We start from the raw sequence: 140,296 nt of genomic DNA, 5'->3' as shown, positions 1-140,296 counted from the left end.
TAGATGTGCTAGAGATATTCTGGAAGTGGAGCTGTTAGACAACAGCCAGGGACGTCTTCCACCACCTGCCCTCCTTGAGGGCTGCCCTAGTTTTTTGTTTTTTGTTTTTTTTCTGTGGTACTGGGGATGGAACCCAGTGGCATTCTATCTCTGAGCTACGCCCCCAGCTCTAGTTTTTATTCTGAAACAGGGTCTCACTGAGTTGCAAAGGGCCTCGCTAAGTATCTGAGGCTGTCCGTAGACTGTGCTCCTCCGGTCTCAGCCTCCTAAATGCTGGGATTACAAGCGTGCCCACCACGCCTGGCAGGACTGCCCTAGTGTCCCTTGTTTCCGTCCCCTCCCGGCCAGCACAGAACACTGCTGGTCTTTTTAATATTTGCCAGTCCAAGGGGAAGGGGCGCCTGCCTCCCTGGGTCCTGGGGAGCCGAGCGCATTCTTACACGGTCCCATCCCGGGGCCATCTGTGTGGCTGCGGATGCCTGGCCCTCTTCTTTGCTTATTTTTTCCTGATCACTTGTCTTGCCTGCACTGATTGGAGGTGGACAGCCGTGCGGGCTGCGCGCTGCCAGGCGGGGAGACGGTCGCTCTTGGTTTTAGCAGGTCCACACCATCACGGGGGCCAGCGAGGAGGGGTCGGGGGACAGAGGAGGTGGGAGGGGCCTTCATTGCCTCCATTTCCTCAGACCCCTGTTACCACTGGTTGATTCCATGCACGCCTGGCTTGGCCAAGACCCCCGATGGAATCCAAAGGCCTTGTCCTGGTATTGGGCCTCCCCGGAGCCGCCTTTGCTTCCTCCTGGCCTGGAGCCCCACCCCTGCCATCCCCTCGACCTGGGCTTGTCCTTGCCTGCTCATCCTTTAGGGCCAGGTCTGGTCCTTTCCCCAGAGAGGCCCTCGCCCCATGCCCAGGACGCCCTTAGCTGTGCGATCGCCCCTGCTTTCTCCTTCAGCACACGGCCCACAGGCCAGGCAGGGTTTTAATTCACCTGCCCATCATTTCTCACCCCTCCTATTGCCAGCTCCACGCAGGATGAGATCCCACCTGCCCCGCACCTGCCCCAGGCCCAGTGCCTGTGGGGCCTTCCCGCCGAGTGTGCTGGTGTTTGGTGGCCTGTCGTCACTACAGCCATTGCCTGGGGGTGCCTCAAGGGCTCTGGGGGTCAGCATCTGCAGAGTCGGCCCTGTTCTGCATCATCCTGCATGGAGGAGCTGGGCGTGAGCCAAGGCGCTCATGAGCACAGGGAGAGGTGGGGGCTCCTGGCCTGTGCTGAGCCAGGTATGGCATGAGGAGTCCAGGGCGGCTGAAGGGAGCGCTCTGACCTGTTAGGGGTCTGAGTCCTGAATCAGAATCCTGAACCAAGAGTTTGGTCTCAGTATGGGGGGCCTCATGAGCCACCCCAAAGATGGTCCTCTGTGTGGAAGACCAAAGGTCAGTCTGGCAGGGACTGGGGGCCCTACAGAGACTGGGGGGCCCTTGAGGCACAGGGGAGCGGGCTCGTCATGGGCTCTGTGTTCGGTCCAGCGCTCCAAGACCATAGAGTGCCTCGGTGTCAGGGGAAAGACATGTTAAAAGTTGAGGGACATCCCCAGAAAGCTGTCAGGTTGACCTGCGGTGCCTCGGGAGGCAACCTTACTGGGTAATAGGGTTCTGGCAGAGTGACCATTTGTTCGGGCAGGGTCATAGTGGAATAGGGTGTCGCTGATCCCATCTGACCGTGTCCTTAGAAGAGAAAGGCCTACAGGGGGCAGGTCGGTGGGCAGCCAGGTGGGCAGCCAGGTGGGCAGGGGCCCCAGCCCTGGTGTGCGCACAGAGCTTGCCTCCCTTGCCCTTTAAGCTTGGCAGTGTCCACCCTGTCCCCTGCCCGCCTTGGGCAGCTGCAGAGGCAGGGGTAGAGTTTTCTGCAGTGCAGGTGGTGACCCCTTAGTGGCTCGGAACCAGTTTAGTGGGTCACAGTGGCCGTCTGTTATGTAAGAAGTTGAACCCAATAGAGAATAGTAGGGCACAGCGCAGGGAACGAGGGTGAGCTCTTTTTTTTCCGCCAAAAAATATCACCATGTCATAATGTTTCCTGTCAGATCAATTATTGCTGCGTTTGGTGGGGTGAAAGAGGATCCCCGCCATCCATCATCTCCTCGTGCCTGCAACCTATGAAGGCGGCTCTCGGGGGGCAGGAGCCTGCAGATAGGACCACGTTAAGGATGTCCAGATGGGGATCGGAAGGAGCCCTCAGCACCAGCACAGTTATCCCCAGGACAGAGGCAAGGGGAGGTGACAGGCGGACCCAGAAAAGGAGCAGCGGCCGCAGAAACAGACTGGGCAGGGGGGGCAGCCACAAGTCAGACACGCAAGTCAAGACGAGGCCAGGGACAGATTTTCCCCACACTCCGGAGAGACCAGGGTCCTGTGTGCCTGGACTCGGCCCAGGGACGCTGAGTGTGGACTCCTGGCCTCCGGGGCCGGGGCGGTGTCAGCTCTGTGTTCTCGAGCTGCCAGTTGGCTGTGATTTGCTTCTGCAGCTCCCGACCCGCCGCGGAACCGACAACCCAGCGCACAGAGGCGTCAGTCCACCTGGGCTCTCACCACCCGGGGCCGCGGGCTGCTGGCGCTCAGCTAACAAGCTGGAATCGGTGGGGGCCCCCATCCACCTGCCACCTCCCCCTGGACTTGCAGGCTGGCACACTGCACTCTACAAAGCAGAGTGCTCAGAACCGGCGCGGCTTTTTAAGGCCTGGAGTCATCATCAGCTGTGCTCCCTGGCACATGGATGGGTGCCAAGTGACAGGGCAGGAAAACAGAGCCCTCGGGAGGAGGCCCAGGCCAGGTGTGGAGTGGGAGATCCAGGGCAGCCCGCAGGTGTGCACACCTGCGTGCACAGCCGCTGCCTGCAGTGGACAGGGCTCTGTCGGTGTCTGAACAGTTTGGAGCCACTGTCAGGTGACAGAGGACGCGTTCTCTTATCCCCAAGCTGGTGGGTTTTCAAAGCCACAGCTCTATCTGTCTTTTACTCCTCCAGAGCATCTACCTGGAAGTTTCTATTGGGGCAGAAACAGCACCACAGCTGTTCCCTGGCATATCCTCACCCCACATCCTTAGAAGAAGAGACTCATCCTGGAAGGTCTGGAACAGAGAAGGACTTGTCCCCAGAAGCCCCAGCCAAGGTTCCCCTCCTCAGGCAACCAGGGCCCCAGAATGGGATATGTAGATTTCAAATTAGCATAAGCCAATCAGGGCTCAGCACTGGAGCAGGAGGTGGGGCCTGCCTTGCCCAATCACAGGATGAGAACAGGAGTTCCTGCAGTTGGTTCCTCAAGGGAACTCTGTTGGTGCAGCTGGTCTGGGAGGCTGCTGCAGAGGACAGCATCTGTCCACCATGGGGACTCCTCTCTTCCCCAGCTGCCCACCAGGGTCCAGTAAAGTACCTGGATGGGGCAAGGTGCAGGTGGCCTTCCTGGTGCTGCAACCCCGACCACATCAGGGACCTCAGAAAGCTCCGGGACCTCAGAAAGCAATAGGTCCACACCCCACCATCCCTCTCACCAACCCTGGCATCTCCCAGGAAGTGGGGAGCTACAGTCCACACTCCAGTGCCACCCTGCCTCCATCCTGCCGCTCAAGAATCATTTCCCTCCTTCTCTCTCTCTCTCTCTCTCTCCCTCTCCCTCTCCCTCTCCCTCTCCCTCACTCTCCCTCTCCCACCACCCATTTTGCCTCAGAGGCTCACCCCACCCTCTCAGGTCTGAACAACACAATGATCTCCACAGGCCCCCGAACCCTCCATCCCCCACCTCACTGCCAGCTAAATGGAGTCAGAAGATGCAGGAAGAGTGTAGAAGAGGCACACCCGGCTAAACCCCCTAGGCCGCCCCCCGCCCCGGTGCAGCAAGTTCACGGGGTCCCCACGAGTGGGGATGGAGTCCAGGGAGCAGGATCCCCACTGCCCTGGGCATCGTGGCACACAGGCTGGCCTCCACACCAGGCCCACGGTGCGCCATCCCTTCCGCCCAGGTTTCCTTCTAGGTGTTTAAACATTCCACGGGCTTTCTGTGCAAAGCAGAGTTATGGAATTCTGTGTTTGTGAGAACTGTGCTCCTGGTGGGAGCGGGACATGCTCAAGACGTAATATGGCCAAGTTCACTCCCTAGGAACGTCTTCCTCCCTCCCCTCGGTCCCCTTCCTCTACCCTACTTGCCTCCCCTGTGTGTGTGTGTGTGTCTGTGTGTGTGTGTGTGTATGTGTGTGTGTGGTGCTGGGGATTGAACCCAAGGGCGTGCTACCTCTGAGCTATACCCCCTGCCCTATTTTAGTTTTTATTTGGAAACAGTCTTGGTAAGTTGCCAACCGCTTCACTAAGTTGCCAAGGCTGGCTTTGAACATGGTACCCTCCCGTCTCAGCCTCCCAGGTCCTGGGATTACAGGTGTGGCCACCGCGCCTGGTGCTCCCTTCTGTTCTCATGGGCCTCTTTCCCCCTTTTCCTTCCCAGCTTCCACGTATGAGAGAGAGCATGCCCCTTGACTCTGAGTCTGGCCGGGTTTCTTAACATCATCTTCACCGGGTCCATCCATCCCCTGCAAGTGATACGATCTCCTTCTTCTGTGTACCTAGGTCCACGGCGTGCATATACTTTAATTTTTTACACCCATCTGTGGACAGACACCTAGGCTGGCTCGCACTTGACCTGCGAACTGTGCCGTCGTGAACACGGCCATGCACGTGCCACCCTAGCATTCAGGCTGCCGTTCTCTTGGAGGGCCCCCCAGCAGTGGCGGGGCCGGGCGGCACGGGGGCTCCGTGGCGGGTTTCTTGAGGGACTGCCACCTGAGCCCCACAGTGGCTGTCCTGATTTACAGTCCCACCAGTGGTGTATGAGCGTTCCTTTTCCCCGTGTGTGTGTTCTTCGTGTTATTTGTGTTCTTGACGATTGCCATTCTAACTGGAGTGAGGGCAGATCTCAGTGTGGTTTTGATTTACAGTTCCCTGATTGGTAAGGAGATCGCACATTTTTTCATCTATTTATTGACCATCTTTGCCTCTTTTGAGAAGTGTCTGTTGGTCTGTTAGCCCCTCCACCGGTCGGGTTATTTGTGGGGGTTCCCGTTTGTTGAAATCCTCTATCTATCCTGAATATTAATCCTCAGTCAAAAGGGTGGTCTGACTCCCGTGGCTCAGGAAATGATACCAAGAATCAGCAAGTAGGTGGCATCAAATTAAAAAGCTTCTGCGCAGCCGAGGAAACAATTCATCTCCTTAAGAGGGGCCTAGGGGCGGAAGAGAATCTTTGCCACCAGTTGCACTTCTGTGTGTTCAAAGCGCTCCCTTGGTATCTCTCCACGGCTGCTGGGGTTCAAAGGCAAAAGTCCCCTGGACAGGCCGTGTCTTCGGATTCTGGAAGTGGGGATGGGGCCCCGCGAGGCTCTGGCCTCCTGGCGTGTCCTTCTGAGTATCTGCCGGCGCCCCGGCCTGGACGCCCTCCCCACTGCTCACGGCTGGGCGCTGGCACCCCTCCCCTCCCCCAGCAAGCCGTCCTGCTGCAGCCAGGCCAGCCTGGCCTCTCCAGGCGCCTCCGGGCTGGGCTGGCCCTGTCCTGCAAGTCCTGGGTGCCGGCCAGGCTGCCTCCTGCCAGGCCCGCAGCTGCCTGTCTATACTGCAGGGGCGTTCATGGTGCCACCGTAGGGCTGCACACACACTTAAGTGACTCAATACATGTAAATCTATGGAAAGCCTCAGAAGAAGCAGGACGTGGCCACTCTCCCTGTTGCCGGCCAGGACCCAGAGGGCCAGGAGGACTGAGCAGGCCTCAGAGGCCAGTCCCTTCCCTGCTTCTCCTCTTCCTCTTCCCTCTCCTCTTCCTCCCAGGAACATTCTAGCTCTGAGATATAACCAGAGGTTTTCTGCCTCCAGGTTATACTCCCAGACCTATTTTATACTTTATTTGGAAATAGGGTCTCACTAAGTTGCTGAGAGCCTCACTAAGTAGCTGAGGCTGGCTTCGAACCTGTGCGATCCTCCTGTCTCAGCCTCCCAAGCACGGGGATTACAAGCATGCACCACCACACCTAACCCCCCCCCCCAGTTCTTTTTATTTTATTTTATTATTTTATTTTATTTCTTTTTTGTGTGGTTTTGGGGATTGAACCCAGGGACATTCTATCTCTAAGCTACACCCCCAACCCGATTCTTCCTTCTTTCTTTCTTTCTTTCCTTCTTTCTCTTTTTCTTTTCTTGTGGTACTGGGGATGGACTCCAGGAGCATTCTACCTCCAAGCTACACCCCCAGCCCTATTTTTTATTCTTTATTTTGAAACAGGGTCTCACTGAGTTGCAGAGGGCCTCACTAAGTAGCCGAGGCTGGCCGCGAACCGCGGTCCTTTTGTCTCAACCTCCCAAGTACTGGAATTACAAGCCTGTGCCCCCACCCAGCTTAATTTTTGTTTTGAAATAGAGCCTCACTAAGTTGTTGAGGCTGTCCTCAAACCTGTGATCCTCCTGCATCAGCCACCCAAGTCCTGGGATTACAGACATGTTCCATAATGCCTGGCCTCTCTGCACCTTCCTGAGTGTTAGAGAAGATGTCTTGAGCTAGTGTGCAGGAATGTAGTACCAGGCTTCCTCAACTTGTGACGGATTCTGCAAGGCCTCAGGCATCCAGTGCCTCCGTCACCTGTCACCCACGGTCCTGCACCTGTAGACACCCCTGGCCAAGTCCCTAGGAAACAGGAGTACTCTGCTAACAAGGCTCTCGGGCCTCTCCTGGGAGTTGAGCTCACTGGGTGCTTAGGAGTGGGCCAGCAGGTGTGATCAGAGGTTTCTCATCCATGGATGCAGAGAATTGTTGCCAGATCCAGGGAGGCCAGGTGGGCCATGGGGACCAGGACAGAAGCCTTCTACCTCTCTCTGGCACATCAGTCTTCTGAGCTGCCGTGTTTGACTTCCCAAAGGGATCTCAGAACACTGACGCATCTCCTCCCAGGAGTGGGCACCCAAGCTGGGCTCCTGCGGAGGGCCGGTGGCCACAGCCCATCTGGCCCTGCCGTCCCGAGCTCTGGAGGGCCAGCGCCGCCTCTGCCCCCAGCCCCGCAGGGCTGCTGCTCACAAAGGTGCCCGCCAGCCTGCAGGCACATGTGTGTGCTTGGGGGATCAATGGCCATGGGCAGTGTCGCTGCAGGACAGGGCAGTTCTCTCCCCAGCACCTGAGCAAGCCTGCCAGCAGCCAGCCTGTGCTTTGCTCCAGAGCGCCCAGCACCTGCGTACTTCCCACCCACCTCCTTGAGACTGCGGGCCCATGAAGAGGGCCCACCGTCTTCCCCAAGCCTTAGCTTCCGGGGCTCCTCTCCCTTCTCTTTTACTTTTTATTTTATAATAATAATTTATATATTATTTATTATAATAATTTATTATAATAATTATTAGTACTGGTACTGGGACTTGAATCCAGGAGCTTTCTTCCTCTGGGCTACTCTTTATTTTTTATTTTAAAACAGGCTCTTGCTAGGCTGCCGAGGGTCTCCAAGTCGCTGAGGCTGACCTTGAACCTACAGTCCTCCTGTGTCAGCCTCCCCAGTACTGGGATCCCAGGCGTGCAGCACTACACCCCGCCTTCCCCCTTCCATACTGTTCCTCACCTGGCGCGCCTGTCCTGGGCAGGGCTGCTCCCTGCACCCCCCAGGCCTTTGGAGACCCCCTGGCAGGGTTGCGCTTGGCCAGCATGGGTCACGTGCTGGTCTCCACTTCCGGGCCCGTGGTCTGCACCGGCCTCTCGGGCTCAGAGCCTGGGGCCCTGCCGCTCACCAGAGCTGCTCCAGCCACTGCCTCTGTGTCCCGGCTTCCTCTTTGGGACAGTAGAGCTGCTGGGGCTCTGGAAGCTGCCCACAGGCACCGCCGCCGTCAGCTCCCACCTTGAGCCGGCCCAGGGCTGCGGGGCAAAGGCAGTACCCGATCAGTGCCCGGAGACCTGCCTTCTAAGCACAAGGACGCCCAATTCTTTGCCGCAGACACACGATTTGCATCCGTTTGCGGAGTCTGTGGGCCTGGGAAGAGCCACTCAGGCAGCCCTGTGGCTCCTGCCGCGGTGGCCCCTCGCCAAGTCCCCTGTTCGTCGGTGTTCAAGCGCAGGTTTCAGACAGCAGGCTTAACAGAAAGGCGCGAGTCTTTCCTCCGATCAGATGGGATGAGGTGATCAGTCGTGTCTGGCTGTGTTAGGGTAGCTCGCCTAATCCAGAGGTGCTTTGCAGCCAGGGCTGTGAAGTATGACTCGGTCTAGCAGCCTGCCCCAAAGCCTCCCATTATGACCAACTGCCCAGTTAACCAGGAGATGCCCTCACGGGATGTGTGAGCCCAGAGCAAGAGGCCTTCAAGGCAGAGCCACCCTGAGGAGCAGCAGGAGAACGGGGGGTGAGGGGCGCCCAGGGTCCCCGCAGTGAGCTAGGCCTGGGCAGGCCTGTTGCTGTCATCTACCGCCCAGGGCCTCCTGTACGTGGCTCAGTTCCTGTCCTTCAGTTCCCCGGCCCCAGTACACGGGCTGTGCCGTAGGTTAAATAGGACCCCCAGACTCACGTCTACCCGGAGCCACAGAACTTGGCCTCCTTGGGCCTTTGTGGGGGGTGGCTAGAGAAGGATGGACAGGAGGTCGTGGCGGGTGGGGCAGGTCCCGGGTTGGAGGACCACACGGAGGTGGGCCAGGGGCCAGAGAGGCACAGCCTGAGCCCAGGAGCCAGGGAGGCAGGATGCAGCCTCCCAGGGCCTCAGTGAGAACGCACCTTGAGTTCAGACTTGTGACCCCGCACTGGGACAGCACAGATGTGGGTTGTGGGGAGCCCCAGTTGGTGGCGGAGGTCGTGAGCTTGCTCAGCTGCCCCTGGCACGTGGGGGTCAGTAAGCACCACCCCGGCCCCACCCCCATGCCCGTGCCATCTCAAAGTGCCTTTCCTGGACTCCAGAGAAACAGGTGCGTGTCCGGGGCTATTTTAGTGTTCCGGGAAGGACTTGGCCTGGCCTGCCTTAGGCTTGGGGGTGGCAGCCGCCATGTGACCCTCTGGCGAATTGTCGGGAGGCAGACGTGCTGGCCGCAGAGATCGCTGCTCGCCCAGCTGCCACCGCAGGGCCACAGAGCTGGCCCAGCCTTGGAGCGGGAGCCCCGGCCCTTCCGAGAAGGCCGCACCCATGGGGGTGCCTGGCGGAGGGACAGGTAAAGCCCAGAGTGGGCCTGCGTGCAGACCCTGTGTCGGGAGGGCTCCAAAGTCACATGGCCTTGGGGGCAATAGAGCTTAGCTCTGCCGTTTTATGGTCATAGAGAAAGCCAGCACTTACTTATGGGCACTGACTGTATGCCAGCTTCAGAGACTCTTAGAGATAGTGCTATGGGGAAGGAGTGGCCCCATCTCGCAGATGAGACTGTGGTGGTGGGCATCAGTGCACCCTGGGGTCAGCAACCTTGCCCCCAGCGCAAGGGCCAAGCCGCTGGGCCCACAGCCTCCAGTGCCCACCCCTCACCTTCCTTCCTTCCTCCCTCCCTCCCTCCCTTCTCTCCTTCCTTCCAGGCAGTGGCTCTCATCTGGGTCACGTTGCTTCCTGGACATCCGGCAACGTCCAGCAGCGTCCGTGCCGCTCACAGCCTGGGAGGGGATGGCACTGTGTGTTGGGTCAGGGCACTGTGTCCGGCAGCGTGCCCCTCCCCCAGCAGAGACGGCCGGCAGGTTGTGCTGGGGACGCCCCTAAGCAAGGCCCCTTCTTCTGGTGTCACCGTGAGGATCGGGGTGCGCCGAGCTCTTTAGATAAAAGCAGTACGTGCTCCTAGTGGGCTCATCCTCCATGTCCACGAGGTGGCTGTGGGTGAGGGTGACAGGAGGTGGGCTGGGGGACCAGAGAAAGGGGGCAGGGGCTTGAGGGGAGGGCGGGAGCCCTGCCCGGCCTTGAGGCTGCCAGCTCCTGCTGGTATCCTGCAGGTAGGCGTCATCTCCACCCGCCACATCCCACCTTCTGTGCACGCCAAAGGCGCAGTGCCCAGCTGGCGCCTTGTCCCTGGGAAGCTGGACCCCAGCCCTTCCCGCCACGCCCTTGCTTCCAGCCTGCGGGGTCCGTCCAGCAGCCAGGACCAGGACCCCGCATCCATCTGTCCCCATCAGCCTCTCCGTGGGTTTTTACTGAGGGGGCAGCTCCAGCTGGGTGGCGGGGCTGGTCTTAAAACCCCACCAGGGAAGCTGGAGGCCGGACCCCAGCTGACCCTGCGGGGTGGGGTCTGGGTGCTTCCTCACGTCCTGGGGACCTCAAAGACCCCGTCTATTAGCAGGGGTGCTTCAGTGCTCGATCCCAGGGTACTGTGAGCCAGTAGCAGACCCTCGGTGTTTGTTCCCAAGAAGGGACAGCTGTGGACACCCCACTCTGGCCACCGAGGGCCAGTGGCCCAGGGGCAGGGACTCCCCAGGCAGGACTGCCCCGAGGCTACCTGTGGACCCCCAGGGCTGAGAGCATGTCACCCCGCCCATTTCCTAAATGGAATTCCCATGGCGAGGTTGGCGGGCCTCCCTGCCTGCAGAGGACGCGGTGTCTTCTCACGCTGCAAACTGTCCCAGCGGGTCACGGCAATGGCAGGCCAGGAGCACAGAGCAGCAGGTCAGGCCCAGGCCAGCGTCCTCCAGCAAGACGGGTGAAGGAGCACGGCCGCTCGCGGATCAGAGGAAGGCCCGGCAGCGGGCAGCAGGGTGGGCGCGGCCCAGCTACACAGCATGTATGCAAAATTATAATAAGAACCCAAACTTAAAACGACGGGGCGAAACAGGGCAGATCCTCGCCATCAGAATACTGGCGGTCGGATCACTGATTAGTTGAGTTTGTTAGAGACGACGCCAAGAACACAAGCCACCAGAGGAGAGCGACGGGAGGTGCATTTCCTCAAAACTGAAAACGTCTGGGCCGCAGAGGGCCTCAAAGACAGCGCACGGAGCGGGAGAGAGTGTTCTCGAACCACAGGTCAGTGCGAGACTTGATTCTGGGATCCGCACACCACTCTGACGATCAATCAGGAAACGGCAGCTCAGCTGAAGAATGGGCAACAGAGCTGGAGAGAGATTTCTCCAAAGAAGACGTGCAAATGGCCTGCGGCACAGGGAGCCACGCGACGCCAGCGGCCATCCGGGGAACGCAGCGCAGAGGAGACAGCGCTTCCCAGCGGCTGTGGGGCTGGAATGAAAGGTCACATATGCCCGGAGCTGGCGAGAGGCTGCAGGAGATTAGAAACCCTCTAGGAACAGGTGCTGCGGGAAACCGTTTCTCCAAAGTTAAACACGGAGTTGCCACATAACCCAGCAATTCCATTCCTAGATTATACCCAAAAGGAATGAAAATATATGTCCACACACAGGGAGGATCATAGCAATATTATTCAGAATAAATCCAAAGTAAAGTAACCCCGAAGTCCGTCAACTGATGAGTGGATAAACCAGTATAGTAGAATATTATTCAGCCAGGAAAATGAATGAAATTCCACCACCCTCTACAATATGGATGAACCGTGATAACATAATGCTCAGTGAAAGAAGCCAGATACAAAGGACCACGTGTTGTATTATCCCATTAGCAGAAAATGCCCAGGACTGGCAGAGCCACAGAGACAGAAGAGTGGTCGCGGAGGACTGGGAGAGGGGCACATGAGTGGTAGGCAAGGGGGTTCTCTGTGCAGTGATGAAAACTTCCTGAATTTGATTGTGGTGGTGGAACTACAACTCTGAATACGCAGAGAAACAACGGACGCTGCATTTTTAGCGGGAGGCTTGCACGGTGTGTGGACTATAGTTCAGTATAGTTGTTTCAGATGTGGACACTAAGCCCGTCTGCAAAGAGCTTCTCATCAGCACTTAGGGGATCGGTTTTGAAGACAGCATGCTTGACAGCATGCACGCTTGTAATCCCAGCATTTAGGAGGCTGAGACAGGAGGATTGCACAGGTTCGAACCCAGCCTCAGCTATTTAGTGAGGCTCTCAGCAACTTAGTTTCCAAATAAAGTATAAAATAGGTCTGGGAGTGTAGCCTGGAGGTAGAAAAGCCCCTGGGTTCCAGCCCTAGTACCACCAAAAAAAAAAAAAAAGACAGCATTCTTGGAACTCGAGGGCCAGGCAGGCTCAGGCTCAGCCTTATGAGAAAGTATATTGTATCATTATATCATATATTGTGTCATTTTGTGACTCGTGTGGCGTACAGAATTGTAAGGCAGGATGGCCACTGACAGGCCAAGAGTGGTTATCTCAGAGTAGAAGGACTGCGGGGAATTTTTCATTTTTCTTTGACTTAATTAAAAATACTGTTTAGGTTTCTAAAAATGAGGAATATTCCTTATGCAGTCAAGAAGTAATTTTTGTGGTAGAAGCCAGGGTACCACGTCTCCCGAGGCCAGTGTTGCTTCCGGTCCGGGCTCCCACCAGGCTGTCCCCGCCTCACCTGGCCCTTCTGTGGGCAGCAGGTGGGCCGTGACCGGGTGTTGGCAAACCCTCCCTGCCTGTGGTTAACCATGTGGCTTGTGAGTTGGGCTAGCTGGCAGGAATCAGCCGCCCGGAAGCCAGGGTCTCACCGGAAGGCCACTGGGCGCCCTGCGTGTTAACCTGACGCCTCCTGCCTGGCTCAGCTTTCCTGGCCCCCGGCCAGTGGCTCCGATGCCCAGCTCCAAGTAGACACTCAGGAAACGCTCCCCCAACACCCGCCTTCCTGGCCTGGCGGACCAGGAGGAGGACAGGACAGGAGCCAGGGGCCAGGGAGACAGAAAGCTGTCCTTAGAGACCCAGTTCCAGGCCCTGCTGGCTACGGGCTGTGTGATCTGCCAAACTGCTGGGCATCTCTGAGCCATGGGTCTCTGTTGGCAGCACAGGACGTCTCTCATGCCATGGGGTGAAAGGACAAGCGCCGAAGTGCCACCTGAGCGCACACAGGCCGGGAGCACTGTGCACCTGGGCTTGCTCTGAGGCTCCCAGAGCCACCGGGTCAAGTGCTGCCTGTGGCCGCCGGTGCCCAGGGCTCATGTCCCGCCAGCCCTGAACGACAGCGCCTGCCCGTGGACCAGGGCCTGCTTTCACCCCAGCGCCGGCGCCACAGGGCCGCCCCACCTCACGTCCTAGCAAAGACAGCTCACACACCTCTCCCTTTGGGAAGCAGTCCTGGTGGAAGGAAAGTGTCCATCGAGACCCCGGGATGCAGCCCGCGCCTGGGCGGAGCCAGCCGTCGGAGCTGTGACCAGGCATTGACAGAGCTCTGGCTGGCGCATAACCCAAAATGTCCCCACAGTGGGCTCCGTGCCCAGAGGCCGTTGCACCTGCTGAAGACCCAGTTCTAGTCAGCATATTTGCAGCGATAATCTAAAAGGTTGACCGTGTGGCTTAAAGGAAAGATGGCTTGTTTTGCTACGGTTTGGGGCACAGTTCACGTGAGCCTGGGGACCACAGATCTCAGGACAGGGAGGCAGGGAGTAGAGGAAGAGCGCAGCGCAGGGCTCCGCCTACATCATGGGGGGAGCTGGAGGAGCAGGAGGAGGAACCGCAGATGTGTTCCCAAGGCCGCACCCTGCCACACCCTGCCGATAAACCACCCAGGGAAGTCCATCCCAAGGCACTCACCCACTCCTAGAATCACAACCCTCACGACTCCTCTTATCGACCCTGAATATTAGTAAATGAGCTCCTTAGGGGACATTTTGTTTGTGTTTACAGTACTCGGAACGAACCCAGAGCATTCTACCTCCATGCTACACCCCCAGCCCTATTTTTTGTTGTTCTTTGTTTTGAAACAGGGTCGCACTAAGTTGGAGAGATCTTCACTAAGTAGCTGAGGCTGGCTGCAAACCTGGATCCTCCCATCTCAGCCTCCCAAACGCTGGGATCACAAGTGTGTGCAACCATGCGCGGCGGCCTCAGGACACTTTTTATCTTTAACAGACGCAGTGAGCAGGCGCCTTTTAGGCCAGGAAGAGGCCCTCCCGGGACTACCCTGCCAGCTCCCTGATCTCAGGTTTTAGCCTCCCTGGCTGCAGGAAATGAATGTTATTTCAGTCTCATCTGTGATATGGATTCAGGCACATCATGCCCCTCTGGGAGGTGGGGGGAGGGAGGGGCACGTCTCTACCCTCTGAGGCCAGTGTGCTGAATTCTTAGCTGGGGGCTCTTTGGGGCCATTGGGCTCCATGAAGATACCCAGGGGGCGGCTGGGCCTCATTGGGCAGGGGCGGCGTCTGCAGGTCAGTGCCGGGCATCATCTTCAGAGGCCTGAGCAGGGCGCGGGCAGCCTCGGTGGCCAGTGTGCACCAGGGTCATCTGACACGCCCGTACACAGGATGTCAGCTCACAGGGAGCCGGGTGTGGGGCCAGGGCAGGGCGTGGCTCCGTTCCCAGCTCTGTGCCTGGCCTGGACTCGGATGCAGGAGCTGAGCGATGAGGTCCTTAGAGGTTATTAACTCCCCAGCGGCCGCACAGCGCTCAAATGTTTCCTGTTTCCCATTAGATTTGAGGAGCATTTATGGACATCTGCTGCTGGCTGACCACCTGCAGGTGGCCAGGGTGGCCTTGGCCTGGGAGCCTGGCCGCAGACTTGTCGTCTGGCCATTGGTGGTTTTCTGTGTGTGTGTGTGTGTGTGTGTGTGTGTGTGTGTGTATTTAGCTGTGCCCTTGCAGCAGCTAAATACCACCTGCAGGGAGAGGGGCCAGGGCAGGGCTGGCTGCTTTAGGCTGGAAGAGTCTGTGGAGAGTAGGAGCCCATGTCTGCTGGGAGCCACGACCTGCCGCAGAGTCCAGGGCTTGCTCTCTGCCACGATCGCACAGCGTCTGCCTCTAAAGGAAGCCCCAGGCTCCTGTCTGCCCCCACCAAGGGCCACCCCTGCTGTTACTGCCATGTCGACAGTCTCAAAACAGCCACGCTGGTGGGTCCTCATGTGGCCCTGGGAGGAGAGGCACTCCGAGGAGAGGGCGGCGTGGGCAGGTCCCCGGCTCTCGGGATGGCGTGTGTCCCCGTGGTTCCGTAACAAGCAGACGGCTGTGCAGCTTGGCCGGCTGACGTGTGTCGCCTCCAGCTCTGCAGGCCTGAGGTCCGAGTTGACTCGTGCGCGGTCCCTTCCTGCCCAGGCCCTCAGGGGTCTTCTGGCTGTATCTTTACATGACATTTCTGGGTGCAAAGTTCCCCTTCTAACTTAGTCATTATTGTTTTAATTGTATATACTTATGGGGCGCAGCGTTGTAATTAGTGTGTGCGCAGGGCTTGGCGATCGAATCAGGGTAGTTAGCATTCATTCCCATCTCCTTAAGCATTTATTTCATTAGCAAGATAAATCAATCTCCCCTTCTGAGAGGACACGAGTCCTATTGGACTAGGGCTACCCTAGTGACCTCATTTCATCTTAGTTATCCTTTAAAGGTCCTGTCTCCCAACACAGGCACGTGTGTGTGTGTGTGTGTGTGTGTGTGTGTGTGTGTGTGTGTGTGTTTATATAGTCCTGGGGATTAAACCAGGGCCATTCTCCCTCTGAGCTATACCCGCAGCCCTATTTTATTTTTATTTTGAAACAGGATCTTGTTAGGTTAATGAGAGTCTTTTGAGGCTGGTCTTGAACCTGCGATCCTCCTGTCTCAGCCCCCCAGGTACTGGGGTGACAAGCACGCACCATCATGCCCAGCTTCCGGGCACGTTTTGAGGTCTGGGGGTCAGGGCCTCAGCATGTGGCTTTCGAGGGGCAGGCAGGTCTGCACGGCTCCCTGGTCCTCTGTCGCTGTGGACGGCCACTCGGCTGTCTCCTCTTGCTGCCTGCAGGCTCTGGGTGCTGCCGGTGACCCCTTGGCTTGTGTTCCGGCCTGTCACTTTGTGCACGGAGCCCATTCGTGGCCAGGAGGCATTAGCCCTAATGAGCTTCAGGTGAGGCCTCACTTGCCGCCCGCCCGCCTCGCCTGTGCACCCCGGGCTAGGGCTGGCTAGCTCTTCCCACTCAGTTTCAGTGCCCTTCTCTGGTCTCCAGCATCCCGCAGGGCTAGGGAGGCGGAACCACGTGAACATCCCCGTAGGCAGCCTCAGGCCAGGCACCCTGTGTGCTGGGGGGAGAGGGTCGGCACGTTGGGAGCCCCAGAAAGCCAGGTGCGGTGGGCGGTGGCACCTGCGGTTCTGGCATTCAGCGGGCTGAGGAGGGAGGATCCTGGAGCCCGGGAGCTTGAGGCAGCCCGGGCAACACAGCGAGACCCTATCTCAAAGAAATAACAAGAGAAAGGCCTCTGGGAGCCAGGGCCCGTGAGGAGCCACCTTGGACACACAGAATCACCCTTAGGTGCAGTACGGTAGCCAGAAACTGTGCAGGAAGCCAAGAAAGCTGAGCACCCGTCCGGGTTTTGCATGATGTTTCAATAAGAAAAAGAACCCTGTCCCCTAGTCATTGACCTTCTGCACCTCACCATCCCTTGCCCAGCCCCCAAGCCTAGTGCTCATGGACCCCTCGCCAAGTCCTCGAGTTACTGGGGCCGCTGGCTGAGCTAGGATGCTGGGGAGGTGGGACGGGAGGGCGAGGAGGGCCCACATCCATGGGTAGAGCCGCACGCCCTGCCCTTGGGTCACGGCGGGCAGCACCTGAGCCGGGCGGTGCTTTGTGACAGGTGTTGTGAGGGCCAGGTGGGCTGTTGTGGCAGCCTGGTTTTCTATGGCTCCGTAACAGCCCACCCCAGACACCAAAGCATAAGGCACCCTCTAGGTGCCCCACGATCTGAATGGTCAGGATGGGCACGTCTGCTCTGTCTCCCCAAGTCTCCGACCAGGCGACATGGGGATGGGGCGGGGCTGGAGCTGTGCTCTAAGCTCTTCTCGCTCGTGTGTCTGGCGGTCAGTGCAGCTGACCTCTCAGCCATGCAGCCCAGGGGCCCCACGTGGTCACTGCCCACAGCCGGCCTGGGCTCCCTCGCTGCAGGGCTTCTGGGCTCCACACGTGAGCATCCTACGAGGCAGAGCCCTTGCTGGGGCGTTCCCTGGCATCCTTTCTGGCTTGCTCTTTTGGTCAAGCTGGGTTTGGAGCAGGGATCTGAGATGCTACCGCTCGTGGGGAGCAGAGGCAGGGCCTCCTGAGAAAGGCACACGGCAGGAGCAGTTTACCTGGAAAGAGAGAGCACTGTGCGCCCCAGGGGAGGGGGATCGCGGTCCACGCAGGACCCCGAGGGACAAGCGCAGGGAAGGACCTCCTGAAGGGGTCCCTGGAGAGGCAGAACCGTGCAGACACATGCACATAGCTGCAGCTCGGCTGATGTGTGTTGGTGGGTCTTTTCCCCAGGCCCTGAGCTGGACTCCAGGCTTGCAGGTTGAGCGGGCCGGCTTGGACCCCACACCACTCAGAGAAGGCAGACTCCAAAGGCTGACAGGGTGGTGGATGAGTACATGGAGGGCCAGCTGACTCACCCAGGGGCCACACCTTGCTACCTTGGGCCAGCCCTGGGCGAGCACTGAGGACCAGGGGAGACTGGGGCCCGGGAGGAATGGCCTGGGCTGGCAGGGGACAGAGAGGGGCTGGCGGGGAGGGGCACTTTGGGAACGAGAGACTTGCCCTCATCTCATCTGCAAACGTCTCTGCTCAAGTCCTGCGTCTATTCTTGGGGCTCTAGGACAGAGCAGAGCTGACCACCATCCTTGGGGGCCGTAGTCCAACCCCAGACCAGCCAAGGGTTCAGGCGGGAGAAGTCAGTCTGCTTCTGGGGATGGGAAGAGGGACAGGTCATCCCGTGTGCTGGGAACAGTATCTCCTGGAGCCCTGTGGGTGTGCCCGCAGAGGTCGGCGTGCCTAGGGTAGCAGTGGTGGTGTGCGTGTCTGCCCACCTCTGTGCCCGTGAGTGGTGCCGCTTGGGCACAGGGACTGTGTCAGCCTCACCGCTTGGTCACATGCCAGCTGAAGCCTGCCAGGGCACAGATGCCCTGTGTTCTTTGCTGAGTGGAGGACTGCATGGAGACCAGGGGACAGCAGAGCCCTGCGCAGCCTGCTTCCCAAGCCCGGGCCGTGACCGCCATCCGAGCAGGAGCCGGCTCTTGAGTGGCTCCCTGGGCTGGTGGCTATAATTAGCAGCTGTCCCTAAGTAGGTTAGGAAGGAAGGCTCGTGTGACCTGGCATGATTTCCCAGTGCGCAGCACAGGAGGGCGGGAGGCCAGGCCTGTACCCAGTTTGACACCAGCAGTCAACTTAGAAAGAGCGTGTGGGGGCAGGGGTCCCTAGACCCCGCTGGGCGACTGTCAGCCCGTGGGGGTGTTCAGCGTGTGTGCCTGAGGGCTGCTCAAGGAAACGGGCTCGAAGGAGGCACCCGTGCTGGAGGTGGGGTGCAGCGCCTGGCTCTCCTAGTGGGGCTCAGAGCTCTGGGACAGAGCATGGCCAGCCCAGGTCTCTGCAGTCTCCTGCCTGGGGAGACAGACTTCTCAGACCTGAACATGGCCACGAACAGTACCACCAGTGTGGCCAGCACATGGTGACCCACAGGAGCACTGTGAGGAGAGCGAGTGCCTGTCCAGCCTCCCCTCCTGCCTACAGGTCCCTCTTTTTTTTATTTATTTATTTATTTATTTATTTATTCATTCATTCATTCATTAATTCATTCATTTTTTGTGGTACCAAGGATGGAACCCAGGGGCATTCTACCTCTGAGCTACACCCCCAACCCTATTTTTTACTCTTTATTTTGAAACAAGGTCTCACTAGGTTGCAGGGGCCTCACTAAATAGCTGAGGCTGGTCCTCCTGTCTCAGCCTCCCAAGTACTGGGATTCCAAGCGTGCACCACCACGCCCGGCCCAGGTCCCTCTTACCGCTGCGCCTGTCCCCAGCCCCATGCCTCCCTCCAGGACTGCCTCAGCACCGTCAAGGCTGGAAGAATTGACCTGCGAGGCGTGGGGGGGGGCAGGGGGCGCTGTCACCAGGCAACCCAGCCCTGCTTCAGGGGAACCAGGATCAGTCATAGAAAGCTGAGATCATTAGAACAGAGTTGGAAAACCTGGAAACTCCAAAGTAGACATTTGCACAAATACACACAGCGCCCGGCGGGGGAGGATGATTTCCTTTGGAACAGGCGTGTGTACCTCCTATGAGCACCCAGTGGGCCTCCATCCGGATCCAACCCAAGAGAACAGGAGAGAAGACAGGCAGGGCCTTGGCCTTGGGCTGAGCCACGGTCCCTGCTCAGGGGTCCAGCTACTTCTGGACTGCGGGTAATGGCAACTAGAGACCCGTGGGCGAAGGGAGAAATAAGCAGAGAAAGGAACTCCCAGGGATTTCAGAATGACGGCGCTCTGCACCTGCGGAAAGGGAGAGGCGTTGCAGGAAGACGCAGGCGTTCGGCCCGGCGCCCCCTCCTGTCTGCCCTCCTGTCTGCCGCCCTGCGCGGAGGCTTGCTGGTGCTCTTGTCTCTGCCGCTTGTGGAACAAGTGAACACAGGCTTTTCAGACCAGTGAGGGACTGAGGGGGTGGACGCACCTGGGACCCCAGAGCCCTTCCCCCGGCCGGTGACCCCCCTGGTCCTCGGTGTCCTGGTTCTTAGATGGAGTGGGCAGCCGTTCCTGTGGAGCGTGATGTGGACCAGCCGAGGGGGGCGTCAGAGCAAGACTGCGGGGTCTGCATCCCGCTCTGGGGTCGGGAGCAGCTGGGGTCACGAGGTCAGGCGTCCAGTGTTGGTTGGATGAAGGCATGAATGAATGCGGCTGCCAGTGGCTTAAAGCACCTAAGACAGGGTCTTAAAATGCCTCTGGGCCGAGGCAGGGTGCAGCGGGACCAGCAGCCAGGGCAGGAGATGCTGGGACCACCGGAGAGAGGAAGGAGAGGGCACGGCACACGCATTACAAATGGTGTCTCCGGCAGCCTCCAGGCTCAAGGACTAGAATTCACGGGACATCCGGTTTCTGCAGCCTGGGTAGATGGGGCCGGCAGGTGGGGCAATCGCTGCGGGATGGGGCCGTGCACCGAGCAGGTAGAGCGTAGACCTGCTGGTACTCACATGAGCTAGAAGCCGGCCAGCCCGCGGGGCAGGCGACATCGGAGGTCCAAAAGAGCAGAGGAACCGGAGCCAGACCCCTACCTGGAGGAACGGTGGTACTGAGAGCTGGCCTCGGCGGAGGCACCGGTGCTGGCGGGGTGCAGCAGCTGGGGAGGCTGGGCTGGTTGGCTTCTGCTCGATTTCATGGGTGGAGCTGGGGGAAGTGTTGGCCTGCACAGGTCAATGTCAAAGAGATGCAGAGATCACTGGGAATGTCTCAGCCATGAAGTGTGGCCAAGGACCTGGGAGGGACACCTTGCTTCCCTCCCCATGCTACTGCTGGGCTGGGCAGGTGGACAGGCCCAGGGCTCACCTGTTCTCTGCCATCCATGCGTTCTGGGGATGGTCATCCCCATTTTATAGATGAGCAGACAGAGGCTCTGATGTCACGTGTCCACCCGGTGCACTGCGGGTATCAACATGGGCCAGTCCTCTGCAGCCTGGTCCTTCCTGGTTCCTACTGGCCACCTGCCCAGGGAAACCCAGGCATGAGGCATGGCCGGGACACTGCCTGACACAAGGTGCAGCCGCAGGGGATGCTGGGACGGAGGCCACAAACCAGGGCTGGCAGCTCATAAAGTTTTATTGGAACCCAGCCCTGTCATTTGTTGACATAGTACCCCGTGGCTGCTTTTCAGACATGGTGGCAAAGGCGGGCTGCTGCCACAGAGGCGCGTGGCCTGGAAAACGCCAAGTGTTTGCTCTCTGACCTTTAAAAGAAAGCGTCTATGGACTGCTGCTCCAGACTGTGAGGCCCAAGAGCCCCTCAGAGCGAGCGCCCTCCTTTCTTGGAGCCTCCCCCACCTTGCCCACCTGGGTCCGTCTCCAGGTCTCCTCCAGCCAGGCCACACTGCAGCTCTGGCTCTGAGCCCTGGAGAGAGCTTAGCTCCCCTCCCCACCCCTGAGCACCGCAGAGGGGCTTTGGTTGCCTCGCTGGGTGCTCACGGTTCCCCTAGGACCGAGCCCCAATCTGCAGATGAGGAAACTGAGGTTTTGCTGATGACATCGGATCTGAGAGGTCGCAGGGCTGCCTCTCGTGTGGGTCCAGTCAGGCCTCATAGCCTCTGGTTCTGGCTCCCACAGGCCCATTGGCTGGAGCAGAGCAGGCTGGGTGATGAGGGGGCGGGGCCACAGCGACTTCCTGGGAGGGGCAGCCCTGGCCTGGGGGGCAGCGTCGGCCATGAAGAGCAAGTTACCTGCTGGCCTTTGTTTCCTAGCCTCGCGGTGCCCCAGGGCCAGGGTTTCATTATCACAGAAGTCAAGTGATCCCAGCCCCTGAGTGACTGAGTCTTGCCACTTGAGTTTATGCTTTATGTTATTATCCCAGCCAGATACTTATTAACAAATATCAAGGCTGATCTTGAAATTATAGTGAAACAGACCTGCCGTATTTGTGGTTCAGTCTTGGGATGTGGCATTTCCTTTGTAAGTTAAAAAAGGAATTTAATAGACTATTTATTAGCGTTGGATTTACAGAAAGTAGAAAGACTTCCCATGCCCCCCGGGCCATCAGCACTGGCCTCGGGGCAGGCCCTGGGTTTCCAACTGATGAGCCGACGTGGCTGGGCTGTAGACTCAAGTCCACGGCTCCAGAGCTCCGCAGGGGCAGGTCCCGTGAGTTGGCGCAGACGTGTAATGACATGTGTCCACCCATACGGCATGGCTGCCCCAGATCCTTTGGGCTCCCTGTTCATCCTTCCTCCCTGCTCCTGGTAGCTACCTATCTTTTCCCGTCTCCACAGCTGTGTCTTCTCCAGCGTGTTGTTGGGATCACAGGGGACCCGGCCTTTGCAGACTGGCTCCTTCCACCGAGGGACATGCTTCAAGGCCCCTCCATATCCATTCCTGCCTAGTAACATTCCTGCCTAATAACATTGCACCATGTAGGTGTTCCATGGTGCTTACCCCTGTGCCCACTGAGGGCATCCTCTGAGCCTTCCGTGAGCGTGTGATCCCTGCATGGTGGCCTGAGCCGCATCTCCTCGGCCTTCTTCCCAAGGCCTCGGATGACTGGTGACAGGTGAATGATCGTCCAGCCTGGAAGAGTCTTGGACAGGTGAACTCCATGTAGAGTCAAAGAAAGAGGTGACCTGTCCACCTGGAGGTGGCCAGAAGATGCCCCAGAGACAGGGGCACAGGAGGAGACCTGGAGGAGGGTGTAGAGAGACAGAGGGCCTGCCTGAGGAAGCAGCAGCCTGTGCAAAGGCCCAGAGGCTCCAAAGAGCAAGTGCCTCTGAATGATGGACAGACTCGGGGGCCTGTGCCAAGAGGCTGGGGTCCAGGAAACCGGAGCTGTCGGGAGGGGGCTTTGCGATGCATTTAGCCGCACAGCAGAGATCAGCCTGCCACCAAGTGGAGTGGAGGTGGACGCCGCTGACCAACCTAGGCACATGGCTGTGCTGGGAGACGGCGGTGTTTCAAAGCCACCCTTGTCGCCAACCTCCTGGGGGGAAAATTATGGCCTGGTCCCCAACCACCAGGACAAGCTTGCTGGGAGAAGCAGCCTTTAATTACGATGGCAGGAAGTGTTTCAGAATCACTGAAGACGCCGGGCCTGGTGGCGCATGCTCGTAATCCCAGTATTTAGGAGGCTGAGATAGGAGGATCACAGGTTTGAAGGTTCACGGCCAGTGTCAGAAACTTATAGGCCCTCTGTAACTGAGCAATACCCTATTTCAAAATAAAAAATAAAATAGGGCTGCAGGTAGAGCTCAGAGGTAAAAGGCCCCTGAGTTCAATCCCCAGTGCTGCAAAAAAAAAAAAAAAAAAAAAGAATCCCTGAAGACATTCTAATGTAAATTAGAATTTACATTCTAAGTAAATTCCCGTGTCCCCTCACTCTGGTGCTGGGCTCTGTGTGTGCTGCAGGCCCCGCCGTGCAGGTGCGCCCAGCATACAGGAGGCTCATTTGGGCTAGCCTGTGCAAGCTTAGCTTCTCTTGGCCTCAGTTTGCACACCTGTGAGATGGGCAGCCACACAGGTCTCCTTGGATGTGAGTGTGTGGCGGGAGGGAAAGCTGCCTCAGAAAGGGGTGATGCGCAGGGCGCAGGGGACATGCTGGCGGCACTTCGGAAGCAGCGGGAGGCTCCTTCCCACCTGCTTCCTGGTGCAGGGAGCCTGGGAGCCTGGGCAGGGCCGGGTGGGGGATGGGCACCATCAGGCCCTGGGCTGCTGGGGGGGGGGGCGGAGAGGGAGCAGCCCTTGGGAGGCGCCTGTGCACTGGCAGCTGTGTTCAGGGCTCATTTCTGATGTGGAAAGGTGGTTTCTGTCCGCAATGGTGCACTCTCTCTCTGACCTTCAGGACCACGTTGTTCAAGCCCGTTCCTGGCTAGTGGGGCTGCTCTTGAGCTGGTTGGCTGGGTGAGCCACAGCTGGCCCTGCACCTCAGGGCCTCACCCCACTCCCTGCAAGCAGCTCCCCACTCCCACAGGCCTCCTGTCCAGGGATGGTCCAGTCCATCCGGGCCGGCCAGGCAGAGCAGCTCGGACATTGCCCCGTCGCCCGCCTGCTGCTGTGTGCACTGGTGACCGCCTGGCTCAGCCTCAGTTTACCCAGCGGCAGCACCAGTGCTCTGCCTGCTGGCTGAGGGGCAACGACCCCTACTGGACACACAACTGCAGGGGCTGCTGGAGCAGGACAGGACAGGCAAGGCTTGCGGGGTTCGCCTCTCTGGGCCCTCTCTGGAGGCCAAAGGGCCCACACCCCAGATCCACAATGATTCAGCAAACTGTGATCCTGGGGGCCACCTCTGCAGTAAGATGCCGGCTGGAGGATCTGAGAGGTACCCCCTCCAGGCGCAGTGTCTACTTCCCAGCACCAGAGGGCAGCACCACTGCCCGGACTCACAGCCAGGGGCCCCAGGCTCCAGCTGCTCCGGGTGGGTGGAGCTGAGCCTCCCAGCAAAAGATGCTCTTAAAATAGCTTCCCTCCCAAACCAAGTGTGTTTCCAGTAACCTGGTGATGTCAGGCCATGTGCTCCTGGAGATAACAGTGGCCATTGTTTATTGAGCACTTACTGTTTGCTGGACTGGTTGCTACGCAAACATTTCTGCTCAGAGTTCTGGCAACCTCCTCCCTCCCCCCTGGGGCCAAGTGATCAAGCAGAGGGTGGGTGGGTGATGGACAGGACGGATGGGCAGAGAGAAGACCAGGGTGCTAGGGATTCAGCTGAGGTCCTGCCGCTGGGAAATGGAGCTGGGGATGCCTCAGGAATCTGAGACTGACCTGTCACCCCTCCTGGACCGGAGCCAGACTCCAGTCATATAAAACATGCCTTGTCTGGTCGTGGGGATACTGCCCATTGTCCTGTGTGTCCTTGACCACTGAGAACACAAGAGTTTCACAGAACTGCCCCCACCCTCCCGCTAGCTCTGGCTGAGCTCAGTTGGGGCCGGTGTGACTCACTAGGACGTCACCCTCCAGGCGCCCCGGCCCCTGCACAGCCCCGAGCCGGCGCCCGTCTAAAGTTTCCAGCCTTAATTCCAGGCCTGTTCTGCAGTGAGCATCTTAGATCCAAGCCCAGGGAGCGCTGGCCCTCTGAGCCTCCATCGGCTGTACAAAATAACAGATGTGCTGGCCTTTCTGTCCACACAGCCCAGAGGAGAGGGGCTGTGTGGACCCTTGACCTCACAGAGGGAAAGGTCAGCCTCCCTGGGCGGCTTTGGGTGGGGTTGGGGCTGCAGCTGAGGCTCCCGGGGACCCTGGCGGGACTCGGATCCACAGACTTCACCACTTAGTTTCCCGAACTCCTGAACGCCAGGCAGGCGTGGACACCTGGCCTGCAAGTTAACGCTCATGACACTTCCTGCACCTGCTTCTCCAGGTGAACACTTTATCCCATCCCCAGGCAGCTGATACCCACTACCCTGTGCCGTCCAGAATCACCATTTGGGGAGACCTGCCATCCCCAGACAGGCCCGACTCCCTCCTCCGGGCTGCCCCCGCCAACCTGCCATCTGAGGGCAGAGGGGAAATAAGTCCTGCCTGTCCTAGATCAGTGGCTGCTGGCTCCTGGGCCACCGGGGGCCACGGAGCAGGCCGGACGCTGGGCAGGGAGTGTCCCCTCTATCCAAGGTGGCTCCTAGAGCAAGCATGGGGGACCCCGGCCTGGAACTCCACAGTGCTGGCGTAGCAACTGCGTAGGCTCGTGCGCATGGGTCTCTGTGTGTGCGAGCACCCCAAGTTCTCAAGCATGGCGGGCGTGTTCTGGCCAGCACCACGCCCCTCGGCTCACCTGTGGGCTCACCTGCAGCCGGGCGGCAGTTGCCCTACACCTGTAGGCCCCACGGGGATCCGGCCTGATGAAATGCAAGCCCACTCAGCTCAGAGAGGGAGGGCACTCGCCCTCACCACACACTGGGGCAGGATCAGGGCCCCAGCTCCCTCCTCTTGGGGCTGGGTCCCGGCGGGGCCTGAAGCTGGGCAGAGCCAGCATTACGAATGGCACTGGGTTTCTCCCTGGAGGACCAGCCGCCCGTGGTGATCAGTGAGCTGCAGGGGCCTCGGCCCTGCGGCCTAGGGGACTGACACCGTGCGTATGTTCTGTCTGAGTGACCACAAGCTGAGTGGCTTAAAACAACCTCGGCCACAATCTTCCAGTTCTGAGGCCGGGGGCTGCCACCCCAGGAAGTCAGGTGTGGGCAGAAGCCTGGCCTGGCTATTGCGGCTACCCTGCTGGAGGGGTTGCCATGTTTCTGACGCTTTCTGGGATGGCCCGTTCTGTCTTGAGGGCCAGAGACTCTGAACCTCTCTGGCCTCTGTTCTCTGATGCCCAAGGGCTGCGGTGAGTAATGGTGAGTAATTAGCATACTCCCCATCTCCAAGCCCTCTGTCATCATGCCTGCAAAGTCTCTTTTGCCCACTCGGCGGCCTAGGCGTGGGCTCTGGAGATCAGAACCTGGGTTTGGGGGTGTTATTCTGTCCTCTTGGCCTCTGGCCGCCGAACCCCTGCCCCGCCTCTGAGCCCCCAGCTTCTGGGACCCTCCAGCCGCTGGGCCCATGTCCTCTTACAGATGCACTGACTTACTGAGCATCAGTTGAGCACACCCTTTCTTGGGAGGCTGCTGCTGCCCCCACTTCACCTTCCATGGCTCCCACGTGTCCTTCGGCCCTTGTGTGGCTGTGCTGTGTCTGGAAGCCCTCAGCTCTCCCTGGCACTTTGGACCCATGCATCTCCCCAAGAGAGCATCCCTGGTACCGCTCTGTCACCTGGGGGCCACTGCCGCCTCTCAGGGCCTGTGAGGGGCAGGCCTGGCTCTGCAGGCATCCCAGGGCGCTGTGGACGAGCAGGGCAGGTCCTGCATCCCATCCCAGGTACCCACTATGAGTCCCTGCTGTCCTCGTCCCGGTCTGTCCACCCGTGATTCCACACCTTCATAAACATCCTGGGCTGTGGCTGACTTTGAGGAGGAGCAGCAATGTTTGGACCAGTACCCCAGGGCCCAGTAGCCCAGGGCACGGGGGAAGCAGGGTGTGCTCCCTGAGGACTGGGCCACGGCTCCGGCAGAAGAGAAGACCAGACCCAGGCTACTGAAGGGCCACTGGGCTCTCTGGGGGCAGGAAGCCTTGCCTCTGAGACCCTGGAGGGCCAGGCTGTGCCAGGCGGACGCAGCAGGGGCTGGGTTGCCCTGCCAGAGGGGTGGCGACAGCCTGGCCCTAGGTGAGGGCAGGGCTGCTCTCGGGTGGAGCTGATGCAGGCAGAAGCCCTCACGTTTCACAGGCCCTGACACCCACGGGCCCGGGCAAAAGCCAGGACTAGGCCATCTCCTGACCCAACATCACCCTTCGGAGTAGTGCAGCTGGGGCCTGGGGCTTCACCCCCGTGCCCGACCCTCGCCCTAATGTGATCTCTTTCTTCCCCCAGTGTCGCAGCCCCAGGCCGCCCACAGCCCCCTGGAGAAGCCCCCCAGCACGGCGATCCTGTGCGACACCTGTGGAAATGTGTGCAAGGGAGAGGTGCTGCGCGTGCAAAACAAGTACTTCCACATCAAGTGCTTTGTCTGCAAAGGTGAGCCAGCCCAGGTGCCCGAGCCCAGCCGTGCGCCTCTGGACCCTGGAGCGTCCCTGGGAAGCACACTGGGGTCAGGGCTCCGGGAGTCCAGAGTCTCCACGCGGCAGCGTGGTCTTCTGAACGTCACTGGCGGGGCATCTGAGGGTGGGAGGGCTGGACACGAGTCTCCAGGTCCCCGGGGGGTGTCCTCCCATGACTCTGCCCAGCATCAGAGACCCATGATCCTGTGAGCAGAGCAGAGTGGCCTCTGGGCACGGCAGCGGAGAGGGGAAATGGTCATCAGTGCTGACACAAACTCACAATGCTGGGTCCCTGGGCCCCAGCCGGCCAGGCACTGGCGTCCACCCACAGGCGCCACGCGAGGCTCACTTCAATTTTTCTCTGGTTGTAAAAATAATATAAATAACACACTAAACCCAAATAATTCCAAAAATATGAGATGAAAGTAAAACAAAACACACACGAAGCCCCCAGACTGCCCGTGCTCCGGCCCCCTTCCTGCCTGTGTTCCCTGCATGCAAATGGGACTAAAAGCACCCGCGTTTGGTTGCCTATAAATACTACAAACACGTGAGAAGTGGCACCTGGGGAGGGCCAGGCAAGTCATGCCACCGGAGGGCACCCGAGCCCCAAGAGCGGGTTGCAGGCTCTCTGCGGGCCTGTCCGCAGCGTTGGTGCCCTCAGGAGGCGCTCCCCCAGGTCCCAAGTCCTTCTAGGCCACCGGGGGCTTGCCCCGCCCTCTTAGGGATTAGTGATGGACCTTAGGAGCCATGAAGGGCAAAACTAGGAAATGTGTCCGCAGTAGGTGATGGGCGGTGGGTTGTCTCAGACGCAGCCTGGCCTGCGATGACTTCAAGCTGCCCCCACGAAGGGTCCCAGGAGGCCCCCTGGGCGCAGGGCTGGCGAGGGCGCAGGGTGGAGGGTGGAGGAGGCCTGCGCTGTCGCTCTGACAGTTCGCCGTCTGGTGAGGGAGAGCAACACACCAGGCATGGTGTGCAACACAGCTTCACAGGTTTCTACGGTAGAAACCAAGTGTGGGGGGAGCTGGGGCCACTGCAAAGATTTAGAAGCCTCTGGAAAGAACCCCACAGAGGAGGTGGCATTGGGCTGTCACCTGGGAAGATAGCGGGAACCCACATGCCCTGAGCAAGGCCTGTGTAGCAGAAGAGATGCCGCCATGCTCAAGCCGGCAAGGACGCTGCGCTGCCATCTGAGGCCAGCTGTGATCTGGGCCTTTCTCTGGCCCCGGCCCAGGTCTCCCAGTGGTTTAGAGAAAAGTGAATGGCAGGAGAAACCACGCCCACCAGAGGGAAGCCCCACCCAAGGAGCCCCACCCACCCATAGGACCACACCAACCAGAGGGGGCCACACCCACCCACAGGGCCCCGCCCACCCACAGGCACCACCCCAACTAGAGGGGCCACGCCCACCCACAGGGCCCTGCCCACCCAAAGGGCCCTGACCTAACCAGAGGGAGATCATGCCCACCCATAGGACTCCACCCCACCCACAGGGAGCCCCGCCCACCCACAGGGCCCTGCCCTGACCAGCCCACTCACAGGGCTCCACCCAGCCAGAGGGGACCACGCCCACCCCTAAGATCCCCACCCTCAGGGAGCCCCGCCCACCCACAGGGCTCTGCCCCTCCGAGGCATGGCCCCAAGGGTCCGCTGTTGAGAGCCAGGTCCCTGAAGAAGCAGGCTTAGACTCTTGTCCCAAAAGGGACACTCCAGAAATGCCCTGGCCCTGGGAATGTAGGGACCGTTATCAACCCAGCCTATTTTCCAGCTCTGAAACCTTAGGAGACTCAGGACAGGAGTGCCCCATTCCCCTGGAGGCTGACCTGAGCCCGCTCCTTGGGCTCTAGCCATGGGTGGGCGATGTCAGGGGCAACACGAGGTCAGTATCCTGGGCTCAGAGGTCCCTGCACACCCAACAACTGGACATGTCCTGTGAATTTCCCCAGCGCCTGTCCTCCCCGGCTCCTGCCACCGCCGACCCCACAAAGGCAGCTGGGGGCCAGGCTTTACTGATGGGGACACCACAAAGTGGTTTGGGGGCTGTTTGAAAGAACAGGTGGGCAGCTGGCCCGCAGCACACCTAGAGGTCTGTTTCCTGGCACGGCGGCGCAGGGGTGAGTGTGCAGAACCGATCTTGGCGTCACCTGCACAGCACCTAGCCGCCTGTCCCCCGACTGTCCCGCAACCTCGGGATCCAGGAGGAAGGGAGGGTCAGCTCGAGGGAGCTTTCCTGAGAAGGGCGGCCTGGGTCCTGGCCACGCCGCCCCCCACCCCGCAGCTGCAGCCAAGCACCTCTTCCTTTTCATTTGTTTTTTTCCTGGGGATTTGTCTGGTTTAATTTTCTCAACTCTCTGTAAAGATACACTTGCTCCATTTCTGAAAAGCACAGTTCATTAGATTGCTTTTTTGAAAAGCTTATTTTCAAAGACAGAGGGAGAGTATGCATCTGATTTAAAAGGATTTTTCTGTAAGCCGGCCTCAGGAATGCCATCAAATTCTGGGACTCATCCCCTGCCGGGTGGTGGTGGCAATAAGTAGCCCCTTCCCGGCCACCTGGTCCCTGTGCCGCTGAGGTTCCCAGCAGGCTTTGCAAGCAGCTGCCTCTGCTCAGCGCCAGGACGGTGTCTTGGGCTGACATCTCACCGGGCTCTTGTGGAAACGCAGCTGAGGAGCAAGGAGGTGACTGAGGAGATCTGGACGCACACAGCATCCCAGCAGCCTGCAAGTGCGGCAGCTGCGGGTGGAGCCCGGAGCCCCGCCCAGGGCCACCAAAGATGCACACTGGGTCTCTGCTTCCCTCCCCCAGCTGTGCCCTCCCCACAACTATCCCCTGGATGTCCACAGTCTCTCCTCTGGGTTGCAGTATGACTGCTGGAGTGCCAGCATCACCTCCTGATCGAGCAGCAGCCAGCCTAGGGAGAGAGAGGGTGAGATGTGGACAGATGGCCTCTCCTTTCCCTAGAGACTCTGTGTGGATTTCCCCAGGGCTCTGGCCAGACTGGGGACACGCGTCCATCCTCCTGGCAAAGGGGAGCAAGCGGGTGAGCCTACCTCCACCCCGGGTGGGCAGGTTGCCAGGGCAGCGACAGCCTCTGGAGGACTCCACACCACTTGTCTAATGTGCCTCAGTTTACCTGGGAAAACCCATGAAAGAACGTGCATTGTTATCCTCTTGTCCAAGGCTGTGCCAGGCTTGGGCTTTGATGCCAGAGATCTTGGTTCAAATCCCACCTCTGCTACCCAGAGTTTGTGTGGCCCTTGGGTACATTTCTTAACCCAGTTTTAACAGCTGTAAAGTGCATTCAACAACTACTTAGTTACGGAGCACCTGCTATGTGTGAGACACTTTGGTGGTGCTTGGGCCAAGTCTGTGAGCACAGGATTCCCTTGCCCCTGTAGAGGTCAGTTTCACAGCAAGGAGAGAGTCTACATCTCGTAGAAGAAGGAGGATGAAATGGGAAGGGGAGGGAGAGGGGCGAGATGAGGCAGGGTCGGCAGAGGTCGGGGGTCACTATTTTAGGGGGTCACTATTTAATGCCGGTGGTCAGGGTGGGCCTGGAGGAGGTGACCTGAGTGGACTGTGGTCCTTCACATATATGTGGGAGAGCATCCCAGCTAGAGGGACTTGCTATTCCAGGTCCCACAGCAGGGCCCTGCAGGTCTGGGGACCACAGGTGGGTGAGCAAGGAAGGGGGCGGAGGAGAGGGGGAGCCTGTGCATACTGCAAGGTCTGGGCCCAGGGAATGCTGGGAAGGGCCTGGTGGGTGGCAGGTTTCCCCGAGTCCTGGTGCTGCACTGAGCCATAGCCGGGCGGGAAGAAGGCTTCCGGCAGCCATGCTGCCCCAAAGCCTGGTTCTGGGTAGTCTGGGTGCCCCTACCTGTGTGCTGCAAACTGGGGGCAGTAAGATAGATGCCAGGCACTTGGCTCATTGGTAGGTCCTTTAAAGAAGCAAAGAAGTACCATGTTCATGGACAATGTGACATCTCCCAGGAAACACAGCAGTCCTCTCGCCCTCTGTGGGTGGCTGGGCCCTCTGTGCTGGGGAGCTGCCGTCCTGACTCACCCTGATCGTGCCCTGGAAACTTGGTGGTAACGAGGTGTGACCTCAAGAGCGCTGCTTTCTGATCCTTTCAGTCCCAGAACCGAATGGCGTTCCGGATTTTGAAAGAGCCAAGGGAATGAACAGGGAGGGTAGGGTGTGCATCCAGGAGGAGCCACGGGCTGTGGGTGTCACTTGATAATGACCGAGGTCACCCCGAGGACATAGCCATCTGGGACTAAAACGAGCCACAGCCATAGCTCCCTGGCAAGGTGCAGACACCTCCGCTCACACTCGTGGGTATGCAGTGTTTGTTCACGAGACACTAGGAGGGGCTTCTCGTGCGTGTGTCCCAAGGCACAGGTGCACATCCTGGGCCTCACGCAGCCTAGACATGGTGAGGCACTCACAGGTGTGGAAGTCACAGCGGAGAGGCCCTGGGTGCCCTGCTCTTCACAGACCTTGTGCCGTGCCCAGGTAGGTGGCCGCAGGCTGCCCAGGCCACGCCCCACCCACAGGCCTGTGTGCTGTGTTGACTGACACCCTCCCCGCTCCCCAGAATACACGGGTATGTGGGACGGAGTATCACATATCAGTATTTTGGTAGGTGGTCTCCCAAACATTTCCTTCTGATTATTCATCCCCCCCTTTTTTGCGGGTCTGGGGATGGAATTCTCAGAGGCATTCTACCTCCGAGCTACACCCCCTGTCTTATTTTTTTATTCTTTATTTTGAAACAGGGTCTCACTGAGTTGCAGAGGCCTCACTAAGTAGCTGAGGCTGGCTGGGAACCGCGGTCCTCCGGTCTCAGCCTCCCGGATGCTGGGATTACGAGTGTGCCCACCGCGCCCAGCTTGACGAGTCTCTTTTGAAGCTCGAATGCCTGCTGTGCACACAGTTCTGTATGCTGATTCGTTCACTTCAAATGACTTGTTTAAGCACTTTTTTGAACAAACAAAGTCCACTTCGATACTGGCTCAGATTCCTTCAAACGCCTGGCCCACAGCACACTGAACCACCCCAGCTCTCCTGCATGGTCAGGCCCTTCCAGCCAGATACCGGGCGATTGGCCTTTTGTACCTTGGCTCTGTGTGTGTGTGTGTGTGTGTGTGTGTGTGTGTGTGTGGTGCTGGAATTGAACCTAGGGGTGTTCTACTCTGAGCTACACTCCCAGCCCCATTTTATTTCTTATTTTGAAACAGAGGCTCACCGGGTTGCTGAGGCTGGCCTTGGACTTGAGATCCTCCTGCCTCAGCCTCCCAAGTATGGGGTTTGTGGGCGTGTCTCGCCACGCCTGGCTCCTCACATTTTCCTTATAGTTGTTTGGGGTTGGTATTGAGGACTTTGAGGCTCAGAGAGCATAAGTAACTTGCCCAAGGCCACACAGCCAAGTCTAAGCTGCCTGGAGCTGAAGTCAGGTATCTGTTCACTGTTGCGTTCTGGCAAGATGACAGCAAGGTTGCCACGGCTGAGGGTCTGCGCACGGCCTGGCTATGTCTTTGGGGTAGAAAGACTGTGGGGCCAAAGGACAGCAGTAGCTCCTAGATCTTAAGAACAGGTGGAACTGACTAGCTCTTCCCTCTGGCCCGTCCCTGCTGACCTGACCCTGCCTCATAAGTGCCTTCAGAGCCGGGCGTGGTAGCACACGCCTGTAATCCCAGTATGTGGAGGCTGAGACCAGAGGATCACAGGTTCGAGGCCAGCCTCAGCAACTCAGTGAGACCCTGCTTCAAATTAAAAAAAAAAATAAAAATAAATAGGGCTGGGAGTGTAGCTCAGAGGTAAAATGCTCCTGGGTTCAGTCCCCAGGACCACAGTAAATAAACAAATCAATAAAGAACCTCATCGGTGCCGAAAGAGCACCGAGCAGCCCGCCGACCTGTTGCCTGTCCTTGCTAAGACAGTATATGGCAAGGTGTAACCGGATAGCTCCGCGCCATCTCGCTGGATTTCTAGAATTACTGGTGAATTGGGGCTTTCTGTTTTTAGCAGGCCGAGCTCGGGCTTGTTGTTCCCTCTCAGTGACCTCTTTCTCCTCCGGGCAGCCAGACCCTGAGCCCCGCCGTGGTCCAGGGAGGGCTGTGGGACCCCTGAGGCAGGTGGAGGCCGCTCCTCCCGAGCGGGCCACGTTCACCTGGTCCCGGCCGTGCTCAGGATTAAGCAGAGGGTCTTCGTTCCCATCCCGGTAACTGGCTTCTGGCCTCCTGGTGGGCCATGGCAGTGTGCTCTGGGCCTGGCAGTCTTCTGTTCTGATGAGCGTGCAGAGGCCCAGAGAGGGCAAGGAACTTGCCCAGGGACACACAGTGAACTGCACGGGCAGAACTAGGGCCAAACCACTGTCAGGGCCCAGCTGCTGAGCTGCAGGTCACACCTGGCCAAGAGGCCTGCCCTGCCTCGGGAGGGGACAGCCACGCTTCAGGGGAGGATGGCTGCACACTGGCAGCACGGCCGGCCTGTTGCCGAGAGCCCTGGCAAGGGTTTGTTCCGTTTTTGTGGTACTGGAGGTTGAGCCCAGAGGCGTTCTACCTCTGAGCTGTACCGCCAGCCCTATTTTATCATTTTATGTTGAAGCAGAACCTCGCTAAGTTGCTGAGGGCCTCTCTAAATTGCTGAGGCTGGCCTTGAACCTCGACCCTCCTGTGTCAGCCTCCCATGTACTGGGGTTACAGGTGTGCACCCTAATACCTGGCTGGCCATGGGTTTTGTGGGTGGATGTCGGGGGTCTTATCTCGATATCAATGTGTAAATGGACAAATAACATTTTGACTCAAGACGCCGGTATCACAACCCACCAGTTCTGCGTCTCTGCAGTCCTCTAAGGGTGACGGAAACTTCGAGGGCCGTGTGGTTTTCCACACCTCGGCGTGAGGGCTGTTGAGCTGCGCCAGCCAGTCAGGACCGGGATGGCCAGGCCGAGGGCTGGGACCAGCCAGGGCTGAGCGTGGACTGCTCCCTCTGCAGTTGTGCATGGCTCCCAAGCGTGCCGGGCCCAGAGAGCAGGTGTGGAGGGCCTCAGGGTTGGAGGGGACCAGCAGGCTGTCCCCCTGGCCAGCACTCCATTACACCCTGACAGATTTCCTAGTCCTTCCCCCTGACTCAACACATTGGCCTTGGAGAGTTGGAGGCAAAATGGCCATAGTCAGAATCTCACGGTCCCCCTCCTGCAAGGGTCTGCCTGCCAGGCTGTGGGGTCAGGGGTTAAGGTGCAAAGGACAAGGAGACCCAGAGGGTAGGGGGCAGGGAGACATGGAAGCTCCTAGTGGATCAGCTGTCCTTCCTGGTCTCCGGGCCTGTGGTCAGTTCTCAGTGTCCATCCACCCCCTGGCATCAGGAGGGCCTCTAGGCACCTCATCTTTGGTGGGGGTGAGGAGCTGGGGCAGCCCAGTGTGAATGAGCGGCCAGGCTCGTCCCTGGGGCAGCCCGTTTCTCATCCCAGATCAGCATCTTTCTCCAGAAATTTTTGCAAGAAAAGTCTACTCCACTCCAGGCAGGGACTGGTCGCCCCAGTATACCAGGGACCACTGGGTATGGGCCAAGGGTGGGGCTTGGGATGTGGGGACACGGAGACAGGTACTCCCCACTGATGGCTGTGGTCACCCCCCAGCCTGCGGCTGCGACCTGGCCGAGGGCGGCTTCTTCGTGCGTCAGGGGGAGTACATCTGCACGCAGGACTACCAGCGGCTCTACGGCACCCGCTGCTTCAGCTGCGACCAGTTCATCGAGGGCGAGGTGGTGTCGGCGCTGGGCAGGACCTACCACCCCGACTGCTTCGTGTGCGCCGTCTGCCGGTGAGTGCCGCCCTCTGGCTCCCAACCGCCTGGCCAGGCTCGGAGAGCGCAGGCAATTCGCCCAGCCCTGCAGCAAAGGCCCTGGGCTGTTCTCTCTCTGCAACATCCCCTCTGTTGTCCTTTTAACTCAGAATCTCCTCCGAGTCCCCTTGACTTCCCCTGCAAGCCCCCTGCTTCCTCTTCTCCTCTCTCCTCTCCCCTCCCCTGCACACACAGGAGCCCCTCGTCCCCTCGCTCAGGACCCAGCATCTCAGTCATGCCCTCCTTGCCCCATGGGCTCCCAGCAGGCCCAAAGCTGCCAATCATCTACACTGGCCGCCTCGGCCTCTGGGGATCCCCCCCACCCCTGCTGGTCTCATGCTAGCCTCACCACCTCTCACACAGCTGCCCAAAGCTCCACCCCGTCGCCCCTGCTTGGCCACCCGCTCCTGCCTCTCTCCTGCATCGCCAGCTCTGCCTCTGAGTCTCCACACTGCAGGTGCCGCCCTGCCCTGCCCAGCCCTGCCCAGCAGGCACGTGGCATCTGCCAGGTCTCTCACATCCCCTGTCCCCAGAGCCGCCAGGCGCTGCTCTCAACCTGGCCCCCAAACTCACCTGCCTGGGATCAAGCGAGGGTCTCCACACTCTGTACCTCCCTTCTGCCGATCCTCCTCCATGCCACAGCGCTCCCATTGCACCAAGAGAACATTTACACCCCGTAGCCTGGCTCAGAGGAGCTTCGGAGTCTGTCCATCTACCCATCCACCCATCCATCTACTCATCCGTGTACCCACCTATCAACCTATCCAACCTCCCATCCATTCATGCACCCATATAACACCCATCGAACACACCCACCCATCCAGTGACCAAACTGTCCACCCACCCACCCATCCATCTATCCATCCACCCACCCATCCATCCACCATCATCCATTCATTCGTCCATCTACCCACCTATCACCTACCCCCCTACCCATCCACCCACCCATCTTATACCCACCTTCCCATCCACCTACCTACCAACTCATCCACCTACCCATCACCCATTTACCCATCCATCCACCATCCTTTCATTTATCCATCCTCCACCCACCCATCTCACACCCACACACCCATCCACTTACCCACCCATTCATCCGTTCATCCACCCTTTACCCATCCATCTGCCCACCCATCCACCTATCCATTCAACCACCCACCCATCATTCATTAATTCACCTATCCACCTACCCATTTAACACCCACCCACACATCCGCCTATCCATTTATCCGTCTGTCCATCATCTATTCATCCCTCCATCCATCCTTCCATCCACTTAGCTAACACCCACCCATCCACCCACCCATCCATCAACTCACTACTCATGCAACCAGTTATCTATCCATCTACCATGCATCCACCCACCCATTTATCCATCTGCTCGTCCACCTAACACCGATCCATCCATCCATCCATTCATCCATCCATCCATCCATCTGCCCACCCGTCCATCACCGTGTGTACTGGACCCAGAGCCCTCACAGGCTCGGCAGCATCCGGTGTGTGACGTGGTGGGAGCACATGCACAGCGCCTCTCCCAGCCCAGGCGCACCCTCCCGGTCTCTACCCACAGCTGGCTGCATCCTGCCCAGCGCTCTCCTGGGTCCCACAGCCATGCCCTGCTCTAGCCCCGCGGCTATGGCTGATTCACGGGGCCCAGGAGGGTGGGGCTGGGTCTGATTCCTCCCTGGCCCCGGGTGCCTGGCACAGGGCAAGTGTGAGTCCCACAGAGAGCTGGATCCTGGCCTGGCGCTGAGGGCGCCCGCTTGGCCTCTGCCTGGCCTGCAGGTGGCCTGCCCCGGCCCTCCCCCTCCTCCCTGTGCGGACCCCAGAGTGTCCCTCCTGGGGGAATGTTCCATTTCTAGAAAACAAAGAGTGGGAAAACAGAGCCGGCTTATTCTCTGCTCTCTTCTGCCTGCCCAGCCACACCCAGTTTTCAGGGGACTTTTCCATGTTTCCAAAGCAGTTGTCTGTGGTTACAGCATGTACCCACGCTGGGAACGGAACCTTTTGTCAGAGGATGGGAGGAGAGGAAGCAGGGATGGCCAGAGCCTCTTGATGAAAGAGCCGCTGTGTTGCTGCAGCACGGCGGGGTCGGGCCTCTCCGGGGTCGTCCCAGCCTTGATTTCTGTGTATGTCACTTAGAGATGAGAGTTGATGTAATCACGATTGGTCTGGACAATCACTTCTGGGTAATCCACTATTTAAAAATAACAGCAGAAAGTACTGGTCATGTCGGCATAACAGGGACTGGACGTGTCCACCCGGCGTAAACAGCTAAAAGACTGGACAAAACGCACGGGTTGCTGTTTTCAGACACAGAAGCACAGGCGGCAGGAGAGTACCTGGACCACCGGCTCTGGCCTGGAGGCTCCCGAAGAGCTGGCATCTGGCATGGGCAGCGTCCAGGCAGAGCAGGTGTCCTCCCGCATCAAGAAAGAGGTGATGGGGTGTGTAGGCAGAGCGAGAATCTAGCAGCCCAGAGGTCTACGCAGCTGCCTTCCGGCCGTGGACCAAATACAGAGATACGTGGACCCAGGGACGAGGGCACGGAGTGGGGCAGATGGCCAGGCTGCTGTGCTCTACATAATCCCCAGGGGGGCATTTAAGGGTCTCTGTGGACACCTAGGACACACAGCAAGGCCCCCGGGCAGGCCTTGTTAATGGGAGTAAGAGCCCTGGAGTGAGGGCCACAGCACACGCACCCTGATGAGAGCCGACGGGTCTCGGACAGCGCCGAGGTGCACGGAAGCAGCTGCCTGCCAGAGCAAGGTGCTCTACCTCCAAGGCGCACCCCAGTCCTATTTTACTTTCAAATGGGGCCTCTTACATTGCCGAGTGTCTCTCTAAGTTGCTGAGGCTGGCCTCAAACCTGTATTCCTTTTGTCCCAGCCTCCCAAGTACTAGGATTATGGGCGTGCATCGCCACGCCAGCCAAGGCCAGCACCCTTTATAGGAGGGTAAGGAAGGGCGGCACCCAGCACCATCAGACAGTGTGCGGCACATGCCGGTCCTAGAAAACGTGACCCAGACCAGGAGAGACACCAGTGGACAGAACAGACCCAGACATGACTGCGGCGGGGAAGTTACCAGGTGACAGCTTTAAAATAGCTCTTTGAAATATAACTAAGAGGATTGTGGAAGGTATAAAGTGCAAGCAATGGGATATTTAGAAGTGGAAAATACAGGGTCTGAAACAGAAAATCCCCTGGGAGGGATCAGCAGTAGATCGGGTATCCCAGAGGAGATCAAGCTGTCTCCCTCCCTGCCTGATTAGCTGTCCATATATCCGTTCATCCATTCGTCCATCCATCCGTCTGTCAGTCAGTCTGTCTGTCTCCCTGTGTGGGTAGGGGAGACCAGAATGTACTTGCAGAAATAATGGGTGGAAGCCGGGCGTGGTGGGCACGCTTGTAATCCCAGTACTCGGGAGGCTGAGACGGGAGGATCGCAGGTTCAAAGCCAGCCTCAGCTACTGAGTGAGGCCCTCCATAACTTAGTGAGACCCTGTTTCAAAATAAAGAATAAAAAAATAGGGCTGGGAGTATAGCTCGGAGGTAGAATGCCCCGGGTTCCCTCCCCAGTGCCCTCCCTGAAAAAAAAAGAAAAGAAATGATGGGTGAAAAATGTACAAGTTTGATGAAAACTACAAACCCAGGTGCCGAGAGTCACAATGAACCCCAAGTGCGCAACAGACCCAAGGAAAACCAGCATGGCCACCATGATCTAGTTGCTCATAACTCATGCTAAAAATAAACCTTAAAGGCAACAGGAGAAATGCACACATACACACACACACTCACACACGCACACGTGCATGCACACGCTCACACACACTCACACGTGCACACACGCACTCACACGCGCATGCTCACACATGCATGCTCACACATGTACACGTGCACAACGCACTCACACATGCATGCTCACACATGCATACACACATGCACACGTGCACACACATGCACACACACACGCACTCACACATGCACACTCACCCATGCACGCTCACACACGCACACTCACACACACACCTGTTGTCTTCAGAGGCACAAAGGGATGACGACAGACTCCCCATCCAAAGCTATGCGTGCTGGAAAACATTAGGGCATCTTTAGAGAGTGAAAGAAAAAGAAATCTAGCAAACGAGCTGAAAAACAACCTTTCAGAAACGGAGGCAAGGTTGAGGAAGGCGCCCAGGCTGCCCTGGGGGTGCTGGAAATGTCCTGGCGGCGGTCGCAGCGAACACACCGGCCCTCGCTGCGCCGTACGCTGCGTAGCACGCGGATGAACCCGCACCGATGCACCGAGACAGCATGGAGGCTCCCTGGACGGGACGCTGGGCGCTGCCACGCTGCCGCCTGTGACGCTTGGAAGTGTGCAGGCTGCCGGGAAGCCAGGTCAGCGACCTCTACCAGGCCAGAGCACAGTGAGGGACAGCTCTGAGGGCTCCGCGCGAAGCCAAGAGCCCAGCCCTGGCGAGGGCCAGCTGCACGGTGCGGAGAGAGCGTCGATGGCCGAGTCCTAAACCGGGCAAGAGTTGGCCTGAGCTGCACAAGAGAATATATGTATGAATGGCCAGCAGATACATAACACTTACCTACAGCATTGGTCATCGGGGCAACACAAATTACAGCCCAGTGGGATGCCAGCTGTATCCAGAAGTTTAAAAATCAGCAGATGGCTGGAGCAAAGGTAGCGGGACTAGGAAGCAGAGGCCCTGGGGAGAGGGAATCGGACAACTGCTGTGCACACAGGCCCAGTCCTCCTCCTCCTCCTCCACTCCCCCTCCTCCCCCTCCTTCCCCTCTCCTCTCCTCCCCTCTTCTTCCTCCTCCCCCACTCCTCCCTCTCCTCCTCCTCTTCCTCTTCCTCCTTCTCTCCTCCTATCTTCCCCCCTCCTCCTTCCCCCTTTTGTGTGCATGTGTGTGTATGTGTGTGTGTGTGTGTGTGTGTGTGTGTGTGTGTGTATGTATTACTGGGGACTGAACCCAGGGGCATTCTACCTCTGAGCTACACCCACAGCCCATTTTATGTTTTATTTTTGAAACAGTCTCACGAGGTTGCTGACAGCCCAGCCTAGTTAAATTGTTGAGGCTGGCCTCTAATATGGCATCCCCTTGTATCAGCCTCCCAAGTACTGAGATTACAGGTGTGTGCCACCAGGCCCAGCCTCGGGGCATGCTTTCCTTTAATCTTCCCTCTCAGAGACCCAGGTAGGAAGATCATGGAACTTTGGAGCCAGACATGTGGTTCTGACAGGTATCAGCTGTGTTTCTTTGGGAAAGTTGACTGCCTTTTCTGAACTTAAATTTTCTCACCTATAAAATGCAGCGGTTACCACACTGGACAGAGGCCTAACGTTACTACACACAGTGTGTGTGAGGCGCTGCTCACAGTACCCGGCACCCGCCACAGCAGGTGCTCAGGGACTGGTCAACACTGCCGTCCTGGCTGGACAGGAGGCCGGTGGTCAAGGCAGCCAAGTGCCCCCAGTGTGTGGAGCTGATGTTGACTGATGAGGACCGCGGAGGACCGGCACGAGGGACAACGGAGGCAGAACTACTTTACAGAAAATGATTATTATTAGAGAAGCAAGACGGCGGAGGGGCTGCGAGGAGAGGGAGCTCTCCGTCCTTCCATCAGCAGGGATTTTATTGAGAGTTGTTTTTTTTTTTTTTTGGTACTGGGGATGGAACCTGGGGGCATTCTACCTCCGAGCTACACCCCCTGCCCTATTCTTTATTCTTTATTTTGAAACAGGGTCTCACTGTGTTGCAAAGGGCCTCACTAAGTAGCTGAGGCTGTCCGCGAACCGCGATCCTCCTGTCTCAGCCTTCCGAATGCTGGGATTACAAGCGTGCGCCACCACGCCCGGCTTTTTATTGAAAGTTTTAACTACAACATCATAATCACAGGAGAGAGCAAAGCAGTCGTGGGTGAGTCGGGAAAACACATCAGGGCAGCCAGGGAAGGAAAGGGTAGAATTCTGGGCAATAAGGAAGCTGCCAGGGTCCCTGCTTCTCAGTCTCCCATGGTCCTTGGGTTTTGTCTGTGTGCAGAAATCTCCATTTGGGTGGGCATTTTGTGCTCCTCCCCAGCCGGACCGAGGTGACCTCCAAGCTGGCCACTAACAAGGCTCCCCACAAGTGTCCTCACCTGGGCTCAAGCGTGATGGCCACCGGAGACGGTGCAACAGGGACCAGGAGCGTGTGGGTGCCGAGCCCCGTGGTGCCGGCTCGGTGTGGTGCTCCAGTGTAGTGCTCCCTCCCGGGCGGCCCCCGTCACGGCGGGTGACGAGCTGTCTTGTTGCAGGCTGCCCTTTCCGCCTGGGGACCGCGTGACCTTCAACGGGAAGGACTGCATGTGTCAGAAGTGCTCCGTGCCCGCGTCGGGGAGCGGCGGTGCGCACCTGCCCCAGGGCCTCCGGAGTAAGTGGGCGCTGGGCGTGTGGAGGGCGGCCTCTGCCATGCTCGGGGATGGGATGGATACCCTGGGGCCCAGCTGCAAGTCCCTGTGTCCGGCATTGGGGGGCAGGCCCAAGAAACATAAGTCCAGGGGTTAGTGCCGCTGGCCCCGGCATCTCTGCTCTTGCGCTCCTGCGTGACCCGCTCTAGCTCCTCCAGGAAGCCGTCCTGCCTCCTTCTGGGCATCCCCCTTCAGCCTCCACACACAGAGGCCTTCGGCCTCCCTACTGGTTCCAGCCATAGGTCACTCCGGGGCTGCAGGGGGCCTGAACTCTGGGCTCCGGTAGACAGAGGACCCCGCCTCGCTGCTTCAGGGTTGCTCTTCATTTCCCTGGGTGAACAGGGCCAGCTGGGCCTGGCAGGCCGCACCGGCACCAGGCGGCGAGCACTTGGTCCCTGGGGGGTTGCCAGGGTGGTCCTCTGTTCAGGCCTTTCTCCTGGCGAGGCCTGGGGAGGACATTTTAATCATTAGCTCACAGTGGCGCTATTGTAATTGAATACAAAATAGTAGTCAGAAGCGCTGAAGCAACATTTTAAAAGGAGAGGATCCCCTTGAACAGTTTGCCCAGGGCTTCCTAGCAGCCAAAGAGAAAAGGGCAGTATGCCAGGCCACAGAACAACTACCTGAACTCATGGGTGTGTGTTTTTTTTTCTTTTTGAGATTTTTTTTTAAACATCCTTAGCAGAAAGGTTCCACCCTTTCCATGTGTAAATTTCTTGTAAAATATCAAATTTCTGTTTTCAAAGGCTCCCCTGGTCTCCCAGATGGTCTAATAATAAAACTTGCCCCCTCTCTCAGTCCATGGTGCGAACCCTGAGCTTAGAACCCTTGCTGTGTCTAGGACCTGCTCTGCATGAGCCGCAGCCCGGGGCCCCGTTGTCCTGTGAAGGGCCCCCTGACTTCTTTCTTCCAGGAGCTTGCCAGAAAGGGTTCTGGGCTCCTCTACAGGGGTGACCTGCCCGAGCCTGGTGCAGATGGGGATGATCCAGCCAGGAGAGGTGGGCGGAGGTTGGGGCTGAGGCTCTAAGTCCCAGGGCAGATGGGCTCACCCTGCGGTGGCCAGAGGCCTTGGGGGAGAGGGGCGGCCTCCGCGGTGACAGCTGAGACACAGGTAGAACTTCAGGAGTAGGTATCATGCCTCATCTGCTGCTGTAACAAAATACCCAAGACTGGGTAGTTTAGACAGAAGAGAAATTCATTTTCAGTCTGGAGGGTAGAAATCCAGGAGAAAAATCTCCCAGCCTGGCATCTGGTGGGGGCTGCACCTTGCTGTGTCCCCGTGAGGTGAAGGCGAAGGGCCAGAGAGCTCCCTCTGACCCTGAACCCGTTATCCCACGCTGGTCCCACTCATGAGTGCCAAGCCCCCACCTCTAACCCCTATCACCTCGGGGGCTGTGTTCAGTATCAAGCCATAGTGCTGGGCAGAGCTGAGACTGGAAGCCTGGGGCATGCCGGGGGCCCTCCAGACCCGTGCGGGTGCGGGGAGGGGCAGGAACAACGGGAGATGAACCAGATACCGGGGTTCCTCCAAAGCCACGGCCAGGAGCAACAGATGGCTGTGTAGTGAGGGAGTCCCGAGGACATCCTAAATGCCAGGAAGACGTGCCTGCAGGTATGGCAGGGAGCTGGCGTGCAGTCCTTCTCCAGGAGAGGCAAGCCAGGTGACTGCCTCGTGGGCTGACCCCTGCAAAGCGGAGGGGCTGGTATCCGGGGAGGGGGTGAGCTAGAATCCAGGGGCCCTGAACCTGTTGCTTAGCAACAGGGAAGCGCTCCAAGCGGTGCTGTGCTGTCTTCCTGGAAAGGGGCACGCTGAGGCCTGTGGTGTCCACATGGCTGAGCTTCCTCCTGGTGTCCTGTGCACGGTCCCTGTTCCTGTCAGGCCACTCCCTGGCTCCCCAGCACTGACCCTTTGCCCTGGTCACAGGGCAGCCTCTCTGAGGCCATCGTGGGGTGGCCTGAGCCCAGCTGCCTGTGGGCCCCCTTAAACCTGTGTGATCTGGAAGCTGGATCCTCTCGGGGCCTTAGGAACGGGCCAGCGGGGTGTGGGCACTGGTCCCGAGGGGCAGTGTGGGGGCGGGGAAGAGGCAGCTGGCACAGGGCAGGGCGGGGAGTAGCCTGCTCTTGGTTTTGCCCCCCACTCTGTAGCCTCACCTCCAGGGCTGCCCAGCCTGGCAGGCGGGTGTGATACGGAGCCAAGATGGAGGGGCTGGGAGAGGCCTGCGCCGAGCTGGAATCCAGCCCAGGACGGGGTGCAGGGGCCTCTGCTCTCCAGAGGTGGGCCTCTGGCCCCCAGGCTGTGGCAAAACTTCACAGCTCGGCAGGCCGAGTGCAGGGCCTGGAGCCCAGCCCCATCTGCTGCCCAGTGGCCTGGGAAGTGGGGCACATTCCTCCTGGGAAGTCAAATAGGGTACAGGCCCCAGAGGCCTGCTGCCCACTCCTCCCCAGGCCCCGCGTGCCCCATAGCGGCCTGGTGAGGACCGGGTGTGGCAGGCTGGACTCGAGTATCCCGTCTCTCCAGGGCTGCCCGGCGCCTCTCTCTCAGCATAGCTCCTACCAGGGTTCAGCCCAGGTCTTTCTCTGCTTCTTGGTGGTTGCTGAATCTCAGAGGCGTCAGCCTCCCTGTTTGCAAAGGTCAGTTCAAGGAAGCAGCCCCTCCCATGGCTGCGGATGGCGGGTCCAGTCCAGGGCACAGTCAGGTGGACAGCCAGTGTCGGATGGCCCTGCAGGCCAGTGACGCCCTCACAGCACCCTGCTGCTGGTTTGGGGAGCAGTGTCCACCACACGTGACCATCCATCCTTGGCAGAGCCACCACAGCATGGCTTGGAGCACTACCATGCTCAGCGCTGTGGCTGCGGTTTCCATGACAACCTTCCCTCCCACACCCCCTCCTGTCTCCTGTTCACTACTCACAGTTTGGGGTGCTTCTGCCTGGAGTGGTCAGAACAGAGAGGGGTGGGTGTGAGGTCCCCGTCACCCGAGTGTGGTAATCAGAGCAGAGTAAGGCCCGCCGGCTGTGTATCAAACACACGAACTTGTATTCATTCATCAAACGCGCCCTTTGCACCAGGGACCGCGTTAGCTCTTTAAGGGGCTGGTACAATTATTGTCCCATAAAATGTGTCCCCGACTTGCTGTGGCCACTGAGCTGGGTTGGAGGCGGGCAGCCCGACCCCAGGGGCCGCTTCTCTGACCTCTACCCCAGGCTGCCTGCCTCTGGTCCTCCCCGCTGTCTCTGTGGAGTGCAAATCAATTTGCCCGGCTACACAGATGCCCACCGCAGCTCAGAGTGGAGGCCTCTGGCTCAGCTTGGTGGACGCTTGGGCCAGTGGACACTTGGCCCTGGACACTGCAGGAAGTCCGCCAGCTTCGCAGCCCTTAGCTGCTAGGTGCCTGGAATCCCCGCCCCAGTAGAGGAAGTTAAAAGGGTCTTCTGGATCTTGTCAGATGTCCCCCAGGAACAAATCACTTGGCTACTGACCAGGAGTCCACAAAATCTGCCCGAATCACTCGCTGAAGAGAGACGGTGCTGGGAGGCGGCTGCAGGGCTGCAGCCAGGGCGTTCGCTCGGGCTACGCTGGGGAAGAGGAGGTGCAGCTCCTGGACCTCCGGGGCTCCTGCTGCTCCATCCACCCCTCCGTTCCCGCGCCTGGGGTCCTTGGGCCCAGCCTGTGCTGCCGTCCAGTGTCCTGAGCCCTCCCCAGGACCCCCGGATCTTGGAACTCAAGTTTGTCTTCCCTATTTTCTAGAGTGGCATACGAATCCAAACAGTGTGATAACTTAGGAAACCCAGAGTTCGACCAACGTTCTTGTGGGTGTTCATTTTTTATTCCTAAAAATGGCTCAGGTCTCTTCCAAGTGGCATGATTAAACCTGTGCAGAGCAGCGTTATGAGCCCGACCGCATGCCGGCCCTGTGGTCTTTGCAGCCCTCTTCCCTGGGCTTGCTGTTCAGGCACGATGCTGGGCCGGGTGTGCCCATGGCCCCGTCAGGGCAGAGCCCTTGTGTGATCACCCCACCCATGGGGACTCGGGGCTCCAGGAGGATGGCGACTTACCAGTGTCAGCCAGGAGTGGGTGGCTGGGACTTGCGCCCAGGACCGCCAGCCCCATTTCTACACTGGGCAGAGTAAAATTGGCCAAGCGGGGTCCCTGCTTCCCTGCTGGCTGAGCAGCCCTCTGTCACTGGAAGGGGGGTGGGCCTGGCTTGCTCATCACAGGACCCAGGGCCTGTTCTCTTTGCACCCCAACACAGCCACAGCCTCACACGTGCCCCACCCACTCACGGCATGCTCAGAAGGATTCACCTGCAGACACTCAGAGACATGCCGCGTGCACGCACACCATCAGATGCCCCCTAGACATGCCTAGACTCACATGGGCATGTGTCTGCACACACACACTGGTGCACATAGAAATAGGTGCAGGCAGGCACGCACACACAGACACGTTACAGTGGGCCTCTGCCTCTGTGGATTCAACCAAATTCAGATGCAAACTATTTGGAGATAAGTTGCATCCGTGCTGAACGTGAACGGGCTTTTCTTCATACCGGCGCTTCCTAGGCGGCACAGCGTAGGAGCCGTTCCCATAGCAGCCATGGCAGGGGTTACAGGAGAGCTGCAGGTGGCTGAGCACAGAACACGTGGAGACTGCCTGCAGGTACTCCGCCACTTCACAGCTGCGGCCTGCGCATCCTCAGGTTTTGGTACCCGTGGGGGTCCTGGAGCCAGCAGACCCCTGTGGATGCAGACAGAGGGCCCACTGCACTAACACACAGCCATGCACATCACACACGGACACCCTTGCACATGAAGATGCATGTATGCATACAGGAACACGCATGTGCACACAAGCCACATGTGTGCAGGCAGGACACGTGTGTGTACACACGGACATGTGTGCACTGACAGCCCCCCTCTGCTGCACGCTCACCCTGGGCACCCATGCAGGCGGTGCTGCTGCCCCCTGCTCCCCCCCCTCTCCCCGTGAGGGCTCCCACTCATCTCCAGTGAGTGGCGGTGAGTGAGGGTGGCTGCGGAGCCAGGGTGGCAGCGTACTGGGTGGAGGGGCCCTGAGCAGCTGGCTCAGAGCAGGGCCAAGGTCCGGAGGCCCCCAGGTGGCACAGCTGAGAGAGGGGTGCTGGGGAGGCCGCCGTGGCCCCAGAGCAGCTGTTGGCCACCGGGTAGAGAACCGCGGTCACCCTGGGGAAGGTTAGGAGAGGGTCAGGACTGAGTGGCCGGGTGTTGGAGGAGGGGAGCCTAAGGCCAGCTGTAGAGCCAGCTGTGCTGCGCCTCGCCCCTGGGATTAGAGGGCGCAGGGCAGTGTCCTAGCCAGGGCCTCAGGCAGCCACAGCTGGAGCTGAGCCGTGTGGGCCGGTCCAGCAGGCGAGAGCTCAGAGCAAGCAGGGGAGCGGGTGCTGGCGGGCGCAGGCGTCTTCAGTGCCGCACCTGTCACCTGCTGGGTTCCTTGCATCGTGGATGGGTTCAACAGAGGGGGCAGAGGGACCACTCAGTGCTGTCAGAGCACCTGCACCTGGACGCCCCATTCACCCCGTCTGAACACGTCTGCCTTTGGAAGGCAGGGCCGCCGCCCCTTCGTCTTGGTCCCTCAGCTCCCAGGCGGGCTGCACAAAGGCGGTGCTCATACATGCAGGAGTGAACCCCGCCATGAGTTTTTGGCATTCTCCCAGGGCCGCCACATAGGAGGGTCCTTCCAGCAGGCCAGCGTGGCCGTCCCTCCATCCCCCTCATTGGGCCTGACTCAGGGGCTGGGGCCACGTTCCCCAGGTCACCTGAAGTGCCACCCACCATGTTGCTGGGTCAGTGAGCAGGCCGCCAGGGGACATGTGTGTTCTGTTCTTTTCCTGCCAGGTTGTGGGGGCTGTGGCTCTGACATCAAGAATGGCCAGGCCCTGGTGGCTTTGGACAAGCACTGGCATTTGGGCTGTTTTAAGTGCAAGACCTGTGGGAAGCTCCTGAACGCGGAGTACATCAGCAAGTAGGTGGGCGGCCGGTGAGCCGCGGTGCCCTGTGGGCGGCGGGGCAGGGCGGTGGGGCTGCAGAGCGGCCCGGTGAGCCGCGGTTCCCTGTGGGGTGGCGGGGCAGCGGGGCGCCCTCTCCCTGGTGTTTCCAGTTCCTGTGCAGCTACTGTGGACCTGCTGCTGGGTACGGAGGCGGCCTGCACCTTCCCTCTCCAGGCCAGGCCTGGCTTCCCCAAGGGGCCCTCTGAGTCTCCGCCAATCACAAAGCCCTGACTGTGGGTGCCAGACGCAGCGACCTGGTGGTCAGGGCCAGGGCCCTGTGGCCTCACGCCCTGTGTTCTGCGGAGTAGGATCTTTGGGATACCCACAAGCTGGCACCGTGTTGCCCACATGCGAGGCCAAGCAGGGGGGCTGGGTAGGGGGCAGCGTGTGATTCCATCAGACTGCGGGGATCCTTCTGGGGGCTGTGGTCTTGAGGGGATGGAGGACAGCCCGTGGCCAGGAGCCAAGGTGTGTTTTAACCCTAGAGGACCAGGGCACGGAGGCAGGGGCCACACACAGCAGGGCCGAGCTCAGGGGAAGCTTGCAGTGTAGAGGCAGCTCCTGGGGTCAGGGCCTCTGCAGCTCTTGAGGTACCATCTTGCTCTCCAGGCTCCAAAGGGAGCAGAAGCCTCACAGCAAGTGATTGGGTGAAGAAACTGCTGCCATAAAACTGCATAGAATGACACACACGCACACACATGCACGCACGCACACACGTGCATGCACACCCACGCACACGTGTACACATGCATGCCAGGGCACACCCCCAGAATCCACACAGGACCACGGAGGAGCCTCACGCCAGGCTCGGCTGACCCTGACCCTAGTTCTGCAAGCCGTGGCCTACGGGGGCTGTGGAGGGCGCAGGCCCGTGTGTCGCTGCTCACCACGCCAGGTGAATACGGCGGCCTCAGGAAAGCCCCAGACCCAGGCGAGGCTGCCCAGGGCGGTGGACGGTCAGGAAGCCAGAGCCCTGGCCCCGATGCAGCCAGGCAGGCAGGGAGGAGCCCAACGGACACGGAGCGCCAGCACTGAGAACAGGCGCGGCACCCAGCCTCAGCCCCCACGCGTGCGCGCCCCCACGCCACACCCGGTCCTCAGCAGCCTCCAGAGCTTCCCCGGAACTGAGGGGGAAGGTGCCTCCATGTTACCGTAGTGACGCCGGCTTCCAGCTTCTCGGGTTAGCTGAGGGTGCGCCCATGTGGGGCGCTGCCTGGGACAGGGAGGGCTGCTGTGTGTGCCCTTCTCCCTCTCTGGGGTGGCTTCTCTAGAGCCACAGACGGGGCGGGTAGTCATGCCCTGCGCTCTAACTCTGTCGGGGGCCCTTCCCTCTGTGGGCACCCAGGACCTCACAGGAAGTCCAGAGCCCATGGAGGACCTGGTCCTGCCGGCGGAGGGCGCCCTCCCCAGCACACTCAGAGGTGTGCAAGCCCAGAGTTTGAAGTCACAGCAACTTCAGCCATGCTAGGGAGAGAGGGGATTGCATGGGAACGGCAGCTACCCTGCCTGCCCGGTCACCTCCACCCCCGGCTCCTGCTGGCCACGGTCTGCGGCTCAGGGGACAGCCCTGATTAGCAGTGACAGCGGCCTGGGTATCACCTGGCTGGGTACTGGCCGCACCTTCCACTGTTGGGTCCCACGGTTTACCGATGAGGAAGCAGGGGCTCGGAGAGGTCGGGTGTCTTGCGGGGGCCACACAGCTGGGGTGCGATATTGGAGTGCAGCCTGACTGCTTGTCTGTGTCCCACAACGCCTTCCCACGGTGGCCTCGTTGGTCTGTGTGTTCCTGAGTTCCCCTCACATCTGCCTCTCAGATATGGCTTTGTTCCTCCTGCTCAGCCTCTGCGGCTGGACCTGCAAGGCAGGTGGCCTGGCCTCTGTGTGCCTCAGTTTCCCCAGCTGTGAAAGAGGAGGGTCTCCCTGAAATTGCTTTGCAGGGCATCCGTAAGCGCTGATGTACGCCACCATCCAGGTGTCGCTGTGGGAGTGGAAGGAGGCGGGCACTCCCTCTAATGAGAGGCCCCTGGTCCTGAGGACCGGCTGCACGCGGGCCCCGCACTCAGCCATCCTGGGGGTGGCCCGGCCCAGCCTGACCTCCTGTGTCGTTGCAGGGACGGGCTGCCCTACTGCGAGGCCGACTACCACGCCAAGTTCGGCATCCGCTGTGACGGCTGCGAGAAGTACATCACCGGGCGCGTGCTGGAGGTAAGGGCCGCGGGACGGCTCCGAGTGCCGGGACACCTGCCCCCAGGCCGGTCCCGGGTTCGCGACTCCCTGTGTTGTTGCGAGAGCCGGCACCGTGAGCCTCCCCGCCCGCCTTCCACGCTCCCGGCCGCGCAGGGAAGGACTGGGCACTATCCCAGGCCAGCCTTTCCCTGGCCGGCTGTGGGAGATGGAACGTGGCCCAGAGGCAGGTGTGGTGACCACGGCCACACAGCCGGGCTGCATCCACAGTGCCTCAGTGGCCCCGCGTGCAGGCTGGGCAGCAGTTACAGGACCAGGAAGCTTCCCCACACACATGTAAATTCCACATGCAACTTATATGTAAATTATATCGCATGTACATTACACATGTAAATTACACGTGCACTAGATTACACGTGTAATTTCCCACTTGCCCGGCCGCTGCCCCACTCCGCAGCGCCCCCTGGATTTTTATGGGGCAGGTGGACAGAGCCCGCGGCTCCCAGTGGGCCGGGGGCCCTGAATCAGGCTCCTGGGAATGCGAAGGGCTGAGAAAGGCCGAGGGTTGTAGCGCCCTTGCTGGAGAGGCCCGGGGGCCCTGGGCTCTGCCAGGGAGAGAGAGCGACAGAGGACAGAGGGTGGGCGGGGTGCGGCTGCAGGGAGTGAGGGATCTGGGGTCCGGAGGGTGTTCGTGGATGTGGACACTGAGTGCCGAGCTGAGGATCTGGCGCTCACGCTTCGTACCGGGAGGGGAGAGGCTGGGTATGGAGGGCCAGGCTCGGCAGCACGTCCTCCAGCCCCTCAGCCCTCTGCCCCCGGGGCTGGCCGCACCCCACTGCCATGCCGCCCTCCCGGGGCCAGCCTCCCCGTCCCAGGAGGCCCAGGGGTGGACACCGCCCTGGTACCACGCAGGTCCCACTTGACGCAGGAAGGACTCTGGGTGGATTTAATGCTCCAGTCACTGATAGGGAAAGTTTGCTGAAGAACAGGCCCGCGCAAGACAGAAAACCTCACCGCGCGCGCAGGCAAAGGCAGCCTAGCGTTCTGGCTGGTCTCCTTCCGTTTTTTCTTTTCCTCCCGTGGCATCACAGTGGATATTGAACCATTTATATCATGACTCTTCTTTTATTCCAACTGGAATTTCAGTTTGGCGGGCTTTCGTGGCAGTATGGAGTTCTCATATGCATTTTCATTTTGGATTTTGAGGATTTTTAGCAGTTTTGTCGAGACGCAGTTCACCCGTTTAAAGTGCAGTGGCGATGAGTGTCCTCCAGGCACGTGCAGCCGCCGCCACGGTTAGGTTTGAACTTGTTCATCTTCTCAAGAAAGAGTCACTGGGCGTGATGGCGCACGCTTGTCACCCCAGCGTTTGGGAGGCTGAGGCAGGAGGATCACGGTTTGAGGCCAGCCTCAGCTACTTAGTGAGGCCCTTTGAAACTCAGTGAGACCCTGTTTCAAAATAAAGAATAAAAAATAGGGCTGGGGGTGTAGCTTGGAGGTAGAATGCCCCTGGGTCCCATCCCCAGTACTGCAAAAAAAAACAAAACAAAGCCCCTGCCCTTGACCATCACATCCTGGGCCTCCAGATCCCGGGGCAGCCACCAGCCCCCTCTCTGTCACTTGATTCCGTCCTCTGGACACTTACATGTGAGATCACACAGCACGTGGTCTTCTGTGCCTGGCTTCCTGTAGCACAGCGTTGGAGACTCATTCCTGCCTGTTTTTAACACTGCGCCATGCTCCGTCGCATCACACGGCCTCATCATAATGTACGAGACTGGTCGTTGGTTGTTGGGCAAAGTGGGTGGCGCTTGTCAGTTTTTCAAACCACGCATCCCGCTGCCATGAACATAAACATCGACTTTCTTTGGCAATGTGTGTTTATATTCCTGATTTTCCTTTGGGTGAATTTACAGAAATAGGGAAGCTGGGTCAATACTGTGAACATCTTTGTAGTTCTTGGCAGCTGTGATGCTTGTGCTCCAGGAAGGCTCTCCTCGCCCATACGACAGAACCTTCCCCGAACCTTGGCCCGTTTGGCAGAAGCATGCCGTCTCGCCTCAGCTGCCGCTCTCCCGTCCCCGGGAGCCCGAGCCTGTCTCTGCCACGTTAGCTGCGTGCAGTTCTTGTATTTCAGTTCCTTCAGAGCGTTGCCGGCTCGTATTTTGGGGTGTCCGTGTTGCTTTGGGTGAGTGGATTGCATTGTAAGATGGGATGTTTTCATCAGCCCCACATCCTGTGTTTTTCTGAGTGGTGATTCTGTCTAATTCGCGCCTGCTGCCTCTGGGTATTGATGCCCTGCCGGCATTCCCGCACACAAAGGCTTCCTCCTGGTGCCTTTTAGTATTAAAAAGTAGACATTATCTATGTTGGTGCTGGGGATTGCAGCCAGAGGCATTCTTTCTCTGCCTCAGCCCTTTCTAATTTTTAAAAAATTTTTGAAACAGCATCTCACGAAGTTGCTAAGGGTCTGGCTAGGTTGCTGAGGCTAGCCTCAAACCCAAGATCCGCCTTTCTCAGCCTCCTAAGTACTAAGATTATAGCCATGCACCATTGTGCCTAGCCCCCAGTGGCTTTTAAACCACTCAAGTCTCTCCCATTAAAAAAAAAAAAAAAAAAAAAAAAAAAGAGCATTCATCATGCCCAGGAAACCAGACACCTTCGGCAGGCCGTAACTGACCACTCTGTTCCCTTCACAGGGCGGGGCTCCACGAGGCTGCCTTTCCCCCTGTCTGAGCAGCGGTAGCCCACCCGGCTGCCTTGCTCATGTGCTCCGGATGGTCCCTCTGACCTGTGTCCCCCGGCTGGCTACTGAAGCTAGGGACACAGAAGCCGGGCCACTGTGAGCAGGAGGTGGAGCTGGGGTTGAGCCGCTGGGTCTCCCAGTGGCAGACAGGGATTTGCATTTGGACTTAATTCTGAACCCCCCTCTGACACCTCACAGCTTACCATGGTGGGTGTGCACTTTTGTCCCTGAGGTGTGTGCGCCGACCACCTTCCTGGCTTGGGTGTGCAGACCCCACCCAGCCCTGCCTGCCCCGCCCCACCAGCCCTGGCCCAAAGCCTGTGTTTTTAACACCCTGTACCTGCCCCCAGCTGCAGACAGGGAGTCAATGGACAGGTCTGCCAGGCGCCCCTGGTCCGTGCCACCCCAGTACTAGCTGGCGGGAAGAGCCTTGGCACCGGCAGTCCATGGCCCCTGGATGGACCTCGGGGTCAGGGGTCTCCCAGGGCTGCAGTGGACGCGTTCCTGATGTGGGATCCTGTGAGCAGACCCCCAGTGTGCTCTGTTCTCTGGAGGGGATGGTCCTGGTTGCCAGGAGCTACCCGGGCGTGTGCCCCTGGTCTCCGGTGGAGGATAAAGGGCCTCCCGGGGAAGATCCATGCCTTTGTTTTGCCTCTGCTGAGCGGGTGTGCTGCGTGGCGTGGCTGAGTCGCAGGCTCTGAGCAGCCTCCACTGCGGAGCTGCGGAACGAGGCGGGAGCCGAGGGCAGACGGGCGGAGACGAGCAGGCTCTGCAGAAGGGAGCTGCCACCCAGTGGCACGGCCTGACGCTCGCTCTGCCGGTGTGTGGCACCCAGCCGGGGCGGTGGGCTTGTGGGGAGCAGCAGGGGAAAGTGGCAGATCTGAGAAAAAGGGAAAGAGTTGGGAGCCAGCCGAGGGGTGCGGAGGTTTCTTCACAGGCCCCTGGGCCAGGGTTCAGACACTGGAGGAGCCTGGCACTGGCGATCCGACTGGGCCGTGCAGGTAGGAAGCCTGGTGGGCACCTCAGGGGCCGAGGGGGCAGCTGGGTGCTCATGGGGACAGGCTCGTCGGCATGAAGCCCGGAGGCACTGGCCACCCTCTCTTTGGCCCTCAGACGCTTGCCAGCGCCTGGATGTCCTTTCTGGGGAGCCTGGGCGGGCGCGCATCCCGGGATCTCCACGGGCAGCAGAGCCCCTGTCTGCGCTGTGCCTGTGTGTGGCGGGCACGGTGCCACCTTCAGCACGGAGCGCCAGCAGCGGCCGCTGTGGAAGGCGCACCTGGTGGTGATAGGGTTTCTCCCCTTCCCTCTGCCTCCAGTTGTGTCTCAAGGAGGCTGCTCCACGCTGGGCCTGGGGTCCTGGGAGGAGCTGGCACCCTGCCCTCTCCCCGTGGGCTGAGATGGACATCAGGAGTGTGGGTGGGGCTGGGCAGGGCGGGGTGGCCAGGCAGCTCTGGGGCCTGGCAAGGCTGCTTCGGTGCTGGCTTAGGGGGATGGAGAGGCCCCTACCGAGAGCTGCCCTTCAGTGCTGGGCTCACAGGGCAGTCTTGGGAGTCCCTCAGCTGGAATGGGGTAGGGGAGAGGTGTTGAATGGGAGGAGTCATGGCTGTGCTGTCAGCCCGGCCCTGGGCAGGGGGTCGTCCTTCCATCCTCAGGGCATCCTGCGGATGGGTGGGGTTTTCCACGCATCCTGCTAACCCTGGAAGTGTCACTCTCTGGACCCCACTTGCCGTTGCAGCGTGGGCACCTACGGCTGTCTCCATGGTAACCAAAGCCCAGCATCCCTCTGGGACCACTCGCTAATTCCCTCCTCACGGCTTTCCTTCCTCCCTTCTCCCTTCCTTCTTTCATTCCTCCCCTGTTCATCGTACAAACCTTGCTGGGCCCTCTGTGTACGCCACCCTGGACTTGGGGCTGGGTTCACGGGAAGGGAAGGTGCCAGGTGGCCTCGAGGATGGGTGGTCTCATGGGGAGAGGGCCTCCCGGGCTCAACTGGCCTCCAGGCGGCCCCTAAGCATCCCTCAGGTCCCCAACCTCTCCTGCGGCTCCGGCTGCTGCTCTTGGCCTCTGTCTGTTCTTGGGCACTCTTTTTGTCGTGGGCACAGAACAAGCCATGTGTTTTCAAACAGGCGACTTCCTGAGGGCAGAAGTGAATTCAGCATCTCTGCCCCCTCTTTAAGACAAATGTGTTTGTGTGAACAGCATACTCGGAAGGAAGACTTGTTCACCATCCGTGCACCATGCAGTCGTCCATGGCGCTACCTTAGCATTTAGAAGTGGCCTTCAAAATGTTGCAAAAATGGACACTCGTACAAGGTACACGCAGACACATGGATAGACACACAATACATATAGTCATGTACCACACATGCCTACCCAGACGTACTGACATGTACATATACATAGACATGCATAGTTCACAGAGACACACACAGATGCTCATGGAAAAAGACACACAGACACATACAACACACATAGATACACATGGAAAAAGACACACAGACACATACAATATACATAGACACATAGGCAGACATACATAGACATACAAGGAAAAAGACACATACAATATACATAGACATGCAGATACCTGCACAGACACATACAACATGCATAGACACACACAGACACACACATAGATGACCAGACACACGGGGCCAGCCACAGACACACGCACAGGCGCACACGTGCACAGCTGCCTCTGCCGTGTCCTCGGCCCGCTCCTCCCCGTGATCAGAGCAGGGCCCTGGCTTTCCTTCTGTGCAGTCTCTGGGCCGCCTGTCCCCTGCCCAGGGGTCTCAGCGCTCCTGGCAGTCTCGGTGGCAGGCCCGCTGAGCCCGATACGCGAGCCTGGGTAATCAGCTGTTGCCAAGCCTGGGGTAGCGCCCTTTACTCTTGGGCACTGCGTGTGATGACAGGTGCCCCGTGTCCCCACCGAGAGGGCCTTCAGGGAGCACTTCCCGGGGCTGGGTCCGGGGGTCAGTGCAGTGGGCAGTGCCGGCCGCCTGGAGCCTGCACCCCAGGTGGAGGAAGGTGGCGGGGAGGGCGGGAGGGGTCAGTCCTCCAGGTCCTCAGATGAGGGGGGCCACCTGGGGCAGCACCGCAGGGGAAGATGGTGAGGGTGAAGGGGGCCCTGGGGAGGGGCTTCAGCCATGACAGGGAGCTGGGATCTCAGGGCGGAGAGCTTTCTGGTGGCTGGGCCACTCCGGGGCTAGATTCTCTCCTCTATAAGTTTCACTTTCTCTGTGTTATCATGGTGATAAGCTCTTGAAGACCTGTAATAAGTTTTGAAAATTCAAAATGGAATCAGACACTTTTTTTGTAGTTCTGGGGATAGAACCCAAGAGCATTCTACCTCCAAGCTATGCTCCCAGCACTATTTTTTTCTATTTTTTATTTTGCAATAGGGTCTCACTGAGTTGCAAAGGGTCTCACTAAGTTGCTAAGGCTGTCTGAGAACCCCAATCAGCCTCCCAAATGCTGGAATTACAAATATGTACCACCACGCCTGGCAGGAATTGGACACTTTGAACCCGGCCACTGAATGTACAGTCACAGCTCCCAGAATTGCCACCCTGACTCTGGGCAGGGGGCCTCTGGGTGCACCCCATGTCCCTGTGGGCCGCACCTCATTTCTACAGACCGTCACCCGTGTCTCTGTAGCCTATCACCCTGTTCCTGCAGGCTGAGCTTCTCCTGCAGGTACGATGCTCCCCATCCCTGTAGGCCACACCCCCACCCCTAGAGGATATACCCCTGTCCCTCAAGCCGTGCCCTCTACCCTGCTGGCTGCACCCCTACCCTGTAGGCTATAATATCCTGCCCCTGAGTTTGCACGCCCTGTCCCTGTGGGCTGCACCGCTGTCCCTGTAGGGTAGAGGCCCGTGCCCAGTCTTGGGGTCCGTGTCCCCGGCTGTGAGATAGAGAAGACCTCTACCCTGCTGCCTCCACCCCCTATCCTGTAAGGTGTACTCCCTTGTCCCTGTGGGCTGCACCCCAGTCCCTGGAGGCTATACCCCCTGTCCCCGCAGGCTATGTCTGCACCCCAGCCAGCCTTGCTCTGTCTTATTAAAGATAACACTACCCGTCAAGGGCACAGGTATTTCTAAAAGTATGAATCTCAGAGGCATTCCATATGCTGAGCTGTTGAGCCCCACCCAGGCTCGGGCTGGCCGTCCGCCTGTGGGGAGCTGATGGCCCTCGCCGAAGCCCCCCTGCCCCGCCGTGGAGAGGGAGGGAGAGGCGCACACAGGGCTCACTGTGAGGTGACCGCAGGCCACCGGGCAGTGTGGGGCAGCAAGGACTGCCTTAGACCTCACAGCCCTGCGCTGGCCTCCCTCCTGTTCCCAGCCAGGTGTGGGTGGGGCAGGGTGACGCTGGCCCCTCCAGTGCCTTCCAGCTGAAGGCCTGGGAGTCAGGGCACCTGGAACCCCAGCCTGAGAATGGTCCTCTCCACCCACGGCCAGGGACACAAACCCCAAGACTGGACACAGGCCCGAGCCACGTGTCCAGGGAGTGAGTGTCCCTAGCTGGAGTCTGTCACCCCGGCCAGAGTGGCGACCCTGGAATGGGCCCAGGGCGCTGGAGTGCCTCTCCCCTATGGACTCCACGGTGCCCCCTCGACTTGGGAACACGGCCCTCTACCCTGTGTTCTGCTGCAGATGGAGTGTTCCACAACATGGCTTCATATTGGCTCGGTAGGCCCCGCCCCATGAGGCCGAGTGGGCAGGTCAGTGGGAAGGCGGCCAAAAGTGAGCGTGGCTCTTGCCAGGTGGCACCTGCACCCCAGGCTAGTTCCGTGGCCCCGCCGACAGTGGGCGCTCTGTGGTGGGCACTTCTGCCCCCGTCCCCGTCTCAGGGTGGAGGAGGACTGTCCACAGAACAGCTGGCCCTGATGTCTGGTCTTGGAGGAAACAGGCTGTGATCCAGGCCAGGAGTTTGTTTACCTGCCTGAAATCTGAGCTCACACCTCGGCCTTGCGGGGTGGGGCTCCACGGAGCCAATTTGAAGGATTGCGGAGGAAAAGGGGCCGTGTTCCCAGGCTGTAGGGGACATCGGGGAGCTCTGGAATCCACGTATGGAGGAGAGGGGCCTCCACTGTGAGGCCTTGGGGAGGTCCCTTGGCCTCCCTGGGCCTTGAGCTCCTCATCTGGGGAATGGGGATGGAGACGGCCCCCCGTGGAGCCGAGCTGACACCCACAGCATCCTTGTGACACGGGGGGGGGGGTGCGGCGGCCACCTGCCGCAAGGAACTCACCACTTAGGGGCCCACCACTGTTTTGAAAAATTGAGGTGAAACTCACAGAATCTGCAATTAGCCACTTAAGACGCACAGTTAATGGCGTGGGGTGAGTTCCCCTGGTGGTCACCGGGGCGGCCGCTCCCTCCGGCTCAGAGGAAACCCCACGCCCACCAGGCAGTCGCTCCTGCCCCTTCTCCCAGCCCCAAACCGCTGCCTCGGTCTCTGTGTAACCTTCTCTGGGCATTTCCTACGAAAGGAGTTATGTGTGTGACCTTTTGAGACTGGCTTCTTAACGTGTTCTCGAGGCTCGTCCACACCATGGCACCTGCAGGGCCTCCTTGCTCTCTGTGGCCGCAGGATGGAATGTGCTGCGGCATGCCTTGCTTTCTTTTCTTTTTTCTTTTTTTGCGGTACTGGGGATGGAATCCAGGGGCATTCTACCTCCGAGCTACACCCCCAGCCCTATTTTTTAATTTTTAATTTGAAGAAGGTCTCGCTGAGTTGCAAAGGGCCTCACTAAGTAGCTGAGGCTGGCCGCGAACCGCGGTCCTCCTGTCCCAGCCTCCCGGATGCTGCGATGACGAGTGCGCCTCGGCTTCTTGGTCCATGATGGGCACGTGGGTTGCTCCATTTCTTAGCTCTCATGTCTCACTGCCGCACGCAGACTCCTGTGACAGCTTGGTGGGGACCTGGGTCTTCATTTCTGTTCTGGACACGCCGTGAGGACCTGCTGTGTAGACGGCAGGGCTTCTTGACCCTGAAGAATGTGCTTCCTTCCCCATGTGGCTGTCACAAAGCTCCTGCCACCAGAGGTCACGGGGGGCACCTGGATGGGTGGGGCCCAGGACATGTCAGAGATCACAACCCATCCAGTCAGACCCTTTAAGATGTGCCTGGAATATCGTCAGAACTGCTTTGTCCCTCCCTCACAGCTGGAAAGAGCCCCTCCGACTGCTGGGCACATCAGCCACGGTGGTCACCTGGGCGACCTGTGCCACCCTCGCCCAGGCTGGCACTACGGCAGCTCCTCCAGACAGAGCCTGGCCATCAGCACTGCCAGGGCCTCCTGGTGCCCAGGCCGCCCTGCTGGGAGGGTTGCCAGACTATGCGAATGGGGCTGGGAGGATTCAGGGAAGGCTCCCTGGAGGAGGTGGCATCAGGATGGGAGAAAACCATTCAGGGGACGCAGGGAGGGCACTCCAGTTAGAAGGAACCGCGAGCAGAGGCCTGGGAACAGACCAGCAGGAGGAGGCTGTGGCCTCACAGCAACGGAAAGAAGCCCTTTGCGGAAGCCAGGGTGGGCGGCATGGGTTGACAGAGGCTTGGTGGAGAGAGGGGTGTCTGGATTCCTCCTCAGCATCTGCAGAGGCCGCCCGGGGCAAGGAGAAGAAAGTGGGGCCTCCTGATGCCCTCCGCTGTCAGAAGCCATGACTGCGAGTTAAATCTCAGGCGTTGAGTAGGAAGCTTCTCCCCATCTTAGGAAGGCGTGGGGTGCGGGGTTCGCCTTCTGCCCCTTGCAGCCGGCCCTGCCCTCGCCAAGGTCAGGACGCGGTCACTGAGCGGGCTGCACACATTTGGGGTGTTTTTTTGTACCATGCAGAAGTAAGCCAAGTGACATTACACTTAATGTAATCTGCTCGGGTTATTTCTGTATTAATATTTATAATCTAATTTGATGGATGTTAAGAGTTATAAAAAAGGACATGCTAACTGAGCAAATGGAGGGACACGAAGGAAATTCTTATTCATCTATTTCTACCCCACCCTGCAGCCCTCCACTGGGGAGACAGCGTGGCCTGCTCGCCCTCTTGGCTGTCCTCTCTCTCCGCCCCCCTCCTGCAGGGGTGAAGGGCACCAGACCCTCCCATGACGCTGGGCCACGAGGAGCCGAGCCCGGTGGGGGGGGCACAGAGGCCTGCAGGTGGACCTCCGCTGGCCTCACGGGGCACCTGCCAAAGGGTCTCCAGGCAGGAGGGTCTTGGGTCCACTTGGCTGCCGGCCCTTGGACCTGCGCAGCATCCTGAGGGCTGTGCGGGGCCCACACCAAGTGCCGAGGCCCAGGGGAACACCCGTGTCTGCTTTCTTCCAGGCCGGGGAGAAACACTACCACCCTTCCTGTGCGCTATGCGTCAGGTGCGGCCAGATGTTCGCCGAAGGGGAGGAGATGTATCTTCAAGGTAAAAATTCACATGTACCGTTTGTCCCTAAGGTGAACCACGAGCTGGGCTTGAGCTTTGGGTTAGCAGTGCCTGGAGCCATCAGCCCAGGAGCTGTGGGGAGCCTGAGTGGAGGACAGGAGACCTGAGGGCTGGGTGGGCCCAGGACGGCTGGCCACCCGGTCCACTGGCCAAAACTAAGCAAGGACAGCTGCTGCCTGCAGCAGCCCGTCAGGCCTCCCTGGGAAGCCGCCTCGAGAGCTCGGTCACCAGGGCCGCCATCACTGGCCACACCTCAGTAAGCAGAGGTCTGTTCCTGAAGCAGAGATGCTTGGCTCACAGAGCCTGGCAAGGGAGAGTTTGGGGAAACCACCAGCCTTTTAACGCAGCCCACGGGAAGCGCTCAAGCCCGCTCGCCGTGGGGCGTAGCAATCGCGAGAGTAGCGCCAAATCCGTCTCTGTGGCTTAGCTTGCTGAGGCGCAGTGGCGTCAGCCTCGATTCTAGAACCAGGCAACGCTTCCCAGAGAACGCAGACCCGCTCAGGAGATGGAGGGCAGAGAGGCCGAGGTTGGCAGAGAAGCCAGAGGGGCTGGCTGGCAACCCAGGAGGGGCGTGGGAGCATGGTGGGCACTCGGGGGTCTCAGATGGTAAGGAGCCTCGGGAGTCTTGTTATGGGGTCCGGATATCGCGTAAATGAGACCACCGGAGACCACCGACCCAGAAGATGTGAAGTCAGAGATTTTATTCCACGGGGAGGAACACTGGCACACCAGGCTGGACTCGGGGTCTGAACCTTTCAAATGCAGCCGCAAGCTACCGGGGAGTACAGGTTTCATCCTCAGGACACCAGAGCGTCTGGAATGTTCACAAAGGCTTGTTGGCTCTGGTGGGGCTTTGCACAAAACTTAAAAAAAAACAGTTGGCTTCAACATGACAGGATGCACACCCAGATAAGGTCGTCTTCCCCAAACCAACTCATACCTTTTTCTTTCTGGCTGGGAACCAGGCGCAGCAGCCTCACAGTTCAAATCTCAGTTTTAATCTGGCCTGCACTGCCAGTATATTTCTTTTTATATAAAACCCTTGAGCCATTTCTGTGCCCTGTATCAGTCTTCGGTCTCTCTGGGAGGAGTGGAAGCTGGGGTCTCACCTCCCAACCCGGTGTAAACTGCAAGCCGGAAGTGCTTCCCAGGCTTCCGGGTCTGCAGGGCGTGGCTTCCCGCGCTGGGTGGGGGGTCTGGGCAGGTGAGGACTGTGGGGAGAAAATAGCACCCAGGATAGGGGTTCTTGCTGCAGGCCTGTGAGGACTCAGACCCCAGGCCGGAATGAGGTCACCAGACGCCCAGGGCGGTGACATCGAGCGCTGGCTAAGCCATTTAGCAGGGTTTCCGCTATAATTGGGCTGAGCAGACATAAGGCAAGATGGGCGCAAAGGTGGAGACCTGGGGCGAGGGAGCAGGGAGCTAGTCTAGGGCGCTCAGAGGAGCCTGACCAAAGCGTGGTCAGAGAGTGGACCTTCGTCCTGCAGTCCACCCAGCTGCCTGCCCGCCCACCAGGAACTGGTAGATGAGCCGGGGGGGGGGGGCACCCCAGGAGCAGGAGAGGCCCTGTGATATGAAACAGAGACATCCCGGGTGGGTGCGCAGTGTAGCCTGGGAGGGCTTCCTGGGAGAGACACAGGTGGGCGGGGCAGTGGGCGCCCAGGCTTGGATGCTCCAGGCTTGGTGTGGCTGCAGGAGATGGGAGGCAGAGCCTCCTGCCCTGTGCAGACGGGGTCGGTGCTGAGCCTCACGCAGTCCCAGGGCAGCTGAGCCATGTGGGCTGCCCTGGACCAGCTGGACAGGTGGGAAGCTTGCCCCCAGCTAGAGGGGGAAGAGGAGGCTCAAGGCGAAGGCTGGGGCGGAGGGAGGCAGGCACTGTGGGGAGGGTTGCCCTCATCCCGGGGCAGGTGACCACAGGACAGTGGCTCGGCATCGGAGGCCCCAGGACCAGAGCCTTCTGCGGGACTCTGTGCTGGGGGCCGGCAGCTGGGCAGGGCCGGGGGAGGCAGAGCCGGCGGCAGCCCACGAATGACCTCATGTGGAGAGCTATGTCAGACAGGCCTCCCTCTCTGAGAGGAACCTGGGGGTGACCTCAGACTGCAGCCTCATCCACAGCGTTGCCTGTTGTCTCCCGAGTCTGTCCCAGAGCCCTGAGAGGGGCCCTGTGTGCCGTCCAGCTGGCCGGCTGCCTGGCAGGGAGGCCCACAATAAAGGCTGTCACCGGCGGGCCAGCAGATGCCAGTCGCGGCAGCTGGGGCGAGCTCACGTCAAGGAGGACCCCGGCTCGGATGCAAAGGCCCTTCATGGCTGGGCCGCGGCTGGCAGGAGAGCTGCACCACGGGCTGTGGGCTTCTCTGGCCTGGCCCCTCTAAGACCCTGGGCTTCACACTCTGTACAGTGAGAAGCTGGACCGGGTGGGGCATTAAGCTGTGCTCCATGGAGCATGAGCCTAGGGCAGGGCCTCTGCGGGGGGGATCCTGCCGACAAGTGGGGTCCCGTTGACCCCACTGTCGCCAGGCGAACCCAGTACAACACCATTCCCACCAAGACTTCCTGCAAACACGCAGCGGGGAGATCGGCCCTCGGTGTCATCCCAGACTAGGGGAGGCTGGCCCTCATTGTGTTAAGGAGCTCAGGCTGAAATAAGGACTAGAGGCCCCCTGGTCCTGGAGGCTGAGGAGGACCAAAGGCGGGCGCCCCCTGTTGGTGAGGATTCAAAGAACCCCCTCAGGCGCTGGGGGTGGAAACTTCAATTCCCCCGATGACCTCACGGGCAGACAGTGATTAGCTCAAGGTTTTAGGTGGAAATAAGCGGAGGCAGGTCAAGGTTGAGTTGGAAGAGAGCTGCGGGCCAGGTTGTAGGCACTTGGTGCTGGTGGCCTCTGCAAGAGACCACAGTGGCTGTTGACATGCGTGGCTGGTAGAGCCTACAGGCGAGGAAACCAAGGCACAGGAAGCCTCAGGGACTGAGGGACACTGGGCCTTGTGCCTAGCTCCGACCCCCTCCCCGAGAGCAGACCCTGCGCCCACCCGCAGTCCCCAGGCAGCGGGCCACCACGGTGGGAACCCCTTCCTCATCCCTGCCTCTGAACACAAAGCCACCTCAGGACCCCTCCTCCGGCTGCCTCAGCCTGGACAAGGTGTCCCAGGTTCCCGGGGGACCCTGTGCTGCCTCCTGTGGGATGCTGATACCCAGGCCCAGGCCGTGAGCCGCCTGGGGCAGGGACCGTGGTCAGCGTGTCCTGGCCCAGTACCAACCCCAGCATAGAGGATGCTCGGGACGCTGGGGGGGCTGCGACCAAACACCTGTGGTGGACTGCTGGCTTCCACCTCTGACTTCCCCCACGGGCCCGGCACCATGGGGATTCACTCTGACCACTTCCTCTTGGGAACCCTCCAACAGGTTCTTCCATCTGGCACCCGGCGTGTCGGCAAGCAGCAAGGACTGAAGACAAGAACAAGGTTGGTGGGTCCACTGTCTCTGATGCATCCTCCTCCATGCCCGCCCCATCTTCATACAGAATGACCCTGGCGTTTGTGCAGAGTCATGGGCAGTTCTCTAGGCCTTGGGACAAGGCGGCCGGGCCCAGGAGATGGTCAGGTGTGAGCAGGTAGGTCAGGTGAGCAGTGAGGTGGGCCCAGCAAGCGGCACCGAGGAGCATCCACACCGGCCTGCTGACCCTCGGCCACGCGTGGGATGCAGACCATGAAGCTTGGGACAACTGCAGAGTGGGAGGCCCCAAACAGTCTCTTTCAGTCACCATTCTCACTACTGTGACCCAAAATACTTGATGACCACAGTGGAGAGGTGTGGCGAGCCGCCATTAGAAGATGGCACCGGTTTCCTGCCTCTGAACTAGAAGATGGGAGAGGAAGGAGGACTTGTTTGCTCACAGTTCTGGAGATTTCAGAGGGTTCAGTCCATCGTACGCTGGGTCACGTCTGGGGAGCTCAGGATATAAAGGTGGGAAGCAGAGGGAGCAGGAGTCAGGGAGCTGCTCTCAGCAGGGAGAGAGGAAGGGCAGGGGCATGGGCATTGTAATCCCCAAGGCCACACCCCACCTCCTCCACACACCACCCGGGGTCCCTCCTCAGCAAGCAGGCCCTGCCTCCAATATGGCTGCCTCCTCTATGAGTGGAGGTCCAGGGGACATTCTAAATCCCAACCATGAACTCAGGCCCCAAGGCCACCCTCTCTCTGACACCAGCTACAAATCCAGCATCCCCCAAACAGGTTTGAAGACTCACTAGAAGGGCCCATAGCCCTCATTGAAAGCTGGTGTGCTCCCAGTTCTGGCTCCTCACAGGGAGGGACAGTGTGAAATCAGCTGAAGAAAGAGGGACATGGGGTGGAGTGCAGGAGGTTCTGGCCACAGCGCTCCCGTCATCCTCTTTGATGGTATCAGCACGCGTCACCCTCCCCATGTCCAACCCCAGCTCAGCATCCCAAGCCTTCAGGTCAGCCGACAGCACATGACCCGCAGCTCCCACGGGAAGTCACAGAGCTGGGTCCTTCTGATGTGGCCACCTCCCACCTGAGATGGTCACATGAGGTCAGCCACTCCCTAAGCAAAACACTCCAGCCAGGCAGGACACAGGTGGCCCCTTCCAGAAATCAAGATCAAAGGTCTCTCCAGGCAAGGCCAGGTGCTTGAGTGCAGACGTTTTACTGTGTGCCAGACAACTTAGTAAGACCCTGATTCCGCATAAAAACGAAAAGGACTGGGGGCCTAGCTCAGAGGTAGAATGCCCCTGGGTTCAAACTTTACTATCAGAAGAAGGAAAGAGAAGGAGGAGGAGGAGGAGGAGGAGGAGGAGGAGGAGGAGGAGGAGGAAGGGGAGGAGTCGGGTCCTGACTTCCCTCTTCCGGTGCGTCCCTCGGCATTTGATCATATCATTCAACACGCACCCAGTGTGTTTTGGAATTGGGTGTTTGGAACCCAGAGATGTTGAAGATATACACAGCCCCTACCTTTGAGGGCTTCCATGGAAACAGACGGGGGACAGTAGGTTCCGAGGCGCAGGGTGCCCAGCTGCACTGAGGGAGAGAGGGCACAGCCCAGCTGGGCAGGGGTCACAGATGGCTTCTTGGAGCTGAGACGTACTGCCCAGCCAGGTTTTGGGGTCATGTGTCTCAGAAGCGAGTGATGTACAGGGGACTGGCCAGGGCTTCAAGGCCAGAGCTGAGCCCTAGTGAACTGTCACAGTGAGCCTGGGATGCTCCTCCCAGAGGGCTCCCGCTGGGGCTGGGCTGGGGGGCTTCTTAAGAGGAGGAAGGAGCCCTGCAGGCGGGTTCCAAAGGCTGCTGTTTCCATGGCGGTGCTTCCTTGTCCCCTTGGGCGCAGAGGCTGAGCTGCTCCCTGTGGGTGGGAGCCTGGAGAAGGTTAGGGACTGTGGAGTCCTCAGAGGAAGGAGCACCCAGGCTTGCTGAGGCCCAGACTCAAGGATGTTCTGGCTGAAGGAATGAGAGGGTTCTGGGCACTGAAGCCCAGCTCCGCCTCCTCCCAGCGGGGTGGCCCTGAGCAAGTCCCTCCCTGGGCCTCAGCCCAGACTCCTGAGCCCTTACTGAGAGCCAGGCCTCCCCAGTCAAGCCACAGGACACTTGGCGTTTGGAGCGCAGCCAGTTCCAGCTGCCCGTCTCTCTGGGCCTGAACAGGCCTCGTTTGACCCCAGAGGACACTCGGATGTGGACTCACCTTGATGCTCCATGGGGCAAACTGGAGCGAGGGGAGGGAGCGATCAGACAGCCGTGGTCTTCCACCTGTGTCCACTGTGTCTGCTGTCCCCTGGCTGACCGCGGGCAGGCCCTGACTCTGAGGCAGAGAGGGCTCATCTGCTGCTACGCTGCTCAGAGCAGAGCCGGTCCCCGGGCCATGCTGGGGTGGCCCAAGCCCCTAGCAGGCTGGGAGTGGCGCTGTGGGTCAAGGAGCATGTGAGCTGTTCCTGCAGGCACGCGTGGCATAGGGCGCTTACAACGCTGTCCGCCGTGCAGAGGCCAGTGCCCTAGCAGGAGAGCGTGTCTTTTCTAGGAGTTTTTTTGTTATATAGAGATGGAAACTGAGGTTCGAAGGGCATCTTCAGTGCTTGAAATCAACGCAGACAGTATCCGAGGCCAGCAAAGTGCACGGCCTGCCAGAGACACAGAAGTTAGGGTGTGAGGGGGCTCCTCTTCTGCAGCGCTGTGGGGTTATGGGAGGTGCTGGGTGGCCGAGCGCTGGGGCAAGATGGGCTATGTGAGGTGACCCCAGAAGCCCGTGGTCTGAGGGTCGGGCAGGCCCCAAGTCCACACCTGTCCTCCGCACAGTGGAAGACGGGGAGGTGCAGGGAATGGCAGGGCTCCATCCGGGAGGCTCCAGCGTGGTCCGGCAGGGTGCCCGGGAGCTGCGGGCAGGTGGAGGGCGGCCATGGTGGGCGTGAGCGTCACGCCTGTCCCTCCTCTTTCCTTTGTAGACGCAGAGCCCACTTTGCAGCCAGGCCTGCCCGGGCGCCATGCCCTATGCCTTACAGGTTTGTGCAAACCTGCCGCGTGTGGCCGCGTCTAGTCCTGGTGGCCGCCTGTCCTTGCTGGTGCTATGCTGACCGTATGGAGGACACCCGCCCAGGGCCAGTTCTGGGGCCGGGTGGCCGACATGGCAGAGGCCCCTTACTCCCAGCTGGAGGCTGAGGCCTGAGGGCTGCTTCCTGGGTGTGTGGCTGGTGTCTTGTCCCCGTGTGCTCATGTGGCTGTCCCTCTATGTGTGTCTGTGTCCCTGTCTCCCCTTCTCATGAAGACACCAAGCAGATGGATTAGGGTCCGCCCCAGGGACCCCATTTACTTAAAGTACCTCCACGTAGGGTCACACTTCGGATCCTGAGGGGCAGGGCATCACCAAGGGACTTTGGAGGAGCCCCACTCAGCCCTAAAGCTGGCACCTGCCAGGCCCCCGGCACCCACTATGGGGAGTCGCAGAGGACTAGACAGAGCCTCCAGGGAGCCGCAGCAGCGGGGCATTAGGGGGTCTCGGTGGGGATCTGGGGCTCCTGGCTCCTGAGCATTGGGGAGGCCCTGAGGGAGAGGTTTCCCTCTCAGGTGGAGGGAGGGGGAGGCGTGGGAGCGCCAGGCAGGTGGGCAGCCCGGTGAGCTCAGAGGAAGGCAGGTGCCCGTACAGAGGGCAGGAAGGCTTCTGGCCCAGCAGAGGCGTCAGGAGGGAGGAGTGGCAGGAGGGGCTCCGACAGCAACAGCTGCTTGAGGAGGGACTTGTGAGGTCACAGGCCAGGGTGGAGACCAGGCAGAGTGGCAGAAGTGCCCAGCGCTGGCTGGGAAGGGCCGATTCAGGGCCCCTGTGGGGCTGGGAGCCGTGGTCCTGGTGCTGAGAGGGGTGTGGGCGTTGGCTCCAGTGTGGGATGCAGGATGGGGTGGGCTGGCTGGGGAATGACGTAGCCGGCTGAGGCCATCCTCGCAGACAACATCAAGAGGGTCTCCCAAAAAGCCACACGCCACCATGACCTAGGAGGGAAACGCACCTCCGGGTTGGGGTAGTGTGTGCAAGAGGGCACCCTGGCTGCGGCAGGAGGGTCCTTAGAGCACTCTGGGCTCACCCTCCTCTTCCTCCAGGGAAGGTCCTCCCGCCAGGCTCCTCAGCCCAGGGTGGTGCCGCCGTGCCACCCACCTGACCGGCCCTCCAGTCCTCACCCACACCTGTGTGTACTTTGAGAATCCCTTCAGCCAGGGGAGGAAATGAAAACCTGGCACGGGCGTTCTGCTGGAACATGGCGCAGCCTCAGAAGGCCCTGATCTGGGCGTCTGGCTGAGTCTCCTCCGTGCTCTTCTCTAGGAAACCCGGACGTCCTCGGAGAGCATCATTTCCGTTCCTGCTTCCAGCACCTCAGGGTCTCCAAGCCGCGTGATCTATGTAAGTGGGCCTTCGTGCGGGGCACCAGGGGTGGGGCTTCTGGAAGTCACTTGTTGAGACTTTTGTGAGGTTCATTCACAACCGTGGATTTATCTGTTTGACCTGGAAGTTCCCCTGGGAGCTTACCCCCAACTCTCTGCTGGCTGCAGCTCTGGCACATGGCCCTTGGCGATCATGGTGCCAAGACAAAGTCATGTGGGCGGCTGAGGGGGTGGGCCCGTGCGCAAGGGCTTGGCGCAGGCTTTGCGAATCACAGCCCAGATCGTGCGTGGGAACATGGGAAGCGCTCTGGGGCCAGCCCTCCATGGCAGAAGTGTAAGAGTGAGGGACCTCATGGCATCCTGCTGTCAGTAAAAAGTACGTGCACGCATGTGCGCATGTTTGTGTGTGCCCAACGTGGGTGCCTATGCACGCAAAAATCATTAGAAACATCCTAACAAACTGTTAACAGAAGTTACGTCTAGGTAGTACCAGTAGAGATGGGAGCCTGTTCCTATTACTATTTGCCAACGTTACTAGTATAACGACCACAATTTGCCATCAGGAGAGAGTCCCGATGTGCAGGGTTAGTGCTGCAAGGGCAGCGGCCCAGCCCCTGTCCCTGCATGGCAGGTGACCTGGGACAAGTCACCCCTGCGCTGCCCCTCCGGCTCAGGGCAGCACCCGGCTCTCCACACCCCACGGGGACCAGGCCTGCTCTTCTCTGAACAGCTCTTCAGCCCTAATCTCCCATGAGGGCTTGGCCCAGGGTCGCTCCTGACCGTAACTCTACTGGGTGACCGTACGAGCATCCTCCCCTGGGATAAACGACCCGTCACTGTCCAGAGAGCAGCGGCACCTTGACTCTTTGGAGACGCCTCCTCCAGGCTCAGCCTGCCAGTGTGAGGCCTTCAGGCTGCTGTGTGACCTCCAGCAAAGCATTGCCCTCTCTGAGCTCTGGGAGCTCGTCTGTAGGGCGAGGAGACCCTTACCCATTGTCGGGCCCGCTAAGGTACCGTGCAGGGCTCTGGGCGCTGCTCCTGGCCCAGCGGAAGGGCTTAGGAACTGGTTGCTGCCAGTATTGTGATTACCATCGCTACTGGCTTGCCGCAGTTGCCATTGGAGATTGAGTACTTGGGCAAGAGAGACTTAGCCCGAGATCTAGGTGTCAGCGGGCAGGCTCCTCCTGAGGCCCTCTCCTCGGCTTGTAGAGCCCACCTTCTCCCATGACCTCAGAGTCTGCCCTGTGTGTGCCCATGTCCTGATCTCCTCTCCCTATGAGGACACCTGTCGTGGAGGATCAGGGCCCACCGTACTGACCTCATGTTACCTAATGGCCTCTGTGAAGGCCTGCCTCCAGATGCAGCCTCCTTCTAAGATTAGGACTTTATCATAGGAGCTGCAGGGAGATACAGTGCCACCATAACAGCAGTCTCATCATTATGAATTACAGGTTGGGATGATTGATACCCAATGAGCTAACGTCTGAGGGGGCAGGACGCAGGGCCTCACAGACGGCGGCGGCAGCCGTGACGTTAACCCATCGGCAGCTGCTCGCCAAGTATGAGCTTTAAAGGCACAAGCCGAGCCGGCGCGGTGGCGCACACTTGGAATCCGAGTACTTGGGAGGCCGAGACGGGAGGATCGCAGGTTTGCGGCCAGCCTCAGCTAATTAATGAGGCCCTGTTTCAAAATAAAGAATAAAAAATAGGGCTGGGGTGTAGCTCAGAGGCAGAATGCCCTGGGTTCCATCCTCAATACTGCAATAAAAAATTAAAATAAAATGAAAAATAAAAAAACACTCTGGCATTTGCAAAGGGCACGGGCAGTGTAGTGGCCCCATTGCCATGAGTGAGCGGCCACAGTGGCCTCTGTTGTCCCAACGCAATTCAGGGCCACACAGGGGTGAGCGGCAGAGCCGGGCTTCCGACCCACATCTTTGTGAGCCCAAGCCTGCGCTGCCTCCAGGACACCACCGCTCCAGGCTGGGAGCAACCATGGTGGGTCCTGTCTTCTCAGGTGGCTGCTAGCACAGCCCAGTGCCGGGCCCTCACTGGGCCCTGGGAACCCCGCTGCAACTGTGTCCTTCGGGGCTTCTGGTCCATGGGGCGGATAGGGCAGAGGCTGAGCACGTGGTTTCAGGGGTGCAGGCCAAGGAGGGGTGCAGGATGTTGGTGGCCGAGGACTTTCCCACCGGCCGGGCTCTCTGTGCTATTTTAGCTAAGATGGATTTTCCGCTCAGCAGAGAGGCGCAAACACGATTCCAGTCTAAAGCAGAAGACTGCAAACAAATCAATTGAACCAGCATCCCAAACTAAGCTGCCAGCTCTTAGATGGATACCACAGAGGCCCGGAGAGCCTCCCAGGCTCCGGGAGCAGGCGCTGGGCTATGCCACGCTGCCCCACCTCGGCCTCAGAGCCGCAGGCCACGTGAGCATGTAGCAGGGTCAGTAGATTGTGAGGCTTTCAAAATAAGCTGTTTTACTGCCTTTTCTCATTACAGAAGTAATTCACATTTATTATTAAAAATAGTGGTGCACCGGGCATGGTGGTGTGCACTTGTGATCCCAGTGTTTGGGAGGCGGAGACGAGGCGATCACAGGTTCAAAGCCAGCCTCGGCAACTTAAGCAAGACCCTGTTTCCAAATATGAAATAAAATCAGGCCGAAGATGTAACTTGAAGTTAAAGTAAATGCCCCTGGGTTCAATTCCAAGTGCCCAAAATAACATAAAATAAAGTAAAATAAAATAACATAGCAGTCAGCACAAAGGTGGAAATGAATACCGCCCATCTCCCTGCTGGTGCTGCACAGCGCCCCCTGGAGGCCTCTCTTCTTTGTGGCTTTATTTATTTTTCAACAACGTGAAGTCACTCTGAATATAGCATTTTGACACCTTTTCCTGACCTCGGCAAGAAAGCAATCAGTAGGCCTGGCACAAGGCAGCGTCACCACGCTCGCTCTGCGATTGTTGGCCGGAGCGCGTGCTCATGGAGATGCCATAGATGGGCACACTGCTGTTTATTTTGCTGGACGGGGCTCAAGAAAGAAGACAGAGAAAAAGCACGTGTGCATAGCCCGTCGTCATGGCAATGACCCAAGGAGGCCTGGGAGAAGGTGGCTTGCATGGCCACTGCCCAGCTCTGGGGTGTGGGCCAGTCAGCCTATGCGGGCGGCCTGCTCGGACCCCGCTGTCAGGGACGGGCTGGTAAGGAGGCCTGAGGAGCCTGGCACACTGTGGGCCTGGGGCGGAGACCCAGCAGGGTGGACATCTGGGAACGAGTTTAGGGCCTGTAGGAAGGCTTGCGTCATCCGCTGAGGATGGGGAGCTGGGCCGGAGACCCGTGATACAGCTGGAGCTGGGGCGACTCGCCAGCAGCAGCGGGGCCCGGAGGGGCCGTGCAGGGGCGGGGGGCACGGGCTCCAGGTGATGGCCACCATGCTGTCCCGGCTGTGTGACTCTGGACGACTTGCCCTGCCTCCCTGGGCTCTTCACGTGTTGACACATGGCTGCACTGCGCCTGCCCGAGCGGGAGGGACAAAGGGCTCGGACGGCGCTGTTCCTGAGCGCGTGTCCACTGCCGCCGTGGATGGCGTTTCTGTCCGTGGTCCCTGGCAGCAGAGGCCTGCAGGAGGCTGGATTCTACAACAGGTGTAAGTGTAGAATCCAGATGTGGAGCCAGGGCCGAGAGGACGGGTGGGGCAATGCAGTCTGAAGGGTGGAATGAGGTGGGCAGGGTGAGGCAGAGCGGGGCGCTGCGGCCAGGTGGGCCTGCCCCGAGCACACTCGGGCACTCTGAGCACCTCGTGAACCTCAGCCAACATTAGGGAGCGCCCCTGGGGCCAGGCATGGCCGGGCGGACCTTGAGCTCCGTGATGCACCCTCGCGAGCCAGCGCCATCCTGCTGCTGTAAAGTGCTCACGAGTGCGGAGTGTGTGTGCCAGCGTGCGGGCGGGAGTGTGTGGGTGTGTGCAGCGTGTGCTACCACGTGGCAGAGGGTGCGGGCGTGGGCGTGTCCTTCCAGAGGCAGACAAGTGTGTTCCATGCATGTGAGCATGTATGTGTGTGTGTGTGTGTCCATATACATGTAAGCATGTGTGTGCATATGTATATGTGCGTTTGAATGTGTGTGTACCTGCTCGTGTGTGCATTTTTAGGCCGCAGGCTGCTGTCTGGCAGGCAGGCACAAAAGTATTGACCTCTTTGACCCGGGACCCATTCATCTCCCTCCCTTGGGGGAGGCCCCGTGCTCAAGGCTGGCGGCCCCTGTGCTGGCTGCGGTCCAGGCCTCTGGCTGCATCCCCTGCGCGCCGACCTCTGCCTGTCTCTCCCCTGGGGCCGGTGTTCTCAGACTCCACTTCTCCTGCCCTGCAGCCCGCCACTGTGCTCCTTGGCCCTGCCGTGGGTGGCCGCTTCGCTGGGGTGCGGGTCTCACCAGTCTCCTTCCTCTGCTCTCTCTCCTCTCTCAGGCAAAGCTTGGCGATGAGATCCTTGACTACAGGGACTTGGCTGCTCTCCCCAAAAGCAAGGCGATCTATAACATCGACCGCCCGGACATGATCTCCTACTCGCCCTACATCAGCCACTCCGCGGGGGACAGGCAGAGCTGCGGCGAGGTACGGCCCTGCCCAGGGCCGGCCCCACAGCCAGGCGCCATCCCTCCCGCGTCGCCCTGCTGGATAGGGCTCCGCAGGCTCCAGGGCTCTCTGTGTGCCTTGCTCCCTGGGATGGCCTGTCCCACCTCATTAAAATACTTCTCAGCACCCTGGCCCCACACTCCCCCTCGCCAGAGGACTGAGTCAGGAAGAGTCCCGTTAACCGAACGGGAAGTCGGATGTGTATGGTATTCAGGAAAAAGGGATGGAGGTTAAAGACTCCGTGGAGATCCCTGGCTTTTCCTAGGCATTGCGATTGCCATGATTCATGAAATGCACTGCTTTCCTGGCCAGGGACACTCAGTAGCCAGCACTCTCCCCTCGGGGATTCCTAAGCCAGTTTTGAGTAACCCGATTGAGCCACAGATCATTATCCCCTGTGTCCTGTGGACAGTGTCCTTCGCTGCTTGGTGGCCCTTCTCCATCAATGTGGGACTCATGTGGGTTTGCTTTTCTTCTGGCATTGAGATTTCGGTGCGATGGTGGCTCCCTGGGATAGGAAGCTGTTTCTGCCAAGCTGCTGGCCGGAACACATTGGCCCAGGTGTGGCCCAGGCACAGGAACTCCCCCGGGGCAGGAAATCTTGGTTCTTTTAAGCATTTTTTACTTTGGTCTTTCTCATTTTGTGACTTCTTAAAATAGGGTGCTGTGCATGTGTGGGTGATGCTGGGAGGCCCAGCCTGGTCCTGCGACCTGCCCGGGTTGTGGCTGCTGGGGCACACCTGCAGAGCCAAGAGGGGACAAGAGCAGGAGCCCTCAGGGGCCAGCAGGTGCCCCCCCAGATACAGGGGAGTTGAGAATGTGCGTGACGAGCCCGCTGGTACTGAGCGGAGCCAGCGAGAGGCAGCGGGCGTCCCCAGCGTGCCCACCCACCACCTGCCTGAGCAGGGTTGGGGTCTCCGTCCAGCATCTGGCCTGCGACAGGCAGAGGCCAGGCGACTTGGCCCTGCTCCCTGGCCCGAGTCCAGCTCTTTCCCCCAAGCCCACGTACTGGCCATTTCCTGACCTCCTCCCTACGCCTCCTCTGAGATGCGGGCTTCAAGTTGCAGGAGCTGGATTTGACTTCGACTCTGCCTCTCAGCCTGGGACAGGGCATACCCGCTCCAGGTTGGAGGGCTTGCGCTCCCGGAGGCCCTCAGGAAGCCATGCTGGGAAGGACCGAGCGTGAACAGAGGGGGAGGTGGGGTGTCGGCAACCAGTATCCAGGGTGGCGTGATGCCACCAGGCTCATTCAGCATCTCTGATGCCCACCCCCAAAAGCAGGAGTCTGTGACACTGAGGTGACCCCTGGTGCCAGGACTGTCCCTTGAGGGCCGTGTGTGGCCAGGGTCGGCCTGCTGCTCCACTGCAGGTGTAGCCTTCTGCCACCCTCGGCCCTCCTGTCCCCACTGCGACAGTGCCAGGTTGTCCTAGGCAGATACGTTCCACCAAAACCCACCTCCTCCTCGGCCCAGGGCAGCCCAGGTGGGCAGGAGTCCTGGGTGCAGCCCGCAGAGCGGCCGGAGATTGGTCAGTGTTATGGTACCCCGCGTCCCGTGGGTCTGCTCACACCCCGCAGTCAGGCCAGGCTCGCATTTCTGTCATTACGTAGCCTGGTCCCTTCAGAGTTATCATCCAGGTGCAGATGGGGAAAGCAAGCCAGGTGAGGCAGGTCGAGGCCTTGGGCCCGGGGCTGGCTCTGGCCCCTCCCTGCCCCGAAGGCCCAAGCTTGCCCCAGTGCCCCAGCCAGGAACACAGCGGGTGGTGTGCACCCGGGGTTCCTTCTGTGGGTCGGCAACAGTGCAGAGCAGATGCTGTCCTCGGGCCTGGACAGCAAAGCCATGGCCTTCCAGCTGCTCACCACAAAGGCAGATGTAGCCGGGACGAGGGAGCCGCTGGAATCATGGCGGGGACCTTCCTGTTCTAGGGAGGGAACGCCACATGAGGAAGGTTCCCAGAGCCCTGACCCTCCACCATCCCGTCGCCACCCACCTGTCCAGGTGTGCCCCGGCCCCTGCCAGGTGTGCTTCCCGCCTTAGAGCCTGTTTCCCTGGAGAGCACAGGATGGCCCCTGCGGCCTGCCCCGCCACCTCGCAGGGTCCTCCTACCAATGGAGGTCTTAACCCTGCCAACCGCCCAGCCACCTCTCCAGCCCCCACCCCGCCACGCTCTGTGGGTGGCAGACGGGGTTCCCTGTCCTCCCAGAAGGTGCCTGCCAGGGAAGCCAGCCAGTCCTCCTGGCTCAGCACCCGCTGGCAGAGCCGGGCCCACCCCAGCCTCAGCTCCAAGTCCTTCTCTGTTTGGCCTCTTTTCTGTCTTTTCCAGAGAAAACCTGTGACAGGCTCACGGGATGTCACTGGAGCCAGTGATCTCTGGGGGAAGGCAGGGAGGGGGTGGGCTGCCATGGAGACTAGGGCCGCAGCAGAGGATGTGTCCCCGCGGGCCATGTCTTTGTCCTCCAGAGGAGTCTCACAGCCTGTGCTTTCTGGCACAGAGTCTCTGGGTGGGCTCTTCTCCGCGCAGAAAGGCTCAGGGTGCCATGTGAGCGTGGGCGCCCCAGGCTCCCTGCCGCTCACCTCACCCCTGCACCCCCAATGTAACTGCCTGGTGTCCCGGCACTGACGGGCCCTCTGTTGTGTCCACAGTCGCCCCAGTTGCTCTCGCCAACGCCGACTGAGGTAACCCGCTCTCCTGCCTGTGCCCGTTGCCATGATGCTACCACCCGCTGGCTTATAAAGATAACCAGCCGGGCGCCCGCGAGCAGGCGCCTTCCTCCTCGCTGGTTATTTTTATAATCATGCTCATCTGCATGCCTTCCCGTGTCTGCCGGCCCCGCCCTCGCGGGCTCCTGGGACACAGGTCACCTGAGCGGGCTGTGGTCTGGGTCGTGGCTTCCCTGGGCTAGCCGAAGCCCGCAGCATGTCCCTGAGCGGGGCATATGGGGAGCTCCCAGGCCCTCGAAGATAACCTCTGCAAGTCCCTCTACCAAGTTCCTTTGTTATTAGCTATCTAGGAAATTTCCCCATCCCTCACAAATTGATCAGTGACACAGGTCGGCACTCACAGCGTGACCTGCACTGCGGGCCAGCGCAGCTGCAGGGAGGGCTATGGGGAGCCAGGAACAAAGAACAGGGACACGCTGGGTATGGTGAGGCGTGCCTGGAATCCCAGTACTTGGGAGGCTGAGACGGGAGGATCTCCGCTCTGAGGCCAGCCTTAGCAACTTAGTGAGACCCCCAGCAATTTAGTGAGAGACCCTCTTTCAAAATAAAAAATAAAATAAGAGTGGGGGTGTAGCTCAGAGGTAGAACGCCTTTTGGGTCAATCCCCAGTGCCACACAAACACCCAAAGGACCGGAGAGTGACCGAGCACACCTGTGGAGTGTTTGCCCTGTACCGGGCACCATCTTGGGTGATTTATACCCAGTGATATGTTTACCCTGCAAGACCCCCGCAGGTCACCTCTGTGATTTTATCCAGTTTACTTATGGGGAAACTGAGGCACGGGGAAAGCAAACCATTCTTCCGAGTGCAAACGCTGTGAACAGCGACAGAGGAGGCTGACAGTGCAGAGCTGTGCCCCCAGCCCCCGCGGACCCCAGGAGCTGTCCACGGCCCCCGTCCACACGGCTGCGGTAGCCCACGGTGAGCCTTGAGCTGTCCGGTCAGGCATTCCTACCGCCTCATTACCTGCACAGGGAGCGTGGGCTCTGCTCCCAGAGGCAGCGGGAAGGGCACGCTCCCAAAGAGCCCGGCCTCACCGCAAGCCCCCCTTGGGCCGTGACCCCCATCCCAGACGCGAGAATTCACACTTGGTCAGCGGGGTGCCAAGCTTCTGGACACAGGTGGGCCTCTGCTGTCCTCACTGCAACCCTCCGCCTCCGCAGGGCTCCTAGCCCCCTCAGGAGTGCTCCCCGGGAACGCCTCTCGTCCTCCTGGCTAAGGCCTCCCTCATCCCTAGTAGCTTTGGAGAACTGGGATCTTGGGTGGAGCCCCTGCCTGGGCCTTCTGTTTGGCTTCTTACCCTGTCTCCTTAGCCACAGCGCCGGGGCTCAGAGGAACGGGCCCCGTGTCACCCTGCTACCGCGGGCAGCTGGGAAGGGCTCGGGCCGGTAGGACTGGCTGCAGGTGGGCAGCCAGCCCTAGCCCAGGCTCATGACCTCTGAGTCCCAGGCCAGGCTGGGCCAGGAGACAGGACCCCCAAAGGTGTGTGTTGGTGAGAGGGTTGCGGAGGACACGAGAGATGGAGGCGGGCAGCAGGGCTCTGGCCAGAAGAGAAGGCCCCCGTGGCGGGGGTGGACAGGCTCAGGGCTGGCCCCGGAAGGCCTGGAGGTGGCCCGGGCAGTGTGGGCCGCAGGTCAGCTGAGATGGGCCGGGGCAGCCACAAATGCCAGACCAGACCACTCCCCCACAGCGCCGTGAGGCCCAGCCTCGGCATTGGCCCCCCACAGAGCACTGGGCCAGCGTGCCTCCTGCGCAGGGCCGGCCACCCGCTCCCATTCCTCGGGCTGTGCCATCTCATGCCCCGCCGCCGCTGCCGCCACTCTTCCTGCTGCGTTCTCAGTGTCTGTGGGTTCGCTCGACAGGCTCCTGGACCTGGAGGGCACCTACCCCCTCTCGGGCTGTCCCCAGAGCCCTTGGTGCGCAGGATCACCTGTGAGGAGTTCCCGCGGACTGGGGGTAGCTCAGTGGTCCTCGAACTCTGCCCCAAGGAGCCCTGGGTGCTGAGGAGGGGCAGGCGGGGGGATGTGGGGCGGGTACTGGCAGAGCAGGTGATTCCAGAACCGTGGCGCTCCCAGGCCCTGGAGGGGCAGCGTGGAGGGGATGCCCGGTAGATATGCGGTCCAGGCTCAGCCCCGTGGCCAGGCTGCACGTGGCTGTTCAGACGGGCCTGGCAGTGCAGAGGGATTCCGTCTTGGGGCCGTGTTCAGGAATCCCTGGGGCCAGGAGGCAAACACCGGAGGGCTTTGGGTGGGGGTGGGCCGTGCCTCGACTCCGGCATTCACGAGGCTTGTCTTCCCTCCCAGGGGGATCAGGATGACCGGTCCTACAAGCAGTGCCGGACCTCCAGCCCCAGCTCCACCGGCTCCGTCAGCCTCGGGCGCTACACCCCGACCTCACGGTCACCCCAGCACTACAGCCGACCAGGTACTGGGTCTCCCGTCCCCTTGGGCCCTGGTAAAGCTGTGCTGATTGTAACATATGCTGATATTGATTTTTTTTTTTTTTCTGGTGGTACTGGGGATGGAACCCAGGGGCCTTCTACCTCTGGGCTACACTCCCAGACCTATTTTATATTTTTTATTTGGAAACATGGTATCTTAAGCCAGCAGAGGCTGGCTTCAAATCTGCGTGATCCTCCTGTCTCAGCCTCCCAAGCGCAGGGATTACAACCACTCGCCACCACACCCAGCTTAACATATGCTGTTATAAAGTGGTGCCTTTGTGCAGCTAGGAACACGATGGGCAGAGGAGTCTGTCCACAGAGTGACATAGAGCCAAGCCAGCCCAGTGCAGGGATACACACCTGTAATCCTGGTACTTGGAGGCTGAGAAGGAGGATCACAGGTTCGAGTCCAGCATGCCGTAACTTAGTGAGAGCCTGCCTCAAAATAAAAATTATTTTAAAAGGGCTGGGGTGTAGCTCAGTGGCAGAGTGCCCCTGGGTTCAATCCTTAGTACTCTCAAAGACAGGCACGTATGGGTGGAAGGCCGCAGTTCCCCTGCAGCCAGAGGGCCGGCTCGGGCAGCGTGCCCCTGGGAAGCTCACGCCCCGTGAGGCGTGCATAGAGCACTTAGATTCAAGCTCCCATGTCAGCGGCTGGAGGTGACAAGATGATAGAACACACAAAGGCCAGGCAGCAGGCCTCAGCCCGTGCCAGCGTGCGTGCCTGGAGCTCGTGGAGGCAAACCCAGCTGTGGCACTTGGAGAGTGCTCGTCCATTGGCTCCAGCCGCTGCTCGGTGGCCACCCAGAGACGGCTGTCCACATGGGAAAGCTGGCCTCCACAGGCCCTCCCGGCCCGTCCACTGCGCCCACCTGCACCGCCTGTGCATTGCTCTCCCTCAGCTTTGCAACTCCTCGACGCCCCGAGTGTGCAAAGCCACAGGGACAATGCCCACGCTGCTGCCTTCGGCGGGTCTCCAGGCAGCTTCCTTCTCAGCTGTGCACGCGCTCGTTCCCACACCCATGGACCACAGCTCTTCCCTTTGCACCCCAGGAGAAGATCAAGTCACTCATTTGCAAAACCATTTCCATCCACCCTTTGCAATGTGCCTGGTACATCCTGCTCATAAGTGTTGAGAGCCTGGGTGGTGTGTGAGCTGGGTGAGCGGAGGAGGGGTGAGCGCTGAGCGTGCGGATGAGTGGGTGAGTGGACGAGGGAGTGGGTGCGTGAATGAATGAGTGAATGAATGAATGAGTGGACAAGTGAGTGAGTGGGTGAATGAGTGAGTGAGTGGGTGAATGAATGAGTGGGTGAATGAATGAATGAGTGGGTGAATGAATGAATGAGTGGATGAGTGAGTGAGTGGGTGAATGAACGAATGAGTGGATGAGTGAGTGAGTGGGTGAATGAATGAATGAGTGGATGAGTGAATGAATGAGTGGGTGAATGAATGAATGAGTGAATGAATGAGTGGGTGAATGAATGAATGAGTGAATGAATGAGTGAGTGGGTGAATGAATGAATGAGTGGATGAGTGAGTGAGTGAATGAATGAGTGGATGAGTGAGTGTGTGAATGAGTGAATGAATGAGTGTGTGAATGAGTGAACAAGTGAGCAAGAGCGAGTGAGCGAACGCGTGTGCGGGGCAGGCGAGGTAGTGACGGCAGGGTCAGCCCTGCTGAGGCCCTGTGCCGACCCTGGGCTCACGGGCGCCTGTGGGTGGGCCGGGGCTGGGGCCTGTGAGGACGTGGGTGGCCGGTGCCAGGAGAGCCCCACGGAGGAGCCCTGGGGTGGCCACGTGTCCCCAGGTGAGCAGAGATGCCCCAACATGGCTGCCCTCACGGTGCCTAAACAGACATGCCGTCCTGAGGAGAGGGCACGATGCTCCCAGCGACCGGGGGCCAGGACTGATGCAGGCCTGTGGTCCCCAGCCAGGGCTGACGCCTTGCTCTCTTGCCCGCAGCTGGTACTGTGAGTGTGGGTACCAGTAGCTGCCTCTCCCTGTCCCAACACCCAAGCCCCACCTCCGTGTTCAGACATCATTACATCCCCTACTTCCGAGGTAAGGCGCGCAGAGCCGCGGGCTGTGGTGCCGTCCTGTGTTGGCCGCATGGCTTCCCGGAGCCCTGTCTCACCCTGTGCCTCACTGTGTGTGTCTTGTGTGTCCAGCTCCGTTTCTGTCGGTGTGTACTATGTGTTCAGAAGGAAAGCCCTGGCTGTGTGTTATGTAAAGGCGCAGACGGAGGGTGTGGGTGTGAGAGGCTGAGGGAAAGGAGAGAGATCTCCGGTGCCACCCACTCCGTGCTGGGAGCCTCCCCCACGTCAGCTCCTGTCAGGCCCACGTCAGCCCTGCAGGGCATGGGCACTGCTAGCGTGGGGGCAGAAGCTAGGGCGTGAAGCAAACGGCGGTATGCACAGCCACACAGCTCCACGCCCTAGCTCCTACCCCCTACTTCACACCCAGTGCCTCCATGCCTGGCCCTTCCAGAAGGACCGCCTGTTTTGGTCAACAAACCTACTGCTGTGACCCAAAACACCTGGCCACACAACTTAGAGAAAGGAAGATTTACTTGCTCACAGTTCTGGAGATATCAGGGGTGCAGTCCACGTTAGGCTGGGCTACATGGGTGTAGGTCAGGGCCTGGCCGTGGGAAGCAGAGGGAGGGAGAGAGCACGCTCTGCTCTCACATCACGGAGGTGGAAAGCAAGAGAGGGCCGGCCAGGGGGCTCAAGGACACCAGCACCGTCCCAGGCCACACCCCCAGGGACTCGCCTGCCTGTGTGGCCACCCAGTGGATCCATCGCAATGAGGTATCCACCCGTGAAATTACAAGCCTCACAATTCAATTATACCAACTCTGAGCGTCAATACGTGAGTCTGTATGTAAACCATAATGCTGCCCAACGTCCGTGTCCCCACAGAGACACATGCAGGAATGGCCAACCCTGGGTTTCCCTCTATGCTGAGACTGAATTATGTCCCCCTGTAATTCCAATGTTGGAGACCTGACCCCCCAGCACGCCAACCCACATGACTGTGTTTGGAGAAAAGCCCTCTAAGAAGATGCTGAAGGTTACAGGGGGTTACCAGGCAGAGCCCTAATCCATGAGTGCCAGTGGCCTTGTAAGAAGTGGAAGAGGGCCGGGCGTGGTGGCGCACGCTTGCAATCCCCGCGCTTGGGAGGCAGAGACAGGAGGATCGCACAGGTTCGAAGCCAGCCGCGCTGGCTTAAGAGACCCTGTTTCCAAATAAAAAAGTATAAAAATAGGTCTGGGAGTGTAGCCCGGAGGTAGAAGGGTTTCCAGGAACCCCAGTACCACCAAAAGAAAAAAAAAAAGAGGAAGAGGTTCTGGACATCTTTCTCTCTGTACAAACTCAAAAAAAAAAAAAAAAAAAAAAAAGGCGCCTGAGCACAAGGAGGCCGTCAACAAGCTAGTAAGAAAGGCATTTGAGGCCACTCCTTGCCTGACCGTGGCTGCGAAACATGGGCACTGTTGATCCTGGGGAAGATGAAGGGGCCAGGGCTTGAGAGAAAAGGAAAGAGAGAGAAGGGAAGAACTCAGTCTTGCAGGTTGCTCTCAGGACCATGAGAAAATGCTGTTGAAGGCCCATGCGGGAGATTTTGTTACACAGCCCAGCTGACAAAGACATCACAATAAACCAGAGCGTTCGCGGACACAGCAGTGACTTTCTCGAGGTTCCCGAATGACTCTCCACAGTCCCCATCCTCACAGCTCGGGGCAGGCTCTCTGGAAGGCCAAGGCCCGCTTCCCCGCCGACTCGCTGTGCCGGAGGCAGCTCTTCACCTGCTGAGTGCCCCCTCTCTCAGCTCAAAAGCGGGCCCCCATCCTGGGCCCCCGCCTCACGGGGCGCTGCAGCTGACCGCCTGCTCGCATCTTGGTTATGAAGCCAAATTCGCTTTGCTGATTTCTTGAGAAACTATACCCAGCACCAGCCAAGAGCACCATGACCACAGTGGGCCTAGGTGAGCCATAAACGACAAACATCGTCGTAAACAAGAGCGAGAGGAAAAGGCCCGTGAGCTCACGCTGATGGAATGGCGCACTCTAGGAACAGACAGCTGTGGGTGGAGGCAACTCTCTCCCATACAAGAGAACTCCAGGGAGAGCATGGAGGTGCTCGCCCACAGAGGTGGCGTACCCCACCCCACAGCGTGGACAGGGGCTGCTCAAGGTGGATTCCTCCCAGAAAGGAAGAGAAAGGGGCCGGGTATGGTGCACACACCCATAACCCCAGTATTGGGGAGGCTGAGACAAGAGGATCGCAGTTCAAGACCAGTGTGTGGTAACTTAGATCTTGTTTCAAAATAAAAAATGAAAAGGCCCTGGGTGTAGCTCTGTGGTAGAGAGCCCCTGGGTTCAATTACAGCACCAAAAAAAAAGTGGGTGGAAGCAAAGTTGCCTTCCCAGAGGATTCTGGGAAGCACCACCCACGGGCCAGCACCGCGTCCTGTGAACAGCAGGTGCCTTGAGGTGACATGACCAGATGCTGCTTCACCCTGCGGTCTGTGCCCCAAACCCAGAGCCCAGCGTCCCCACGAGGAAAATACCAGACAGATCCCACTGACGTGTGTCCCACAGAACACCTGGCCAGTCCTCCTCAGGGGCATCACAGTCATGAAAATCAAAGAGAACCTGTGAACCTGTCATACCAGGAGGCGCTGGGGGTTGTGACGTCCAATGTGAGGTGCCTGGAGGTCCTGGGGCAGGAAGAGCCCATCGGGGGGACAGGCGCAGACCACATAAAGGGCGGCCCAGATAACACGGAGGTGCGTAGGAGCTACCCAGAACTGTCCCAAACCAACGCATGTATTTAAATTAAGTTGGCAAGGAATAAGCTGGGCGTGGTGGCACACACTTGTAATCCCAGTGCCCTCTCAGGCTGACCCAGGTGGCATTACTGGGGATAGAACCCAGGGGCATTCGACCTCCAAGCTACACCCCCTGCCCTATTTTTTATTCTTTATCTTGAAACAGGGCCTCACTGAGTTGCAAAGGGCCTCACTAGTAGCTGAGGCTGCCTATGAACCGTGATCCTCCTGTCTTAGCCTCCCGAATGCTGGGGTTAGCGATAGTACCTGATGTCAACAGTCTTCAGCAGTTCTGAAATTTACACAGATCCGTGTTTCCAAGCCCCTACTTCTGTGCCCACCCTGCCTTAGGGTGAAGGCCCCAGGGAGCAGCAGAACGGAGTCCTGCCCTAGGGACAGATCTTGTTACAGCCACCATGGCAGGTGAAATTCACGCTCACACTCAGGTGGTAGAAGAGGCTAGAAGCTGGAGTCAGCTGGTGCAGATGGCTGGCCGGGGATTGCTCAAGCTGGCCCCCACTGCACCCAGCCCATGGCACCAGGCGGGCGCTCCCTCCAACCTTCTACGGCCATGACAGACCCACTTCCAGCCCGACCGGGTGCTCACCACCCTGGACGTTCTGTATCATGGCAAGGTCCCTTTCGGGTCCTGTTGCTTGGATGGGCTGCACAGTGGGGAGGGTCTCGGTGCAAAGCGCCCCCTCCCTTGCCGGGCTGTCCCCCAGCACCCTGTGGGGTTTCCCAAGGCTCACCATGGCTCTGGGGCGCCTGCCTATCGGTGTGCTCCTCCTCATCAAAAGTGAACCCTGCCTGTTGCATCCCATCTATTACATCATTCCTCCGTGGCTGTGGGGGCACGGGGTGTTCACCCAGGAGCCCCACTGTCCCCTTAGGCAACCTCATGATCCAACCTCCTCTGTAGGACAGAAATACAGTTCCAGATGAGGGAAAGGACCAGAGCTGGGGCCAGAGAATGTTCCCTTTGGCGTCCTAAAAGCGTGCCTTTAGGAAGGCGGCACCTGACCCAGGCCAGTCTTACTCTGTAGCTGGTAACATGTTACTTAGTGGCTTCCAGGGCCTCTTTTACTCATTCCAGCACCTCGGTCCTTCCTATTTCTGCAGCTGATGTGTAGATTCTCAGGAGAAGCAGCACCTTCCACGGGGGTAATTAGGAAGGCGGGCCTAGAGTTGGCGAGTTTGCGGTTCCCTTGGCACAGCCCCAGGACCCCGGGCTCTGCCCAGGCGGCAGGCTCACCCCGTGCTCACAGGCTCTGGCCCTCTGCCCGCTGCTCCCTTGCCAGGGGCCGCTGCGCGGGGTTCAAGGCAGGTTGGATTAGCAAGCCACCGGGCCCTGGTCTGCAGGAGTCGCTGGGGACCACACCCTCTGGGCTCAGGGTCCGGGCTGTCCCTCCGGCTGGAGAGATGGGGCTCACTGTGGGTCTCCCTTGAGATGCTCTGTTCTGCTTTTCCATCCCTATCTGCTGTGCTTGCGCTCCCGTCTGAAGGCAGCGAAAGCGGCCGCAGCACCCCCAGCCTGTCGGTGCTCTCGGACAGCAGGCCTCCTTCCTCCACCTACCAGCAGGCGCCTCGCCACTTCCACGTCCCAGGTAGGCCCCCGCATGCTGTGGCCCTAGTGGTGAAGCCGGTGTCCTATGATGTGACCCCCAAGCCTCTTGCTCCTCCCCCAAACTGACGCATGTTTGAGTTTCTCGCCAAGCCCCACAAGCCCAAGGGGACACTTCTGCCTCCCCCAAACAGGGTGGAGAAGAGGGGCTTCTGAGCTGGCTGCACACAGTCACCCCGGCACCCTGCTCACCGTCCTCTCTAGTCTCCTCTCTCCCTGTCCCCTGGAGGTCAGGGCGGTGGCTGGAGCGGGGGTGCTTGACTTGAGGTGCGGGGCTTTCATCAGCCGCTTGCAGGGTGCCAGATCCTCCCTGGTGGTTGCAGGGCCGGCGCGGTGCTGCTGCTGCTGACGAAAGCTGTGGGCGTGGAGCGCCACCATTTGCCTGTTCACCCTCCTGTTCTTTCCTTCTTCTTTCTTCTCTCCCAGACACTGGCGTAAAAGATAACATCTATAGGAAACCCCCTATCTACAAACAGCATGGTACAGTTGGATTCTGCCGCCTCCGTTCGCCCCTGCATGCCTGTCACGCGCCCTCTGGCTTCTGAATGCACCCTCTGCTGTGTCCCCACCGGTGCGGCCGAGGCACACGGGGAGGCCTGGGCTGTGTGGTTACTAAGCGCAAATTCACCTGAGAGGCCCTGTTCTGTAAATCACGGCGGCGGTCTGCCTGTGGACGTCTGTGCACGCTGTACGCGGAGGCGACTGCCCCTCAGACGGGGCCCGGGCTCATCCGTGGATTCTGCTACTCCAGAGGAGGCAGCCAAGTTGACCCGGCCAAGATGGGGAGGGGCAGGGGCTCCTTGACCCCTGACCCTTTCTGATGGGCCCGATCTGTAGCAAACAGAACCACCTGGATCCAGGCGCTTACCCCATAGTGAGGGTTCGGGTCCTGTGCTTGGAGGGTTCCGACAGTAGAGCCGACTGCCCACCCCCAGTTAAAGGCCCCCTCGCATCCGCAATAGCACATGGAGATGCTCAGGGGTGAGGGCGCCTCTTGGTCCTCTGGCCCCGCCTCCTGTCCACGCTGATTGCTGGGGACACGGAGCGGGAACGAAGGCACCGCATTGGAATTTCCGGGTGATCGGGCATGCTTTTCCGTGCTTCTGAGCCTCTGTCTCCTGGTCAGCAAAGCAGGGCCACCCTTCTCCCAGGCTGTTGTGAGGGCTCATCAGACAATGAGGATAGAGGCTGGCATGGTGTCGTGAGTAGGAAGGGGGATTCCCACGTTGGAAGTTCTTGTCTAGCTCCACCCAAGAAAAACCACCACATCCCACGTTGACAGGCTTTTAGGTAGTCTCCTCTGAGAGTGCTCCCGGGTCTGGCTGGAGGTGCTCAGGGGTCACTGGTCAGGCCACACAGAGCCTTGCCCTCCAGGCAGACCTTCCCAGGTTCCTGTCCACTCCATCCCTCAGAGAGTGTGCCTGCCCGGTGCCAGCTGGAGCCCAGCTCCGAGAGCCCTGTCTTGCTTCTGGCGCTTGCAGACATTGACAGGACTGGTTCTATGCTGGAGGCAGAGATTCGGTTGACCCCAGCCACGACTCCTGTGGCTGCAGAGACTAGCTGGCACCCCAGAACAGGGCTAGGGAGCAGACGAGGTTCGGGTTTCTGGCTGTGCCGCCTGCCTCTGGGCCTCAGCCTCCCTGATGGCGAAGCGAGGCCCACAGCTAACTGATCTCTGGCAACACGTTTTCCAGGACACGGGGCCTCTCCATGCATAGGCATACAGCAGGTTCTCATCACATGATGCATGTTCTCAGGCAGCACCTCTGGGCTGAGTCCCCCGTTCACAGTACTTGTCCTTCAACTTTCGTGTAGGCTTGTCCACCCCGGCCCGGGAGCTTCTGAAGGACAAAGGCAGGGCTGGGGTTTCGCATCCCCGGGCTCAGGACACACTGGGCACTCGGGGGAGAAAGGCAGCAAAGGCTGAAGGGCCAAGTAGCAAGGGGAGGGCAGACAGGGAGGAGCAGGTGGGTGAGTGGGTGCGTGAGTGGGCAGAGGGGTTGGAGAGGACGGAGAGGGATAAGTGGCTGGCTGGGTGGGTGGAGAAGTGGGTGGGTGGGTGGAAAGATAAGTGGGTGGATGGATGGGTAGATGGGTAGATAGAAAAATGGATGGGTGAATTGATGGGCAGGTGGGGGATGGATGGATGGATGGATGGACAGGTGGGAGGATGGAAATGGATGGGCGGATGGACAAACAGACAGATAGTTGGATGGACTGACACATGGATGGACAAGTGGATGTGTGGATGGACTAACGGATGGATGGATGAGTGGGTGGATGAGTAGATGGGTTGATGGGAGAATGAGTGGATGGATGAGTGGGTGGATGGATAGATGGATGGTTGAACAGGTAGACGGTGAGTAGATGGACAGACAGACAGACGAAAAAATGGGCAGATGGATGGATGGATGAACAGATGGGTGTGGGCGGTGGAGGCTAAAAGAGTAGGTGACCAAGTGGGTAGAAATAAGTAAGTGAGAGTTAGGGGTGCCTAACACGCCATGGATGTTAGGATGTGAGTGAATGCTAGGACGCGTACGGAAGGAGGGAAGGCCAGCCTGTTCTGCATCCAGAAAGGAAGTTCCAGACATCTCAGTCTCCTTGCAATGCCTCTGACACAGACCCCGAGGATGGTGGGGCCAGGGGGTCAGCCTTCACCCCGGCTCAAAAGGAACCTCGGTGTGACACGCAGGACACCAGCTCTCTTCCTCTTGCCATCCTGTATCTGTCTGCCATCCTCACACCCCAGAACGCAGGCCACACGTCTCCTGGAAGGCGGACTCCGGCCTATTCCTGGTTCCCAGCCTCACAGCCGAGTCCTGCAGTATCCCACATTCCCCAAGTCCCTGGTGGGTCCTCACGACTTGGAGGGGAGGGTGGCAGTCACCCACTTGGCAGATCCAGAAACCGAGGCTCAGAGCCGTTAAGAAGGCATGCCACCGTAATGCAAAGTGCCGCTTTCTCGTATTTGCCTGCCCAGCTCCTGGTTCTCAAGAGAACCGATGGCATGGTCTGCGGGCCTTACCCCGGGCCTGGCTGACTAGACCTGGGGCAGCCAGGTTGGCGCGGGACTTGCTGGGTCTCGGCAGGACACCCCTGTCAGCTGATGGCACTGGCTGTCGGCCAGCCTGTTGTCTTACGCTGGGTGAAGTCCTGGGAGCAGGGCAGCTGAGCTCCTCACATCCCGAGAGCCCCTCGAATGGAGCCATAGTGACTTGGCACTTGTAGGTTTGTGCATCGTTTGATTTTGCTCTTGTCGATTTTCCCAAGGGTGGCAGGCCTTTTCTGTTCTGGGCCTCTGCGCTTGGCTATTATTGGCAGTGGCGTCAGCTGGGGCCTTCTCTGTGTGGACAGTGGCAGAGCCATCAGCGCCCAAGGCCCTCTGGCCGCTTGTCCCTGCAGCTGATTGGGCAGCTGCCAAGAGTCAGGGTGGATGTGTGGCTACCCTGAGGGCACTGCCGCCTGGTGACGGCCACTGCCCAGGCACCAGGGCGCCATGCTGCCGTGCCCTGCCCCTCCCTGTCTCCATGGCCGCCTCAGGAGGCGCCTCTCAGTTCAGCTCTGGGAAGGGGGAGAGCAGAGTTGCGATTTCCACCTCGAAAAGCTCTCTCTCCTGGGAGAAAGGGGTTCAGGTAGCTATTGAGAGTCAGGAAATGTCAGTGTTTCCAGAAGGAAGTGCTCAGTCTTCAATTCTGGCCTTATCTTGTCAAGGTTCTGTAGCCCAATCCCCAATTTCCAAGCTCTCTGGCCTGGTATCAGTCTTGTCCTTGGTGGTGCAGGAGGCAGGGGGCTCCAAAACACCGACAGGCCCAAGCCCGCCGCAGGCTGCAGGTAAGACGCCCTCCCTCAGCGGCCTCACTGAGGCCTCGGCTCCCGCGGCACACGGGGAAGGACACGGGTTTCTGCTGAACGGTCCCCGCATGGGGTTGGTGTCCCTGTGTGCGGCTGGATGCCCAGGCGTGTCAGCATGCCCCGTGTGCTATGGGGCTGGTGTCCCCGTGTGCGGCTGGATGCCCAGGCGTGTCAGCATGCCCCGTGTGCTATGGGGCTGGTGTCCCCGTGTGCGGCTGGATGCCCAGGCGTGTCAGCATGCCCCGTGTGCTATGGGGCTGGTGTCCCCGTGTGCGGCTGGATGCCCAGGCGTGTCAGCATGCCCGTGTGCTTTCTTTGCTTAGTCTTGGTTGGAAATAACGTCAGCCTCTCCTCAAATGCTGCAGACAATATCTTAGTTGTTTTTTTTTAAGTACTGCTAGGAAGTGAACTCTGGCCTGCTCTGTTTTATTAAGCTCGTTTCTGGTTCCATTTCGTCAGTTCTTTACTGTTCTTCACGGACTTTCTCCAGCGACAGTTTGCTCACTGTTCTGTGCTTTCTGGGCAGCAGGCTGGGAGGTGGACGGCCGGGGAAGGGCTTTGGACTCAGACTGCCTGGGTCACATCAGCCTCTGCCCTCTCACCCAGGACGGTGGTTTTTCTATCTGCAAAATGGTGTGAAGCCCTTCCTGGGGAGTGTAAGAAAGCCCTGTGCTGGGGGACAGAGGTGTGGGAACGTAGCCAGCTGGCGTCCGTCACCGAGGGCCTCGCCAGCCGTGTCCTCCTGCTCCTCCACAGTCCCCTTGCAAGTGTCTGCATCTGAAAGCACGGCCCTGTTTCTCCTCGTGGGGTTGGCTCACGTCACCCCCTGCCCAGGACGTGCCCGCCTCCGGCAGTGTCCCCAGGCAGCCTGCTCCAGCCTGCCATTTCCTCAGCCCCAAAAGACGCTCGCATTGTTGACCTGGTTCATCTGTTTTCATTTCTGAGTGTGACTGTGAAGTGGATGGTCAGGACGGACTGTGCCGCCTTTACAAGCTGACTTTCTTTCCAGCTGCCAGGCGCTTGGACGGGGAGGATGGCAGCTTCGACCAGGATAACAGGAAGGTAATGCGGGGAGCAGGTCTCTGGCCTCTCCAGCGGGACTCTGGGCTTCTCTTGCTCTGTTGTCTTAGCGCCCCGAAAAGACGAACGCCCCTGACACGTCAGGACAAACACATCTTCTTCCTGCCCGCCTCCTGGTGTCTCCCGTGCAGTCCGGTTACTGTTCTATAACTGAGGGCTCAAGGGGGAAGGGAGCCACAGAGCGTTCGGGAGCATTTGGGATGATGGTTCTGGGAAAGATTGGGCAGGCGTTTTTGGTACGGGCCGGAGGGCAAGCATCTCACACCTGCAGCCCTGCCTCTGTGGCGCAGCTGCGCAGTTGCGGGAACAGGGCGGAGGAGGCTGCGCGTGGGTGTGGATATGTTCCAGAGACTCGGACGTGGCAGGCTGCCCCGTCAGGCCCCCTCCCTCATCTTTAAGGAAACAGGAGGGGAAGGGAAGGAGGCCAGGGCTGCACTTGGGCCGCCTCACCTGTCCTCCAGTCCCAGCCTCCCTGAGCCTCAGTTTTCTCTCTATAAACAAAGCAGCAGCGTGTCCCCACGCGCGTCACGGCCATAGAGCCCAGGGGCGAGGCACCCTCAGCTTATTAAAAGCCAGGCCCTCACCTACTGAGTTTTTTCCTCACCGTAGGGCCGCCTTGCCAAGCTAGAAGGTTCTGGGGAGATGCTAATCACCATCGCAGATGACCTCAAAATTCACAGGACCTCTTTTTCCTTTGTTTGCAGAAGACCAGCTGGCTGCTGCTTAAGGGGGACGCAGACACCAGGACGAACTCTCCAGACCTGGACAGCCAGTCTCTGTCTCACAGCAGCGGGACCGAGCAGGACCCGCTCCAGAGAATGCAGGGCGACAGCTTTTACTCGCGTGAGTGGTTCTTCTGAGCCAGGAGCTGTGATGTGCATGGGAGGCCTTGGGCGAGGGGGCCCACAGCCCAGCGAGCCCCCTCCCCAAGCCCCAGCCTCGCTCAGGAAGCAACACACATAAGTCACACCAGGCCCCTGCCACTCGGGCCTCCCTGGCACATGTGGTAGCTGGTGTGCCCACAGGGCACCACCACACAGCGCCCCCTGCTGCTGCTCCCAGAGCCCATGCCAGAGCAGAAAGCCAGCCGCCCCCACCCCCAAGCATGCTAGGAAAAGGCCTTCAGGGCCGCTCCCTACAGAGCAGACGTGGGCATGGTCCAGGAGGCAGGTCCAGCTGGGCGGGGGCCGGGCACTGTCCACTCTCCTGTGGTGTCCTGAGGACCCAGGTGTTGCCTTAGACTCTGAGACAAAGCTAATGCCTGTCTGGCTCTCTTGGGGTGACTGAATTGGGGGTAACTGGCAAATGCAGAGGAAATGCTCAGCGTTCCCACAAGATGCTGCAAATCCCAGGTGACAGCCAACCACAGGCCTCCGCGGGCTCGCCAGGCCTCGCAGCAGCAGTCCTGGGGTCTGGGGCTGAGGCTGGGAGCGGAGGCATGGGAGGTGGTTGGCTGGGAGCCTGGTTTCCCAGGGCAACCTGCCCCAGATCAAATCCGGCCACCCGTGTGGCTGTGATCTGTCCCCTGACCTCCTCACGGGTCCTGAGGACTCATATTCGCTATGCAGGTGGCGCCTTGCCTGGCAGGTAGTAGATGCTCAGTAAACAGATACCTCCCCATCCTCACCCTCATCCTCATCCTCCCGCCTGTAAACTGTGCGGTGCTCCCGCTGCAAACTGTAAAGTGCCTGCATGAGAGGGCGGAGTTGGGGGGTGGAGCTGGAGACCATGCTGTCTGTGTGCAAGTGTCCACCGCGCACAGCCAAGGCAGGGCTGTCCTGGGACTCTGGGAGGCAGACATCTGATGCCTCCCCCTGCGCGCACAGCCCTCTGCACATCGGGGGCTCCGAGCAGGTGCACAGGCTGATGTCGACATGGGACATCACACCAGATAGTCCCCCAGGGAGGGGCAACTGGAGCCTGCAGGAGACGTGGTAGCCAGGGCGAGGGGAGGGGAGGTTGGTTCCTCCTTGCCCGCCTGTGCCTCCCAAGGTGGCCGCCTCCCCAGTCCTCTCTATGCCCCAGGGAGCACTGCCCCAGTGCAGCGCTGGCCCGCAGGCTGGGCCTCGTCACGGGCCTTCCTGCCAGGAACTCCGCGTGTCTCTCAGACTTTTGTTTGGAGGTAGCATCTCCCTGCACCAGCTCAGGAGCTGCCCAGAGCCCCCCCTGCCTCGTGTGCCCTCAGCGTCCAGCTGTGAGCCCCAGGACTGAAACTGTGTGCCGTCTCAAGGAGGTTTTTCCTAGCCTCTGGCCTTGCCCTGCTGGGGCAGGCAGGCCTCTTCTGCCAGCCTGGTTACTGCCCAGGACCTCCTGGACTCTCCCCAGACTGAGGAAGGAGGGGCCCCATGTGGGGAGAAGCCTGAGTTGGGGATGGCGCCTCTGGGGCTCTCCCTCCGCCCCCACCTTTCCGTGTGACCTGTGTCTGTGGCCTTCGCCTCTGTACCACTTCCTCAGCTACAGAAGCCAGAACCAGGGTGCCCTGGGCTAGCCCGGGGCTCAGGAGGTGACAGGTGTTGGCCCCTGTGGCCAGGCTGGGCCACCCACACTCAGAGCTTGTGGGTCGTCTGTGCCCCTGCTGTGCCCCCATCGCAAGCCGCCCTGTGGCCGCAGATGGGAGCGAGGTGGGCATTGTGCAGGTGTGGCTGACCCGCAGGAACCCCACTGCCTGTGCAGTGCCTGACAGTTCACCTGGGAGACCTCCCCATGATGCAAACGCTGCCTGGTTGCCCACGCCTCTGCGGAGCCTGCTCTGTGCCCCGGGCAGGGTCGCATCTGCCTTCCCTGTCTATGGGGCCAATGTCGTTCATCCCTGAGCAGGTTTCACAGGGTGTCTGGCGGCTCCCGCTGTGCCCTTATGTCTGTGATGACGGGCGCCTCGCTTCCTGACATTCATGGAAGAGGACCGAGGAGCAGGCGGGCAAGGCAGGCGACCTTGCTGTCTGCCAGCCTCGTGAGCGATCCTGGGGAGGGGAGCGGTGTCCATCCTCCCTTCTCCCGGCTCTTCCGCATCTCACCAAGTCTTCCCAAGGTAGCCCCCCAGCACCAGACTCATTTGCTGTTAGCAAGCAAAGCGTTTGCACACGGCAAGGCGCACCCACCTGCGCCCCGGGGACTTCTGTCTGTAGTGCCCACGGAAGGCAGGATTGTGACACTCAACACGGTGGGCGCCCAATAAATGTTGGTTGAATTGAGATGCATTGAATTCAACGGGTATTTATTGAGCACCCACTCTGTGCCAGACACTGAGCAGGCCGCTGGGGGGGGGACAGAAAATATGCCAGTGGTGCCCGGCCTGGAGTAGCAGGCAGCCGGGAGAGGCGGGTGCTGGTGGGAGGAGCACCTGTGTATCCTTCTGCCGCCTGCCCACCTGGCCACAGCCTCGCCCCACGCACGGCACCATCCGATATCCCGCCGGGACTGGTCCAGGCCGCCCTGCATTCATCCTTCCACCCCATATTTACTGAGGAGCTAGACTGGGGCTAGGTGGCCAGGTGCAGTGGACTAACAGCCCAGCGGGACGTCCCTGTCCAGTCAGGCAGGGGCTCGCAGCTGGGTACTGCTACCCTCTCTAGAGAAGTCCGTATTTTATTTGAGACTACTTTTATTTTCCTTTTTGATTACATATAGGTGTTATCTGGACTATGCACAGTAGTCTGTGTTATCTAAGGACCCCGTTTCTGCGCAGGAAAGGATGGGGTTTGCTTTGCTCTAAGAACAAGGCTTGAAGAGAGCCTTCCAGGAGAAGGCTCCCTGCCCTATATGGGCGGCCTGGGCCCTGAGGGTGCCTACTGCTGCGCTGGGTCCCACAGGCCTCAGCTCTCAGCTCCCGCCTCTCCTCTGAGGTCCCCTGCACACACACCACACACACACACACACACACACACACACACACACACACACACACCTACACAGAGGCTTGTCAGCATGCTGGCCTCTGGCTGGAAACACAGCCCAGAGGACTCAGTGGCCCCTAGAAAGGCCTCCATGCTTCCAAAGTTCATCCGCTCCTTCCCCCAACCTCAGCGAGGGGCCTCAGAGCGTGGGGACAGCCGTGAGTCCGCAGCAGAGGCAGTGCAGGGAGGCCTTGGCTGTGGCTCTGGCATCTCGTGTCACCTTCGTGTGTTCCCTCCGCTGTGAGGCCCCTGTGCAGCCCCGTGATGTCACATGCTTGTCTTGGCTGGTTACCCTCCCACGGGCCACCCCCAGGGGACATGCGGACGCAGGCCCTCGACTCCTTTTCTGGTCCTTTCCCTGGAGTCCCAGGGTGGGAAGACACCTCTTCGTGCTGCCTAGTTCCCCACTTTGCCGCCCGTCCATCTCTTGGGTGGGCAGGCCTCCCAGGCGTGACTGAGGCCCGTGGGGTAGAATCGCCATGTGGCAGACCTGGCCCAAGAACACCTGGCCTCTCTGCATTTTAGAACAGGCCAGACGGTCCAGGGAGAGGGTGCGAGCTGCCCACCAGCCAACAGCTAACTATTTCACGAGCACTTTCTGTGTTCCACGCTGGGTGTCAGGAATAGAGGAGAGGCCAGAGAAGACCAAGGATCCGTCAGGGAGCTGCCCTCCCCCGGGCAGGAAGCCAGGCAGAAACATCTAAGGCAAGCCCTGCTGGGATGTGGGGGCAGGGTACAGGCTTGGACACCTGTGCATGGGGGAGGAGGCCTGGGTCCCACAGGACTAGAACACACCCGGGAAAGGCCCAGGCAGACTGGTGGTGGCAAGCCAGGTCACCAGCCCCTTGTCAGAAGGTTCTAGAGGGTCTGGGCTGTGTTTTCATGCTATCTGACTTTTTTAGCAGGCTGGTGTCAGGCAGGAGGGTAGCAGGAGGCGGTCACCAGCACCCAGGCTGGGGAGGGGCTCAGGCAGCACACGGCGTGCACAGAGGTGCAGACTCCAGTGCAGGGCAGGCACTGGGGGATGGAGGTGCTGGGCGGTGGCAGAGGGACCCCCGAGGGGTCTACAGTGGGTGCCGGGCAGCAGGGCCTCACTGCAAACCTCCAGCAGGAGATGGGTGTCCCTTCTTTAAGTGTTTAACATGCCAGGGGGCCGCTGGAGGGGCGACTGGCTTCCAGGTGTATAGCAAGAGCCCTTGACCAGCATGGCGGTGGGCCAGTGTGAGCGTGCGGGCCATGAGGACGTGCTGGGCATTAGGGATGGGATAGCAGAGCCAAGAGGACTTCAGTTAGACAGGCACGGTGGCACACTCCTCTAACCCTAGAAGGCTGAGACAGGAAGATCGCAGATTGGAGGCCATTCTCAGCAATGAGCTTCTATTTCAAGATAAAAAGGGTTGGGGAATAAATTGTGCAAGTAGAATGTCCTGAGTTCAATTCCCAGTTCAATCTCCCTCTCCAAAAAAAGAAAGAGAAAGAAAGAAAGACCAGGGTGGTTCTGGCTCAGGGGAACAGAGGTGCCTGTTCAGAGATGGGGACAGAAAGACAGGTGTCCTCATGTTGGCTTGGGAGACTCAGACATCCAGGTGGACCTGCCAGGAGGCGGAGGCACGGGCTTGGAGCGCAGAAGGGTTCTGGGCTGCAGGTGGAGACCAAGGGCCATCAGCTCCTGATGGGTCAGAGCCTGAGACCAGAGAGCCCTGCGTGCCTGTGGGCTGGCCACCGCCCTGAACGCCCTGATCTGGGGATCAGGGAGGACCTGGCCCAGGACAGGACGCTGCTGCGGGGCAGAGGCCACTCCTGGGAGAGCAGACCTGAAGCAGGGGCCAGGGGCCCAGGGAGCAGCCTGCTGCCCCTTGCTGGGTTAGCTGGAGATACCTTGGTTGGCTGGAGCTTCTGTGCCTGCAGCGGGGACTGGACAGGGTGTGCCTCCCAGCCCATGGGCAGCAGGCAGTTCACATGTCCGTACCGATGTCAAAGTGGAGCCGTGAACTCGAGGCCCTTTGTCCCCCACCTCTGCCTGGGGCCTGGATATCGCTACCTATAAGCAGAAGCTCGGTCTCCCCTGGCCAGGAGGAACACCGGGTTCCATGAACGAAGGTGCCATGAGGGAGCCACCAGGGTTCCTGGGAAGAGGCCTGGGGGCTCTAGTCATGCTCCCAGAAGCCAAACTCCTCTGCGTGGGACACAGAGGACACAGATAGTGCTCCTGGCACTGGGGGTGAGGACACGAGGCTGGCTGCCATGCAGATGGGGCTGCAGACATGTCCAGGAGATGGTGTGAAGGGTCAGCAGAGAGCGCCGCCCTGGGTGCTGGCCTGCCGGAGCAGAGTCCTTGGGCACAGATGCAAACCTCTCTGAGTTTGAGCTTCTTTTCTTATCTGTGAAAACAGGGATGGTCTAGTCCTCCTAGCAGGAGCCTCTGTGGTAAGGCCCACAGCCTCCCTCTGCCTTCAGGGGACATCTGGGCAGAATGTACTGAAGTCCACGGCCAGGCTACCCCAAGCATCCGGAAGCCAGCACCTTCTGACCAGCCTCTGGAGCTGAGCTCAGACTGCCCTAGCACCTCTTGTCCACTGCAGCTCAGGGAGAGTGGGGGTTCCAGCCCCCATCCTCAGATGGGGATGCCCAGGCTTGAACAGGGACCCAAATACTCAGGACCCCACAGCTGCACAGGGAGGCACCAGTGAACTGATGCTGTTTGTCCCCCCCAGGGGGCTTATGGGTCAGTCGTCCAAGAGCACCCTGGGATGCTGTGGCCATCACGGGCCCCCTGCTGTGTCTTCAGCATTCCCTCCACCCATGAGGGCCTCTCCTCGAATATGCATGGGCTACTCTGACCTCCAAGGAGCCAGCCTGGCAGGGGACAGAGCCAAGGAGAGCATGTCTTGGGCCCAAGGCTAAGGGCAGGCGGCCACAGGCAGCTTGGGTCCAGCCTGGGCACGGGCTGCCTCTCTCCTCCCGCCCCTGATGCCCTCACCAGCCTCACACTCTTGAAGGCGGTCTGATTCCCTCAGATACACAGATCCCTAGAAGACCACACACCTACAGACACATCCAGGCAGACCTGCTGGGAGCAGGTGGGGTGATGGTTTTCTGAATCCAGGAGCCTGAGCCTTCGCTAGTTTGACTAGGTCACTCGATTTCATGAGGCCTCAGCTTCTTTGTCTATAAAATGGACTCGTGTTCAATGCAGGCCAGCAAGGGCCAAGTGAAATTTCTGAGTGTGTGAAGGGACTCTGTAAACAATACTGCTTCTTGGCCCCAGCTGCGCAAGGGACCTGGGATCTTTAAAATCAACAGACATCTGGTCCCTCCCAAAGACAGACCAATTTTAATGGGCCTCAATAGTAACTCAAAGGATGAGATCCCATAGGCCCCTCCCTTCATGCTTTCCCTCTAAATACAGTGGGAAGGAACTGGAAATAAGACCGATATGAACACAGGACAGGAAGAAGGCGGGATCCTCACACTGGGGCAGGGGACAGAAAGGTGTCTCCTTCCCCCAGACCCGGCCACTAAACCAAGTGGAAAGCCATCAGGCCCGAGGAGAGGGCCTCCATCCATGCCGGGTCTCTGCCTCCCACCCAGGGGCTCAGGGCCACCTGTGGTAGCACTCTGACCCCTGTGGACAGCTCCAGTCGGTCTTATCAGGAGCACCGGCTGCACTGGGTGAATACAGCAGGACAGACTAACACACCAAGAAGAATTCTGGAAACCAAGTTGTCATTGGAAACCGCAGGCCATCGAAGACCAGGCCCTACACACAGACCCTAAACAGAACAAGAGCTTGCTAAAATAGAAGGCTTAAATATGATCCAGTCTTCTGATAAAACATCCAAAATGTCCAGGATTTAATAAAAATTACTCATCACATGGAGAGCCAAAAGTCAACCACTGTAATGAAGAAAGGAAATCAACAGATGATGCTGAAGAAAGTCAGACCCTGGAACTACCCGACGAGGCTTCGAGGCCTCCATCATAAAATGCTTCCATAAGAAATTGTAAATCATTTTGGGGCAGCTAAAAAGGAGGAAATTTCACCAAAGAGATAAAAGTTGTACAAAAATGGGAACTATAGAACCGAAAAGTAAAATAATCAAAACAAAAGGTCCACTGGATGGACTTAAGAGTAGCCGAATCTGATGGAGAATTGGGGGTCTTGCAGATAAAGAAACAAAAGTCATCCACTCTCAAGAATAAAGAGAGAAAAAAGAAGAGTTTCGATGATCTGGGGACAAAGGCCATGTTATTGGATTCCCAGAAGGCGGAGAGAAAGAATGGCTTTGAAATAAATATTTGGAGAAATAATGGCTGAAAACTTGCCAAACCTGGCAAAAGTTCTTGAGCCCAGAGGTTCACGAAATTGAGCGAACCCCAGAGGAGATATACCAAAAGTCCTGCACCAAGCCGCATCAGGGTTAACCTTCTGGGAATTAAGGGGTTAAAAAGGGAAAGAAAATTCTTAAAAGCATCCAGTGAGAAAAGACGCACTGTCTGTGGTGCACACACCAACTGAGAGACAGCAGACTTCTTATCCCGAACTATGGAAACTGGAGGAATTGGCAGAGTGCCTGTGCAGTGAGAACAAGGACTGTTAAGGTGAATTCTGTATTCGTCGGAAAATATGCTTCGGCTGGAATGGGAAATAAAGACATTCTCAGACAACGGGAAGTTGAGAGAATGCCTGTCTAGCAGAACTTAAAGAGCTGTTAAGTTTTTCTCCAAACAGCAAGTGATAGATGCAGCTCAGAACTTCAGAAAGGAAGACTATCAGAATAGGTGAGGATGGGGTTAAAATGATAGAGCATCCTCTTCTTGAGCTTGTGGGGGAGGGATTACGACCCGGGGACGTTCGACCTCCGAACTACACCCCCAGCCCTTTTTATTTTTTGTTCTAAAACAGGATCTCACTAGGTTGCTGTGAGTCTAACTATTTTGCTGAAGCTGTCCTTGAACCTGCAATCCTCCTGTCTCTACCTCCCAAGAACTGAGATCACAGGTGTGTGCCACCACAACTGGGCTCCTTTTGAGTTTCTGAAGTCATATCCAGTGGTCGAAGCAAAGCTATAACACTGTCTTATATGGCTGCTCTGGCAGGTGGAGGAAATGTCTACGATAATTGTGGGCAGGAAGCGGAGCATAAAGTGGCCTTGAAGGTACTAAGGTTTTTACACCACATGTGAGTTGTTGGAAGTCGAGAGCTGTGGGTGACACCCAGGCTCTGAGAGCCATCCGAGCTGTCCAGCGGGTCACAGGTTGCGGCGTGCTTGCAGGGGAGGTCACTGGCATGGGACTGGGGCACAGTTAGGATGCAGTTAGGGCTTACTCCGATCTTGAGACCAAAGAATAGTGGTTTCTGGATACCAGTGTGCTTCAAGTGGCCTGGGAGGCTCATCAAAACACAGACGCTGGACTGAATTCACGGCCCCAGAATTCTGATGCAGTAACTCTGGTGCTAGGCTGATTCTGTGTTCCTGACACATAGGCCAAAGCTGCTCTTGGGGATTCACTTTGAGAACCACCCCGCCTAGCATCTTGGGTTGACAAGGAGCTCCTGTGTCTTGACCAGAGGATTCCTCGGGATCCGAGTGTACATACTCTGCATGTAAATTAGGAAGCAGGTGTTTGGAAGGACCCAGGACCACAAGTCAGGAGGCCCTGGCTGGCATCCTGAGGCTGCGCCTTAGCTGGGTGCTCTCAGGCAGTCTGTGGGCCTGTTCTCTGCTCTATAAAATGTGAAGAGCTGGCTTGACCATTTACCTGGGGGGGTCTTAGAGAGTCTGGGAGGAGTACATGGGAGAGAATGGCCCACGCCCCTCTCCCAGCCTGTCTCCCCAGCTCTCTCATGCAGTGTGGTTCACCTGGAGTTTGGGGTAAGAAGGTTCCTCTGCTAAGAAAAGTCTGAGAACCCTGAAGTTGATGTCGTGAAAGGCCCCTCCTCACCACATCCAGCATGGGTGGTGGCCAACTCTGGCTCAGGGTGGCCAGGCCCTTCCTGCCCTGGGGTCACAGGCTGGGGCTTTGTGTTGGGTGAAGTCTGGCCAGCAGTGAACACAGGGCTGGCGGCGCCATGCCTGGCTTCTTCCTCGGGCGGTGCTCTGGGGACCGGAGGCGCAGTGTGGCAGGGGAGGTCCTGGGGGCTCCGGCACATCTCACCTGCCCAGCCCCTCCCCGGCGGGTGTGTGAGTGACCAAGCTGTGCTGTGTTTATTTCAGGCTCCCCCTATTCCAAATCTGACTCTCTCCCAGGACACGGGAAGAATGGCCTGGACCACCGGGTAGGTACCCGCCCCTCCCCGGCTCGCGGTGTACTAACCGCCGATTCCAACAGTACCGCCGCTGCTTGACCGCGCAGCCCGGAGAGGCCGCTGACCCTGCCCGCCTCTGCTGCCTCTTTTCCCTACCAGGACTTGACCAGACCCGGGAGCCCCCTGCTCTTCCTCTACTCTGCCCCAGGCCCCAGGGAGACCCAGGGTGTGGGGTGGGGAAGGCAGGGACCACCCAGAGTGATCAGGCCCCACTCCAAGAAGCCCAGGGCGCCTGCTTCCTCCTCCGGCGAGGAGGGAGGTGGGGCCCGATTACAGCCGAGGAAGGACCATGAGACCTAGTGTCCACTGCAAGGCTGGGAGGCCACAGGCCCTTCACCCACTGTCCTGACTACCACACGACTGCCCGCAGGGAGATGGGGCCTCCCAGCAGCTGCACTTTCTTTTGTCACTGGGAGCAGTTAGCTCAAGCTCCCGACCCGAGTGTTCCAGATCCCGGGTCATCAGAGATAGCACAAGCACTCTGGTATCTGGCGGTCCCAGTGATGTTCCTTAGGGGGGAAGGCCTGGTGGGTACCGGACCCCCTCATATGTGGATACCTAGGGCTGGCTGCCTCTTCCCAGTCTGAGGAAATGTGTCCATAAATGGAGGCTAGTCCCCTCACAAGAGAGCTGCTGACAATTGCAGCCCCTGTGTCTCTCTGGGGCAATCAAGGCAGGAGGCTTGTGAGCCAGGGATGGCGGCCAGGCAGGGACACAGTCTCCAGGAGGGGCCGGCCTTCACGCTCCGTGGCCCTTGGGCTGTCAGATCTGCTGCCGCGGTTCTGTCCAGGCCCAGGCGCTCTGCGTGGTTGGATTCTCGTGGCCCCGGGCCCGCCCCCACTAACATCTCTTCCCTTTCCGGATTGGGCCGCTGTGGACTGCGCATGTAGCATGCATCTTTGAATTTTCTCCAGGGACTTCTCTCTCACAGGGACAGCACGGGGGTCATGGGTCGGTGACAGACCGCTACGACACCGGCAACGCGGTCCCTCCTCCCAGCCCGCACCCCACTCCGGGGCAGTGGGGAACCCTTCTGGAATGTTCTTCTCTCATGTGCGACAGCTGCTTTCTGGGCCGGGGCGGTGGGCGCAGGGTCTGCCAGGTCAGCTCCTATAGCTTTAGAATAAGGAGGGCGCACCCCACATGCCCAGTACATCCTCTTCCGGGAGATGCTCTCAGCTCGCGGGGGCACCGGGGTGGGTGCCTGTGTGTCTGCGGAGGTCAGCCTCCAGGCGCTGCGCCTGTAAGGTAGAGAAGAGCTGGCCTGACATTCTGGCAGGACGGTCCTCGTCGCACCCAGAACAGTGGGAGCAGAATCTTAAGTGTTACAGGACTGAGAGCAGAACCTGTGACCGTGTTCTCTCCTCCGCCCAGTGGGTGCATGGAGAATTGGCCACGTCCTCCGCATAGGCGCAGGGGCCGCAGACGTGGGATCCATCCTCACCTGAAGAGTTTCAGCCTTTTTCGTTGCTTGAGCAGGAGATGGGAGACTCCATGGATCACTTGTTCCAGTATATTTTCCCCTGCTAACAACCTTTCCTATTTTTTTTCGCTCTAAGACACTTAAGAGCTTTTATGCCAACTTCTCAGCAGGAAAGCCAGATACGTGATGTGTCGAGTGACCAGCCGTTTACCACACAGCCATGCCCAGCAGGGCCAGGCACGCAGGCCCTCCACGCTGGGCTCCCAGGCAGTGCCATCCGAGCACCTGAGCCGATGGCCTGTGGGGCCCCAGTGTCATTTACTAGGTGTTTCCTTGGTTTGTTTTACTTCCAGAAAGGATTCCAAAAGGCCTAGGTCAAAGCAAAAATGCAGGGAGGCCAGGTCTTATTATTATCAGCTTCCAAAAGAGGCGGGGAAAAGCCAGGCTTGGTGGCACACACCTATAATCCCAATAACTCAGGCTGAGGTAGGAGGATTGTAGGTTCAAGGCCAGCATGTGAGACCCTGTCTCAAAATAAAAAAGAAAATGCGCTGGGGACGTAGCTCAGGGGTAGAATTCTGGCATGTGCAAAGCCTTGGGTATAATCACTAGTACTGCAAAATATAAATAAATGAATAAAGCCGGGAGTGGTGGCGCAGGCTTGTAATCCCCGCGCTTGGGAGAGAGGCTGAGACAGAGGATCGCGCGGGCTTGAAGCCAGCCTCAGCTACTTAGTGAGGCTCTCAGCAACTTAGTGAGACCCTGCTTCCAAATAAAATATAAAAAAGAGGTGTAGCCTGGAGGCAGGAAAACCCCTGGATTTCATCCCCAGCACCACACAAAATAAATAAACAATAAGAGAGAGATGGAGAGAGAAGGAGGAGACTGCAAGATAAAGTTCTATCAAAAATAACCCAAAAGCCAGCCAAGTGCAGTGAGGAGTACATACCTTTAATCCCAGGACTTGGGGGGCTGAGACAGGAGGATCATGGGTTCGAGGCCAGCTTCAGCAACAAAGCAAGACCCTCTTTCAAAATAAATAAAACAGGCCGAGAGTATAGCTCAAAGGTAGAATGCCCTTGGACTCAACCCCCAGGACCACAAAAGGGCAGCAGCAGCAGCCACAAGGCCCTGTGAGAAGCTCCCGGCGCCCTCGCTCCCCCCTCCCCCGCAGCCCACACAGTCCCCGCTACCCGCCCTGGGTACCTACCTGCTGGTTTTGCTGCCTGGAAGTAGGTTCCCGTCCCAGGTCAAGGTAGAGGGGTCTGGCCTTCTGCGGCTGTGCTGCAGGCAGCGGGCACTGGGGGGCAGCATTTCCCTTTAGCATCAGCCTGGCCTATGGGCTAAAGCAGGTCCCGGCAGGGGACCCTATACCAGGGAAGGCTCCAGGCAGGGCCGTGGGGGGCTGTCCTGTGGCTGCAGGAGTCTCCCAATGCTTCTTACCTCCAGAGGGGAATGGTGGAGAGCTGCCGGCTGGTGTGAAGGCTCCTAGGCCAGGACCTGGGACTAGGGCTGGAGGGGAGACAGGTACTAGGCAAGATGTGTCCTCCCCATTCATCGGGTTTAAAGCAGTATTTCCAGAAATCTAATCAATGCCAGAAACAGATCCATGACAAACAACATGTCAAACATTCAGTACAGGCCAGCCGCAAGCCCCACTTACAGGTCACCTCTGGGCTCTCTGGCAGAAGGTGGGGCTTCTCCCCAGGCCTGCTTCCCGGGTCAGACGAAGAGCTTTGGGCTAGGGTCTTTTCCTGTCCCTGCGCTCCATAGGGCCAGAGCTGACTCCGTGCTTTCTGCCTAAAGCAGTGGGTGGAAGCGGCTGTGCCTGTAACAGTACCCAGTCCTGGGCTAAGCATTCGATCCCCTGAGCTGCAGAACCGTCTCTGGAAATGTCACTTCAGAAGCGCTGGCCAATAGCCCTGACCCCATTTCAGGTCCCATCCTGGGTGCTGGGGATCCGGGCGGGAATGAGACCTTTTCTTCCAGGGGCTCGGCCCGCTGGGGGCAGCGGGTGCAGGACCACGACTGCACACGGCAAATGCAAACGCCAGGGCACGGGCCGCGGGCGGGAGAGGGCTGGGCCAGCCAGCCCTGGGGCTCAGTGTGTGACTTAGAGTGGTGGGTTTCACAGGACATGAAGACGTTTTCCTCAGGTGGGTTAGAAGGGAAGGAGGATTCCGGACACTCTTAGTCGTGATGCCCTTATATGGCACAGCCTGTTGCCGGCTGCCACGGGCACATGGGGCAGGAGCTTGAGGCAGTGGCCGGAGCGCTCAGCTGTGTCACCTGTGTGTGTTATCATCACAGACATGGCCACTGCACACAGGCTGAACAATCAGATCCTTGCCGGAAATGGGGCTCCTCTCACCCTCAAAACAGCTTCCCCTGGCGCTGCGATGGTGCCTGCGGGGTCCCGGGAGGAGAGGAAGACCTGTCTTGCCTTGGGTCTCGGTGCAGGTGGCTGTGTTGGTACACATAGCCGCGTGGATCCGTGTAGCTGGGGCTCAGAACGGAGCAGGCACGGGTGCGTGCCCAGGAGCGCTGGCCGGCGGTGCCCCTTGTCTTGCAGGGCAGAGGGAATGGGCTGGAGCATGGGGACACTAGTAACACTGGAGACAGCGGGTATGGTTGCAAAGCCTGGGCACCGTGCCCAGCACAGCCCGAGCAAGGGGAGCCATGCTGTGCCGCCCGGCTACCTGGGATCGTCTTTAAGGGCAGCTGGAGCCGGCCAGCCAGGCGGGGCGCAGAGGCCTGGGCGGCGTGTGAGTGCCAGCAGAGGCTGCAGCCCAGAACTAGGCTTCACTGTTGGTTCACCTCAGCCCGGCACTGTGCCGTGGGCACCCTCCCCCCAGGTCGTGTGAGGACCAGGGCCACGGGGACATCCTGGCCCCCCGCTGCCTGGGCAGCCTGCCTCTTGCCGTCCTCTCTCTCTCTCTCTCTTCCAGAACGCCAATATGGCCCCTTGTGGAACAGACCCGGATGCCGGCTGGGGCACGCGAGGTACACACAGCGGGGACCCCCAGGTCTCTGGCCCGGCAGGGGGCACTGACACCTTTCCACCTGTCGCGTTGAGACCCCCTCCGGGGGCTGCTGGCACAAGGCTCAGGGAGGGAGGATAGTTCCACCTCCAGCCATCATTACCTAAGACGGCCCGTGCTGGGCTGCAGGGCCCCCCTGGTGAGGTGGAAACTGTGACTCACTTGCAAACCAGGATTGCCGGGGATTGCCGCAAGCGGTCAGAGCCCGCCTCCCTCTGCTGCCTGGCTGCAGGCATCCGGGGGACTCTCGGGTGGCTGGGAGGCTGCTGGGTGCCCTCCTAGGATGCTCCTGCAGCTCCTGGGGGCTCTTGCCCCGGCACACAACCCCCACATCACCTAGGGACCCCCGGAGCCTTGCTCTTGTAAGCTGGCTGGGACACAGCCTGCTCCTCTCAAGTGCGCATCCGGGTCTCTGGGCCTCGGGGCTGGCCTCTCAGGGTCCTGTGTGGCATCTTGGGGCCTCAGGGACTGGTCCTCTCACAGGGGTCCCCTGCTGGAGCTGTCAAGGCCCAGGTCCTCGCGATCCTGCTTGCTGTGGGTCCTGTGTGCATGGAGGCCCTGCTACCCGTATTGTTTTATTTTTAGTAAGATGCTTTTAGCCTAGAAGAAAAATCCTCTCAAAAGTTAGGGTGCAAACCGGGCGTGGGGGCGCATGCTTGTAATCCCGGCATTTGGGAGGCTGAGATGGGAGGATCGCGGTTCACAGCCAGCCTCAGCTACTTAGTGAGGCCCTTTGCAACTCAGTGAGACGCTGTTTCAAAATAAAGAATAAATGCTCCTGGGTTCCATCCCCAGTACCGCAAAAAAACCAAAAAAAACAAAAACAAAAAAAACCAGGGTGCAGAGTGGGGCAGTCTAAAAGGAGGAATGACAGCAGGGTAGACAGTGAAGGGCGAAGGGTCCGGTCGCCGTGTGGACGTCCGTCTCCATAGCACCCCAAAAGGCTTGCCTGGGAGAGCCCAGGCTGGGAAAACCGAGGCAGGCATCTTGTTCAGGGTGGCCCAAACCACAGGAGAGACCCGCCCGGCCTCCAGTCTGGCCCCCGCCTCCGGACCATGCCTCCTGCTGTCTTACGGGGTGGGGGGGGCCTCAGAGCCCCTTCCCCAGCTCCCAGATCAGAGCCCGGGCAGGCTGCAGGGAGGTGGGGGCACAGGTATGCCGCGCGGGCTGCAGGGGCGCGGGGGTCCCCCAGACGGGCTGCCTCCACCGTGGGTGGGCCCCGCGTCCTAAGTCACCCCTGTGCTCTCCTCTTCTCTTACAGAGTACAAGGTAAGAGCGCCGCCGCGCACGCGGACCCCGGCCGCCGGCCAGGTTAAAGCCCCCTCCCCTGCGCGCCCCCTTAACTGTGTGTGTGTGGACGCAGCCGCAAGTATGTCCCTCCCTTCGCCTTGGGCTCGGCTCTCTGGCCCCAGCGCGCACTCGCTCCTCGAGGTGAACCTGCGGCCTCTCCCCTGCAGATTTATCCTTATGACGCCCTCATCGTAACCAACCGAATCCGCGTGAAACTGCCCAAAGACGTGGACCGGACGAGACTGGAGGTAAGGGCCGGGTCCTCTCTACTGCGCACGCGCGGCCGCAGCCCTCGGCCGTGCTGTGGTGCCAAACTCATCCGCTAGGGGCCGCTGTGGGCGGCGCGGCGTCCAGGCCCACAGGGCTTCAACCCGCAGCTCGGGTTCTGAGCCCTTGCGGTGGCGCGTGCTGGCAATCTCAGCCCTTGGGAGGCTGAGACAGGAAGATCGCAGGTTCGAAGTCAGCCAAGAGCAATTTAGTGAAACTCTCCGCAACTTAGCGAGACTGTGTTTCCAAATTAAAGGTAAAATAGGTCAGAAGTAAAAGGACCCTGAGTTCCATCCTCAGTATCACCAAAAATTAGTAAAGAGCCTGCAGCCAGTCAGTGCAGCCCCCACCCCACACTGAGCACCCCCTGTGCCCGCGAAGGAGCCACAGGGCCCACACCAGCGGTGAGCAGGACCCGTGGGCTTCGCCTCTGGGACCAGGAAAGAGCTTCCGAGGCGCTGGGCCGTGTGGTCCTCATGGAGGAGGCGGGCAGCAGGGCCGGGAGCCCGGGTGTGAGTCCGGGGCTGGAGGCCTCCGGGGCAGGCGGAGGAGCTCGGGGAGTGTTGGAGGAGCGCACAGATGCGGCTGGAATCAGACGCCCTGCACTTGGAGGCACAGACCTGAGCACTGGGCCCCGAGCCTCTGCCTGGCATCAGACAGGACAGCACGGGGGCCGGGCAGGCAGCCCCGCCACCATGCGGCCATGGACCCGGCCAGGAACCAGGGGCCAGTTGGGGTCGGGCTGGTGGGCTGCGGAGCCAACGGCAGCTCAGAGCTCAGAGCCCAGGCGCCCCAGCTCAGAGCTCCTCCTGCCGAGCCACTTCCTTCCTGGGGCTGGGCTGGGGTGCGCCTTAACCCTCTTCAGTCTTCTTTCCTTCCTATTGTCCGTCCTTCCTTCTTTCCTTCCTTTCCAGTACTGGGGATTGAACTCAGGAGTATTCTACCTTTGAGCTACACAAACAGCCATATTTTTTATTCTTTATTTTTGGAAAAGGGTCTCGCTAAGTTGCAGAAAACCTCATTGCTGAGGCTGGCTTCAAACCTGCAATTCTCCTGTCTCAGCCTCTCAGTGCTGGGACTATAAGTGTGCACCACCATGCCTGTTTTATTTATTTTTTATTTTTGCAGTATTAGGGATGGAACCCAGGGGGCATTCTACCTCTGAGCTACACCCCAACCCTATTTTTTATTCTTTATTTTGAAACAGGGTCTCACTGAGTTGCAAAGGGCCTCACTAAGTAGCTGAGGCTGTTCGCGAACCGTGATCCTCCTGTCTCAGCCTCCCAAATGCTGGATTACAAGTGTGCGCCACCACACCTGGCTCTGGTTTTTCTACTTCTCTTTTCTTCTCCTTCTCCTTCTCCTCCTCCTCCTCCTCCTCCTCCTCCTCCTCCTCCTCCTCCTCCTCTTCCTCCTTCTCTCTCTCTCTCTCTCCCTCCCTCCCTCCCTCCCTCCTTCTCTCTCTTCCTTTCTTTCTTCTGGAGAAACACTGGGAAATGCCAGCCTCAAGTGGTTATCATATGTAAAGATATCCGTCTTAAAAGCCCCTGTGGCTTGCAGAATGAGTTCAATCTTTCTTTTTTTTTTTTTTTAGCTCCATCTTTCAAATCTCTGAAAACACACCCAAGGGTGCGCCTCTCGTCATTCCTGCTCCCTGAGCTCAGTGGAGGCAGGAGGCGCTGGAGTGGCCGGCTTCGCCCTCCCTGAGGCCCCCCCGGGGCAGCGGGCTGGGACTTGAGCCAGAAGGGGGCGGCTCCCCAGCAGGAGCAGAGGCCCCTGGTGTTTTTATTGCAGGGGAAAGAGCTTCGCTTTTATTACAAAAACATTTCATAAGTATTGTAAAAGTCCAGAGAAGTACAAAAAAGAACATAAAACTCTCATAGAATTCCCCTGCCCCGTCCTCAAGCCGGTCAGCTCTGCGGCAGGCCAGCTTCCAGAAGGCTCTGTACTAACGCCCCGGGATGGCGGGGTCCTGCTCTGGACAAGTGGGGTGCCGCGGTGCCTTCAGCTGGACGTCCCGCCTCTTCTCCTCACTTTGACTTGGACGTTTTTATGCCAGTTAATGGAACTCTGACTCTACTTTTCCTTCCTTCCTTCCTTCCTTCCTTCCTTCCTTCCTTCCTTCCTTCCTTCTTCTCTTCTCTCTCTCTCCTTTTTTTTTTTTTTTTCAGGTCTGGGGATGGAACCCAGGGGCATTCGACCTCCAAGCTACACCCCAGCCCTATTTTTTCTTCTTTAATTTGAAACAGGGTCTCACTGAGTTGCGAAGGGACTCACTAAGTAGCTGAGGCTGGCCGGGAACCGCGATCCTCCTGTCTCAGCCTCCTGAAGGCTGGGATTATAAGCGTGCGCCACCACGCCCGGCTTCTGACCCTACTTTTCCAGTGGCCACGTGGTGGTGTCCCACATGGAAGGGCCCCAGGGCCCAGGCAGTGGAGGGACAGGACAGGACAGCGCTTCTGCTCACACCCCAGGGTGGTGAGCTTGACAAGTGGCCAGGCTCGCTGCGAGGCAGGCTGAGAGGCACAGCCTAGCTGGGTGCTCAGGAACAGGGCGTGGACGGGGGCCCAGCGGCAGTGTCCACCATGGGTCCTTAGGGTCCATCCCCGGAAGGAGGCGTGTGCTGTGGGATGCTGTGCATGCCACTTGATACTCTGCCACCGGGCTGGGCTGTGAACGTGTTCCTGGCACTGAGCCTACGCTGGGGACACCCTGAGCAATGGCCTGAACTCCGCCCCGGGAGACTCAGCCTGACCTGGGAGACAGACACCAACCACCCGATGATGCAAAGGAGTCTGTACACTCATACGCCAGCAAGATGGCTCAGTGGGAGAGGACGGAGGGGGGCCTGTGAGTGTGTGTTTAAAATGTGTAAAAGGTCAGGAGGCGGAGACTGGAGGATCACGGGTTCGCAGACAACCTCAGCTCCTTAATGAAGCCCTCTGCAACTCAGTGAAACCCTGTTTCAAAAAGGAAAAGACTAAAAAATAGGACTGGGGGTGTGGTCCAGAGGTAGAATGCCGCTGGGCTCCATCCCCAGTACCATTAAAAAAAAACAAAAAAAAAAAGTGTAAAGGTGAACCGTGTGCCGTTAGCTCCAATGCAAACATGTGTGTAGGTGTATGCATGCTTGTGTGTCTTGTGAGCTCAGGGAGGGATGGCAGGTAGATAGAGAATTCTAGGAAGAGCTAACTGCATGTGCAAAGGCCCTGGGGCTGGAGGGAGCTCGTGCCCCTTGAGGGATAAGAAGGGCTGAGCTTGGGTTGTGAAGCTGAGGAGAGCACCCAGTGGGGGCCTGGGAAGTTAGGTTTTTAGCCTGAGAACAAAGGCTCCTAAGTTGGGGTTGCATGATTAAGTTTGCAATTGATAACAGCTCCTGTAGCTGCACCATGAAGCTTAGACCAGCTGCGCGTATCAGGGAGACTGTGTGGGGGCAGTTTGGGTCACTGTGGCAAGGTGTGATGGCCCTATAGGGGTGGTGGCATCGCTGAGGGCAAGAGGTGGACGGACCCACCTTGTTTGGGCAGTCAAAGCAGCTGGGGTTGGAGAGGGTGGAGTGATGGTTTCCCGGTGGAACAGCGTTCTGAAATGGTGGTGACTGCACCTTGGTGTCCCAGCCATGGCCGAGGGCATTCGGGACGCTCGGCTGGCAGCAGTGCAGGGCCCTCATCACCCCTGGCAGGTGCTAAGTTGACATCTGTGGCTTAAGAACAAGACATGGCAGTCCTCTTTGGCTGTAGAAGGGGTCTGGTGACCACATGGCACCAGCGAGCAGAGCAGGGACCAGCAGGTGGCCCGCGAGGGGCCCAGCGCAGCGCCTTCCCTGAGATAGGGTGCTCTGTCCTGGAGGACCAGAATCTGATTCCTGGCCATGGTGGACTGAGTACCGCCTGCCTCAGAGGAGCTCAGACCCCCGTGCACCAAGCGCTCTCCCCCGGGGTCTCTGCCAAGAGCTCCCAGTCTGAGGGGCTGGAGCCTCTTCTAACCAGAGGCAGAACCACGTGTGCCCTGATCCGAGGCCCTCCCTATGCCCTGGTGCTCCTCAAAGGACCTCATCGTTTTGCTCCTGAGTCGTTCTGGCCCTCTGCCGTCCAAGGGCGGCGTCCGTCCCAGCGCAGCGTGAGCACTTGGGGTCAGCGTGCCTGGCGGGGATCCAGTCTCCGCCATGTCTAGCTGTGTGACTGCGGGTGAGTTAATACCCACTCTGAGTCTGTGGGGTCTCTACCCTGTGCCTGCCCTGCGGGGAGGCGGGGAGGCGGGGAGCACTGACTCAGGTTGTCAGGAATGGCCGCTGAACAGCTTCCGAGCGCAGAGCAGGTGTTGTGTGCACAGTCAGAATATTTCACCCTCGGTGCCTCTCATTCACCACCATGCAGATGCGTGTGGTTAGAAAAGGATTTTGTGAGCGAGACGCGGTGGGCGCGCTTGCAATCCCAGCATCCGGGAGGCTGAGACGGGAGGATCGTGGTTCGCTGACAGCCTCAGCTACTTAGTGAGGCCCTCTGCAACTCAGTGAGACCCTGTTTAAAAAAAATAAAGAATAAAAAATAGGGTTAGGAGTGTAGCTCAGAGGTAGAATGCCCCTGGGTTCCATCCCCAGTACCACACAGACACACACAAAAAAGGCTTTTGTGAGCTGGGTGTGGTGGCACATGCTTGTAAATCCAGTACTTGGGAGGCTGAGACAGGAGTATCACACGTTTGTGGCCAGCCTGTTACTTAGGCCCTCTGCAACCTAATGAGACCCTGTTTCAAAAAAAAAAAAAAAGAATAAAAATAGGGCTGGGGGCGTAGCCTGGAGATAGACTACCTAGTATTAGGTTCATTTCCCAGTAGCACACACGCACGCACGCACGCACGCATGCACACACGCACACACGCACAGGGGCTATAGAAACGGCCTCGAACAGTGGCTGCCCAGAAGCTGATGGAGTATCTGGTAGCCGTGTGTGATGGAGGCTCAGCCACCAGGGGAAGGGATCCCTCCCTGCCACCAGCGCACCGTGCATGAGGGGCAGGGCCACCAGACTCGCTGTATTTCACGGGCTTGCTATTTATTATTATTTATTTATTTATTTATTTATTTATTTATTTATTTATATTTTGGTGGTTGGGGTTCCTGGAAGCCCTTCTACCTCCGGGCTACACTCCCAGACCTATTTTTACATTTTTATTTGGAAACAGGGTCTCCTAAGCCAGCGCAGGTGGCTTCGAACCTGCGCGATCCTCCTGTCTCCGCCTCCCAAGGGCGGGGATGACAAGCGTGTGCCACCACACCCGGCTCACGGGCTCTTTCCAAGCACGTGACATGTTTCACTACGGGTGCTTCACCTGACAGGTGTCCACATGGCTTCCCCAGGCCCTGGCTCATGCGAGGCAGAGCTGGGGTTCAAGTCAAGGTGGCGCTCGGGGCCACGAGGTCATCCCATCTTCTAGATGTGTTTCAAAAATGAACTGCTGGCCTCTCGGTCCCCCGACTCCTCAACGCACGCACGTTCTGCTTACGGCAGGAAAGTGTGAGTCAGTCCACAGAGAACTGGAGCGTTGGGGCAGATAGATACGTGCAACTTACACACACGCATAGACACATGCGCACATAGATACACACATGCAGAGACGTGTGCACAGGCATGTATATAGATACATGAATGCAACATACATGCAGCAAGACGTGTATTCATAGATACACATGCTAAGACAGATACCAACACACGCATATACATAGATACATGAATACACACATACATGCAACAAGACATGTGTACATAGATAGAGACAGATACAAACATACGTGTATATACACAGATACAGGCATGCACACGTGCATGCATAAGTACATGCGCACCTAGGTACATATACAGTGGGCATGTGGCATACAACTGTAACTCCATTACTTGGGAAGCTGACACAGGAGAATCACAGGTTTGAGTCTGGCCTTGGCAGCTTAGTGAGCCCCTTAGCAACTTAGAAAGACCCTGTCTCAAAATTAAAAGTAGAAAGGGGTAGAGTTGTAGCTTGGAGGTGGAATGCCCCTGTGTACAGAAGTCCATACATAATAGATGCATACATACACACAGATACTTCACACATAAATGCATGCATAGATACATGTATAGATGCCTCCGTCTGTACATGCATGTGTACATAGATCATACATACATGATACATAAGTGTGTATGTACATAGATGCGCACATAGGGTAGACTGATGAGTTTATTTGGAGGTCTTGGCACTTGGAATTATGGGGCTGGCAATTCTGAGACGGAAACTCAGCCAGCTGGGACTCAGAGGCAGAGCGTCTTCTCTGGAAACCCATTTATATTTTACAGCCTTCGATCGGTTGGGTGAGGCCTACCCTGTTTTCGAGGATTATCCTCTTTCCTGAAAGATAACTGTTGGCTAACCACACCTATGGAACGCCTGTAGACCATCTAGACTAGCGTTTGGCCAAGTAAGCAGGCACCGTGGCCCACCAGCTTAGCACGACAGCCAGGTGAGCGGGCACGGTATCCTGTGCTCCTTGGGGTCCGAGACCTGGCCACGCTGGGTGAGTCCTCAGGCACCCCGAGGCTCCCTGACCTCAGCAGCCTGTGGTTTGGGGAGCCAGCCTCCTGCAGGCCCTAACGCTAAGCACACACCCGATGAGTTCAGGCAGCCGAAACCCAGGATGGAATGCCACAGGAGGGAGACCCGTAGTTCAAGAATGCCCCCTTTGTTTAGCTTGCCCAACCGGTCTGGTGAGAAGGGCACACCCCATGGCTGGCAAGGGGGCTGCAAGGGGCTTGGAGCTGCCAGAGCCTCCCTGGCCAATAGGAGGCTTACAAGAGAGCACCGGGGTTCTGGAAGCTAGAGGAAACCTGGGAAGCCTGAGGACAGGCAGAAGCTGAGTGCCCAAGGCCTGGGAGGCCAGGCCGGGTCCGGGAGAGGACCGTGAATGCCACGAGCAGGCACAGGAAGAGCGCACTGGGGGCCAGACCTGTGGCTGCCGTTGGCAAAAAGCATTGTCCCCAGCCGGGAGTGAGAGAGCGGTGGATGGGCAGTCATGCTGCCCTCCTGGAGGGGAGGCCAGCGGGGCAGCAGGGGCTCCGTGCAAGGACACGGTGTGCCTGGGCCTGCCTGTCCAGCTCAGTCCCCGAGGGCGGGACCTGAAACAGCCAAAACCCTAACGGTGTGAGGTGGAGCTGCGGCTTCTTGTCCTTAGCTAGTTTAGAAAAAAAGAGCCAGAATTATACTGCTGCGAACTTAAGCAGATTTTATTATTACGAAGGTAGAAAGAAGGGCAAAACAAAGCACTGCGTCAGAGAGGGACACATTGGAGCGCCTTGAAGGTAGACACTGAGGTTTTAAATATAGAACAGTTTTTATAGATTCGTATCTCCCCTCTCACTTAACCAAGAGTCTCGCTGCTCCTGACCCGGCTCAGGTGTGATTCTGCCCATTATCTTTGGTACAAGCTCGTGATGTGACTCTGAGGATTTGCTCTCTCCCATTCTGCTTAAACAAAGGCCGCCTCCCTGTCCTGAGCGGGTGTGGCCCGCCCCTGTTTCTGGTGCACGACTCTGTTAAGACCAAGATGTGTTACTTGGTTTACAAAGTCAGGGGTCCCACGGTATCTGCCCCCTTTGACAAAGGCCTGTGCCATCCTCCCGGGGAGTTTTAGCCTATCTGCCAGACGTTATTTATTATGTAAACTTGTCTTTAAAATATGAAGGCCTGCCAGGCGTGGTGGCTCACGCTTGCAATCCCAGCATTTGGGAGGCTGAGACCAGAGGATCATGGTTCCCAGCCAGCCTCAGCTACTTAGTGAGGCCCTCTGCAACTCAGTGAGACCCCGTTTCAAAATGAAGAATAAAAATTATGGCAGGGGTTGTAGCTCAGAGGTCAGATGTCCCTGGATTCCATCCCCAGACACCCCCCACAAATATATATATATATATATATATATATATATACACACACATATACATATATATGTATATACATATATACCTACATACATATACATACATACATACATACATATACATACACATATATACACATATATACACATATATACACATATATTCGTATACACATATATGAAGACCCTGGGCTACAACTCTTTTGAGTACTTGGTAATCACCTTTGGTGGGGGTGGGGACTCTGCAGGGTAACAGCTGCCTCCCCCACCCTGCCCAAGTGTCTGCGCAGCACCCAGGCCCTGACTGCTTTTTACATTAATACCAAAGCAGTTTTCCAATACTGGCACATTCCCCATCCTGTGGCAGGACCCGGAGGTAGAGCTGCTGGAGAAGCGGGGGGAGAGCTTTGCAGGCCTCCGTGTGTCTCTGAGGAAGGAGTGGGTCAGGCCATGAGAGGCGGCTCTTTGGGACCACTGGTACCCAACTGCTGCGCCCCTGAACCTCCACTCTTCCCAGCCCACAGCACAGGAGAGGTCCCAGAGGTGGGTGAGGAGCCCACCCGGCACAGATGAGAGTGGCCATCTGTGGTCACTACAGAGCTGCGGCTGCTGTGGACCCTGCAGGGGACCCCTAGTGAGCAGCAGAGACCACCTCCAGTGACAGGCCTTTGCAGGGAGGGTGCCCTCAGACCAGGCGGTGGGCATGAGCAGAGGTATTATGGCCCCAGGAGCAAAGCGGCCCTGACTGGCCCTGGAGCCCAGGCTGAGCGGGACTGGGCCTGAGCCCACCCGGCTGGTGCCGCTGCTGCAGGGCAACCGTGACTGGTGGGCTGAGTGGAGGAAGGAGGTGTCAGGAGGGCATTCCCAGGTACATCTGAGCTTGGCGGGGCATGGGGGGCCCTGCAGGGGGCCTGGGGCTTCACCACCAGCCCACGTCAGCCCCGAGTGCTCCTGCGTGAGTGACCAAGGCAGTGGCTCCTGAGAAAACCTGTGTCAGACTCTCCCAGCCCCGAGGTCAAGTGGATTCAGTTCTCCCGGGAAACTGCACGGCAGAGAGAGGCTGGGAGCTCTGTGCTGCTGGAGTTGACTGCTGTGTGCCCGGCTCCCGGCACCCTGAGGGCGCTAAAGGAGGGCCAGGAGCGGGCATGGAGCAAAGCCCTCCTGTGCTCCGCTCCTGCATGGCGGCTGGGGAGGGAGGTGGGGGGCTGGGAGAGGGCCGGAGCCCACAACACACCAGACGGTGAATGAGTGCGCTCCCTGCCCAGGCCCCGCCGGCAGCCATCTCTGCCCAGCCTGCTCTTGTTCCATAATTTGTCCTGATGCAGTGTGCTCCAGGCCCAGCAGGACGCCAGGACTGCTCCTGGTGCTCAAAGGAACCACCTGTCGTGTTCCCAGGAATTTTGTAAGCTTTGAAATTTTGCAATTTTTTTCAGTCATTGCTGAAAAACGAATATATAAGCCCGCAACAACGTAAGTTGTATTGTAAAGAAGCGTGGTGCGTTATAACCCATGCCTTCCTGATGGCTACACTAACCTGCTGGGTCTTGGTAGCAATCTCCTACGGCAGCCAGCCCCCGCCCCGTCTACGGCTTCTCTGCCTGTTTCGCTTGCCCATGGGCAGCTGTGGTTGGACGATCTTGTCATAGGAAAACATAACTTGGGTGGGTTCTTGGCTTCCGTGATGAAAAGAATTTCAACGCGCGCCAGTCAGAGATAAAGGCAGAGGTTTTGATTTAAGTAAGCATACACGTTCAGAGGAAACGCTGGCCATCTCAAAAGCACGAGAAGCCTAGAGACACCGGAGCGTGTGAGAGGCTCGGGGGCCTTTGGCATCCTTCCTTTATGGGGTCCTAGAGCGCGGGCTGACCAGGGGCACGGGAGGGATTTGGGTCTGGACCTCAGTGGCCCGGGTGGCCTGTGACCTTGTCCTTCCTAGCATCCTTTGTTTACTAGGCATCTCAGGTGGGAAAGGCCATTGTGATGAAGGGTGTGAGCTCCTGGGCTTCTGCCTAAGACAGACCCTATAGGAGTTACACATTGTGGCCTTTCAAGATTTATTTTATTATTTATTTTATTATTATTATTATTATTATTATTGTGGTACTGGGGTTCCTGGAAGCCCTTCTACTTCCGGGATACACTCCCAGACCTATTTTTACATTTTTTAAAATTTGGAAACAGGGTCTCCTAAGCCATCGCGCGCGGCTGGCTTCGAACCTGCGCGATCCTCCTGTCTCTGCCTCCCAAGCGTGGGGATTACAAGCGTGCGCCACCACGCCCGGCTGCCTTTCCAGATTTAAAACTGTATTTTCCTTTCCTTTCCAATTTGTCTTCTTTCTACCTAATATTTTATTCCTTCTATCCTACCTCATTTTTTTTGAGAGGGGTCCTGGGGATGAAGCCCAGGGGCATCGTATCTCCGAGCTATACACCCCAGCCCTATTTTTTAGCCTTTTTATTTTTGGAACAGGGTCTCAGTGAGTTACAAAGGGCCTCACTAAGTATCTGAGGCTGATCCTCCGGTCTCAGCCTCCGGAATTCTGTGATTACAAGCGTGCACCACCACACCCAGCTCTTACCTCAATATTAAATGGAAAACTCCAGAAGTAAACAATTCTTGTTTTAAATTGTGCTCATTCTGAGTGGCATAAAGAAGTGTTGCAGTGTCCTGCTCTGTCCCACCCGGAGTGTGAGCCACCCTCCTCCAGTGGGTCTGCGCTGGCCGCCGATCCCCCTTGGTCTTTCTGTGTCCTCTTGGTGTTCACAGGATATCAGTTCTTGTGTTCCAGTTTCCAGTCTCTTTACTTCAGTGTGTGTGTGTGTGTGTGTGTGTGTGTGTGTGTGTGTGTGTGTGTGTTACTGGGAATGAGCCCAGCAACATTCCACCTCTGAGCTACATCCTCAGTCCTATTTTATTTTTTATCTTGAAACAGGGTCTCACTAAGCTGCAGAGGGCATGAGTAGCTGAGGCTGGCCACAAACCTGCAGTCCTCCTGTCTCAGCCTCCCAAATCCTGAGATTATTTCACTTAAAAATGGTCCTCCAGCGCAGGTGCAATGACCCAGGGAAGGCTGCGGGGTGTAAACAGGGAAGGACCTACTCACTCTGGTGCTGAGTAGCAAGGCTGCAGAGAAGTAGAAAACGCTACACCCTATGTGGGGTTTGTGTTACTTGTGGTTTGGGGACACCCACAGGGGCCTTGGTACATGTCCTCGTGGATGGGGAGACAACTGTAAACAGCGTGGCTGTGTTCAGAGACGTCACACTGGCAGCTTGGGATTGGCCGCGGTGGAGAAATTACACGAGGGCAATTGGCCAGTGCTGCTCCTCAGCGCCCAGATGTGTCAGTCTGTTTGGGCCGCTGTGGCAAAGCGCGATGGACTGGGTAATTTCTAAATAAGAGAAAGTTACTTCTCAAGGTCTGAAGGCTGGAAGTCCACGTTCAGGGCTCCGGTAGGTTTGGCGCCAGCCACAGGCTAGTGAGCTCAGCCTCCTGCTGCGCCCGGTGTGCTCCCGGCATGCAGCACCCTGAATGCAGGGCAGGAGGCCGAGGTGGGAGGAGGCAGGGCCACGCCCTTCTACCTCGGTTACAGGGGCGCCCACCCGACTCTTGAGGGCAGAGCGTAACCACACCTCCCGGGGCTCCACCTCTCAGTGTCATCCCATCAGGAATGGGTTCCAGGGCAGGAATTGTGGGCAGCTCAAGCCGTGGCCTGGGAAGTGTGTCCCCAGTCGGTAGACACAGGGACGCTGTGACATGGGAAGATGTCTAACATCCTGCGAGCTCTGGGAGTGCGGTGGGAGGGCTCCTGGAGGACCCAAGGAGTCGGAGTGGCCAGGGTGGTGAGGAGAGCTGGCTTTCCAAGCAGAGGCAGCGCAGGAGGAGGGCCCAGGAGACAGACGGCAGTGTCCGAACGTCAGCTCGGAGTAGTCCTGGTCAGGAGAAAGTACACTGAGCTGCAGCCCAGGGACAGAAGCAGAGGCCAGCCAGGCGCGGTGGGCACGCTGCGATCCCAGCACTCGGGAGGCTGAGACGGGAGTATGGCGGTCCAAGGGCAGCCTCAGCTACTTAGTGAGGCCCTCTGCAACTCAGTGAGACCCTGTTTCCAGATAAAGAATAAAATATAGGGCAGGGTGTGTAGCTCAGAGGTAGAATGCCCCTGGGTTCCAACCCCAGTACCAAAAAAAAAAAAAAAAAAAAAAAAGAAGCAGAGGCTGGTGGCGGTGGCCGTTCTTTTGAGCAAGGCTTGTGGTAAGTGGCCAGGCCATGGGGTCTGGGTGCTGCTGTGCCCAGTGTTGGGGTGCTCCTGTGTTCACGGGTCTCAGGTGAGGGTTACATCACTCAGTGGGTGGGTATGTTTGCTGAGCTCATGCCCTGGGCTGTGAGCTGTGCCCACATAGCCTTGAGCTTGCTACTGAGTTAACGCATTAAGCGCAGAGATCATATGTATTTATTTACTTATTTATTAATTTATACTACCGGGGTTGGAATCCAGTGGCATTCTACCTCTAAGCTACATCTCCAGCTCTATTAAAAAATTTTTTGTGTGTGTGTGCTACTGGGGATGGAACCCAGGGGCATTCTTCCTCTGAGCTACACCCCCAGCCCTATATTTTATTCTGTATTTGGAAACAGGGTCTCACTGAGTTGCAGAGGGCCTCACTAAGTAACTGAGGCTGACCACGAAGCCAGATCCTCCTGTCCCAGCCTCCCGAGTGCTGGGATGGCAAGTGCGCGCCCCACACCGTGCTGGCGGTCTTTACGTAGCAGCTCTGCTATTTCTCAGTGTGTGCCTGTGGCTGCGCTGTGTAGGAGGGAGGTGTCAGCTGGAACGGCCGTCGTGCTCGTCATCCTGCTGCAGGACTTGCACTACACATGAAGCCACTCAGGGTAAACGTCACAAAACCTTTGCTTTACCAAAGGGACTGGCCCAGGGCTGGGCAGCGCCTGCAAACCACTGCCAATCACGGACTGACTTGGAGCAGGCACGGATGCTCCCCACAGGCCTCTCAAACTTTGAAGGCCTGGTCTGCTGCCTCCCTGGCCTGCTTATTTTGGGGGCTGGGGATAGGTGGCTCCTCTGCAGGCTCCCACCTGGCTCCTCCTCTTCCTCTCCGCCTAGTGCTCCATCTGGCTTCCCAGGTCCCCACGGGCGGTGTCTCTGTGGCCACAGGACCTGCATTTCTCTTGCTTCTTGGACTCAGTTCTCGGAGTTTTTTGGCTGTTTAAGGTCAAGGAGGAGCAGGAGCAGGGCGGGAGGGAGGCACCCCCATGACATGGCCAGCTTCTGTGGTTGGCCCTCCCCAGTACGGAGAGGAGCACCTGGTAGTGGGCTGCCAAACCACCCCTGTGGCTGGCACTGGCGGGCATGCCTGGCAGTGAAGAACTTGGAGGTATTTTTGTGCTGGGGCAGCCTGGTGCCCATAGTAGCTGCCCCTGTGCACCTGGAGAGGGCCCCTTGGCTGCCTCCAGTGGCCATGGCATCCCAGGGTTCTGCAGATCCCAGCTCCTTCCCAGGCTACCTGCTAAGAGAGGACCCTTGGGGCCTCCCGGCTGAAGTAGCCACACACCCAGATGGGCGGCTTTCTCTCCAGCCTGCCTAGCATGCGTGTGCTTATCTGTTAGATGAAACACTGACACGTTATATATTTATACCTGCTTACCGCGTGCTCCTCTTCTCCAGTGGAGTGTGGCTCCGTGAGGCCACACAGACCTGCCACGCCGCTGCTGGAGCCCGGGATGCTCCTGCCCAGACTGTGCGGCTGCTCGACTTTGCTGGATAAATAAAGGAGGGTGGCACAGGGCTGGGGGGTTGGAATCCCGATGCCGTCCTGGCTCAGAGGCGCAGCGCAGAGCCAGGATGTGACTCCCTGTCCCGCATCCTGAGCCCCAAATACCACATGCAAGTGGCTCAGGCCCCCCAGGGCTGCAGGCCCTGACCCTGCTGTTATCTGGCAAGCTGTCATCCCTGGGGCCTCTGGTGACTCCAGCGTCCGGGTCACGGTGTCTCTTTCCCAGAGGACACCTGACACCCCCGTGAAAATTTTAGAATTCCTCCATCCCTTTGCCAACCCCCCGCCTCAACTGTTCCGCCATGGCTGGCCGCGGCGGTACCGATGCCTCCACCATCCCGCACCCCGAGATCCTTATCTCCCATCCACCTGCCGCTCCGGGTCCTGCCCTGGGAGCCTCCTGAGGTGTGCAGCCCACGGTGCCACGCCACGCCTGCCCTTCTCTCCTGCCCCAGCATGCAGCACACAGTGCCCGCTGGCCCCAGCACAGCCCTGCTGACACCCAGGGGACCTGGTCCGCCCCCGGTCTCTCCTTTGAACCAAGATGCCGGGCACTGCTCCACTCTTCCTAGGCTAAGGAGGGCGCCTGGCACAGCATGAAAAACCAGAAGCACATCCTGGCACCAGCCTGGTTGCAAACCCCCCACGCCGGTCTCTTTGTTGTTGTTCACAACCCCGTCCTGTCCCGCCGAGGACACGGGTCTAGACACGGTCTGTGTAACACAGGCATACATTGTTGGTGTGTAACAGTGGAAAGGATGTCCCTGCTTGGGTTCCAGTGACTTTCTCTTGATTGTTACACAGTGATTTTGAAGTATCTGGAAGCGCTTGAATGATGCATCTATTGTCTTTTATTTATTTATACATTTCTTTATTTCCTCATTTATTTATTATGGTACTGGGGATTGAACGCAGGGGCACTCTTACCTCTGAGCCACAGCCTGCCCTCAGTATTTTTTATTCTGACACAGGGTCTCACTCAGTCTCCCGGGGTCTCACTAAGTTGTAGAGGCTGGCCTCAAACCTATGATCTTCCTGTCTCAGCCTCCAAAGTACTGAGATTTCAGGTGTGTGCCACTGAGCCTGGCAACATCTAGTATCTTAAATGTCTTTAAAGACAGCCTTAAATGATAATTCTGTTTCTTTTTTTTTTTTTCTGAAGTACTGGGGATGAAACCCAGGGGCGTTCTGAGTGGCACCCCCAGTCCTATTTTGTATTCTTTATTTTGAAACAGAGTCTCACTGAGTTGCAGAGGGCCTCACTCAGTAGCTGAGGCTATCTGCGAACTGCAATCCGCCTGTCTCAGCCTCCCGAATGCTGGGATTACAAGGGGGTGCCACCACGCCAGGCTGAAAGAGGATTCTAAATCTCCGTGGCCTGAGGGGTAGATTTCTCAGCACACAGAGCAACTCTGCTTGTAGTACCCCGCAAATGTTTAGTTTCTGGCAAGCACTAGGCGTATCTTACCCTGTTTGCAAACCCAAGATAGTAGCAGGTGGCCTAGTGGTTGAGGGCCTCTTCCTGGCTGGGACTCGCTGGATGCTGTGTGTGTGTGTGTGTGTGTGTGTGTGTGTGTGTGTGTGTGTGTGTGTGTAAAAGAGGAAGAGATTCTCTAGGCACAGATTCAATTAGCAGTGTCTCGTGTGACATGTTATTCTTGGGGTCTCTTGACTTACTTCCCCGGCGAGTGGCCTCCAAAGCCCAGCACACGCTACGCAGCCTGGGTGGTTTTTGTGAAATACACACATGACCATGTTTAGACTTTTCAGAGGTTACAAATGTCTCCCCACCCACTTCCTATCTTGATCATTATTACACTACCTTTTAGCATTAGTAATTTGTTTGAAATCGAGGAAGCGGGGGCCATTTTTAGGCAAGAAGTTTTATCACTGTGGCAAAAATCCACCATTTTAACTCTTCCCAAGTGAATTCAGTGGCTTTTCGTACATTCACCCTGTTGCGTAACCACCGCCCCTATCTAGTTCCAGAACATTTTCATCACCCAAAGGGAAGCCCCACGCCCTCTAACCAGGCACTCCCCATTTCTCTGTCCCACCCGCCCCTGGCGAGCACGGCTGGGCTGTGTGTCCCTGCGGACCCTTTCGTGCACGTGGAATCGTGCTGTGCGTGGCTTTCTGGTCTGGCTTCTCCTGCTACCTGACGTTTCCAGGGCCTCTCCAAGCATCTGCATCCAGCTTCATTGCTGGTTACAACTGCCACGCGGGCAGATGTAGCACATTTTGTTTAGTCCGCTGATGGGCACTGGGTTGTGCCCACTGTGGGCTCTGCAATTGCTAGGACCTGGCGTGCCAGCAGGATCTATCTGGGCCGTGTTTTATTCTTTCTGGGTGTCTCCCTGGCCCTGGGAGACAAGAACTGCCAAGCTGCTTCCTGCACAGCTGTGCTGAGGCCACGGCTCCGGGGCAGGTGGCAGGTCACCCAGAGCAGAGACCCACCCCCAACCTCCTCCCAGTTCTGCTTGGCCCCTCCCAGGCACAGGGGAGGGGAGCAGTTGCAACACTGGAAAGCCCCAGGCTCCCCAGAAGACCACTCAAAGAGGAGGTGCCTGTGCCCCCGTCAAGCAGACCCTGAAGACTGTGTTGTTCCAAGCCTGCTGAGGATGACAGGGGGCAGTGACCGGGCACACACGAGCAGGGAGAGGCCAGAGGGTGGTGAGTGGTTGGCAGGGCGGCTTCGCAGAGCTGGCACTGACCGCCTCCAGCCGCGTGACCACCAACCGTGCCACCACGTGTGTCCAGGTGCTTAAGGGCCGATTTGCACTGATCCAGGCGTGGTGCAGGGGCCGCGCCAGTGCACAGATGCAGAGACCCAGGCTCCTTGAGGCCAGTGCGGCCACCAGCACCCCGAGGCCCTTTGCCACCCCACTGTGCAGCCTTTCTGCGGACCCCCAGTCTCGGATCTTGGCCCAGAGGCACAGAACGACTGGCTGTGTGCACACATCAGAGGCAGGAGGGGCCAGGATCTGCTTCTCTGCTCCCGGCTCCACTGGGGCTGGAAGTGGGGAGACAGGAAGCCGCCCAGCCCTGCTTACCAGCACCAGCTGAGACAGCCCATGCACGTCCACTGAAGGGAACCTACAGGCAGCTCGGCGCTCCAGGCCGGCAGCAGTCCTGCAGCAGGCGTGGTCGTGAACCTGGTACTCGGGAAGGTGCAGGGACGCTGGTCCCAGTTCCATGCTGGTCCCTGGGTGTCCGCAGCTGAGCCCTTTCCTCTCGGCAGGGCCCCTTCCTTGCGAAGAGGAACCCGGGGAATGGTCAGCGGGTCCGGGCACACCGAGGAGCCCCAACTGGGTCCCACCTCTGGGCGGGGAGTGGAGCGCTGGCCCAGCCGTGGAGCCGCTAACTGCCTCTCTGTTCTTTCTCGTTTGAAGAGACACCTGTCCCCCGAGGAGTTCCAGGAGGTGTTCGGGATGAGTGTCGAGGAGTTCGACCGCCTGGCTCTGTGGAAGAGGAATGACCTGAAGAAGAAAGCCCTGCTCTTCTGACGCCGCCAGCCAGCGTCGGGGCAGAGCCGGGGCCTCGAGAACCGCGCACACCTGCCCTGCACCCGCCTGGCTTCTCCTGGGGCTCCCGGGGAGCTGGGCCGGGCCGGGAGGAGGACCGCAGCAGGTGCGCCCATTTCTGCCAGTGACCTCCTGCCTGTAGTTTAGGGCCGCGCCCCCTGGCCTGACCCACCCCTCCCCGCTGAGGCTTGGCTTCCCTGATGCTGCAGCCTGGCGGTCCCAGGACGGACATTCAGAGGGCCACGGCCACTTCCGGGTGTCCCCAGGGTGCCTGGCTCCGTGCTGAGCACTGGGGTGCAGGGGTGGCCAGGAGGCAGGAGACGGATGCTGAGGATCGAGGCCGCGCCAAGCGTGGGCTGCGAGGCTCCTGCAGCCGCCCTGCCGGGTCTCTGTTGGGGTGAACGTGCACCGACAGGGTGGCCCCCACAGTGCCCCCGCACCGCACCCTTCTTCCACATCACCCCCTAGATGCCTAAATTATATCTTTTAAGTAACACAGAAGTTTTTATTTTATTAAAAAGTATAGCTTCCTTACACATAAGACGACATATATACAGAGTTTAGTTTTGCGTCCCCGCGAAGGGGCGCCTCCGCCTTACTCTCCACCGCGCGGGTCTCTGCGTGTTCCTGGGAGACGGCCCCGCGCCGGTTTCCTTCCGTCTCCTCTCCTTCGTGTGTCCTGCAGAGCACCTCCAGGACAGAGCCCTCTCCGTGATGCTGTCTGTAAACACCCGTGAACCGTGGCCACGCTGTTTCCCTCCTCCATTATTTTTCCAAGAATCAGAGAGAAAGCCTCCCCTCAAGGCCAAGCCCTGAAATAAAGGTCTCCACACACCCCGCCTGGTCCTCGTGGCTTACCCACCGAGACACACATCATTCGCCGGGAATGCTTGGGGGCGCTTTGTGGGGCGAAGGCAGAGACATGGCCTCTCCCGCTGCGAGGCTGGCAGGGCATCGTCCAGGAGCTGAGGCTGGCTGGCCGCGGCTCCCAGGTGACAGGTCCTCTTGCCGGTGCCTGGTGTGGGTAAGGTGCATGCGTGCCTGACACAGGGTGCTGCCGGAGCATGCCAGGAGGTAGGAAACGCTGAAGTCGGTGTCCGGCTGGTCACTCCTGGTCACCAAGCCCCGCTCGGCTCGGCACACGGCTCCACTGGGCCATGGAGGGGCATCGAGCACTGGAAACACTTCCTGCCACTTAGCACACGGAGCCTGCACAGCTGGAGAGCCCATCTGCTCATGCGCTCAGTGTCCTGTCTGATCCCAGAGAGGCCTGGGGAATAAAAGATACCGTCGTAATGTGCCAAAGTACAGAGCCACTTGTCCTGAACGTGCGTGGTGTCTTTTCCCTCTTTCCCTCCCTCCCTTCTCCCTCCCTTCTTTCATTCCTCCTCCTCCTCCTCTTCCTCCTCCTTTTTCTCTTCTCTCTCTCTCTCTCGCTCGCTCACTTTTGGCACTGGGGATTGAACTCAGGAACACTCTACCTCTAAGTACACCCAGCCCTTTTTATTTTATTTTGAAGCCCTTTTTATTTTATTTTTTATTTTATTTTATTTTTTTATTTTATTTTGAAGCCCTTTTTATTTTATTTTTTATTTTATTTTATTTTATTTTATTTTTTTATTTTGAAGCCCTTATTATTTTATTTTATTTTATTTTATTTTTATTTTATTTTGAAGCAGGCTCTTTTTTAGTGCCGAGGGTCTCGCTACATTGCTAAGACTGGCCTCAAACCTGCGATCTTCCTGTCTCAGCCTCCCGAGTACTGGGCTTATGGGTGTGCGCCCCATGCCAGGCTCCGTGTGTATGATTCCTGAAGGCAGGAACTGTTCTGCACACAGTGCCCTGGGCTGTGGATGGAGTGGGGCTAGCCCCCACCCCGGGGAGTTCGGAGTGTCTGCAACACGAAGGTGAACCCCGCCGCCGACCCAGAGGTGGGTCTGAGCCTCGGCTTGTTTAGGAGTGTCCTCAGCGCTCCCCAGGCTGGGCAGTGGGTACCGATGGCCAGGACGAGGAAGACCCAGACCAGCCTGCCTAGAGTCAGGTGGAGAGGCCTGCCAGGCAGACAGATCACACACTGACCATTGCTCCGTGGAGAAGACCCAGATGGCCCCCAAACTATGTCTTGACAGGCCAGAGGTCTCCCTGAGGACAACAGGGAAGGGCATTTCTGGCAGATAGACCCTCAGGGCAGGGGCACGGAGGCTGGAGACATCCTGCAGGCTCTGCAGGCTCTGATAGCTGCGTGATGCAGCTGGGCTCAGCCAGGAGGAAAGAGCACGGAGGCCAGGGGCCCGGAAGGATGGGCCAGCGCCAGGCTGGAGCTAAATATATCCTCTCTGCTCTTAGGCCAATAATGCTAATGATTCTTGGGTATCTTAGGTTTTCCCCCAAGAGCTTGTCCAACACGGCCTGCTCCTGCTTAGCAGACAGCACCAGTCTACACAATTACCTGAGCCAGAAACCAGTTCTTCCCTTTGGGGAGGGGTAGAGGAATGCCCCCCAGGATAGCCTGTCTGATTCCACAGCTGAGGCTGCACAAGGGCCCCTCTTCCCTGCGCCCAGGGCCTTCAGGGGCTTTTCCTGTGAAGCCCTTTGGGTTCCTCGGCGACCCCGGCTGCTGTCTTCTGCAGGGAAGCCATGCAGACTCCTCTGTGCAAACCCGTCTGCTGGCCCAGGATGGCCACCGGACCCTCCAGGTCCCAGCCATGGGCAGAGCCCCTCCTGGACGTGACCTCTGTCTCCAGCATGGGCGAAGCAGCCAGGGTGGCCTGAGTCCTGCAGAGAGGACTCCGTGGTGGTGCACTAGAGAAGCTTTGCTCTATTTGGAGACCCACCTGCCCGGCAGGCTCTCCGTAAGGGGTGGCGATAGGGAGGTGGGGAGAGCAGGGGGCACCAGCCGAGAGCCTGGAGGCAGCAGAGGCCTTGGGCAAGAGGGCTATAGAGAGGGAGTAGGAGGGAGAGGAGGGAAGCGGGCAGGAGGCGCAGCGGAGGGGCCGCAGGGAGGTGGACAGCTTGCATAGTGGGCTGCTCGTGGATCGAGCTGAAGCCACTTCCCCTGTAGGCTGTCCCAGGTGAGAGCCGACCGAGCGCGATAGTGGTGAACCAGGCCTGAGCCAGGATCCCAACCTCCGTCCCCAAGCCTGCAGTGCAGTCTGTGGGGTGAGCACGCTGAAGGGTTTCAGCTTACTGTGTTTGTTTGTTTATTTATTTTTTATTTATTTGTGGTACTTGGGGTGAAACCCAGGGGCTTTTCTACCTCCAGGCTATACTCCCAGACCTATTTCATATTTTATTTGGAAACAGGGTCTCACTAAGTAGCTGAGGCTGGCATCGAACCTGCACGATCCTCCTGTCTCAGCCTCCCAAGCGCTGGGATGACAAGCGTGCGCCACCACGCCCGGCTTGCTGTGTTTTAGATCAGAACAGTCTTCAGGGGTGGTCCACCGCACCCTCAGTCCACACCTAAACCCGAGTCCCAGAGCAGAAGCAGATGAAGCTACCCTGGGAGCCTGGGGGATTTGCTTCCAGGTACCCCAGAACCCAGGCCTGTGACCTGCCCCCGGGCACAGCCACGGGGCTGGGGGCAGAAGAGAACCATGGCAGTACTTGTCCATCTCCCCTTCCTCCCTGGGGTCCTCGTGAAGACCCCAGGAAGCAGAGCCATCCCACATCCCCACTTTCTAGACGAGTAAACTGAGGCACGGAGAGAGGAGTGACGTGACATGTCCTGGACACGTTACACAGTACTCCCCACACCCCGCAGCCCGCGCCCCGCGCCCTGGGCTTTGATAGACACACCGTTTCATGGGGTGCTCGTCTGAAGCCGGCCAGGAGCACGGCTGGTGTGCAAGGGACCCTCGGACTGGCCAATAGCTGCTGGTTTCCACGTCTTGCGCATCAGAGGAGCTCCCTGTGTCCCCAGGAGGAGCAGGTGGCAGGCGCTGGAGGTGGCTCTGGGGCCCCCTCCTCCCAGGCGCATGAGGGGTCCTGCCCCCCGGCAGGCCCCGGGATGTGGGTGGTGCTCGCTGTGTCGCGGTGGAGAAGGGAGCTTCTGACTACTGCGGCTGCTTCCCGCCACCCTCGGCCCTGGCCCCCTGCTTCCAGCCATGCCTTGCTGGGTGCACTCAGCCCCAGCTGTGCCCCGTCCCTCCAAGCCGCCCTCCTTTCCTTCTGTGCCCCTCTGTGTCCACCGGCCCCATGTTTTGGTCTCTGGGAGCTGTTATGGGGCCAGCTCTGCTCCCTTTTCTAGGTTCCCATGCTGCCCCTCCAGAGCCTAACCCCATGGGTCACATAGGTTGATGCAGATCATATCCATTGGAGCGGATCATTCTCAGAAACCCACACCTTCCTGTGTGCCCAGAAACCTGGTCTGGGTCTCTTCCAGGTAGGGCTGGATGGGGGGGGGGCTCTGCAGAGAGCTGGGGGGGCACATCCCCGAGGTTAGAAGTGCTTCTGATGAACTGAACAGGAAGGAAGGCAGGGTGTCCCCTGGGCACCATCAGAGGCGCAGGCCCGTGGTCCCGCTGGGTTTCCTGAAGGCTAAAAGCTTCCTGCCCTCATGCCCGAGCCAAGAGGTTAGCAGACGCGTCTCAGCAGCACAGGGCTCAGGCACCAAGGCCTTCTCCTGCCAATCCGCCCTCCTGCGCCCTGCTGCGGCCTCCATCAATGCCTCTCTCCACCCCTTCCTCTTGCACCTTGCTTCCTGGGCAGCTTCTCACCTCCCTCCCATCCAGAGTCCCTTGCCAAGATGTTTCCCTCTGCCTGCAATGCTCCATCTGGCCAACACCTACTTATCCTTTAATACCCAGCTAAGAGAGCCTCTTCTCTACAAAGACTTTTCATGATATGACTCCCCTTCCTCAAATCATTACACCCAAGTAACCCCGAATAAAGATAAACAGGAGACTGTCCCTGCACTCAAGGACTGATCACAAACCCACAGAGAAGAGTCAAAGCAACAGGCAATGCAAGCCCGGGTGGCAGCCTGGGAGGGGTGTGGAAAGGAGCCCATCGGAGTGTCCACAAGGCCCCCACATAACGCCAAGTTCCCCTGGAACGGAGTCCAGAGGGGTGATGGGGTTCAGCCGGGGAAGGGCAGGGCCTTCCAGGCAGGGAAGCCCGGGGACAGGAAGCTGGGTGGTGCCTCCAGGAGCCAGGCCTGCCTGGCGGGTGTGAGTCAATCCCTCCTCCGAGCTCCAGGGAGGCTGCGGTGCCTCTGGATGGATGCCTCGCACATCCACTGGGGATTGTCAGCGTGTCTTGATCCCGGGCACGCCCCACCGCGGGATCACCTGGAGGTTTCTGACTCAGAGGCCTGAGTCTTGGCTCGGCTGCTTGCTTTGCCTTCCTGCACGCAGGCTGGAGGGCTTGGGAGCCGAAGGCCCAGCTAATGAGGTCCCCGCCAGGGGCACCACTGGGAAGGAGCCCCGAGTAGCTCATTCGCAAGCCCCTCTCGGCTCTGTCCCCCCAGCCCTGTCTTACATAGATGTATCCTGGGAACAGCTCAGCCTTAAACCACCTGTACCCACAGCCCTGTGGCAGGATCTGCCAGCCTCGCCCGCCCAGGAGTACCAAGGTGCCCTCGGGAAGGCTGCAGAATCTATGGCAGCCCAGAGTGAGGGGCTGGAGGGGAGATGTCCTCTCCCACACTCTCACCATGGACAGGTTTGGATCCAGCTATTCAGTGTCCACAGGTCCAGGCCCGGGAGTTTGCAGATGTGGCTCTGAAGCCAGGTGCACCCTTGGGTAAGCAGGTCTTGTTTGCAAACCTATTAGAGTCCCTAAAGGCCCCAGATCTCAGTAAGACTCTTCCAGCTCCGGCTGAGATTGTAGAGGGTAGTTTCCCAGACCTCAAAATGAAACACTCTTTTGAAATCTTTTTAAGCAAATTTGCTCAGAATCCTCCTGCTCAGGGCAGCTCTTAGAGCAGCTCACATCCTCCGCCTCGCAGGGCTTCCTGCAGCTCTCATCCTGTTGGGGCCTGGGTGGCAGATCTGTGCCCTTTGGAGCTGGGTACATTCTTCGTGTCCAGACTCCAGGGGGGTTCAGGTGGCCTCAGCTCTCCGTGTCCTGCCCACTTTGTGTCCTCGTTCTCCTCCCAGAAGGAGAGCAGCTGCTGGTGGGCTGCTCGGTGACTACCTGGCCTCCTCCCTGGACCAGGTGCATGCCCAGGAGAGGCCAACGGCAAGTGGAAGGGGACGTTCTGGTGCAACAGAAGCAGGGCCCAGGCCTGTCTGCATCTTCTGCCTCTGATTCAAGACCACCGAGAACCCGTGAGACGAGATTCTTGGTACCACCATTGAGAAGTCCAGGATTGTCCTGCAGACAGACAGACAGTCCCCTTCTGGCTGCAGACGACTTGAATTGCAAGTTTCTATAACTCCATCTTGTGTGTGTGTGTGTGTGTGTGTGTGTGTGTGCACGCGCGTGGTACTGGGGATGGGGCCCTTCTACCTCCGGGCTACACTCCCAGACCTATTTTATATTTTATTTGGAAACAGGGTCTCTTTGTTTTTATTTTAGTGATACTGGGGTTCCTGGAAGCCCTTCTACCTTAGGGCTACACTCCCAGACCTATTTTATATATTTTTTATTGGAAACAGGGTCTCTTAAGGCAGTGAGGCTGGCTTCGAACCTGCACGATCCTCCTGTCTCCGCCTCCCAAGTGCGGGGATTACCAGCGTGCGCCACCACGCCCGGCTATACCTTCATCTTTACATAATGAATGTCTTCAACAAGAAACTTGCACAGTTCCTGAATGATGGGTGATCAGCTCTGTGGTCTGCTGTAAAATGTCCCAGCATGCCATTGCTGGGGTCCTTTCCATCACCTTCCAGTCTCATCTCCCTGGCATGGCTTCCCTTAGCTAAAAGGCCTCTGGGAAGATAAGAAACAGTTCCAGTCTCTGTAGTGGAATGTGGCCAGGGCAAGGGGGCTGAGCGGGACAGCTGGGGCAGCTGAGCAGCAGCAGCCCAATCCGCCCCATGGACCAACTGCCTTAGAACAAGATGGCGCCGGGCATTTGTGGCATGTGGAGCCGCCATGATAGCCATTTCTGTTGTGTTCTCCAGGGGGTTCTTCATGCTAGTGGAAAGAAAGAGCACTGAAATAAATAAATATAATTGTGATGAATGCCAGAAAAAGCCTAGAGTGCTTCTACCCCCTCCCCTTCTGGTACCGGGGATTGAACCCAGAGACATCTCCTCAAAGCCACACCCGCAGCCCGTCTTATTTTCACTTATTTGGACACAGGGTCTCGCTAAGTTGCTGAGGCTGGCCTCTAACCTGCGGTCCTCCGGCCTCTGCTTCCCAAGTATTGGGATTATAGGCATGTGCGGCTACACCCGGTTTATATTAGCTTTTTCTGTTTCTCAGGACATAACCACAAACTTAGAAGCTTGAAACAGCACAGTGATTCTGGAGCTTCTCTTTGACACACCTGTGCACGTGAACACGTATACACATGCTCATGCACACTGCTGAAAGTCCAGCTCATGTAGCTGACCCTCTGCTCAGGATGTCGTCAGCTTCACCTGGTGCACTGGCTGGGCTGCGTCTTCCTGGGAGGAATCCACCTCCCAACCCATTCAGAGCGTTGACAGAGTGCTTTTCCTTGGCCTGTGTGACCGAAAGCCCTCTCCTTGCCGGCTGCTGGCTGGAGGCTGTCCTCAGCTCCCAGAGCCCAGGTGTGACAGATGTGTGTCTGTGGGCAAAGGGATGAGATGGTCTGCCTGAGCCAGGGTCAAGTCCTTCCCTGCTCTCCAGCGACCCCCATCCCCGCCTTCGCCGGGTGCCTTCAGGAAGCCAGGTCCTGTTCTGGGCACAGCAGTGAACCAGTGTTGGCCCCTGTTGGGTTCAAGAGAGGCCTCATGTCACTGGGGCCCTGGTAAACAGAAAAGTCCAGCAGGGCTGCAGGAGCTGGCGCGAGTGCCGAGGAAGCTGCAGACTGGGCGGGAGGGCCCGGGACAGACAGACACAGGTCCGTGGAGAGCTCACCTGAGCCAGTGTGTGGAAGGAGGGGCTGACTGCAGAGAACGGAAGAAGGTGGGGAGGCTGGGTGGTAAACAAGTAGGTGGATATGCCACCTGGGAGGTCAGCTGGGGAGTGCCGGGTCAGGGCAGGAGATGTGTACATGACAGGGATAGGGGAATGAGGATGGTGTTTGACCCTGGTGTTTGAAGTGGACATTGTGGATGGTGTTTGAAGGCCCACGGCATGATACGTCCTGGAAGAGCATCCATGCAAACAGAAGGACACCTGGCCTTAGCCATGGCCACCCTACCCGGTGAGGGGCAGGCTGGGTCCAGGACAGGGTGGCGCCTGGAGGCAGAGGCTCCTGTCTCCTTGATCAGGAATTAGGGTGAGATATAAAACAGTCCTGCCTAGCAGAACTCAAGGGAGGCCCAAGTTCGCTTCCACTTCACTCCGAAGGAACACCACATGCTTCAGGATGCTTGCTCAAGGAATAAAAGGCGAGCCGGTGAATGAGCCTGTGTGTGTGGTTTCCGGCGGCAGGTGCTCGGACTTCAGCTTCTCTCTGCGAAGCCAGCCCGTCCTGCTCTCAGCCCTGCACACCTGAGACTGGGGTTCAGAATGAGCTCTGGCTGCGGATCCGAATCCGAGTGGGCTTTAAGAAGGTCCTGGCTGGAGCTAGGAATCGGGCCGGCTCGGGTTCCGCCTCCATCCTCCGCCGGCCCCGCCCCGTCCCTCCCGCTCGGCCCCGCCCAGCCTCCCTTTGTTCCCCGGCCACGCCCCCCGGGCGCTCCGCCCTCCCCATTGGCCGGGGGCGGGCCCGGGTCCGTCCGGGGGCGGGACTTGGCGGCGGGCGGGGCCTCGCGCGCCTGCGCAGTGTGCGCGTCCTCGTCCCGGCCGTAGCCTCGGCGCAGCTCGGACCCGGAGGGGAGCGCGCAGCGGCTGCAGGGCCCCGCCCCGGCTCCATTGTTGCGGCGCTCGGCTCTGCGGGCTGCGGGCTCGCTCTCTCGGCGGCGCCCGGGCCGGAGCAGCGCTGCGAGGCGCGACCCGAGGTGAGGCGGGCTGCCCGGGGTCCTGCTGTCCGGCGCGGTCTCGGACCGGGCGGGGGTCCGGGGCCGGCGTCTTCGGACCTGGCCGGCTTCCCCGGGCCGGGCGGGGGTCTCCGGACCGGGCTGGGGTCTCGGGACCCGGCGGGGGCCCGGGGGCGGGGCGGGGCGGGCCGGGGGCTGCTGGGGCCGCGGGGCCGTCGCCGGGCATTGTCTGCCCTCGGTGGCCCCGCGGCCGCGATCGCGCGGGTCCAGCCCGCCCGGGCCTGGCCTCCTCCCCGCGGGGCCGCTCGCTGTCATCGGGGCTGCTGCGTGGACCGCGGGGTCCGTCCGCGTCCCCCCCGCGGTACGAGCCCTCGTGTCGTCGAGGGTGACCGGACACTCGCGAGTGGCCCGTCTCCGTCCCCACCACGGCAGGAGCGGTTCTGCGCGTGTCATCGGGTGACAGTGTAGACACTGGCGCAGGGCTCCGGCCGCCCTGCCCGGGGCTCATCTCCGCCCGCCATGGAGGGAGCCGCCCCCTGGGCTCGGGCTGACCGTGTGGACCTGCGCCCCGGGGGTCCCGGCGGCCCCCCGAGGTGTCGCAGCTGGCCCGCCTGGCCGTCGGGGGCGACGCGGGTCTCCGCGGCGGTGCGGGCGGGGCCGGGTGCGCGGGCGGGGGACGGCGACCGGCTCTGCGGTGTATCTGGTTGCGGTGTGCAGAGCCTCGGGCTGCCTGGCTGCTCCCCCGCCCTCGCCGGGCCAGGTCCCCCGAGTCGAGGGCTGTCAGGCGCTGGGGACCCTGCTGACACCCCGGGGCTAGTGCACCGCCCGGAGGACTGGGGGTCCGAGAGCCAGGCCCCTCTGCCCAGTGCCTCTTGACTTCTTCCGTTAGGATTAGGAAGAGAACAAATGGAAAGGCCGATTTAACTTTGTAGCCCCGAGCGCCTGGAGAGTGGAGGAAACTCTCCCAAGAATTTGGCGGGCTGGAAAATGCGCTGGAAGCAGGAGAATCCACACCCACGGAAAGAGGCCAAGGCAGTGAGAGTTGGAGGTCAGATTTATGAAGTCAGCGCCGGGCGAGGTCCAGAGGAGGGGAAATCGGATCCCCGCTGGAAGGGAAGACCTGCCGCCGTCCCTCGGGCGCTCTGCCTTTTTTCCGGCGAAATAAAGTGGGGCCCTTTACCCTTCTCAGAGGCTTAGAAACATCTGCTGTATCCGGGGATGATGCTTGGTCTCTGGGGGGATACACAATCAGACACGGCTGCCTTTCCCTTTGGAGAGCAGTATGGTCGGGAGGAAAAAACGGCGGTAGGCGTTCGGAGCCAAATCTCCAACGTGAAAAAAAATATATTTTTTTCTGAACAAGAGCTGGTACCTAAATAACTGGGACACGGGATGAAACAGTGGTAATAGCCGCAGCTGTCGCCATGACTGTCGCTATCACGAAGGCCAAGTTTAGCTCACCACCCGCTCTTCAGAATCCGCTTCCCCTGCCCTCCGCGGTTGTAAGCCCAGCTCCAGGCTGCAGCTCTTACCGCCTTGTGTAGGGGTGCCTCCTCTGTGAAGCCTTTGCCTCCTGGCCCTTTCCTTGGGCAGGCTCATAGTCTTCAGGGGCAGCGCTGGTTTGGGCAGGCCTGGTTAACTGTGCTCGGAAAACCTCCCAGGGTGTAGGCACACTTGGTACCTGGATCAGGGAACAGGGACCGCCACAGGAGAGGTCCTTTTTCTACACCACGAATCCAAGTACTTCACCTTACAAGCCTGCAAGTCCTCACCTCTTCAAAGGGGTGTTAGTTTTTTCTTTTTCTTTGACTGCCTAGTGGTTTCCCTTTGTGCGGTTACTTAATTAGAATGCACTGAGTCTAATTAATTTACTGGAATTAGTTTACTTTTGGTTCCTGGAAGGCTACCTCTTCTGGGCTTCAGCTTCCTCTACGTCGAGGGTCTTCCACTAGATCTCCCAAGAGCCCACGCAGCCTTAGATCTTTCCTTCTTTGAACTGACTCTAGCGGAGGAAAGTGCCCCGAGAACACTAAATTCCCACCATACCAAGTAGATACGCTGGAAAGGGTCGAACGCTTTGCAGGACTGGTCACTGCATTCCTTAGAATTAGAGCTCCCTCGTAGGTCACTTAGCATGTCAGGCAGCTTTTTGCAAAGAGCAGTTTTAAACTGTGGTGTAAATAATGGAGCCCTTTGGAGATGCTGTTCTGAAGAGAAAGTTCATTTTCTTTCCTTTTAGTTTGTTTTAAAAGGATTGGTTTGCGTGGGTGTATACTCTCACTATTGGGGACATTCATCAGGCCCTTAAGTAAACGTTTGGTGTTGTCTTTATATTCTCCATAATTATGTTTTGCTTGCAACATTTCACTGTATCAGACCGGTTTGGGTTTTGTTTCCTGGTGGAGTTGTTGGGTGCAGATTTTTTTTTTTTTTTCTGGGGCATTTTTGTCGATCTTTTAAGTGTCATGTGAAGTCTGCCAACTGTTGGCCTCTCCGTGTCCCAGCGTGTAACAGATATTTAATTTGGTGAATCTGAAATAAATGGAGTTTTCAGAGTGCTTCGAGTAGATGTACTTGGCTCTGTATAACGGTTTACAACATAGTTTAAAATTACTACTTGCAAAAAGTTGCATCATCTGTGAAACGGCCTATAAGGAACTCCAGTTCTAAGGAATGTGGCAGCGAGCCCTTAAAATGTCAAACCCCGTATCAGTCTCTTTGGTGAGGGGGAATTTGGCGCGCTCGAGTGTCCTCAAGGGGGGAATTTGGTGCGCTCGAGTGTCCTCAAGCCACGGGACTCTCTACAAAGGGCACGTCTTTTTCTCGGCCCTTTTTAGTTATTCAGATGATTACAGGGATTGAAAAAAGAGGATAGCTATTTGGTCAAGTAGTGATGCTACTGAATTACAATTTTTCCTTAACTCAGTAGAATTTTAAGGGGGTGTCTTCAAAACTCCACTGGAAGCCACGTGCAGTGGTGCACGCCTGTAATCCCATTTCTTAGGAGGATGAGAGGAGGATCGTGGCCAGGCTCAGCAACTTTGTGAGGCCCCCTGCATCTTAATGAGACCCTGTTTCCAAAGAAAAAAATTAAAAATAGGGATGAGGGTGTAGTTCAGAGGGAGAATGGCTACTAGATTCAATCCCCAGTAACACACACACACACACACACACACACACACACACACACACACTCAAACTGGATTTTCTTTATGCTTTCCTTAGATTTTATTAATATTTTAGTGGAAACTAATTAGTTAATGCTTGTTCTTCACTGAGAGTACGTTTCATGTGTATCAGGATTGGTTTTTCTTCATGATACTGGAGATTGAACCCAGGGACATTTGACTGCTGAGCTAGGCCTCAGCACCCCTTTACTTTTTTTTTTTTTAGATTTTCTTTGAGATAACAGGTTGGTCTCAAACCAGCCACCCTCCTGTCTCAGCCTCCCTAGTATTGGGATTACAGGCACATGCCCCGCCCAGCAGCAGGCTTGCTTTTGAGTAGAATGAAAAGGGGCGGGTGCGGGTGGAGGAGGTGGGTTTTGCGCTGTACATTTCAGAGTGGCCCTCTTCGTGCTTGTCTAGGGGCCTGGACAGAGAAAGTAATTCCCCCACTACTGGAATAGCCCCCGGTACCTGCGACCTGGTTTCTGAGGGACTTGCTATGACTGCCAGGGGGGGGGGGGTTGAAGAATCAGGGTGCTTCTCTTTTTCAGATTATGAAGATTCTATAAATCATCTTGTCTTCCTTAAGTATTGTTTTGCCTAGAATGAGAAAGTCAGAGGTAATTATTTTTTAAGATTAACTGAGTCTTTGGTGCCACTCCTCCCCCTCCCCATCTCAATCTCACCTGTCAAGTGGTTTTTCTTTTTCTTTCTTTCTTTTTTTTTTTTTTTTTTTGGTGGTACTCTGAATGGAACCCAGAGGCATTCTACCTCTAAGCTATACCCCCAGCCCACTTCTTTCTTTCTTTCTTTCTTTCTTTCTTTCTTTCTTTCTTTCTTTCTTTCTTTCTTTCTTTCTTTCGCAGTACTGGGAATGGAACCCAGGAGCATTCTACCTCCAAGCTATACTCCCAGCCCCTTTCTCTCTCTTCTATCTATCTATCTATCTATCTATCTTTTGCAGTACTGGGAATGGAACCCAGGGGCATTCTACCTCTAAGCTATGGGGCATTCTACCTCCAAGCTATACCCCCAGCCCACTTCTTTCTTTCTTTTCTTTCTTTCTTTCTTTCTTTCTTTCTTTCTTTTTCTTTCTCTCTTTCTCTCTTTCTTTTTCTTTTCTTTTTTTTTTTTTTTTGCAGTACTGGAGAGGAGCCCAGGGGCATTCTACCTCCAAGCTATACCCCCAGGCCAATTTTTATTCTTTATTTTGAAACCGGGTCTCACTGAGTTGCAGAGGGCCTCACTAAGTAGCTGAGGCTGTCCACGAACCACGATCCTCCAGTCTCAGCTCCCCAAATGCTGGGAGGACAAGTGTGTGCCACCACGCCCGGCTTTTTCTTTTCCATTTTAAAATTCTGATCTGATAGTGTCTCTTCCCGCAGGCGGCCTCAGAACCTTGGCTGCTGGCAGGTTGTAAATGTGAGTAGTATGTCAAGAGCAACTCGTGCTAGTTCTTCTGCACAGATGACTTGGATTTGAGAGCCGCCCCAGAAGGGCTTTTGTTCAGTCCAGGTTCCCCTCTGGGCTTCGACTTTCTCATCTAGAGCTTAGTTAGACGCATTCTGCCTAACTCGGGAGAGAGTTTGAGGGTCACATGAGGTCATGAATGTGAATCATGCTATGTGGTCAAAACATTCATAAAAATGCTCCATTAAGAATCGAACGCACCTGAGCTGGGCACGGTGCCGCACACCTGTAATCCTATAATCCTAGTACTTGGGAGGTTGAGACAGGAGGATGACAGGTTTGAGGCCAGCCTCAGCTGCTTAGGCTCTCAGCAACTTAGTGAGACCCTATTTCCAAATAAAAAAATAAAGGACATAGTGCTGGAGATTTTACTCACAGGTAGAATCCCCCGGGCCTAATCTCCAGTACAAGAAAAGAAAAAAAAAAGAATTTAATGCATCTGGATTATTTTTTTACTCCGTATATTTGTTTAATATACTCAAGTATACTCAAGATCTTTTTTTTTTTTTTTTTTTGAACTGAGGCTTGAACCCAGGGGCATTCTACCTCTGAGGTACACCTGCAGCCCTATATTTTGAGATGTCTTACTAAGTTGTGGGGGGCCTCACTAAGCAGCCGAGGCTGGCTGTGAACTTGTCACCCTCCTCTTTCAGCCTCCCGAGTACTAGGATTACAAGCATGTGCCATCACACCTGACTATACTCAAGATCATTTTTTTTTTTTCCAGGACTGGGGATGGAGCCCAGGGGCATTCTACCTCCGAGATCCACCCCCTGCCCTATTTTTTATTCTTTACTTTGAAACAGGGTCTCACTGAGTTGCAAAGGGCCTCAGCAAGTAGCTAGCGCTGTCTGCGAACCACGATGCTCCCGTCTCAGCCTCCGGAATGCTGGGATTACAAGCGTGCCCACCACGCCCGGCCTACTCAAGATCTTTATGTGTGTGTTAGGCAACTTCATTTAGGATTGTTTCCTATCTTTAATTTACTGAACTGGTTTGATATGCTTTGGGGGAAGGCAAGTTCATGTTCCAGTTACCTTCTGTAAACAAAGCTATTGAATGAGTATGATTGAGCCTTTAATGTTCCAACTCCTTCCATCCCCAGGAGCCTTCTCGTAATGAGGCCTAATTTCCTTCTTGACATCCTTAATTTCCTAAGTGACCTCTCCTGAGGTTGCCTAGACATTCGCAAAGGGCACGCAGAGGTCAAGGTCAGGATCTGCCGGCCTCTGAGCTGGTGAGCTGCGGCACCAGGGAGGTTTCCTCGCTCCTCCTCTCTTCCCAGCTGTCCGCTCAGTGTGCCGCTCAGCCCCGGTGTAGTCCAGCTTCCATTGAGTGCCTCTGGGGCCCTGACATCGGCAGTGGGAAGAACTCAAAGGCTAATGACCGCAGCGCCAGGCCTCAACGAATTCACAGTCTTATATGTCAATATTTAGTTATACCATCAAATGAGCATCAAAAAACATTATATGGATTTCCTGTGCTATGCGGAAGCACCGTGTCCGGCCGTGGTGACTGACGGGAGGAGCTGGGGTTCACAGGCTGGGGGGAAAAGCAGAGCTGGGTGTATCCCTGTGCTGCGAGGTCCCGATGGGTGTGTGGGCCGGGGTAGGTGCCCCGAGTCCTGGGCTTAGTCTCCTGTGGATGTTTTGGGTTTGCAGAGAGAAAGGTATTAGTGGGTTTATAAGTTAAAGGAAAGTTCGTGAATTACTAGAAACGCCAAATTTGTAGGCATTCTGAGCAATTTACAATTCTCCACGTCTACATTTGTTAGGACAGGTCTGTAATCTTTTGTTTTGGATGGACCACGGCCAGCGCTGCCGTTTGATTTAAGGAAATGCGTAGACTTTTGTTGAATGCCCGCATTGTGCCAGGTACCCTGTTAGGTATTTTTATAGAGATTACCGTGTTCATTTTCTATTGCTGCTTTAACAAATTACCACCAATTTTATAGCTTCAAACAATGCACACATTATCTTATAGTTCTGTAGGTTAGATGTCAGAGCTGTGTCTCACTGGGCAAAAATCAAGGTGTGGTCCCTGTGGAGAGATGCTTCGAACCTCACCCAGGTCATTAGCCAAATAGAGTTCTTTGCAAAGTTAAAAACCAGGCCCCTGAGCTGGGCGTGGTGGCGCACGCTTGTAATCCCTGCACTTGGGAGGCTGAGACAGGAGGATCGCACAGGTTCGAAGCCAGCCTCAGCTACTTACTGAGGCTCTCAGCAACTTAGTGAGACCCTGTTTCCAAATAAAATATAAAATAGGTCTGGGAGTATAGCCTGGAGGTAGAAAAGGCCCTGGGTTCCACCCCCCAGTACCACAAAACAAAACAAAACAAAACAAAAACAAACCACTAGGCCCCTCCCTGTTCCCTTGCTCTGGCCACAGCTCAGGACCACTGCTAGCTCGAGAGCCCTCTTTTGGTGTCTGCAGGCCGCCCCTCTGGTTAGAACCAGCAGGGCCATGGAATCCTGCTAGAGCTATCGGACTCCCCGCACTGCGCATGGCTCTGCTTCCACCCAGAGAAAGTCCTCTGCTTTTAAAGGCTTCTGTAATTCAGGAAAATCTCTCTACCCAAGGTCTAGGGCGAAGTTCTTTTTGCTATATAATGTGATACGGTCGCCGATTCTAGGGATTAGTGCACCAGCATCCACGAAGGTGGTCATTCTGCCCACCATAATTACCCGATCCTTCTGTTACGGTATCTAGGAAGTTGTTATTGTTGTTTTTGGTTTGCAGATGCGTGAACCAAAGCATCATCGTATTAAGCAAGTTGGCCAGGAACCTGAAGCGCCCTCTTAAACGGTAAAGCCTTTTCTGATCAGTAGGGAGCTCCTGCTGAGGCTGGTAGCAGTGGAGACGCACAAACGACCTTTAAGTGGCCTGCTCTGACTGTGGAAGTCGGGCCCTGAAGTGGTTAGCGTGACCCCTCCACGGCGGGAAACAGCTGTGTGGGGGCTTTGGGACCCTGCTTTCTCGAGGTGGAGGGCCCTTCATGGGGTAAAAAGTGTAAGATTTCATGTCTGTTTCTAGAATGGAAACAGCTGACCCATCCCCACCAGAGAGCCACAGTCCCGAGTTTGAGAACCTCCAATTCTTTCACCGTTGAAGACAAGCCCACTACACTGCTAGCTAGGAATCAGGTGCGTCTGCGGGCAGGAAAGTAGCTCCTGATGATGGTCCTCATGTTGTTAAGAACGGATGTGGCATCCGGCATGCGGGCGCATGCCTGTCATCCCAGCATTCGGGAGGCTGAAACTGGAGGAACGCGGTTCGCGGACAGCCTCAGCTACCTAGTGAGGCCCTTTGCAACTCAGCAAGACCCCATTTCAAAATAATGAATAAAAAAAATAGGGCAGAAGGTGTAACTTGGAGTTCAAATGCCTCTGGGTTCCATTCCCAGTCCCGAGAAAACAAAACAAAGCAAACACCAAACCAGTGGTTGGAGCCGGGCATGGTGCTGCGTGATTATAACCCCAGCACTTGGGAGGCTGAGACAGGAGGATTGCAGTTCGCGGCAAGCCTCAGCTACTTAGTGAGGCCCTCTGCAACTCAGTGAGACCCTGTTTCAAAAATAAAGAATAAAAAGCCGGGCGTGGTGGCGCACGCTTGAAATCCCCGCGCTTGGGAGGCAGAGACAGGAGGATCGCGCAGGTTTGAAGCCAGCCGCGCTGGTTTAGGAGACCCTGTTTCCAAAAATAAAATAGGTCTGGGAGTGTAGCCCGGAGATAGACGGGCTTCCAGGAACCCCAGTACCACCAAAAAAAAAAAAAAAAAAAAAAAAAGAATAAAAAAAAAATAGGGCTGGGGGTGTAGCTTGGAGGTAGAATGCCCATGGGTTCCATTCCCAGTACTGAAGGAAAAAAAAAAAAAAAAAACCTATGTGGCCAGCAACAGACAGATGGAAAATGAAAATGTGGTATATGCACAAGGGAATTTGACTCAGCCATAAAGAACATTATGAGCCGGGCGTGGTGGTGCACGCTTGGAATCCAGCATTCGGGAGGCTGAGACAGGAGGATCGTGGTCCACAGACAGCCTAAGCTGCTTAGTGAGGCCCTCTGCAACTCAGTCAGACCCTGTTTCAAAATAATAAGACTAAAAATTAGGGCTGGGGGTGTAGGTTGAAGGTAGAATGCCCCTGGATTCCATCCCCAGTACCACAAAAATAAAATAAAATAAAAAGAACATTATGTCGTGTGTGGCAGAACGGATGGAACCAGAGGATATTACGCTAAGTGAGAACAGCCAGGGTCTCAAAGTCAAGGGTCACAAGGTCTCATGCAGAAGCCAGAAGGAAAATAAGAAGCAAAAGAGACCTCGGCCCCATGAGGAGAGAAGCCAGCAGAACAGCGTGGAGGAGAGGCGGAGGCAGGGACCGTCGAGGCAGGCGACGACCGCACGAGGTTTCACTGCC

General features: G+C 58.2%; 1 protein-coding gene across 1 annotated transcript; it reads left to right on the top strand.

Annotated features, from left to right (window-relative positions):
• Window positions 1-25,438: 25,438 nt before the first annotated feature.
• Window positions 25,439-122,222, top strand: ABLIM2 (actin binding LIM protein family member 2; the record flags this gene model as incomplete). Its single annotated transcript, XM_080697287.1, has 24 exons — window positions 25,439-25,484; window positions 26,058-26,191; window positions 26,261-26,345; window positions 26,862-27,005; window positions 34,673-34,856; window positions 41,192-41,307; window positions 47,215-47,341; window positions 49,478-49,571; window positions 59,625-59,712; window positions 63,137-63,195; window positions 67,548-67,625; window positions 72,074-72,220; window positions 74,884-74,916; window positions 77,266-77,386; window positions 79,369-79,467; window positions 83,743-83,844; window positions 84,288-84,341; window positions 88,726-88,778; window positions 89,501-89,639; window positions 98,908-98,969; window positions 103,371-103,425; window positions 104,725-104,732; window positions 104,921-105,001; window positions 122,109-122,222. 24 exons carry the CDS (start codon window positions 25,439-25,441, stop codon window positions 122,220-122,222), a joined length of 2,223 nt encoding a protein of 740 aa, XP_080553413.1.
• Window positions 122,223-140,296: the final 18,074 nt, after the last annotated feature.

Source organism: Muscardinus avellanarius, assembly GCF_963383645.1.
Source record: "Muscardinus avellanarius genome assembly, chromosome: 6".
In the NCBI taxonomy this organism is placed as follows: domain Eukaryota; kingdom Metazoa; phylum Chordata; class Mammalia; order Rodentia; family Gliridae; genus Muscardinus; species Muscardinus avellanarius.
The sequence above is the reverse complement of the archived record's forward strand: the minus strand, read 5'-3'. Positions and strand labels throughout refer to the sequence as shown.